Raw genomic sequence first — 134,629 nt, forward strand, 5'->3', positions numbered from 1 at the left:
TATGTTTTTTAATCCAACCACAAAGCAGGAGATAAACAAATGCATAGATTACGTTACACTAGAAAAATGGAAATGCAAACATGCTGTGTTGGAGGAAATTGTTTGTGTGTTCAGTTCTCACCTTTTGGTCCCATTTGTTCTGACATCTACATCCACAACTGAGCAGAATGCTTAAGGTTATCATAAACCTTTCTGCTTCTGAGAAACTTCAACGACCTACAAATGCATACAATGACCTACAGATGTTTAGAGGAAGGCACTGTCTCAAACAGCTAGGTGCTGGAGATGTAATGCTGGAAATGCCTTGTTGAGACACATGACTAGGGCACATGCAGTAATATATTCTTTTTAGTCTCACATTGTTGACACATCAATTTTATACTGGTAAAACGCTTGATATTTGCAGGTGTTCATGTATTTTAAAACTATATTCCAAAGGGGATTAAAGTCTGGACAACAAAAGTGAACTTTGTGAGCTATTATGGTGGCTAAGCGATTTATATATACCGTATTGCTACAAGGAGAAATACCCACTGTCTATTACACAGTGTTCTAATGAACTCACTGCCCTGGCTGCATCCATTCACATATATGTCAATTCTGCGTGGATACCTATTTTGGTATCTGGCAGGCTTATATTAATTTATATGATTCATTTAAGATTCATGAAATTATGGTCCCTGTATCTGCAATGTGAACTGTTCATTGTTTACTGCTATTAGTAGTATTAACTGTAGACTGTCTTTCTTTCTTTCTTTTAATTTCATTTCCCCCTTTCTCTTCTTCTACTTTACTTATTAAATTTACAAATAAGAAATATTTTTTAATAAATCATTCAAATAAGAGGCAGCTTTTGGAGTATTCCAATCACCAGTCTTTCAACAGTATTTATTTTATGTAAGCACTGGTGATTGACCACAGTGGTGCCTTCCAAAACATTTAAGCAAGCCAACCATGTCACAGACAAGAAAACTGTCACACAAGGCAGTGTGTACAAAGGAAAACAATTATTTGCATCAGCCTTCAGCTATTGCAATATATTTCCAGAGTACATCAAACATAAAAATGCAACTGAACACATAAAATTGCCAGATAAAAAATTATACAATTTGAGATTCAGAGATCACCATAGTGGCCTTTAATGCCAGCTGTTAGAAATTTTGCAGTCTATGAATTTCCAAACAGTTTCCAAACTGTGTAGAATAGCTGTTGGGAAAGACTTGGTAAATAACCTTGAGATCTGCCATTCTCACTGAGTCCAGTATCACATCTTGGCCACACCTACTTTGATATACATAACCCATAAAAGAGGATAGGTATAATTCAACACATTCCGTTAGATCAAAAATAACGATGGAAAGAAAGAAGTGTGGGACAGTAGCCAGGATAAAAACATTACTATTTATAAATTACTATTTATATCCATTCAGAGATAATGTGAAAAATTCAATTCACTTTTGTCTTCATATTGGGCAAGACTCCAGCAAATATAGAAAACTGCTTTCTCCCCACCCCCCATTTAGCCCAGCGTTGTCCACTCTGAGTGGCAGAAGTCTTCCATCACATGTTACATGGTCTTTTAAACTCGATGTAGAACCTGGAATCTTCTGCATGCAAAACAGATGTTCTACCTATGGTCCTTCCACCAATATGGAAAGATTAGTGCACATTTTTTGATTTATGAAGTACTGACTTACTCTCCCCTGCAGCCTCTGGCTCAGTGGTGGCGAACCTATGGTATGTGTGCCAGAGAAGGCACTCAGAGCCCTCTCTGTGGGCACGTGTGCCGTCACCCCAGCAGAGCCGTAGCTTCCGTGCTGGGGGTGGAGGAGGAGTGGCGGGCTCGCACGTACTGTCCAAAGCCTGCGGCACCAGGGCTTGGCGAGCATCGAGGGGCTGAGCAGGCATTGACTTTTGATGCACCAGGGCCTCAAGCCAGTCTGATTTTCCTACTCGGGAGAAAGCTGTCTTGAGTTCAGCAGGGCTTAACTCCCAGGTTAGTAAGCATATAAAGAGGGCAACCTAAGAAGGGGCTGCTGGGTTTACATGTTCACTGGGCTTTCCCGCGGAAGCCAACAGAGAAATTCATTCCATGGAGGCTGCGATCAAACAGCAGCCAAAGAAATGGCTAATAATAACAATAATAAATATTATTATTATTATTTATACCCTGCCCATCTTGTTGGGTTTATTTATTTATTTATATTTGTATGTGCACATGCAGACTATCATTATTATCTCATATTAAAAATTGGGAGAGGGTGGCTCTTAGTACAGTCCTCCAGTGTACACTAGTTTCCAGAATTGTGGAACCTCCTGGGGAAAATTTGTTTCAGAGGTTTGATGGCTCATAACACCACTTTGTTTTGGAGTAATACCAGTGCTTTTTTTCTGTGGGGACACAGGGGGACGCATACCCTTAAACATTTTGTGAATTTAACTTGAGAAGAAATTTATTGTATTTATTTTTCCCAATTTGAACTGTATTTATTTTTCCCCGGTGGAGATTTTCTTGAGTCAAAATGAGAGTACCCCTAAACATTTTTTTTAGAAAAAAAAGCACTGAGTTATACCATAAAATTATATATCAATGAAAAGATAATTTAATGAAGGATTATTTATTACAACAGCAGTCATAAAGAAGAAACGTGAAACACAGAGAAAAATGAAGATATACAGGTTAAATTGCCATGTTGGCACTTTGCGATAAATAAGTGGGTTTTGGGTTGCAGTTTGGGCACTCGGTCTCTAAAAGGTTTGTCATCACTGCTGTGGCCCATAGTTTATCAAAGCCCTGGGAATGGATCATGGCCAATCATACTTTTAAGAATATGAATAGAATTTAGGTATTGTTTATAACTATCTTATTTTAAAACGTTGGGACAAAAAAATAGAAAATGCTAGTGCAGTTGTATATGAAAAAGAAACACAGTCGTTATAGCAATCAAGATTCCATATTTGCTGATTAACAGCACATATTTTAAATCTTAAAATTTCAAATCTTGAAATCCAGTCTGAATTATTACTAATGCCATTATAACTGCCATTAATAAAGCAAAATATGCGAGAAAGTTTTCCTATAGACCAGTCATGCATTTATATAATATCATACTCCGAGACTAAAGGGCTTGTCCATCATGCAGCAGAGTTTAGGCATGCTTAAGACCAGTGAAATCAATAGGTTTAAATGACAGAAATTTCACATTGAAGCTACAGTATTTATGGCCCATGGCTGTTTCAGAGTTTTATTGACTATATCAATTAGCATCTTGAATTGTAAGTAAAAATATTAGAACTTGTGAAGTGAGGTGAAGGCAGCAGTCTTAACAGCGCTCCTCTTGCCACTATGGTCCGCTTTCCTGGTTTATATGAGCGTGCAGACCGAATCCCTTTTCCCCTACCCATGTAATTTTCCACCCCTTTTGTTTCTTCATTACACAATAGTCCACCACTGCAAGTATATAAAATACACAATTCCCTCAAGAGACTTTAAAAAGACCACTTTCAGATGGAATATGATAGAGAAGCAGTTTTAATGACACATTCTGAGAGGCAATCCAGTTACCCCAAGTATAATGCTGTATGTGCTGACATCAAGAAAAAGAATCTGGGAAAGAGAGAACATGTGCAATAAGCAAATCAAATCAAATCCATGCTGAAATATTACTGGAATCAACCACCAATTTTTTTTAAAAAAAATCAGATTCTACAAATGTAAATTACATTCTACAAATGTAAATTTCCTCCCCCACCCACTGCAGAAAAGGTTAGAACACAGACATTTCATGGAAGAATGGAAGAATTGCCTTACTAAATAAAACTCAGCAGTGACCAGCCAGTGGCCTCTGGAAGCTCATAAGCATGACAGCAAGGTGGTGGTCATCCCTTCTTGGTTGTCGCCAGCATCTACTACGCTAGGTGCATCTGCCTCTAGATATTACAGAGGTCGCACCTAGCTATCGCATCTCAAATCTATTGACAGATGTTGACATACTTATGCAAAAACTGTCTATAAAGCACAATTACAGTCTCCCATTCACTTCAGGAGCACTTTGTACTTGCCTGTGGCATTTGTTCCAAACATAACATTTGAAAGGATGCCAGTAGGAGTTTCTCCTAGCCGTCCAAAGTACATATTGACAGCAGAACAGTGCTGTTTTCCCAAAGTCCTGTGATTTAATATTACAATTGTCAGTACATTTAGGATTGCAGCTAAGTCCTACAGAACTACACTGGAGCAGCTTCTAAGCAAACATACGTAGGATTGTACTGCCTGCACTGTGAGTTTGCGAGGGCCTGGAACAGAGTGTGCATTCTGAGGGGAGGGTGCTCAAAAGATGTGGCTGGGAGGGAGACAGACTAAGGAGGACTCACAGATAATCAAGCATGCCAGCGGTTTGGGGGGGGGGGGAGAAGAGAAGAGGACATGGCTGGAGGGGGGTGGGTCAGATGGAGACTTATAGATACATGCGTTATGTTGCTTGCACTAACCACTTTCCCACCTGTGGTATCATTGGAAGCTGTGCCCAATGGACTGCTGTTGTTGTTACTGAATGCTAGGCTGGTTCATTATAAGACTGTGCTGATCCATTATCTTATTGTGAATAAACAGGCTGATCTAGTCTGTATAATTGAGATGGGTGGGGGATGTCCCTAACCTGACATGGTTGTGCCCACCTGGGCACTCTGCGCAGCTTCAGTTCTGACCGGAGGGTTGGGGAGTGGGAGACATTTGCCACGGTTCATAGAAGTTAACTGTCATTTGCTAAGAAACCTCTCTGCATGGGAGCTGCACGGCATCTGGTGTGGGGTCATTGTCAAGGCAGGGGTTGGGAGCAGGTTAGCAATAACTCAAAGAGCATCTGTGAAATTAACTGGTGAGCGCAGCAACTGTTCCTAGCAGGTCTTGCCCCAATGAGGCAGGTGCAAGGACAGAAGGTCCCCTCCTTCCCTCTGTTCTCTAAGACTCCTTCGTCTTCAGGTCCTTCCCAAGCAATCTAAGGCTCCTTCGACTTTTCTTTCTTTGTCCAGGGAGGAGGGGAGCTGGTCACAGCAAGAAGGGGGCACTCACTGGCTTCTTCAGCAGCCACCACCAATCTACCTCTTGGCCTCCCTCCTCTTCAGCTTCCACTCTAATTCTGACTCTGCCACAGCCTCTTCCTGCTCACTAAACCCTGTCACCTCTTCAGCTTTCAGCACCTCCTCCTCCTGGTCTGCTCTCCCTTCTCCCTCTGACCACTCATTGTCATCCCATCACCAATTCCTTGGTCTGAGCCTTCTTCCCTTGGGGGTTCCCCAGCTGGTACCTCCCACTACTCGTCTGCATTCCATGTCAGTCATGGAGGCAGGCTGGGAATACTCTTGGTGTACCTTTCAGCTCAACAGCCTCCCTTACTGAGCTGGTCTCCAGACTGCCTCCAGTGTGGTTTTGGAAGAACCACCCAGGTCTCTTGTCCTGGGTGACTTCAGCGTGTGTGCTGCGAATGCCTCGAGGCCAGCCCAAGATTTCATGGCCTCCATGGCAGCCATGGGACTGTTTCATACCATATGGTTATCTGGCCAATGCACAGAGCAGGTGTACCCTTGATCTAGCCCTTGCTCCCAGTAGAGAGAGGGGTGGTCTGGATAGAGTGGAGTGCCTTACCATGTTGTTGTGGTGAGACCACTTCCAGGTGAAGTTTGGACTTTTGGTGGCAGTCTTACCTTGTAGCAGTGGGGCACCAATTCAGATGGTCCACCCCCAGAGACCAGTGGAACCTCGTAGGTTCCTCAGTGTTGAACAGAGATAGTCTGGTCATGGTGAAAACAGCCCAGAGCAGAACTATGCAGCGCTCAACAATACAGAAAAACATACATATATATATTTAGAAAAGTGCAAAAATTTAAAAGTGTCAGGAATAATATTTACAGTTGAAATAGGTGATATATTAAACCCATGGGGATTTTAGCTGCATCTCCTTAGCAAACATGAAACGAACAGGATATATTGTTTTACAATTAATCTCTTGTGTTATTTTTGTCTGGTTAATCCTTATTTGCATTGAGATATATATGGGGATTTTACATAGTTGGGGAAAACCTTTACGCTTTTCAGAGATGTGTTTTAAAAATCTGAAATTGATTTGCCTACCAGTTGTGGCAGTTTAACAGGAAAAACAACAATTTAATTGGGTTTTCAGAGATTTAAATAGTGAAAGGTCATTTTCTCCCTCACAATAAGGACATTTACCTAAAATTTAGGAACTAAAGGAACAAAATACCATGATAAATGAGAAAAGCACCTTTTTATGTTTCCATCATACTGTAATTAACACAGCACAATCTTTCCTTTCTCCTTTCCTACATTTAAATTTACAAGAAGGAAATTATGTAAAAAGATAGAAGGAAGGGGTCTTGGCAATTCTTTTTCTATTTAAAAAAAAAACTTTTTATGGGAAGAGGTTGACCTTTTGGTTAATTTGAGTACCATATCCTGCGAAATGAGGAAGGAAGCTGGATGGTATAAATTAGGAGCCAATCAAGGTGATGGGCATTCAGATCTGGCTTTTTGCCTCTTGCAAATTGAGCTGAACCACAAAGGAAATCTGTGAAGGCATGAACTCTCTCAGAGCCTTTACTCTTCTGTCCCTGGTGCTCAACCTCGAGAATGCACAGGGCCATCTCTCCGAAAGCAGCTGTAAGCGTTTTGCAGACATCCTGCCTCACAAGCTCCGAGAGTTGCGGGTCACGTTTCATGAGATTAGAGATTATTTTGTGAGTATGACGATCCTTTCTTCCTCTAGCAGCTTCTATTGGATCCAGAGTTTAGGAAGAGTGGAGGGAAAAGGCTTTGCTTCTTTTTGTATAGCAATTGAAAACACTTAACATAGCTTACTGTGCTATTTGTTTTTCCATGTTTTGATTTTTTTAAAAAAAATGTTTTCAGTTGACATGTTTTAAGCAGCTTAAAAAAATATTGTTGTATTGTTTTATTATTTTTCTGTTTGCCATCCTGGACACTTTTGGGAAGAAAGGTGAGATAGACATTTAATAAAATAAATACTTGCTGATAAGTACAAGAGATGCATTGCTTGGGACACAAATCACCAAGAAGTTCTCCTGTGCAAGCCCCAACAAAATGAATGGGATTCAGTGAATTTTTTGATGGATTGTGCCTTTCATTTCAAATGCTGTCTAATGAAATTATGTGAACAGTTGTGATTGAAACTGACAAGAAAAACTTTTAAGGTTAACTCATTTTCTGATTTTGGGAAGGGGAGAAAGCTTGTTAGGAACCAAAATGTTTCTGAGGGGATCTGAGTAACATTTATGTTATTCTATGTTACCATGAATGTCCAGATATTTGGAGAAAGTTGCTATGCATGTGTGAAGGACAACAATAGCTGAAACTCTATATCCATTGCCCCATTTTGAATAGCTGAAACTCTATATCCATTGCCCCATTTTTTTAGACATGCATGAGAGAAGGCTGGTGATTACATTTAAGTGTATATTGCTTTTACTGGTGTATTTCTGAGCTTTTAGATAGCCATACATTTGAAATCTGAGTTTAATCATTCACAAAAGTTTAGGCATATACAAAGGTTAGGCATATACTATAATGTATATATATCCTGTGCAATTAAAAGCTTGCTGTAACAATATTTGTCATAGCTATTATCTACGAGTGGATGCAGTAGAGAGGGAAGACCCTCAGATAAGAAGTTGCATCAAATCTGAATGCTCACATGTAAAAGAAACTGGGCGATACTAGATGCTCTAAACTCTTTGCTGATAAGTGGGGTCACACTTATCTGAGTCTTCTTCATTGCATACTCTTACAGCAAGCCAGAGATGATGAGCTAGAGATCATGTTGTTAAAAGAGGATCTACTGGAAGATTTCAAGGTGAGATTTCAATTGTCTTCACGCTATTTGGAAATAAGTTCGTGCTGATCTATGGGGTCATGGAAAGATGTTCCTTGGCAGAAATAAACTATGAGACCAATATTTTAGACATCATGTCAGGCAAGAGGGTCTTTCTTATATCGTAAACCATCCTGTGATCTTCGGATGAAGGGTTGTATAGAAATAACAACAATTCACAATAATGTGAATCTGCCAGTGTATGTGTGTTGAGAGCTAGAAGATGCTGTTTTGAAATGCATGTTATTATATGCATTTGTATTCTAAGTCTGTACTGTTAAAATCCTTGATTGCACCTCATCTCCCTTAACTCCCACTTTACATTTCCACATACAGTACTTACTTGTGAGGAACTTGTAGGGGAAATTGCAACAGTGCCAACCCTATAACAGTCTGCATTACTGTATAATATTTAGGTTGTTAGAAGCCTGACTAAGAAAAGCAGTATTCAGTGTACCTTTGCCTGAAAAAAACAGTTCTGAACAAAATATCCCAAGAAGTCATTCCCTTTCAAAAGTGTTGAGGTTGCATGGGGCTTTGTTCAGTGAATGCATAGTGTGATCTAATGAATAGACAATAGAAGCAAGAAATATCTACTAGGTAGAGTCCAGCATAACTCAGGGGAGTTATTCTCTCACTTATAGCAGCACTTCTTCTTTTGATCTTAAAGAGCAGGGGAGTTCAGGTCTCTTGTCAACTGGGAGTAATCAAGCAATCAGGAGCTAAGTGAGGCTTTCTCTGTGTTGTTTTATTTTTAGGGATAATAGGAATTTTAATGATGTTATAGTTAATTTACATGTATAAAATTTTTTTTATTGCCATGCACTGTGATGGAGCAATGGAAAGACGTTATAGAAAATTTACTGAAATAAATAAGTTGGCAGCCTATGGAGTCACAATTTTTATTTGTATTATTATTTTATTATTTTTTGCATCAGTTTCCAAGTATGTCATGTGCGTGTTTGGGGAGGGTTTATCTTGGCTTATCAAGTAGCACAAGGAAACTCTGAAGTAAGAAAACATTGTTTACAGTGACAGAATTGTCATATGTGTAGATCGTAATCCATGGAACAAAAGTCATAATGAGCCATCTTATTTCTGAAATGCCTTATTCATGTGCTCTTACCATTATTATTGTCTCCTCTTCCTTTAGGGGTACTTGGGCTGTCAGTCAGTGGCAGAAATGATACAGTTTTATCTGGAAGTTGTTTTGCCCAACGTAACCACTGGCAGCGCCATTCAGCGAACTGTAGACTTTCTTGGAGAGAGGCTGCTGGATCTGAGACAGACAATCAAGCGCTGTGTAAGTCGGCCCGTTTCCTTTCCTAGGCCACCTGCCATGCTCCCAATCAAACTGCAGTTTCCTGCCTCTGTGGAACTGTTCAAGAGGAGTGAAATATGGCATCCAATGGTGCTTAGACCCTAGAAACAAACAGCATGTTCATTGTGCAAAATTAGTGCTCTACAAAATGGGACTACATTCTAAAGTGCAATATATTATTTTGAAAGATAAGAGAATTGTTTCCACTTCTATTTGTAAAAAGTGTTGTGGGGACAGAAAATATAAGCCAGAACATGGGTATCCAGTTGTTTTTTGGATTACAGTTCCCATAATCCCTGAGCACTGGTCCTGCTAGCTAGGGAAGGCGGGAGACTCAAGTTTGGGAACCCCTGTATTAGAGATTTCAAAAATGTAGGCATTGCCAAGGTGCCTTCACCATTTCTTCAGGTGTCAGAGTCAGTGTTATGTATATTCTGGGCTACAAAAAAGATAAAAATGTCTCCTCCCAGGTAATCACAATTTTGTCCCAAGAAAAGCATAATCCATAATATGTATAAATTATGCATCGTAAGCATACAATGTGCATAACTTTGCTTATTTTGCCAAATTAATTTTGTTACTGCTATTTAAGCAAATGCAAAAAGTCATTCACGGCACAGCAGATACTAGAAATCCAGCACAGCCTGTCCTCTAGATTTAAAGTTTCACTATGCATGACTTACATCATTTCAAACAGATCTTCACAACCTTCGGGTCTAGAAGCTAAATTAAATTCAAGATTCTTTCTGTACTCAATTCTGCACCCAGTAACAATTTCTGCACACAACTGTAGGATGCACGTGGTCTTTGACATAGCTGTATTCATTAAGCACAGTGTTGTAGTTTCTTCAGGAATGAGGTTACCTTCTCTATAATGGTGACCTCATAAACAGATTAATAAAGCACAGAGAGAGAGGATTATTATTTATGGGACTGCACAAACTGACCATTTTATCATACAGCCTATGGATAAATATATAAGTTAAGTGCTGATGTCTTCTTTCATAAACCTTACGTAAAATTCTTACCTAATAGCTGCTGCTTCTACAAAGGCACAACTACAGATGACAGAGCTATTCAGTGCCACATCCTAACATTACTTTGCTGTGGTGTCCTCACTGTGTCATCTGGTCACAGTATGACTCAGAAAACAAGCACACAAGGCCACAAGGAAACCCTCTGTGCTTAGCAGAGTTGCAAGAGGAAACTCTCCTCTCAAAGCTCTTTTCTAGGACTAAGGGGTATTCATGAACTTACTCATCAGAGTTGGGCTGGACCTTTGCCAAGTATAGAGCTGTAGGGAAAGGCATTTGCACGGAAACAAAGCAGAAGTTACCCTCTTCCGTCTCTGATTTTGCGTTCCGTGGTGCTTGGCTTTGGATTGTGGTGCACATCCCCACCAGGCCAAAGATGTATCTAGCTTGTTCCGTGTTGCCTGGATGAGCATCACCAGTGGAACACATCTGTATCCCTTGCATAGACAGCAGCTGATTGCATGGGTGGCTCTTCTTTGCACTAATGGCTCTTCCTTGCTGAATCAGGCCAATGCGCAGTAGAGCTCTTAGGATTTTCAAGGATAACCAGAAGAAAGCCACTGAATTCACCATTCTTCTGCTTCCTCTTTTCAGCATAGGTTCTTCATCTGTGAAAAGGAGAGTAAAACAATAAGAAACATCAAAGAAACCTATGAAAAGGTAGGTTCCTATATCACATGGCTAAACACCCTTGTTTAGAGGCTTTGCACAGTACATCAAAGAGCCAAAACAATTAGTGTGTGAGAGTCATGCATCCTCTTGCTACTCTTCTGGATTAATACATACACTGTAGATTGGATCCTTCCAAATAAGAGTTGTTTTTTTTTGGATTTGATATCCCGCCTTTCACTCCCCTTCAGGAGTCTCAAAGCGGCTAACATTCTCCTTTCCCTTCCTCCCCCACAACAAACACTCTGTGAGGTGAGTGGGGCTGAGAGACTTCAAAGAAGTGTGACTAGCCCAAGGTCACCCAGCAGCTGCATGTGTAGGAGCGGAGACGCGAACCCGGTTCCCCAGATTACGAGACTACCGCTCTTAACCACTACACCACACTGGCCCTCATAAACCTTTAAATAACTCTGTGGCTTGCCAGTTTAAAAACATTTAAAACCTGAGAAGACTAGCACTGTCAAGTGGAAGTTAAGGAGAGGGAGCAAGCTGACTTCATGGTGCAGGGAATGCAACTTTGTATTTGCACCCGGGCTTTTAGGTGTTCTTCCGGGCATGCAATGTACACCCTTGGGCAGGTTGCCACTGGCTACAATAAACACACACATAAACCAGTTGTAGGTGGTACTTAATGTTTTATTTTCCAACTCAATCAGCGAAGCTGAAAATGCTATATTCTACTGTCTGGAGTGAGCATTCAGTTTCAAACAACTTTCTTTCATTTTCTGTATCATCCAAGTAATGTCCAAGTGATGCCTATGCTGTGTACTGTTACAAATGAGGACTTGCTTCCTATTACGTTAAGAATGCTGTTAAAAAGTGTCCTGAAGTCCAAGTTGTAGTTTCAAAGCAGCTTCCTTCTGTGACCTACCGGTATATCCTGCACTGATCCAGTAATGTCTGTAAAGAGGAATTGTGTAGGTTGCTTGATTGAGATAGATTCTTCTTACACTAGCAATTTGTGTTCATTGTCCCAAATGATGCACTCAGAAACCTTTAAATAACAGTGATTTTTCATCTATTAATCCATTTGTCCAAGTGGCATGTTTACTTAGCCTTTTGTTTCACTGGAGACCCTCTTTTAAAAATGATTATTCTCCTTTGTTCCCTTCTTCAAGCCAGAATGGAATAAAGACAGGGAAATGAAGGCTAGGCTTCACACAGTGGTGCGGAGCTGTGTTGTCGCAGGGAGGGGCTGCCAGTCTCGCTCTGTCAGCCCATCGCCTTCCCAGTCCTGTTCCCCATGCTTGCCTCTCCTTCTTGGAAAGTATCACTTCAATCCTGGTCAACAGCGTTCAAAATTCTGTCACATGCCAAATCTCCAGAGTAGAATAAAGATGATGGAAAAATGCATGCATCTTTATCTTGCAATAACTATTATTCCTTCAGTTTGTAATTAATAATCCCTCCACTTCCTTTCCAGCTGCAAGGCAAAGGCATTTATAAAGCAATGGGAGAGTTTGACATTTTCATTAACTACATTGAAGAATACCTGGCAATGAAGATGAAAAAATGAAACAGTTTTTTCCACTCAGGACAACTAACTTCTGTAACTGGAATATATTTTGCAAAGGTGTTACAAGAAATCAGTATTACACAATACTATATATTTTTAACTTAAACTTATTTATTAACACAGATACCTCAGCTTTTGTCAGTGTTATACATTTTTATAAAGGAAAAGCTATAACGTAATTTATTGACCTGTTTTTGCTTCTCCTTCTCCTTTTCACATAGCGTGTTTTTGTCCTTTTAGTTTTCTCTTAGCTTAGGAATGCTCCAAATTGTAGCATTCAAGGAAATGCTTTTTAGGAAGTGAGAAATTGTGAGAAGTAGATTCTAAATCTTTATTATGTTTGAGTCAGCATTTTGGATTTAAATGTGAGCACCATGATCCAAAGACTTCAAACAGGTTGTTAATTTCAGCAAGGGGACTGTCTGCTGCACAATATTAAGTACATCTGAGCATGTCAGTTTCCATTTCAGGTCAGATGTTAACAACTGATAGTTTGAAAGTACAGCCACCAGGCTGCTAGCTGAAACCCGTCATTGGGAACACAACCCACCAGGGCTTAAAGACCCTCACCAGCTCTTGGTCCACATCCAAGCACAATTCAAAGTGTTGGTGCTTACATTTAAAGCAAGGGTAGCTAACCTGTAGCTTTCCAGATGTTTTAGACTACAACTCCTACAGCATGCACAGCAGTCAGAGACAATGGGATTGGGAAGCATTTGGAAGGGTACAGGTTGGTTTTTTCATCACTGATATATTTTTATTTCAGCTGAATTGCTTTTAATGCTGCCTTTGTTTTGTTTTTAATAATTCATTGTTTTTATTGTACTTTTCACAGTATTTTGATGGCAATGCCCTTCTGAATGTGATTTTTTAAAAAAAAAAATGAAGGATAGGGTGGGGAAGTTTGTAAATAAATAAATAGGTCAAACAAGGACAATCATGCACTGAAATATTTTAAAATTTTATATCATTGTTGTTTGCTCGTGCAAAAATAATACCTGTCTCTGCGAGCACTAGTACATGACTTCTGGTACATTTTATTGCCTGTGCTAGCAATGCATCAAATCACAATATGCTCGTGCACTTCTGTGGATCTGGTTACAGTTGCCTTGACAAATGTGAGACTGTTACTGCCATTGATTTTGCATTTGTTTTTTTTAAACAGGAACTGAATGTTTTTCTTCTGCATCAGAATGATTTTTAACCTCAAAGCAGATGATTAAGCATGTTTGCTTTTTGTTATGTAAGCTTATAAGGAAATGTGAAAGCTCTTGTTTACGTCCAACACACTCTGATTTCATTAGGCACCCCATGATGAACAATAAAAATAAAGTAAAACAAAAAACAAAAAATCTCAGCTCCTGACACTTATTCATTCTTAACTTGCTGTTATATGGAAAGGTTAGGAAGAATGAAACGGGGAATAAGAATATGAAAAGGTTGATTTTCCAATCTCATCTTCTGAGTCATTGTTCCTTCTGCTGGGGTTTGCTGGGATGTGATTCACTCAACTGGGGTCTCTGGCTTCTTCCCCTTCTTTTTGCATTGCTTTGTTAGCTAAGCTGTATCCTCCTTGCTGGCTACTCCATCCCACTCAGCACCTTGAGGGTCCTCGGGTTTTTCCAGCTGTAATGTTGCTAACATCACCATGGCTTCCTGCAGTGTTGCAACTGCCACTTATGCGAGAGTTCGGTTCTGGTGGTCCACAGAGAAAGGTGGTGCTGACCTTTAAAGCCCTAAACGGCTTCAGCCCTGTATATCTGAAGGAGCGCCTCCACCCCTATCATTAAGCCCGGACACTGAGGTCCAACGCCCAGGGCCTTCTGGCGGTTCCCTCACTGCGAGAGGTGAGGTTACAGGGAACCAGGCAGAGGGCCTTTTCAGTAGTCATGCCCACCCTGCTGCACACCTTCCCAGCAGGTGTCAAACAGCTAAACAGCTATGTACTGGTAATTTCTAAAAGACATCTGAAGGCAGCCCTGTTCAGAGATTTTAGTGTTTGCTGTTGTGTTGTATTTTTACTATTTTTTTATTGGGAGCCACCCAGAGTGGCTGTGGCAACCCAGTCAGATGTGGTTTTTTCCACAAAATTGGTGGCAGTGGAAGAATAAAATAGTGGTGTACAGGTCAATAGTCTGTGAAACGACCGGGGGCTCTGTACAAATGCCACAATGGGGTTTTCAGGAAACAGGTAACCAGGAAAGCTGTGCAATGCAGACAACTGAAGAGATGGTTTGCAGAATGAAAAGACACACATTAATAACCCTCGGCAACCCTTGGGAAGCACCAAAAACACAGGCAACATATGCAAACAGTATTAGCAAGAAGAGAAGTCTGAATCACAAGGGAATCTCCATGTAAATAGTGGTGGGTTTATCTTTAAAATTAAGCTCTCCACCCAAACTTCCCCAAGTTTGAAAATAAACTACAATGCAGTGAAAGTCATATTCTGTTCTTATGCATGAGGAACAACAGCATCAAAAATAACCCAGAAGAAAGGAAGTATAAAGGTGAGGTATAGGTAACTTATATTATTACTGATAGCGCCTGTTGTGTGTCTGTTTTGGTTATTATTCTGAACCAAGTTTAAAAAACAATATTTCTGACACCTCTTTATCAGCATACAGAAATAATGCACAAAGGAAACATTTTAAAATGCATTGCTAACAGTTATACATGTGACTCACAGCACCTACATCAAACTAGAAACAGAGTACTAAGTTTTAACTTCCTTGCCTTGCCTTATCATTTGCTTAAATCTGAAACTTGCTCACATAAGGTTTTCTGTTGCATGTTGTTTTTTATCATCACATTTTCACATAATTTAAATTTAGTTACAGTGGTACCTCGGGTTACATACACTTCAGGTTACATACGCTTCAGGTTACACACTCCGCTAACCCAGAAATAGTACCTCGGGTTAAGAACTTTGCTTCAGGATGAGAACAGAAATTGCGTGGTGGTGGCACGGCAGCAGTGGGAGGCCCCATTAGCTAAAGTGGTGCTTCAGGTTAAGAACAGTTTCAGGTTAAGAACGGACCTCTGGAATGGAGAGGTATACCACTGTATTTGGTTTCTCTGCTGCCTAAACTGTCCTTCAGATTTAGTTATAACACTGACAGCATGAGCATATTTTCATTATCAGTACTCTAATCAGCCTTTCAGTTTGTGTTAAGGTGAGTGGAATTTCCTGATTTTTAAAAATGCATTAGCAGCGTCCAGGGGGAATTGGCAAAATGACAACTTTTTGTGTCTGGATTTTTACTTCTTGGAATATGGCAACCCTACATTACTATGTATGAAATGGGGAATGAAATTCTACTTTGTTTGTAATGATCTGTCTGCAAAATGAGTCCTGCTTTTACAGGACAAAATGTATCCATTGTTCCTGCACTTTATGGAGGAGTTCACGTCTGGCTTATGGAAAGGGATTGTCTATGGGATTATGGCCCACCAATCCTGGCTGCAGTTTCCTTTTGCTAGGGAAATTGCTGGCTAATTACTCAGAATGGGCAGTCTCCAGTGATCTCTCCTCCAAAAAGGAACTCAAATTTGAGTAATGCTGACCCTGGAGCTCCTCACTAGTTGGGAAGATGAAAGGGAGCATAACAAGAACATTGCATTTATTTTCCAGAGATGATTATGTGATCAAAAACTGGAAATAGGTTCAGAAAATATCCCATAGACACACACATTTGGAAAAACCACAACAACAGGATGAGGAGAAGAATAAAAACCCTACAGATAATCTCCAAGTCCTTGAGACAGATAGCATAGCTGATGGTAATGTGATATACTTCCTGTGCCTTTAATACAGAAAAGAGTCACAGGCAGAGACCGCAATATGGGGCCCAGAAGAGGGGATCTATCTATGACAAAAAGTACACATAGACAAAATCCAAACTTGCATAATTCTGGAGGCTGTACTTTTCGTGAATAACCCGTGAGCTAGTGTGATATCCAATGTGAATCACTATTATTTTGTCAGAGTTTAGGTTAGCTCTTTCTGGAAGGGCATCCTGGTGAGAAGGATAAAAGTATAGTAGTGTCAGTATTACTCTAAATAGAAAAAACATTAATAGATAACACAAACTGTGAATAAAGACAACTGGTGACTAACAGGCATCATGTGGGTGAGTGACCAGCACAAGAACCAGTGGGTTGTTGATGACAAAAGTTCTTGATGACCCATCGAAGAGGAATCTTGGGCCTGGGCAGACAGAGGTGCTATGCTGATGGTATATATGCTTGAGGTGAGAGGGAAAGAGTGTATTTCGCAAGTTGTACTTGGAAGAAGAAGGGAGAACAAAGATGGAGATCCATCTTGGGCAGGTTGGCTGAAGGCTGGCTGGGAGAGATGCCTTGCACGTCTGGGGGGACAAGCCCTTCTTGAGATGACAATGCTGTAAGATCTCTACTCCCTCCATGCAGACTGAAGGGGTAAATCTGTCTCTGCTACATCTTCAATTCTCCAAAGGAGTGCAGACCCTGGATGAGTTCCTGGAACCTCCTGGGAATTTTTCACCGCTCGGCAAAGAGTGATGGTGGAGCCCAACTTTTGTAATAGTATTTTGTTGGGGGTTGCTGGTGTTCAAGAGCATACTAGAAATTTAGGTTTGTTCAATTAAAATGCTCTGTTACAACAAACCCATTCTTTAAAACAACTTTTTATGGTTGGGAAAGAGGTGAGGAAATGCACCGAAAAGTCTATGGTTATTAATAAGAAGACTTTATTATCATTATTATCAGCCTTTGCACAGCAAGGCAATTTACAAACATAATAAAAACAATTAAAATGTTTTTAAAAACAGTACAAAACAACAACGGAAAACAGGCTTTAAAGCAATGCAAAATGAATTCCCAAAGCAGAGACCTTTTCATCCAGCTGGAAATGCTTATTGAAATTGAAATATTTCTAGTTGTTTCCAGAAAGGGCAGATAGTGTGCATTGTGAACAGGAATGGTGTTCCGAGGAACAGGGAAATCCATACTGAAAAGCCCTGCTCCACGTAGAGCTTCTGATATAACCACCACACACGCAAATCAAAATGAATTCAGGATGAAAGTTCATTGTGGTATAACCACCCCTCAGACAAACCAGAATGAATGCTCCTTAAATACCAGACATATTCTAATCTCTGTGCAAGCAGGATAAATGCTCAAAAAACAGTTCATCTGGAGGTGCCCTTTGTTCACTTAACCACAGAAATGCAATTAGGGACAGTATCATCCCCTGTACTGGATATTTTCTTCCTGCTACATCAAGGAACACACGTGTTAATCATCTCTTTGTCACATCCTTGTTGACAAATCCTGGAAATATCTGGGGACCAAAAGATGGAGCATAAGAATGCTGTTGGGTAGCTGGCAACTTCTTCAAAGTAATATGAAAGATTAAAGGAAAGTCACGTTCACTTGTTTGGGGAGAAAAGGGGGAAGGTGCTGTCCTGATTTCAGTAGCTCTTCCATTTGTGCAATGTTCTAAAAAGAGGAAAGATGGTCCTGTCCTGCCCCACTCTACTTTCAGGCCAAAAGAGCAAAGAATGGGGGAAGTTGGAGAACTGCCACTAACACAACACCATGGAAAAACATTGCAAGGTAGGTTGCTCTCAGACCTTCTCCTCAGCCTTCTAATCAATCTACGAGTCATGAATGGGAGCTAGGATTAGTTGGCCTACTCCTCCTCTGGGTGATCATGCTCCATCTCTGAAACCACAGCAGCAGAAGACATAATGTGCTCTTGTGGGCACATTTTCCCTAGTGTGAATGGTGCTTCCTATCCCTCTACAGCAGACATGATTAACCTGTGGCCCTCTAGATATTTTTGGATTCTAACACCCAAGAGCTCTAGCCAGCATGGCCATTAATCAGAGTTGATGGGACTTGTAGTCTGGCAACATCTGGAGGTCAAAGATTAGCCACCTCCACCATCCAGGAGAGGGCACCTCCAGACATTCTTTTTTGTGTGTGCATTCATGATTATATGTGTTCTTGTTGCTATCGGGACAGCCATACACAATCACATTTTCAATATTTTTAAAATGCCGTAGACTCTTCTTCATTGGAGGTTTTCAAACAGAAGCTGGATGGTCAACTGTCATGGGTGCTTTAGTTGTGATTCCTTCATTGAAAGAGGTTGGACTAGATTGCCATTGTGGTCCCTTCCAACTCTACAATTCTATTACAGTGGTACCTCAGGTTAAGAACTTAATTTGTTCTGGAGGTCCGTTCTTAACCTGAAACTGTTCTTAACCTGAAGCACCACTTTAGCTAATGGGGCCTCCCATTGCCGCTGCACCGCTGGAGCATGATTTCTGTTCTCATCCTGAAGCAAAGTTCTTAACCCGAGGTACTATTTCTGGGTTAGCAGAGTCTGTAACCTGAAGCGTATGTAACCTGAAGCGTATGTAACCCGAGGTACCACTGTATTCTATTATTCTATGCTGCTTCATTTCCAATCAGTGCATATCCAGTAAGTAACTTCTGAAATCCTGTGACCTTTTCTACCACAAATGTTCTGACTTTGGTTTGGCTTTTGTTGCACGATAGCCCCTCTCAGCAGTGATAGTGTGGTAACGAGGGGAAAGCACTGCAGAATAATCTGAAGAAGAATAAGTCTACCTCTAACGCACTGTTGTGTCAAGCAGATGATGCAGAATACACATGTGATAAAACACAAGCCTGGAAGCGTCCAAGGAGATGCCTGTGCATGCTTCTCTCTGTGTTTCTTGCTCTCTCTCTCTCTCTCTTTTGCATACACAAACACACACTCACAAAGCAATGAGGCCATAGCTGTGTGCCTGTACGCAATAAATTGAGACACCTGATTTATACAGGTGGCGACATTTTGCTTTCCATAGCAAATAAACTGTGCAGAATGTGAAGGGAGTGGATTAATGTAGCAACCAGACAGTCTTGAATTTAATTATTGTAATTTGTTATGTCTTTTTATGATGTTCAAAAGAATCTGTGCAAGCAGGTGACCACAGATTATCTTTGATCTGTGTTCTAGACATCACAGACCTTTGCAGAAAGTCTGAGGTTTGCATAAAATAGGTCAAATTATGCCATTGTCTTTCATATGGGCTTGACACATGTACTGTTGTAACAAAGATTGATAGAGAAAGAGGCCTCAGTCCATGACTTCCCTCTGCACATTAATACACTCTTTCTTACCCCTGCCCAGCCTCCAAGTCACCCAGCTAAAATCAATTGCTTATTAAAGTTAAAATTACTCAGGTTACAAACTTTAAATTCTCGGAATGATTGAAGAATCCAGTAACAGTAATACTATCCAAAGAATGAAACAGATGTTGAAATTCACCACCTTTGCACACTTTATTAGTGGGGTGACAGAATGAAAGTCTGCAGGTGCAGCTTCTCAAAACATGAAATCGCAGTGAAAGCAGGAAAAGCAATAATTGCTCATTTCCTGCAGAAAGCCTCTCTTAGGAAAAAGAAGATTGCATTGCTATCAGTGGATGACATGCTACAATTCTTTTTGTTTCATGAAGAGGAGCAGCACAGGCTCGGGCCATTTTCACACTATCCCACTTGTAGCACAATAATATAGTTTTTCTCAATTTGGAATTGTTCTCATCCTCAACAGCCTCCATCTAGATTGATTCTAGCTCTTGCCATATATAAGGGTGGGTATGGTTCTGAAATACACATTTCTATGACATGGTCAACTATCATGAACATATTTTTTTGTCATCATAGCTACAGAATGACAGTTAATATATTCTGGGCAGAGTAAAAGAAGAGTAAAGCCAACGGAGAGTTGCTTGGCCCAAACTGGGCAGTTGTCTTTGGTGCACTTTCTCAGTTTTGTAATGATAAAGAAAACCACACCTCTGGACCTTTGATACAGAAGCTTTTTCTCTCCATGAAATATTGCAGCTCTATCCTTAATGCTCAGGAGTATATTACTGTCCTTAGGCATCTTTGTGCACAGTGTCTGCTGGTTGTATGGTTGGGATATGGGCAGTCTTGGGGGCAAGAGGCTTTGCATTAATGCAGACACAACAGCAGCAAGTTGGTCACCAGCAGGCTCCAGAGCTCTTGATTTGTATCATTCAGTTCTGCTGTCCCCATTTCTTAGGGTCAGCCGTTATTACCCGACAGCCATCCTTACTGTCTGTAGCCATTACTGTCCATATTTCACCTGCAAGAATACTGCTTTTACTGCACATTTCATCATACATGTCATGCTCCTCTCAGTGTGAAAAGCATTCTGCATTTGTCACCAGAGAGGTTGGTGAAAAGGCAGAGGTACAAGCAGATGGGAATTCACACACCTTTGAAAAATGCCTCTCTTAATGAACGACTATTGTGATGTTGTATCAGAGTGAAGTAGGAATATGCATGGCTGGGTGGTGTACTCAGGGGAAATCCTGGAGAGAAATTTCCTAAGTTTCCCTTAAGGTGAGGAGTGAGTTCTTTCTCATCTACCTGTGAGGGTCTGGTTAGGGATTAATGTAGCCTGTAGCTATCAGGCTACAAATGAGGGGGGGGGGTGTTGTGTTGTGATCCCAGCTGCATAAGGCTCTCACTTCAGGAAGGAAGGCCAGTAGGAAGAAGTCATGGTTGCTGGTATGCATCTACTCTTTCTCTAAAATTATTGGAGGCACAGCAGGTAAGGGAAGGCCGCTGACATTTTGCTAGCAGTTTTCCTGTTGCCTTTATCAGCCACTATGCCTTTTTTTCTTTATTGTATACAGGCCACTGGGGGCCCAGAAGTAGAGGGGTGGTTGTTTCATTCTGCTTGTGGGAAGACAGTATGTCTTATATAAGGGAAGTGGTTGTATGGGGGAAATCTGTTCTGGGTGACAACTGCAGGGAAGGAAGCTAAGCTTGGTAGCAGCACACCACTAAGTAAAGTTTGTTCCATCTAATGCAGTCCCCATGCATGATTTGTAATCTTGCAAATTCTATAGGTAGAATGTGCTGTTTTCACTCTTAAACCAACCAAAGCAAATTAAAGCACCATTTTTTCAGCGAGAAGCTTCTCTGCTCTGCCTTCATCTTTGGGCAGGGAACACGTTGTTGCATCATTAGATAGGGTGAAGGAGCATGACAAAAGTCAATGAGGGAATCTGTCCAGACTAGTATGACCAGCATGTAATTATCCTGATAGTGAGATGCAATGTTCAGAAAAGTATTTTTGGTTTCTGCACAAATTAGGTTGTGGTGTCCCCCTCATGCCTTAATAGTCATTTTCTCATAACCAGGATCATCCCCCCCTAACCCTTGCTCTCATATAAGTCCTCGACCGTTATCTCCTTATTAGTTATTTAGTGAACTAAAGAAGTAGTTGTTGAGTTGTCAGTATTGTAAAGTAGGGTAGTGGAGCATTTTGAGGGCTTTCGTTTGGTTCCATGAGTCAGATAAATTGTGCTGGCTACTGTGTGGTACATGAGGTCAGGGCTACACACATATATAGGCAGCTTCTCAGAAACAAAGTTGGCTTCAGTTAAATAATTTGAAAAGAAATTTCTCGACACAAATTGGTTTACCAAAGGGTCATGTGAGTTACTCAGCTATTCACGTGTGAATTAAAGTTAGAACACAGTTTGGGTGAGTGTCCCCCGACCAAAAGAAGTCTGAAGTGGGAATGCCAGCAATATAGTAACCAGTGGGGGATCTCTGAGGTTTTTTGTTAACAGATATAGTAACTTTTTCAGTCAGCTTTTTCATTTACTGATAGGTATCGGCTTTCTCACAATTGAGAAATTGTCTCTAAGCCTTGGTTAACAAAAGGATGCAGTGGGCCTCCCACAGTTACCTCTTCCACTTAGCTGATAAGCACTTTCCCATGTTACCAGTGTACAGTAAGTAGGAAGCCAATGGCTGAGAAACCATTTTACGGCAGCAACTCTCAAACAGGGTACACATCTGCACATGTAAAACACTATGATACAATTTTAACAGGCATGGATCCCTTCCCCAGATCCTGGGGACTGTAGTTTGTTAAGAGAGTTGTCAGGAGACCTCTGCTTCCCTCACTGGAGAGCCAGTGTGGTGTAGTGGTTAAGAGTGGTAGACTCGTAATCTGGGGAACCGGGTTCGCGTCTCCGCTCCTCCACATGCAGCAGCTGGGTGACCTTGGGCTAGTCACACTTCTTTGAAGTCTCTCAGTCCCACTCACCTCACAGAGTGTTTCTTGTGGGGGAGGAAGGGAAAGGAGAATGTTAGCGGCTTTGAGACTCCTTTGGGAAGTGATAAAGTCAAATATCAAATCCAAACTCTTCTTCTTCTTCACAGAGCTGCAATTCCCAGAGCTCTGCAGGAAGATGAAGATATGGTTAAACCACTCTGGTATTTGTAGCACCGTGACAGGAATAAGAGTCCCGTAACAACTCTCAGCACCCTTACCAAACTACAGTTGTCAGGATTCTTTGGGGAAAGCCATGACTATTAAAGTGGTAGAGTGAAGCTTTAAATGCTAAATGGTGTGGATGTGGCCAAAAATAGTGTCAATGTCATATGGCATGAGGGTCAGCAGAGGCTGTGGTGTCTTTAGGATATATAGCTTTATTTACACATATATACAACCCAAGCATAATATGGAGGGGCTCACAGAATTAACACCCCAACAGATCTTACTTCTCCCTTGGTCACAGGGTTGGTCCACACTTCCTTTTGTGCCATGCTTTGAGGCACAGGTCCATGTTTCCCCCAGGAAAACCTGCCTTTCACCACTGAATCGGAACAAACGGCAATTGGGCTTTCAGTGGATTGTTATTTGCTCTGAATCAGTGATAAAACATGGGTTTTCCAATTATTCTCCACAGTGTCTTCAACTGCTCAGAGGTTTGCTAGATATTCACCAAACATTTGCTTTTGGTATCCTTAACTTGCATATTCATATCCGATCGATATTTCCTTTCAACATTTGATATTTGACAGTGTTTCATACTTGTACAAGCTGACATGGGCAGCTAACATGGACAAGTAGCATACAATGTTTGTTGACTTTAAATTATATTTAGCAGCTGGCCACACTTGTATGTTTTAAATATGTATCAGACATCAAATATGTAATATTCAAAACTATCAGCAGTTTCCAGTAAAGTTACATTGACTCCGTTTTGGGACGGATGGGGTGGAATTCACAATTTAAAAAAAATGTATCTTGAATCTGAAATATCCCATCCAAACTTTTAGTGGCAAAACTGGAAGATTTATCAGATTTTTGAATTTGTTAAAATATTGTGTTGACAGTTTCCTCTGTATTTTATTACTTTATAATATTATGAAGTTTTAATGATGTCATTGTACCTCATCATTATACTTTTCTATGAGTTGGAAGCTTGTAAATAATCAAATAAATAAATAAATAAATAAATAAATAAATAAAGCTCTACAATTCACTTGCCCACCTGACTATTTCACCCCACACCTATATTCCTGGGGTAGAATTAAGTGTCACTAAAATACAATTTTCCATCTGTGGCCATTTCTGTTTACCTGGTAGAACAATCACCCCTCTCCTATCCTGCATTTTCCCAACCATCCAGAGTGAATTGGTGGGGAGTGGGGAAGCAGCAGGGAGAGAACATTGTGCTACTGGGTGATCCTGCATTGGCTTCTGCTAGTGCACCAGATTACAGCAGTTTAATCTGGGCCCTGGGGACTTTTCCCCATATAATTCATCATGTGCTAGATGGAAATCAGAGCACAGGGTGAAGCTGTTACAACAATCATTTTGCCATGCATACAGAATTTAGAGCAGGCCAAGGAACATGAGCTAAGGCGCAGTATTGTAACGTATGCAAGCTTTTAGTCGCATATCTTTTAACTGTCTCTTTCTGCCAACTTCCGATTAGTAACTCATTATTTGTCTTGGCGTATTGGTGCTGGTGAATGTTCCTGGAACAGTGTTGTACTGATGTTGTTAGATAAAGCAGTAAGTGAGTGCCATCGTGTTCACACTGGCTAGCAGAGCAATTTTTAGGCTAGGCCCATTGTGTTTAAATGGCATATTTCATACACAGGTGGTGACCATTTCATGTAGGGGTTCCGTTCCTGGCCCCCGCGGACATTAGCAGAACATGCATAAGCATGTCCCACCCCCTTATGCCCCTCCCCCTTATGCCCGTGTTACACCCTCTTCTGGGTCCAAAACGACCTGCGCATTGGCGATCACATGTCAGCTGGTCACTCCTAAAATGTTCACCACCCATAACTAATCTAGATTAACATCCAAATAGCTTTGGCAAACATTTCAAGATTAGAAAATCTGTAGTAATTAGTGAGCCCCATTGGCATTATATAAGAGAACAAGGGAGGTGTTCATGATGAGTTCTGGCACCTCTTTTTCTGGAAAAATAGCACTGGTGCTATGTATTAAATCACTAAGTCATCTTTCTCAAAAACTATGCAACGTGATTTACATTAGATAGCATCAGACAAAATTTGACAACCATCTGCCATCACAGCAACAAGCAAAGGTACTGCTTATGGTCAAAATGTGTTTGCAACAATTTTACCTGGAATTGCATCAGCCATATGCAAACAAGAAACTGGTGCAAGTACTGAGAATTTAGAGGATTCTGTTGAAAACTCAAGTTGTTAATCTAATAAACATTTATTGATGTACCGTATTTTTCCATGTATAAGACTAGGTTTTTTTAAAGCAAAAAATTAGGTTTAAAATTGGGGTTTGTCTTATACATGGGTAGTGCTGAGGGGTGTTTTCTTAATTTGGAGTCCCCCAAAATAGGGGGCGTCTTATACAGGGGGCATCTTATACATGGAAAAATACAGTAAATTCTTCCATAAGCCCTCTGGTTAGTTTAGGGTGGGGAAAACTGCCACCACTATACATGTATGATGGGGAAGCATTTGATTTTACTTCCCAATATCACATGCTATTGTGGTTTGGAATTTAAAATATGAGTTGGCCTGGGTGAGTCTATATGACGGTGTTAGTTATATACCACCATAAACAAACAGCATCAGAGAAGACCACAGACTTGTCTCATCAAACAAGCTGGCTACCACTTCTGCCTTTCATGGGGAATATTTTTAACTGGGAGAGAATTTAGGCCAAATAAAAATATGCTGATTATGGATGACAACTTTTTTCACATCCTTTTGATTGTAAGCCTGAGGGCAATGGCCATCTTACTAGTGTGTTTTTTTTTTTTTTTGTTTTTCTACACCACTTTGAGGTCTTTTTGGCTAAAAAGCAGGTTATGAGTCTATGGCCATACTACCCTGAACCCGCCTGATCTCGTCTGATCTCGGAAGCTAAGCAGGATCAGGCCTAGTTAGTACTTGGGTGGGGAAAAGCAGGTTATGGATAGGAAGCATAGGAACAAAGGAAGCTACATTATTCTGAGCCCAGCCATTGGTCCATCTAGCTCAGCAATGTCGGAACTGACTGGCAATAGTTCTCTGGGGTTTCAGGCAGGGGTCTCTGGGCCTTACCTGAAGATGCCAGGAATTGACCTTCAGGATGCAAAGCAGATGTGGTGCCACTGAGCTATGGCTTTCCCCCATGGTTTCAATCAATTATTCTAAAGTGGCATCAGTGAGAATTTTTTCCTGCTCAGTGCGAAGCAGTGGTCTCTGTATGCTACCTTGAGCGCTGGAAAGCCAGCTTATAATTTTTAAAACAATAGTTATGGTGCAAATGAAGAACTCATTGCGCATTATCAAATAAGTAGGTTTGTTAAGAACTGGAAATCCAGTGATGGAATTATTTATTAAATTTGTATGCCGCCCTTCATCTGAAGATCACAGGGGCAGTTTACAACATAAAAATACAAAATGAAAATACAAAATACTTGATAAAACAAAAGCCAAGCAAACCAATAACCTCCCCTCCCACAGACACATTTTAAAGTCCATAGAATGTTAATCAGCCCAATGCCTGGTTGAAGAGTTTTCGCCTGTCACCTAAAGATGTGTAATGAAGGCGCCAGGAATGTAGGAAGGAAGGCGAAAGGGTAGAGAAAAGAGGTGTTGGGTTGCACTAATACTCTAGTAGAGGAGTAGCCTCGATTTACTTTATTTTGGGATACATTTGTATGTAGCCAAATGGCGTTGCTGAAAAACCAGAAGTGTTGATGTCTGCTAAACATGTGCTTGCTGGTTTGGATATATTTTCATTACTAAATAGAACACAGGGAATGGGAGTAAACCTGGCACCCGCTCTCTCCTCCCCACTTTGAGGACTTTATTCCCAGTAGACTCACTTTTGCCACTGGAAATAACTGGGAGTGGGGAATTAAAGTGTGCAGTGCAGCGAAGCAAGCAGTAGAGGGGGAGTATTTTACTCCTGTCTCCCATCCATTTAGACCATGATCCTAACCCCCACTTACACAAGAGTAAGGTCCATTGAATTAATGTCTGCTTCTGAGTATGCATGGTTAGGATTAAAGGTAAAGGTAAAGGGATCCCTGACCATTAGGTCCAGTCGTGACCGACTCTGGGGTTGCAGTGCTCATCTCGCTTTATTGGCCAAGGGAGCCGGCGTACAGCTTCCAGGTCATGTGGCCAGCAGGACTAAGCCGCTTCTGGCGAACCAGAGCAGCACACGGAAACGCCGTTTACCTTCCCACCGGAGCGGTACCTATTTATCTACTTGCACTTTGACGTGCTTTCAAAGTGCTAGGTTGGCAGGAGCAGGGACTGAGCAACGGGAGCTCACCCCGTCGCGGGGATTTGAACCGCCGACCTTCTGATCGGCAAGTCCTAGGCTCTGTGGTTTAACCCACAGCGCCACCCACGTCCCATGATTAGGATTACGTTGTGATTAAAAAATATATATAGACCCACAGTCTATTTTTATATATATTTTTTTTTTTATAATATTTTTTATTGCTTATTTTCCAGAGTCAAAATCCATCATCAATTTACACAGCAAAAGCAGTTTTACATAGAAAAGAAAAAATTAGAAAAAAGAAAATTCACTTTTCCACATCTTTTTTCATATTCAACTGGACTTCCCCAAATCTTCCATCCCTGCATTCTTTACAATAAAAGAATATTATACAGCAAATTAATACCTTGTCTCGTATGTTTTTGTACTTTCATCTGTTTATATATTCTAAATTAAAACTTTTCACCGTTATAACTTAGTTTCAATCATTTTCAATTCTCAATACTGAAGCATGTTTTCCTCAAAACTTAGCAAATTCTCAACTTTCATATAGCTTATAATGTTTTTGTAGATAGTCCTTAAATTTTTTCCAGTCTTCTTCCACTGCCTCTTCTCCCAGGTCTCGAATTCTGCCCGTCATTTCGGCTAATTCCATGTAGTCCATCAGTTGCGTGTGCCACTCTTCCAGTGTGGGTAGCTCCTGTGCCTTCCAATATTTAGCTATAAGAATTCTTGCTGCTGTAGTTGCACAGTCTATTTTTATAGCCAAACAGTGAGTGTGTCTTTAGCAAACATACTTATGTGTCATTTGGTCCTATGCGTTTTAGTTCCAGAGTGATTTAATATTTGTTGTGCTGTACTATCTAAACTTTGCTGTACTGTCTGAACTTTACTTATTATCACTTTGTTTAAAATTGTATAAACTACCCACCAATCCAAGTACAGTGGTACCTCAGGTTAAGAACTTAATTCGTTCTGGAGGTCTGTTCTTAACCTGAAACTGTTCTTAACCTGAGGTACCACTTTAGCTAATGGGGCCTCCCACTGCCGCCGCGCGATTTCTGTTCTCATCCTGAAGCAAAGTTCTTAACCCGAGGTACTATTTCTGGGTTAGCGGAGTCTGTAACCTGAAGCGTCTGTAACCTGAAGCATCTGTAACCCTGTAATCTGTAAGATTACCACTGTAATCTGATAATACAATAAACCATAAGACATCATAAAATAGTGAAGACTAAAAGGCAGCAGCTAAAAACCCTTTAAAATGGCTGGGGAAACATGTCTTAAACTGGCACTGAAAACATTGGAATGCTAATTAATCTCCTCTAGGGTGGGAATTTCAAAACCAGGGTGCTACCACAGAAAAGGCACCTTTCTGCAAGTATAACTCACTTCAGCAAGTGGCGGCATTCAGAAAAAGACCTCAGTCGGCAATCCTAATAATCATAACACTAGGTTAAGTTGTCTCTAAAGTATCTGTCTTTCTAGGGAGGAAAATGGTGATGATGTAAAACAAATAAGCCCTGAACATAGTTATTTATAGACATATGTACCATCTGATAAAACTCATTATCAGTGTTCTAATAAATATTCCTTCCTCCCCACCTACAGAAGGTGGTTGTGTCCGTAACCGTTGTCATTAGGTGAAAATAAAGCATCATCTTTGCTCAACTTGTTCCAAACACAGTCATAAAATGTTATATTTATCGCACAGCTAGCCGTGACTTCCAGTTATACTTATGATGCAGCAAAATGGCATCACACCTTCATTTTATCTTGGAACATGTTGTTTTGAAATTACCTCCGGTTTTCAGTAGAAATTCTAAACCAGCACTTTCTTATAAAGTGAATTAAAGGTCAACATGAACCCAATAACTTAACAAAGGTAATTAACACACTGTAACATCTATCAAGCATTTGTAAACACTGTTTATAAACACAGTTTTATACCGTTTTCTGTTCTGAGGTCAGTTCTGTGCAAATTGCATGCAGACAGGGGCTTGGATGCAAAAAGCCCCACGTGCCAGCGGACTGCAAATCCATCCAGTGAGGTTGCTTATTTTCCATCCCAGCCTGCATACACTTTTGCAGCTCCCGCCCTTTTCGTACTGAGGCAGTGTTAAAGCTGGTGTCGATGTTTTGCCATACTTTAATAAGACGCCTACTTGCAATTCAAAATTCTTAATTCTGACAAGCAACCAATTAGATAGCTTACCTTAAACCTGGGGTGCAGAACCTTTTTGGCCGGGTGGGCTAACTCTTTACCTACCCCCTCCAGACAGGCAGAGTTTGACAGGTGGCTAGGGCCACCCACCTCTCCCTCATCTGATGTCATGATGATATTAGGTGATTGATAGGCGGGTGGTTTCAACCGCTTGCCAAAGATGGCCTGTGATTTGGGGGGAAGGGTCTGCTTCATCTGCACATTCCCCACAGAATGCACTGGCAAAGCAGGATGGCTAGGAACATTTGCTTGAGAACTTTGACTCTCATTCAGCTGGACTCTGAACCTCCTGAACAAGTTCACTTCTACATTCAAATTCTCACCACCTCCCACTCATTGACAACAGTTCCTTTGAACAGTGATGCCTTCACAGAAATGAGTGCCATTTCATATTTGTTTTACTCTCAGCTAGGAGCAAAGTGTGAGAAAAAGGGTGTGTTGCTACTTCCATCAACAGAGTTGCAACCCTAAGGATGCCACCATTCTAACTCATGAGACCAAATTCAACTAGATAGTTGCACTAGTGGAATCTAGCACCATGACTTCCAGTAACACAATGGGGTTTCGTCCTCTCCTCCCCCTGGGACCCTTGCTATGGGCAATAATGTGCCCATAGAAACATTTGACTATTTTCTGATATGGTACCTGTTTTCTTACAAGCCGCTTTCAACATGAAAACTATTATGTGGGGAGCAGGTACAGCCACTGACTGAAACTTAGTCAAGGAGGCCAAGAAACACGACTCTTTTTATGCCAACTTGGCACTCTTCAATAGAATTCACTTAGAAACAGATTTCTACAAAACTACCCACAATTCATGCGTGGTATATCTAGCAAAATAAATGACTGCAACTCGAATTCTTGGATGAACTCATGCAGCCATCTTTGCATGAGTTGAAATGCAGTAAGGCCATAACAGTTGTGGCTACTCTGGTGGAAATGAGCAAAAGTGTGAATTTTTGTTTTGTTTACTTCATTCTTATGCTCTTGTTATAATCTGTTGTGTTGATAAAATACCTCTGTAATAATATATATACTGAGAAAAGGCAATGAAAGTGTTGAAAAAAATAAGTGGACTTTACCAGCTCAAAAAGAATGTATAAACTGGCCTCTAAGGGAATAAAGGTCCAATCAACAATAAATAAGCTGATATATGGTGCATCAAGTGCCATTAAATAAATTTATATTGATGCAATCTCCAAATTGATGCAATCTCCAAATATTGATGCAATCTCCAAAAAATGCAGCATCTCCAAAATAATAATAATATATTTTTTTAAAACAAAGCAACAGAGCTGCTGGAAGGTACAAATCTGCCTAAACAATTACTGTCTGTGGCCACAGCATGAACCACAAAAATCATACATCCACTGTTTCGTATAGAATATTTTTTTCTTGTTTTCCTCCTCTAAAAACTATGTGCGTGTTATGGTCAGGTGCGTGTTATAGAGCGAAAAATACGGTAACTATAATGCTGAGTTTTCAACAGCAAGAAAGAAGTTTCTCTGGTTTCCTTCTGTGTCACATTGAGGTAGTTGAGCTGTTTCATTCCTCTGCTCAACTCATGGCTTCCAACTCTACAATTCGCCCTCAATGACAAATGCTGATTTCAGTGCTGTTTGCTCAGAAAGATACTGGCAAGCCACAGTCTTTTCCAATGGCAGCCATACACGAGCTTTCACAACATTTTGTATGTATACCGATAAGTGTTGCAAAGGCCAAATTACAATGCGTGCGCTGGAGAAAGCCTAAATTTGTCTGGTACCTTTGCCCTTCTATTTGTGTGCTCACATGTTAAAATCTCTTGGCCAGATTTTAAAAGCTGCATGTGACATCGGCATTACTGAAGCAGTGTCACAAAATTCAGGAAGCACTCTCTTCGAAACCCAGAATGCTAACTTAAAGCCACTTTAAGGGCAATGGATGCACCAGAGCTAGACAACTGGCTCTGTCTAGTAGAGGCTTCCTGTCAATACAGAGCAGATCCAAACCATACATTTAAAATACAGAACTTCCCCCAAAGAATCCTGGGAACTGCAGTTCCCCCTCACAAAGCTATAAATCCCAGCACCTTTAACAAAATAGTTTCTATAAAAAAAAATTTTGGGGGGTGGGAGTGTCCCACTTCTGACACCAGTGTAACACACCACTCCAATCTCTAGTGTGAGATTCCAGGTGCTTACACTGGGGTATGTATTTCCTTTTGGAAATGAGGCACAGCAGAGACTCTACAATACAGTTTAGGTAAAGGTAAAGGGACCCCTTGACCATTAGGTCCAGTTGTAACCGACTCTGGGGCTGCGGGCGCTCATCTCGCTTTATTGGCTGAGGGAGCCGGCGTACAGCTTCCGGGTCATGTGGCCAGCATGACTAAGCCACTTCTGGCGAACCAGAGCAGCACACGGAAACGCCGTTTACCTTCCCACCGGAGCGGTACCTATTTATCTACTTGCACTTTGAAGTGCTTTTGAACTGCTAGGTTGGCAGAAGCTGGGACCGAGCAACAGGAGCTCACCCCATCGCAGGGATTCAAACCACCGACCTTCTGATCGGCAAGTCCTAGGCTCTGTGATTTAACCCACAGCGCCCCCCACGTCCCAATATACAGTTTATTTACACATATATACAGCCTGAGCCTACAATGGAGGGGCAGACTGAAGTTAGTGGCACATTGTTCCACCACTAGGTCTGCCTGGGAATTAAGATCAATGTCAGAGGCCTTGCTCTCTCAATGCCATCTCAGGAGATTCTCACTGGCAGCATCGTATACTCTCCCCAACTGAATATTGCAGTAGATATCTGAAATAGATATTATTGAAGTGTCATATATACGATGCCCGATTCTTTTCATGTGGCTCTTCCATGCCAATATTCTCCAAGTAGCCACTGCTGGTATATGTCTGAAACTCCCTGCTTGCAAGCCGTCTTTAGCACAATCCACAACTCATTGTATGTGAAAAGCTGATCTGTATTAAAATCATAACTGCTAGAAAACTCTTTGATCACACTTCTGTGCTACAGATATAGCCAGCCCTTTCTGAGCCAAAGCCTGCTCTGGCTTCCCCCACCATGGATCACACAAACACAAACTCTGATGTATTGGGCGTCTTTAATCCAAAATGGGAAAAAAGCAGAGCAAATAATTTTTTTTTCCAGCAATGAGACACCACCAACAACAAAAATTAAAACATATTTTTTTTACAAATTAAAATTTCATACAGTGTCTAAAATGCCACCTAAAAGCTAAACCTTTCTTTAAAAAAAGGGGGGGGGAAGTGTGTGTTTTTAAAACACTAGTATGCCAGTGAAACAAACGTGGCAAAAGATATTCATTCATGGACTAAAGATATACAGAAAGAGGCAGAAAAAGGGATTGACCATCAGCATAATGAGGCAAAAGTTTATGTGAAGGAATACTTTCCTGCTTTTCTTCCCTAACGTACAGGTAGAGTAAGACTCAAGAGAGCTTGACTTTAGACAAATGTGCCCAAGTCTGCAGCACATGTCAATTCCCTCCTTCAAACTTGAGCTGAGACTTTTTGGTTTTCTAGGCAGAATTCCCATCATCATATTCCCATATTAACATTTGTGCCATCTGGCTATTCAACACCCAAAGATGCTAAGGAATCCATCTAAAAAAGACTCATTTTTATGGTACTGTTTCTGTTTTTTCTTCACATATCAGAGTGTGCATGTGGCAGGTCCTGTGCCACATGAACTCCAAGTTATATTCCAATGAGATGCAAATCCCAGATTTGAGCCTTTTGCTATGTGCTCCAAATAGTTGCAGTTTCCTGGTAAAGTAAAAGATCAGGATGGTTGTGAACAGCAACACAGAACGATGCAAGAGCCACAACAAAACAGCTGGGGTGGAGGATATGAGCCTGCAACCTTGCAGCATGAGATCTTTAGAACTGCATCAAGGTCTTAAGTTTTAACACTGCCCAAGATGGTGGTGGAAACTGGGCAACAGGACATATTCTGATGTAGTGCTCCAGGAAGGCTGCATCAGTTATTGAAACAGATCAATCATGAACGTCTCCACTCAACAAACATTTACTTTCCATCCCTCCCACCCACCCAAATAACCCTGAGATCATAACTGAATTCTGGGTGCTTCATAGACCCTCCCCACACACTACCCCTCAAAAATTCAAGGTAGAATACAGAAGGGGATGGCCTTCCTGCCTATACTTACAATATCCATCCTATCACATTATTACATACAATCCACAAACGCACAAGTGAGAGGAAGTCAATCCTGTGATTGCACAGTTAGAGGCAGAAGGCTTTCAGTTTAAGGAGCCCTATTGTACTTGGGACAATAACTTCCCAAACTGAATTTAAGGTCCATCAGCCAAGGAACAGTTCTTGATGTTAAATGAAGACCACAGTATCGTCAGTGCCTTTGTTTTCTGGTGGAATTCTTCAACGGCCCTGGCCTTTTGTTGTTGTTGTCGACACAAACTGAAAGCCTTTAACGCTAAAACAACAACCGCTGTAATCAGCACAGGACTCCTATCTTGATTTCAGCTCTACAGTAGTTTTAAAAATATAGATTATATATATTTTATTTATATTATTAACCTTTAAATGGTGATCACAGGAATTTCAGTGTCTCTGAAGGAGAAAAAAACCAAGGGGGGATGTTACTAAACAAACAAACAAAATCTGATTACCAGAAATATTTCCCTACAGGACCAGGGGCTGGGGAAAAACATAAAAGTATGTTTTGTACATAGAGCAGCTGTCTCCTGCTGGACCTCAGAAAGGTCAGAACCATGAGAGGCAGCTAAAAAAAAAAATAACTAGTCTGGTATAAAGATCTGAATTCCATGTGTTTGATATGACAGTCTTTATCTCCAATTTGTTTTTAAAAATATATAGATATAGTTATTGCTTTCACAACCACCAGGTTTGGCTCTACTAAATTCTCAGTGGGGGAGTGCTGTAGGTTCAGCGGGGTTTGCTTTCTTCCGCCTCTTCATAAGCAACGGGTTGGATGAATCTTCAATTTTCTTAATCTTGATTTGTTCATAATCCACTCTCATGGTGGCCAAGGCACTTGTCATCTCCTCCTACAAATGTGAGGTAGAGGAAACAAATTAACATCTGGCTAGCCAAATTATTCTAGCTTCAGGCATTACTGTCATCCAGAGGAAAGATCCTATTTGTAACTTAACAGTGGGCACAAAAGACTACTTCCAAGTTCAGACTGTGGTAGAGTGAGGAGGGCCTTTAAGTCTGCATATCTGGCATTACCTACTACAGTGGAACTTCGGTTTTCAAATGTAATCCATTGTGGAAGACCATTCAACTTCCGAAATGTTTGAAAACCAAAGGAACAATGGGCGGTTGGCAAAATCCATTGGAAAAAAAGGAAAAACACGCAGAGGAAGCTTCCGGGGTTTTGGCATTCGGGTTCTGAATCGTTCGGCTTCCGAGATGCTCGAAAACCGAGGTTCCACTGTACAGGCTAGGAGTGGCTTGCAGCACTGATGGACAGGCTCACAATCACTTACACCTGGAGTTGCGTAACCTTCATCCATGCTGCTTAGCAGCGTGTGAGATGAAACTTGCAGACAACTTACCTTAACGTCCTCCCAAAGATCTTTCTCTTCTTTCAAAACTCTGCTAGTGTGCAGCGGGGTTTGTGGCACTTGCATTGATTGCTGCAGAGGGAAGACAAATGGAGCTTTAGTCTAGGGGTTGGGGAGCCTCTGGCCTGGGAAACTCTCTTTCCAGTCCTTGGGACTTGCCAAGACTTCTTCTGTCCTTCTTTGACTGGCTGGGTGGTGATCATGCCCCTTGCCTGATCGGATGTAGCGGTGTGTGTACTGTAGAAGCCTCTGAGTTCTGCATGGCTGGAATACAGCCTCCACCCAGTGCTCTGCCCACCTTCCCCTCTGGCCCCATCCACTTTTGCCTCTCTTCTCTCTCCCCTGCCCCCTTACTGGCATGCAGCTGCAGGAGTTTTCTCACAATGGAACTGGCGACTGAGCTGAAAAATGTTTCCCCTCTATCTATAAAGCTACCCCAGACTCCCTGCACTCATGTTTCTCAGCCTAGGCTTCTGCGCCAGTTTTTCTTCCTGAGAAATGACAGGTGGATTCTTACCATGATCCAAGGGTGATTCATGAACTCCATTATAGTCATTCGCTGGGTTGGATCCGTCTTCAGCAAATTCCGGATCAGCTGCTTAACTGAAGGTGGAGGAAAGGCAACAGCATTAACAACAACACACACTGTGTCTCGCCACCTCATTCCAAAGCTCTCTTCAGATGTTGCAGAAATCCTGAAGCTTGCACGGCAAAAGGAGAGACAATGTACACAAAGGGATGGGTCTATTTTAAGGAGAACATGCTTTGACTCATATAAAAACCTGAAGGGACTTCTCCTGAGCAAATATGTTGCTTGTGGAGATAACACATGAAAAGTACTCTGAGGACTCTTAATACTAATTAATTTTAGTACATATGATGAGTAATGTACTTGAAAGAATTGTCATTTGTGACATTGTGGGGCCTGGCCTTTTTTGGGGGGTGCAGTGTTTATTTTTATTCATTTTCCCACTCTCCATGTTGCAACCTTTTTATATCATGCATGCACAAGATAACAAAGGCAGTGGGGAGAGTAAATCTGGCCATGGGCTGTTAGGGTGTGGAGGTCCAGGGGGAACCCTCACCTTGCCAAAGCCTCCAAACACAGGAGCAGAATCCCATAGGGGAAGGAAGGAAAAGGAAGAAGAGAAAGGCAGGGCAAAGGAAAAGCAGAAGCTGTTATGTACTGAAGTTCTCACCCTGGGCCAGCAGGGGGATACTGTAGATAGTTATGCAAATAAGGGATCGAAAGTGACGTTCAGTGATTGGATAGCTTTAGAAAATTGTTACAGTTACGTTGTACTGGAGCTCTATATAAGCAGGCTGACTGAACCCTTCAGTTCAGTTCTGTTCTGGCCTTTGAATAAACAAGAGCTGTTTACCCACAACTTAACAGAAGCCATACTATGGGGGCAGCAGGCACTTTTTCTTCCCTGGCAGCAAAACACTCCAGCTATGGTGGCCCAGAACAATTTCTCTGAACCAGAGCAAGACCTCCTCTTGAGCCATAGCTTAGTCATGAGTAAAAAGGCCACTCATGAAAGGCAAGAGAGCCAAGGAATGAATGAGGTTAGTGCAGGGGTGGGTAATGTTGGGGGTTGTATTCCAACAACATCTGGAAGGCCACAGCTTAGCCAACCCTAGACCAGAGAATCACATTTTTCCAGGTTTTGAAATCCCATTTTCCCTTTCAGAGGAGAATAGCAGCTTCTGTTCACAAACATTTACCTTCCTCAGATACTTCTGACCACTCTGGGTTGGGAAATTCGTACTGACCCATCCGGATCCGTTTCTTCATGCCCGGAGAAATGGCCAGACCATGGTTGGAATAGAAAGGGGGGTACCCACACAACCTGGGCAAAAGAGAAAAATAGAGAAATGACATGTAGAAGAGAAGTCCATTTTGAACGCCAAACTGATCTAATGTGCTTCCCCCCAAAAAGGTATCATTTTTATTGTTTGTACTATAAAAGGCTGTCAGGTAAGAGAGTCCACTACAGCAGTGGGGAACCTCTAGCCTAAGGCTCTAAGCTAGGTTTGCTAGGCCTCTCTCTGCCTTAGGCCTGTGAGGCCATTTTTGGCAAACCACGCCTATCTGTTAGTCACTTGGCATCTGTTATCTCCAATCTAAACAATACAGTGCTAAGATGAGAGATAACTCTGTGCTCACTCTCTGAGCAGGAAGTTGTCAAAGGGCTGGCAGCATTTTCCTGATCTTCCACCTTAGCGCTGTGAGACCACAGTCCTAACGTCAGAGAGAACACCCTGCTCCTGCTGTTTACTAACTAAGAGCAAACAGAGACTTATCTCTGATCTTTATGCTTATTGGACCTGGGGAATCATCTCTGTAGTTCCACTGTACTTCCAGGCACAGTGCAACACTGGGAAACTAGCCCTGACCCACAGCTCATATTGGAGAGAAAGGCTGAGGTCCCTTTTGTTACATTTGTTGACAGAAAGCAATGGAGCACCCCCCATGGCAAACATGGAAAGCTGAATTGTGAACTTTTGTGAACCTGGGTGATGAAGGGCCCTGGGGAGACAGGTTAAGGGCACAGCTGTGCTATACAGGGAGCAGCAAGAAAGCATCAGCATCAGTGGGATAAGGAAACATGTTGTCTTGTACACGTTTGTTTAGCATGTTTCCTGCCCTTCTCTTCAGCACAAATGCACTCCAAGCAGCAATCTAACTAAAAGGACATTAGGAAAAACAGGTTCCAAGGTACTTTAAATGTTAAAACCACTTTGAGGTGTGGCATGCTGCAAACCACCTGCCTAAATCAGGGGTGCCCAAACTTTTTTCAAAGAGGGCCAGATTTGATGAAGTGAACATTGAAATTGCTGAGCTTTATTAGGATTTTTACTCCAGGACATATGCTGCCACGGGGGCCAGATTAAATCGACCAACAGACCAGATTAGGCCACCGAAACGGACTCTGGATATGCCTGGCCTAAATCCTATGAGCCATTGTCTCAGTGCATTAGTAGCTCATCAACTGGGACAAACATTTTAGCAATGACTCAGCATATAAAACAAGCAGCGCTCCAAATACAGCATAATCATATCACATGTGCATGTTTCTTGCACGAATTCAGTTGCAAAAGCTTGGATCCAGCAGCAACAGCCTTCCTAGCACAGTTGTAGGAAAGACTAAGGCAGAAGGGAGGAGAGAGGCAGACAGAGAGAGATGCAGACAGAAGAAAATGGGTGGAATGGAACTGCAGCTTCTGCCTGCCGCTCTCCTCCTTTCTGCAGGCATGAGAACTGGATTTCTTCTTCCTCTGCCTCCACCGCTTTGCCGCTCACCTTGCAGTCAAGGGAGGCAGGGTATCTTTTTCCTCTGGAAGCGGCCTTGGAAAACATTCCCAATTTCATCTTCCCCACAATCAATGCACCCAACTTTATTTCTACCGCCCAGGGCTTGTTCCTAAAGTGTGTTGAATCAGCCAGCATAATCTGTGCTTTTTTCCTCAATATCGACAAAGGATCTTCCTCAATGACTCAATAAACAGAACATGCCGGAAGCACAGCCCTTCCCACTTAACTGGCTCAAGAATATCCCTAACTTTGGAACTTTATGGAATCCTGCCAGGAGCAAGAACACACAGAGGAGAATATACAAAGCAACTAACTGTGCCGTGCAGTACAGTGCAGAAGAATAGACTTACAAAATATACATGATGACACCAAGGGACCACATATCGCAGGACTTATCATATTTCTCTGGGCCTAGTACTTCTGGAGCTAAAGGAGATGAAAACAAAATGCAAAGTCAACTTTGTCACACATGCTATCAGTACAATTTTCAGACATTTACACTTCAAGAGGACAGGCTGTCCCCCTCTCTGTGGAGCTTATTACCCTTGGAACTGTGCCTGGAGTACACTTGCAAAATAATATGCTGTTTGGATACAGTTTACCTGGCACTTGATATTAGTTCTCAGTTCATGGGAAAACCTCTGACACCAAGGCTGTTTGCCATAGAACATTTATAAAACTGCCAGCGAAGGACATTAAAGGGTCCCAGAAAAGTACCGTATTGGCCCAAATATAAGCTGCACATTTAAAATTGGAGGGAGGAGGGAAAAAGAAAAAATACCCGAATATAAGTAGCTCCCTTCCTCGTTGCTTCTGGCTGCGTACTGGGGGGGGGGGGGTAAGCCACGCTGCATGGCTGGCAGTCTTTCCCCTTCCTCGCTCTCTCCCTTCCTGGCCTTGGGGGGACTACATGCGGGGCGGGCACCACTTTACCACGCTCCTGCTGCTGTTTGCCTCACACTCCTGGCTGCATACTGTAAGGTCGCGAATATAAGCCGCACTTTAACTTTTCAAGGTCGGAATTTGGGGGGAAAGTGAGACTTATATTCAGGCCAATACGGTGTTTAAAAGTGACCAGAGGTCTTAGCCTTTGAAACTGAATGATGCATTGCTTTTCTCTCTTCCATTTAAAAATGGACCAGAACTAAATCCCCAAACTAATAATAATAATAATAATTTCCCAACTTTTTCCCAGGCCAGAAACTGTTATAGAATGAGGGGATCACCTGCACAACCTCAATCTGGTCGCCACCTGATAGTGACACCTGTGTTGGCTGCTTTTGTTAAAGGTTTCACCCTGTGCCAATCCCTTTTCTTTCCAGAATCCTAAGTAGGCAGCACAAGCAATCTATTGGAAGCACATAGAGACCAGCTTTTGAAGCATGCTCACCTGTTTGCCCAATCAGCTGCAGCCCAGTGCTGAGGTTTTAAACTTGAGAGAGATGCCATTTAGTTTAAATGATGTAGCAAATGAAATAAAATGATCAGGCTGCTTGCTTGAAAATCTTGAAAACCCACCCCTACTCTTATTACAAAACGCAACAGCAGTGTACATGTGCCCTGAAGCTCACCATCACTATTTCTATGAGAAAGAGAGGTGCTGGAGGTTGCAATTCTTATGTCTCAGAAGCGGGTGATGCTCTCCAATGGTTTACTTACCCACATAGTATGGTGTGTAGCATGGTGTAGCTAGAGAGTTATGTGTGGTGGTTTCTTTAGCAAATCCAAAGTCGGTGAGTTTTAATACAGCGTTGGGCCTTTTTGAGGTGTATAGGAGGTTTTCTGGCTGCAAGACATAATAGGCAAAACCAGCTTAAGAGAAAACTATATTTTGCACCACCTTACAGACCCTAGGCTGGGCACATGGTAAAAACTAATGATCAGGTGTCCATTAACCTTTGCTTATTGATTTATACCATTTCCTCATGCATCTGCAGTAAAAATTACTCCCAACGAAGCCTGACAGTCATTTCAAAGACATTTAAAAACAGTAGAAAAGTGAAGCACAGCTATGAATAAAAAACAGGAACAGACTAAGAAACAACAGCATTAACAGGGGCAAGTGAAAACAATCCAAATGAAATTTTTAAAAGACCTGGGGGAATGAAAACAGTCTTTTCCTGGTGCTAGAAAGGCATGATAGTGACAGGTAAGCATCCCCAACTGAAAAGGCCCTCTCAATAGCTGCAATTATGCAGATGCCATTACACATCTGTGTACATTAGGCATATGATCCAGATTATATTGACAATTCCCTATAATGCTTATGCTACTGAGTTTATTTGCAGTCCTCAAGACATGATGCGTTTCATATTTGCAAGGTCAAAGCTTCAGAGAGTCTTTTACAGCAGAGACTAGGACATTAGAGGAATTTATAGAGGAACAGAGGAATTAAACACATATTTACAGGGGAAATGGTGGTATTGCCAATTTACCCTCCCAAATTAAATAAATACCTGAAGTAAACATAGTCTCTGAACTCTTTATAAGTGTTGGCCTCAAGGCTCTTGACCAGTTTATTGAAATGCAACGTTCCCTAGCCCATTTGTTCAGCGAATGAAATGTTATGTAATGTTTATTAGCACAAAGCTTAAGCTTGTGAACTTTTGGTGGGCAGGAGTTCAGCCACGAAGGGAGTAGGCAGCATTACAGAGAGTTTTCGATTTTGACATCTAACCATGTTTTAGTGTTAAATGGATGAGACTCATTGAAAAACCGCTACACATACCTGTTGAAGTCCTCCAGCTGCTTCCCTGTGGCTCATTCAGGCTCAGCCACAGACTGCTAAACTATGCTTTTGCCTTAGGTGGGAACATGGTCGGTATGTAAAAATCTTTGGTCTATGCAAGTGGCATGTTAATGGAGTGTGTGTGTGTATTTGAATTTGAATTTGAGTATTGCAAATCTCTCTCTCTCTCTCTCTCTGTGTGTGTGTGTGTGTAGTAGTAGTAGTAGTAGTAGTAGTAGTAGCAGAAGCAGCAGCAGCAGCAGCAAGAGTAAACCAGAATGTGAACGGCTTAAGATATATGGGGGAGGGAACCTAAAACTACCCTTCACACTTGAGAGTGTATACCCGCCCACATCTCAACTTCTATCAGTGTATGCAAGTATATATTTTGTTTCAGAAAGCATAAAATGATCAACATATACTTTGCACCTTGAATATTAATAATATAGATCAAGATCCACAGCAGGCATGTGTGTGCAGTGGAGAGAGCCAATATGTATCTAGAGCTCTGTTTTCACTATTCACAGCTGCAGATTATGACCCAAACAACCAGATCCCCGTTCAGCGGGGTGTGGGTGTGGGTGTTAGTTTTTAGATGTTTCAGCAGTGGTGCAGTGAAACCAAGGCTCGAGTTGTCCACATGAATACCCCCTTCTTGATATTCTTTATCTAAATAACATGCACCTGTTCCTGCATCTCCATAAAAGAGAAGAGCCAAAAAGAACAAGACTAAAAATATGGTTCCATAGCCTTTGAGGACTTTAAATTTCGTCACTTAGGAGAGAAATAATGTGCTGGCAGGTGATGTAGAATTATGTAACAGGCAGGGAAAGGGAAACATTTTCAAGCCCATCCTATTGCCTCAGGGGCAGTGGATTATAATTACAGCAATTGGATTTTTCCAGCCTTGTCCTAAATCTAACAAAGAATCTACCTTTTATTTAAAAAAACATGCTTGGGAGCCCTTTCTGTTAACAAGGAATCTTAGTCCAAATATCCTGGGGGGTAGGTTCTAGACAAAAGGAACCACCTAACCAAATTAGCATTCTTCCAGGAATTCATTAGCTTTTCCTTACCATGCTGAGCTGCACAATTGCTATTCCTCAGTGTGGTTGCATTCTAGACTTTGTTCACATGTCCCTGATTAGCTGAAAACCACATCCAGAGAAGGTTCTTCCAGAGCACCTGCCTACATGAACCTAGTGCAATAACGCTGGAGGTATTAATTTTACCCACAGTCTCTTCAGGAATTAAACTGGGGTTGCTCTGACTTAAATATGCTACCCTTGCTTTGCCCTCTCTGTTAACATGACAAGCGAGCAAGGGCTGCCTATTTAAACTAGCACAGACAAACATGTGCCCTCACCATCCACTCATAAAGCATGGGTGGTGCTGCGGTCTAAACCACTGAGCCTCTTGGGCTTGCCGATCAGAAGGTCGGCAGTTCAAATCCCCATGACAGGGTGAGCTCCCATTGCTCTGTCCCAGCTCCTGCCAACCTAGCAGTTCGAAAGCACACCAGTGCAAGTAGATAAATAGGTACCACTGCGGTGGAAAGGTAAACAGTGTTTCTGTGCGCTCTGGTTCTGCCACAGTGTCCCGTTGCACCAGAAGCGGTTTAGTCATGCTGGCCACATGACCCGGAATGCTGTCTGCACACAAACGCCAGCTCCCTCGGCCTGAAAGCAAGATTAGCGCCGCAACCCCATAGTCGCCTTTGACTGGACTTAACCGTCCAGGGGTCCTTTGCCTTAAGCATTAATTTCTGTATATGTGAACAACTGCTTGTGAATAGTCACAAGGAGTCCCTTTTGATAGAGCATCTAGGTGCAGCTTATAATGCACAGGGCACCTGTTCACAGATGCCCACACTCAACGTACAGACACTGGAGACGGGGCCAGAAGGCATCCCATTCTGCCCTCCATGAGTTAGCATGAAAGGGGATTATGTAGGCATTCAAATAAGTTCCATTAACTTTCACAGTTCATGAAGGGTTGAGATGCAGTGGGGCAGGTCTCTCTTGACCAGAACAGTTGAGTAGGGCAAGGGGATAAGAGAGTTCTACAGCACTCTCTACCAATGGCTGCCAGTACTGGTCAGTGAGAGGGTGAAGGGGTTCCTCTTTCAGAGACCAACTCAGGTGGAAGGGTGGGGTGGGTTTGAATCTACATCTTCTCAGGATGCTTTCAAATCATAAAAATAAAGGAATATTTCCTCCTTTGCTGGCAGACACTGCTGATATCAGAGGTAGGTAGTATTTGTTTTGTGCCACTGTTCGGTTCAATTAAGTTTTAGACCTCCTAAATCAAATTTAGTACTATTCCAGAAGCCATCTGCTGCTGGCATTTTACTGCTGGTACCACATGAATTACACTCATCACATGAAGTGTAAGGATTGGCTGCAATGAAATAATTCTTACTCCCACTACACATGCATGACCCCAGATTTTTAGGGTCAAACTGGACATGAAATTATTTGACATAACAAATTAGACATTTGGCTTTCCAGAGTTTCCCCCTAATAAATAGCCATTGTATTGGGGGGAGCCAGACTGTGCTCAAGGCATGTGAGGAAAGGGGAAATCAACTCTTTGCTCCTGCCATGGCGTTAGTCCCAATCTCCCAGTGCCTTCTATTTGCAACCAGAAGAAAGCTCACATTGGCATAAAAATGAATTTCAGGAGCTGGGAGGCTAGAGCAATTTGAATAAGAACCATGGCTGGGGCACATAGTTAAATCCTCCTCCTTACCATGGTCCTAATCAGGACGCCTTTTGCCATGTTGGTTATGCACTGAAAACCACCACCACACAAGGTCAAGTGATATGAACAGCATTTTGTCTGGACCTTAGAGACACCTTCATTTGGTCAGAGTCGTTGGAAATAGTTAATAGTCTTGTGTGGACCACATCCAGGAAGTCAGAAAACCATCAGTCGAGGTTGATGGAAGTCCTAGGCTGTGATAGCCAAAGATCTGTTATGTTGTTTAAAATGGGATGTTATGTTTGGGAAACATGTGTAAAAACCAATAAAAAGTATATTAAAAAGAAGTACCTTAACATCCCGGTGTGCAATGTTGATTGAGTGTAAATACTGAATGGCTTCTCCGATGCTCTTCATTATTTCAGAAGCCTCTGGGGAAGATAAGAAAACAAAGCGGGTCATTTTACTCTGCAGCCAAAGAGGCAACCGCCACCTAATACCCAGATTATAAGGAGTTAGAGGGAACAAAGAACATTACTGGTCAGGTTTCAGAGCAGAAACAAATGTGATGAAGAACATGAAGCTGATGCTGCCCCATGGTGTGGTCCTCCTCTTCTCCACCATAACATCTACATGGCTTACCCCCACCCACCCGCCTTGATGTTTCCTCACCTTTCCTCCACATCATTGGGTGCTGTTGGCAAGAGAACGTGGCGCCACGTTCCTGACCACAGACTTAATTCAGGTGATCAGAAACAAAAGTATGAGCTCATGGTTTCCTTTCCATGTCATTTCTAGTCATACTTTGTCATGACATCCAAACTGGCAAACTGAACGCTAGTCCAGAATCGGAAATCCACCTCAGTCCTTTACTCGCAGGCTCCAGTTTGTTTGTCCTTTGACATACAGAGGGCCAGTGGTCCCCATTCTCTGCCTTAAAAAGTAAACAGTTGTGCCTGAAGACTTAAACTGTCGATGTTTGTTAAGCTTTAAGAAATCTATTGTATCCCTTCATACCTCTTTCTGTGAACGCCTGGTCTCCTCTGTCTTGAATTCGACTGAAGAGTTCCCCACCATCCAAGCTGAAAGTCATAAACAAGTGCCGTTACAAAAATGGAAGCAACAAGAATTACTGCCTAAGCAAAACCACCACCAGGCTCTGAGTACATGTCCATGCACATACACACCACTTTCCCAAGGCCTCTGGGTGAAACTCGGATCCATCTGGAATTAATCTGAGCCTTGAAAAGCACATATAGGGTTGAAAAAGAGAGTAGGAAAGAGTGTCACTCTTCCTCTTTCAGCTCTATGTAGTTTTCCACGGAGAAAAAGGTAACTACCATCACACCACAATCATGACCAAGGAACCTGGGGCTCAGAGGGTTTGTGGGCACCAGGGAAAGACATCAATAAAGTTATTTAGGGCATAGATTGTTTCAACAGAAATGTGGCAGTGAACCCATGTAGTCAGCACCCATCCCAAGAAGCTTGCAACGGCCACAGTGCAGTTAATAAGCATAGAGTGATATATCTGCTCAAATGTCTCTGAATGAAAAGAAGAACAAGGCAAGCTCTAAAAGACTGAAGCTCCTTTAAAGATGTAAGGCGTGGAGATTAAAAGAAAGAAACATATTAAACTGGCTTACAATTTGACTTTAACTATCTTGATGAGAATCGCTTTGGAACAAATCTATCTATCTATCTATTGGAAGAAAAAGGTGTGGGGGCAGAATGGGCTGCACAAAAGAGCAAAATCCTAATAAAGTAATAGGTCTATTAGCATCTAATGTAGCTTCAAACTTTGCTTAGAAGTTTTCCACTGTTCAAGATGTTTTGTGACATAAAACACTGAAGAGCTTTCTTCTGTCTGTCTGCTTCTGATGCTACCTAGGACTTTGACTTGCCCTGTACAATTGCCTATCGCAGCCAATGGTTACAGAAGCACCAAGCAGTTCACACAACCTGTATCACCCCATCCTGCAGCCCCTCGTAACTCAATAATCTTCTCCAAACAATCAGTAGGGCTTTGTCACACAGTGTAAGGTGGGAGTCAGTGTAGGGGGATGGCCATCAGGTGGAGCACTTTTCTGCTAGCAGAGCTCCCCCTGGTGGAGGCTCCCTCAGCTCACATTCAGGCACTTCCCCCGTCCCTGCTTTTAAAAGTTCAGCAGCAGGACAGGATTCCTAGTGTTCAGTCTCTTCCCTTCTTGGATAGGAATGACCTTGCCATGATCTAAGCATGTCAGGATTGGATTACTGCAGTGCATTGCACACTGCAATTCCTTTGAAGACCACTCAGAACATTCAAGTTGGTTCAGAATGCAGCGGCAAGTCTGCTAATGTCAACAGCCAGAAATCAATACATTGCATTCATCTTTCAATATATTTATTGGCTCCTGTTGTGTTTCCAAATTAAAATGCTCGTTTTGATTTATAAAGTCTTAAATGGCCTAGGTCCAAGGAATCTGGAAAAACTGCTTCCTTCCATAGAAGCCTGCCTGCTTACTTAAATCTGCATTAGATTAGGTGTTTGTATCTTTTCCACCGTGCCACCATATCCTATCCTATAAAGCTGTATCCCACAAAACATCCAGGGATGTTCTTCTGTGTTACCATACATCTAAAAGTGTTTCACGAAAGAAATCCACAGCTAGTATTTAGACACTCAGTAAAGACCTGATGATTTGCCCTAGTTTCTATCTCGCTATTTCTTTGTTACTGCGTTGCACTTCCTTACTATGGTTTTTCTTGTTTTGAATGTGGTCCCCCCCCCCCAAAAAAAAAATTTAAGCCACTCTGGGCATTTCTCTCCAAAAAGCATGGTGTACAGATGTTAAGCAAATAAATAAAATAAAAGCACCCACCCCACCCCCGGATTTAAGCAAGGGTAGCAATCGTGAATTTCTTTTTTAAAAGTAAATTACAGCAACAACCCAAAAAAAGTCATCTGAAGCACTTTACCCAAGAGAAAAGTTTAGAAAGCAGGAAATGAGTTAAAAACAAAACAAAACACCCCACAACTTCTATAATCTCTCCCTGATTCACACCCTGCCCACCCACCCACAACTCTGCCAGTTTCAGTACCAATTTACCCAAGTAGAAACACTTAAAATCTGTATCAGCTAACTCTTTGCAAGGAAGATGCCCTATCTTTAGCAAACTTATGGTTGGGAATAAATTATCTCGGCACTGTAATAGTTGCATATGTTAATGAGTTCAAATGCAGATGTAAATGCCATTTCCAGTGAAAATGAATGATATATATGGGTTGTGGGACTACCCATAAAGGTGGGTCATATCCACATTTAGGGAATGTAGTGATAAAACAGCACTTCTGACTACAAAGCTGTGTGTGGTGCTCTCTAGCTGTGAGCAGTGGTTAAGCATGGCCAACTGCACAACTCGCTTTGTCCCATCAAACCACAACACTCACCATTCCATGACTATCAGGAGACATTTTCGACCCTGGTAAAGATTTTCATAGACGTCTATAATCTTCACGATATGAGAACACTGAGATGCCCTCCAGTGCAGCTCCACCTCCCTGCGAGCTTTCGGACAGTCTTGCAGCATCTGGAAAGGGAAAGAGAAAAAGGAAGTGTGAGCTTAGCATGCTTGTCCATACCATCTTTGCCTAACAATTAACATCTTGCCAGCAATCATTTCCCCAGTGTACAGTAGGATAAAGTTTGCGTCATGAATAAGACGTGGATGAATAAGATTTCACACAATCCCCCAAAAGAACACAATCTCTCTCTCTCTCTCTCTCTCTCTCTCTCTCTCTCTCCTTTTTTCAAGTAGTTTGCTTAACAAATCTTTGCATCTGTCATGTTCACAACAGCTAGGCAGATCCTAAGTCCCATTTTAGAGATTGGGAACTAAGTGACCTCCCATAGTCAAGTCGGGAGTGGCTGAGGCGGTAAGTGCAAGATGGGAACTGCACCTTGGGGTTTTCTTGGTGCGCCCACAAAGTCCTGACTGCACCGTTACCTTGTCCCTATACCATCCTGGTAAGTGGCAGAGACACTGTTTTCTGTAGAACGGCATAGCACCATTCCACCATGTCAGCCACTCCTAGCTTAAGTGACAAATATGAAGTGCATTAAAAGGACCCAATCCAATAATTCACTGGACATTTTATCACATTAAGATTCCCCACCCCCCAATTTCTTCCAAGAACTTTAGGATGCTACTGTATACTTTCTTATTTTTGCCCAAAAAACCCACCACAAAATGGGATGAAAGATGGACACGGCCACCTTGAGAACTTCACAAGCAGGGGCTTGAACCAGACAAAAAACCATTAAGTCTGATGTAATGTTCAGAAGAAGTTGCATTTGAATCCCTTACAAATCTTCTGAACCAGCAAAACAAATAAAATATCAAGGTATGCACTGCCATCTTGTGGTGAATACTGTAACTGCAACTCACACCACTTGGCTGGAGCAACCAATTGTGGATGTATCCCAAAATGGTTTTTGACCTTCTAAGGGGAAAGTGGATGTGATTTTCACTGTGCGACAGCATCAAGAAAAATGCAGGGAGCAAAACCAACCCCTATATATGGTTGTTTATTGACCTAAGACCTTCAACACTGTAAATCGTACTGCCCTGTGGACTGTCCTTCCGAAAATTGGCTGCCCAAATAAATTTGTGAACATCCTTTGGCTCCTCCACAATAATATGATGGCAACAATCGCGGATAACCATTCACAGTGGGTTCATGCATTAAACAGGGATATATTATCACCCCAAGTCGATTACAGTGGTACCTTGGTACTCAAATGGCCGGCTCCCGAACAAATTGGCTCCTGAATGCCGCAAACCCAGAAATAAATGTTCCGGTTTGTGAACGTTTTTCGGAAGCCAAACATCCGACACTGCTTCTGCTTGAGTGCAAGAAGCTCCTGCAGCCAAATGGAAGCCGCGCCTTGATTTTCAAACAGTTTTGGGAGTCATACTCACTCCTGGAACAGATTAAGTTCGAGAACCAAGGTAAAGGTAAAGGTACCCCTGCATGTACGGGCCAGTCGTGACCGACTCTGGGGTTGCGTGCTCATCTCGCTTAAGAGGCCGGGAGCCGGCGCCGTCCGAAGACACTTCTGGGTCACGTGGCCAGCATGACGAAGCTGCTCTCGCGAGCCAGCACCAGCGCAGCACACGGAAACGCCGTTTACCTTCCCGCTATAAAGCAGTACCTATTTATCTACTTGCACTTAGGAGTGCTTTCGAACTGCTAGGTGGGCAGGAGCTGGGACAGAACGACGGGAGCTCACCCCGCCGCGGGGATTCGAACTGCCGACCATACGATCGGCAAGTCCTAGGCACTGAGGTTTTACCCACAGCGCCACCCGCGTCCCCCAGAGAACCAAGGTACCACTGTATTTTTATCACCATGGTCCTACACATTGTTGAAGGGAAACTTCCCATTGGGGTAGATATCATATATCGAGCAGATGGAAAGCTCTTTAACCTGAGTAGCCTGAAAGCAAAGAGTAAGGTTACCGTAACTTCCGTCATAGAGCTTCAATATGCTGATGACAACGTACTGTGTGAACACTCAGAGGATGACCTCCAAACCATCCTAAATATCTTTGCAGAAGCTTACGGAAAGCTTGGCCTATCAATCAATATCCAAAAAACCAAGTGCTGCACCAACAAGCACAAAACAACCCCTCTGCGCCAAATTCAACTTAATGGTGTAACGCTGGGAAGTGTCAATCACTTCTCCTAGCTGGGCAGTTATCTTTCCACAGGGCCAACATTGATACCAAAATTGAGCACTGCCTGAGCTCTGCGAGTGCAGCTTTCTCCCAAGTGAAGCACAGGGTGTTTAAGGACTGGGACATTCACAGGGAAACCAAAATGCTTGTTTACAAAGCTATTGTACTACCAACCTTATTGCATGCTTGTGAAACATGGACCACTTATGAATGCCATCTCAAACTCCTCGAAACATTCCACCAACAATGTCTCTCAAAAATTTTACACATCACTTGGGAAGACAGGCGAACTAATGCCAGTGTACTGGAAGAAGCAAAGATCACCAGTATCAAATCAATGATTCTTAATCATAAACTTTGTTGGACTGTTCATGTTGTTTGGATGCCTGATTATCATCTTCCAAAGCAACTACTCTAGTCAGAACTTAAAAATAGAAAGCGTAATGCTGGTAGACAAAAATAGGTTTAAAGATGCTCTCAAGGCAAATCTTTAAAAATGCAGTATAAGCACAGAAAACTGGGAAACACTGGCCTACGAGTGCACCAATTGGAGAAGAGCCTTTACCAAAGGTGTCATGGGTTTTGAAGAAGCACAAATTCAGGGCGGAAAGGAGAAACGAGCTACAAGGAAGGCACATTTGGCAAACCCTCACCATTATCAACTCCCCCCCGGAAACCTATGTCCCCACTGTGGAAAGACATGTGGATCCAGAATTAGCTTTCACAGTCACTTGCAGACTCACTGTTAAGACCCTGTTCATGGAAGACATGATCATGGAAGTGATCGCCAAAGAAGCAGCAGCAGATGGGTCAGATATGCAAATTCCAGCTTGGATACAATACTAGAAATTAATATGCTTAACTTAGTCCAGCAAATAGCAATTATATATGCATTTAGAGAAACATTTAGCAATCAGAAACTCTTTTAAGTAATTAAAATAATTAATCGGTCCTGTGGAGATCCCTCCATGGGCCATTTTTGGTGTCTGTGCCTGCACAGATGCGTTTTTTGGCGTCTGTGCATGTGCAAACGCAATTTCCAGTGCCGCAGAAGTGAGTCCCCACTCCACGTTGCACCAGTTTAGCGCCGTGCGCAAAAGGCAGCTCAGCTGTGGCTTGTGGGCTGGTCAAACGACCTCCGCTGGCTGCTTCCGGCCCATGGGCCTCAGGTTGCTGCCCCCTGATCTATATCTATGAACAGCAGCAACGACAGAGCAATGCATTGAAAACTACCTCTTTTGAAAAACATGATTATGTGACCTATGGTGCCACCTAGTGGCTGAGATTATTCAAAGAGTTTCACTCCTAGAATTGCAACGTAAGCCAGACCTCCCCTCAGCCCAGTAAGTCCAGGGAGGACCAGTTGAATCCACCACATGGCCAGGAGGTTACAGTGACCTTGGACCAGTCACTCTCTCTCAAGCCAACAGTTTGGTGCTGTGCTGCTGCCTTCCTAACAGTCATTGTTGCTGCCTCTTACTGTGAGGAAGCAGGATAGGGCAGCAGCAGAGACGGAGGTTATACACTGGCAGAGCCAATCCAGCGCTCTGACACATCCCTGACTGCACCACTGCCCGGCCCTAGTAAGTGGAAGCAGCATCACTATTGAAAGGGTAGCACCACCTCCTTTCTTGGTCAGCCCCTGCCATCTCAGACGATATTAGTGATGATGATGATGATGATGATTCAGGGTGGATAAAAATCAATGGATTTTTTTTTTAAAAAAAACAAATCGGATTTTTTAAATTTGAATTGGATTTTTTAAAATTTAAATCGGATTTTTAAAATAAAATGCTTTTGGAGGAAAAATCTTTTTAAATATAGTTTTCTATTTAAGTTACATTATAAAGGGTAAAGGTAAAGAGACCCCTGACCATTAGGTCCGGTCATGGCCGACTGTGGGGTTGTGTGCTCATCTCAGTTTATTGGCCGAGGGACCTGGCGTACAGTTTCCGGGTCGTGTGACTAAGCCGCTTTAAGCATTCAAGGCTTTCCTCCAAAGTATCCTGTAGTTACAAACTGTAGTTTGTAAAGGGTATTGAGAGTTGTTCGGTGATCCCTCTGATGCTTCTTTAAATGTATAATTCAGATGGGACCTTAATAATTAAATTTGTAAATTCACCTGAAGAACACACAGCAGTACAGGTTACATATGCTTCAGGTTACATACGCTTCAGGTTACAGACTCCACTAACCCAGAAATAGTACCTCAGGTTAAGAACTTTGCTTCAGGATGAGAACAGAAATTGTGCTCTGGCAGCGCAGCAGCAGCAGGAGGCCCCATTAGCTAAAGTGGTGCTTCAGGTTAAGAACAGTTTCAGGTTAAGTGCGGACCTCCAGAATGAATTAAGTACTTAACCCGAGGTACCACTGTACACAACATAAAAATGCATAACAAAAAGAGGAGTAAAAACAAAAACTAACCAATAACCCCATTCCTACAAACACATTTAAAGGGACATAAAATGTTTAATTAGCCCAACACCTCGTTAAATAATGATAATAATAATAATTTATTATTTATACCCCGCCCATCTGGCTGAGTTTCCCCAGCCACTCTGGGCGGCTCCCAATCAAGTGTTAAAAACAGTACAGCGTTACATATTAAAAACTTCCCTGAACAGGGCTGCCTTAAGATGTCTTCTGAATGTCAGGTAGTTGTTTATCTCTTTGACATCTGATGGGAGGGCGTTCCACAGGGCGGGCGCCACTACCGAGAAGGCCCTCTGTCTGGTTCCCTGTAGCCTCACTTCTCGCAATGAGGGAACCGCCAGAAGGCCCTCGGCGCTGGAGCTCAGTGTCCAGGCTGAACGATGGGGGTGGAGACGCTCCTTCAGGTTTACAGGACCGAGGCCGTTTAAAGTCAGCACCAACACTTTGAATTGTGCTTGGAAACGTATTGGGAGCCAATGTAGGTCTTTCAAGACCGGTGTTATATGGTCTCGGCGGCCGCTCCCAGTCACCAGTCTAGCTGCCGCATTCTGGATTAGTTGTAGTTTCTGGGTCACCTTCAAAGGTAGCCCCACGTAGAGCGCATTGCAGTAGTCCAAGCGGGAGATAACCAGAGCATGCACCACTCTGGCGAGACAGTCTGCAGGCAGATAGGGTCTCAGCCTACGTACCAGATGGAGCTGGTAAACAGCTGCCCTGGACACAGATTTGACCTGTGCCTCCATGGACAGCTGTGAGTCCAAAATGACTCCCAGGCTGCGCACCTGGTCCTTCAGGGGCACAGTTACCCCATTCAGGACCAGGGAATCCTCCACACCTGCCCGCCTCCTGTCCCCCAAAAACAGTATTTCTGTCTTGTCAGGATTCAACCTCAATCTGTTAGCCGCCATCCATCCTCCAACCGCCTCCAGACACTCACACAGGACCGTCACCGCCTTCACTGGTTCTGATTTGAAAGAGAGGTAGAGCTGGGTATAATCCGCATACTGATGAACACCCAGCCCAAACCTCCTGATGATCTCTCCCAGCGACTTCATATAGATGTTAAAAAGCATGGGGGAGAGGACAGAACCCTGAGGCACCCCACAAGTGAGAACCCAGGGGTCTGAACACTCATCCCCCACCACCACTTTCTGAACACGGCCCAGGAGGAAGGAGCGGAACCACCGTATAACAGTGCCCCCAGTTAAAGAGAAACATTTTCGCCTGGCACCTAAATATATGTAATGAAGGTGCCAAGTGAGTCTTTCTGGGGAGTTCATTCCACAAGTGGGGAGCCACTGCAGAAAAGGCCCATTCTTGTGTTGTCACCTTCTGGACCTCTTGTGGAGGAGGCAGATGAAGAAGGGGCTCTGAGGATGATTGCAGGGTCTGAGTTGTTCCATATGGGGAGGCAGTCCTTGAAGCAAGACAGTCCTGAGCCATTTTACACTGAACTGAAACTGCCATTATGTATTCACCCAGTCTATTTTATAAATTCATTTTATAATCTATTCATCATCTAATCTATTTTATTTGAAAAGACCATTTTGGAGCTCCTTTTTTTCACCACTTGAAGCAATCTGGTGTTGACAGAAAACTTGGCCACCTCATTGCTCACCCCAACCCTAGAACCATTTCATATTCTGCCATAGAATACTTATTTGTCGGTTTATTAGGCTGCAGCAGAATACATTTCCCAACTTCTCCAGCAGGAGGAGCCCATTGCTTTAAACAACACCACTTTCTTTCTTTTTCAAAGGAATTGTTTCTCAGCCCAGCAACCCCTCCTCCTTACATCATTTGTGTGTAGCTAACAGTTTATTACCCTTGGGGAGCATAAACAAGGCAGTGTTAATTATACCCTGCATGTTTGCAAATACAGAGCATCAAGGTGTCTACATCTGAGGCTGTTGACGTTTGTCCAACGGAGCCCAGACTAGATGTCAAATGCTTTGCAATTTGCACCCAGACTCTCAAGTGTATTTTGCCTTTTAGTTTTCTTAATCAAACACTTCAGAGGGACAGTTTTACACAGCCTGTCATAAGACAGGAAACCCCTCCCCGCTTAAAGAGGAAAGGTCCCTTTCATACATACGTTTTTAATTAAAATGCTTGACCTAATATCAACATTTCACATGTGATATTGTCAAAAATTACCAGCTAGCAACCAGAGTTTTCACTTCTGCATGGAATACAGTGTTAAAATGGAGAGAGCTACAGTAATAGAACAGGGATATACCACACACTTTTAATACATAAATGTCTCAGGTTAAATCGGAAAGACTGTGAAAAGTTGTTGCCAGTTGGAAGACGCTAAACAAGACTAGATGAACAAGTGGCTATATACGAGATTTCATATGTAAATTATCCAGTATTCTCAGATTGTAGGGTTTGTTTGTTTGTTTGTTTGAAATACTGATGCATAATGAATTCCCCTACTGTTACTTTGTGAGCCCAAAACAGGAGTGCTACCAGCCAGCATCTCTACAAATCTGTAAAAGGTGGATTTAATTAAATTCCAGGATTTCATTAAGCATGTATTTTGATACCCTAGCCAGAATTGCAGTGGGGTAATGCTTGTCTTAGATTCTCAAATTGCAAAATAATAAAGCCTGTACTTCAAAAGCAAAAACAGCCAGAATATTAGCTAAAATATTAGATATGTCAGCACAGTGCTATAGCAGCATGGAGCAGAAACCCATGCAGATGAAAGGGTAAATTTTTAAAAAAAATGCTTGTTGCATGTCATCTCTGCTCTCTGGTTTATGTTATTAGATGCAATGAAAATATTGCTACCCCAACCCAATTCCACAAACACATGTGGACAATTTTTATTTCATTTATCAAGAATTACATGCCACATAATTTTAAGAAATCTCTGAGAGTGTGATATAAAATAGTATAAAATATTTGCTTATTTCCCTTGGTGTGAGCCATTCTTAAGGAACTGCATCATCTCTGAGACTAGGACTTGCATACTGTCGAAAGAGATTTTCTGTTCATGCCTTGGTTTTAGCCAGAAAGGGATGTTGTTCACCTGGCAACAAATGCCGACTTATCACTGAGGTAGCAAACCTGTTGCTGGGCTGTACCACTTCAGACTGTATGGGGGGGGGGGCTCACGGGGCTGGATGCTTTGTCATACCCCTCCATACAGAAAACTAACATGTCAAGGAAGAAGAGTTGTGGCTTAAGCTAGTTTTCAATAGGGATCTCTGACTCTCTTTGGGGGGAAGAGTATGGAGAAGCAATAGATTATGTGATTTTTTTCAACTAAAGTCTGAAGTGGTAGAGTCCAGACACAGGTTTACTACCTGGATGAGAATTAGGCCAAAGTTGCAGCAACAGAAATAGAAGATTACTCACTCTACATTGTTTATGGAGCACTTGAAAGAGACAGAGAGGGATGCACATATAAGGAAATGTTGCCCTATCTTCAGATCTCTAAGCATTTGTTTATGGCTTTGAAGGGGGAAATTCACCATGCTCTACTGCACATACAAACATGCATAAGGTAGCAGTATGTAAATAGCACATAAATCACATCTGTCAATCATGGCAACCAAGTTGCTCACATCTTATAGGAATCAGTTCATAACAGCAGTCATAGTTTATGACACAAGTAGTGTCATGGTCCAATATGCCTGCCAATAGCATCATTTCATGTGTGACAGCTGACAAAGCCAAGGTAACTTTGAAATGTTCCTCTGTTACCGCATGGTAAGCTGTTCCAACTATATAGAAGGTTGCCAGATGATGCTCAAAATAGTCCACGCCAACATAAAAAGCAACTCATCACATGGCAATAGCCACCACACAATTAAATGTAAAGACTTTACACTGGTTTTACTCAAGGGCTATTTTGACAAGAATAAGCCAGGTCTTCACTCCCATTCCCCAGACAGGCCACTATATGGATCATTCCCTCCATATAGTCCTCTTATCCTTTAGGACAGCTGGGTTCCAGACAGAGGCGGATTTTGGGGAGCGCGACTGGTGTGCTGAGCCGAGAGAGCGCTGCAGGGAGCGCTGCAACAATGATGGACAATGGAATGCGAGAGGCAGGGGGCAAGCTGAATTTTGGCGTTGCACAGGGCACTACTGAAATATTAAAGCCCAAAGTCTGCCACTGGAGTTCCCGATGAGACTATGCTCTTGAGGGGGAAGTGGATTTAGCCAAGGGACCACCAGGAGAAAGGGAATGGATATGAAAAAAGTTCGCTGCCCAACAGACAGCAAGCAACGCTTATAGTAAGCTTTTCCTTGGCTTAGGGAGATTTGGGCCTAGTTTAGATGTCACTTCCAAGCCTGCAACTGTGCCATGGATTGCTCCATTTCACACTTTTCGTTATTTATGCATAATTTCCCGCAAACCATCTCAAAGCAATTTCACAATAAAATCATCAATAAAAACAACTACAGAATTCCTTATTTCAAACAATTATAACTATGTTCTTTTAAAATGGAAAAGAAATCAAATTAAAAACAATTTCAAATCCAATACAGATATATATACTGGGATAGCCACTCCTCCATTTCTGGATTTCCTCTAACCACAATTTTTGACAGATTTTGTGAGTTGTTGTTCTGTGCTCATTAGTTCCTATGAGATTTCTTTGGGGTCATGCATGCTGGTGCCTTGAGAAGTCCCACAAAGTCACTACTACCACACTTTCCATACCATTATTTCCCATCAAAGACTCCCGAATAATACCCCCCTCAAAAATGCAGGTTCCCCAACATTGCCCATAGCATATGCCTACCTGCCCAAAGAACGACCAGAAGCAAACCCTAAAAACCATTTTAATTCTTCAGCCAGCATTTTCCCAAAAAGAAAAGAAAAAAAGCTGCTGCTTCTTTTTTAAAAAAATGTGCACATTAAAATAGATTTTTCATCCCCCTCCTCAGTCCTGGCACATGAGGCTTGTACAAGTTACTGTATAAACATTCACAATGTTCATAAAGGAAGATGGCTGAGGGGGCAGGGAGAATGAAAACAGGGCAACTGCATTCTCTTGTTGACCAAAGGACACTGCCGCTTTTTTTGGTGCTACTGTTAAAACCCCAAAGGTTTTGTTTAAAATCCCTGCCTGAAGGCAGATAAAGAGGCTTCCCTGGAATCCAAACTGCAACCAGCAATGCCAGACCAACAAGTCTATGACAGCTTGTGGAAAGAATGCAGCACATGGCCAGCCGAGTATGCATGAGATAGAGCCAGCCACCAGGCGTACAATCTGCAGAGGGTCAAGAGAGGAAGAAAGGAGAGTGTCGGTTGAGGCAAAGCATTGGTACCACACACCGGGGCTGGAGATGCACACTGACAGACACTGAGACTTCAGGATGCTTCATGGGCAAGCAAGGCAGAGAGGTCTCTGCTACAAATTCAAAAGGGAGAATGAAAGAAAGAGTTCCTCTGGATCAAAAGGTTATCAAGACAATCAGTGAATGCATGCTCAAATAGCCTTTAATAATCCTCCATTCAGATACAGTAGTGTGATGCTCCATTCCAGAGCCAGGTCCTCCGCTGACCTGGTCCACATGCAACACTAAGCCAAGCAATGGCTTACTTTGAATGTGCAGGCTCCTGGAAAGAAGATAGCAGCAGCTCTGGTTCTCCTCCTTTCCTGCTGCTGTGAGCTAAAGCCAGTATTGTTTGCGTGGCAAGTCCCCTCCCCCATGTGAAATGAAGACACTGGACACGTTATTTAAGGTTAATGGGCATAAAAAGGCCACAACTTTATTGATTACAGAATTGAAAGGTATTGGCCTTAGGCATTGGCTCCTATCGACTACCCGGCATGGAGACCGGGAAGGGTTATCCACAAGCCGTGGGAGTCCTGTTGAAGTACGCCAACTAGGATCCCACGGGTGTCGCCGCTCGGGGGCGTGCCGGAGGCCCTTACCTCCCTAGGTTTCGGACAAGGCAACGCTCAGGGGTCAGCAAACTTTTTCAGCAGGGGGCCAGTCCACTGTCCCTCAGACCTTGTGGGGGGCAGGACCATATTTCGAAGAGGAAAAAATGAATGAATTCCTATGCCCCACAAATAACCCAGAGATGCATTTTAAATAAAAGGACACATTCTACTCATGTAAAAACACGCTGATTCCCGGACCGTGTGCAGGACGGATTTAGAAGGCGACTGAGCCAGATCCAGCCCCCGGGCCTTAGTTTGCCTACGTATGCTGTAGCTTATTGCTTGTGGTTTGTCTGAGGGAGACGAACTGCACACCTGAGTGCAGATGTCACACTAAGTAAAATCTCACAGGAGGAGGAGCAAGCCCACCAAGATCTTCTCTCTGGGAGCCTCATTTATGCTAAACCATGGTTTAGTATTATGTGTGAATTGGGCCATTGTTTGAGATATGGGAACATGCATATAGGACTGATGGTTAATCTTTATAAACCTGACATTATATTTGTTTTCCCATCAGTGGTGACAACAACTGTCCGGCATGAAAGCAACAGAGAAGCAGATTGTAGCTTCTCAGTGCTACCATGGACTTAATTTCTTAAGACAGAAAATCACAGGAAAGCACTATGACAGCTGCACCAAAGACTCTTGTTCAAACCTTCTGGTCTCCTCAGCAACACTGACTTCACTCACTGGGAAAAAACAGCAGCACTACAGTAAGTAACTACCTGTTTCATTGGGAGTCAAAGGCTTTTATAATGCTGTCATTGCACAGCATCTGTGGAGTGGGAACCTGGATGAGCAGAACCGAAAATGATTTTGTTCAAGGAAATACATCTACAGTGGTACCTTGGGTTACAGACGCTTCAGGTTACAGACACTTCAGGTTACAGACTCCGCTAACCCAGAAATAGTACCTCGGATTAAGAACATTGCTTCAGGATGAGAACAGAAATCGTACAGCGGCTGCACAGAGGCAGCAGGAGGCCCTATTAGCTAAAGTGGTGCTTCAGGTTAAGAACAGTTTCAGGTTAAGAATGGACCTCCAGAACGAATTAAGTTCTTAACCCGAGGTACCACTGTATGGGGAAGGGGGTTAACATGGGGGGGGGTATGGGTGGTCCCATTTTATCTAACTCTGCAATTCTAGGACCTTTGCATCATATGTTATATTAAAGAACCTTAATGAAGCACATTTGCCCTCATGCAGCCCCTGTAAATAAGATAAACATGGTGTTCCCTCAAAGTACTTCTAAACATTAACACTATAAACAGAAAAGGAAACAATAATGTCCTAAGAGGCTGGAGGAAGTCATTTCATAGTCCTGTAACAGCCTGCGAAACATGGAGATCCCCACCTGAAAAGTATGACCTTTGAAGTGGAAGCCCACGGTGTCAGAATAGTTCCCTGGATATTAATAGTGTACAAACCAAAGTCATAACAGTCATTTGAGGGGGTAAAGAGGGAGTGGAAACCCCAGCCCTTATTATAAAGGACAAAGTTTACTCAAAGGGGAAGTTTTTCAACCATATTCATAGCATTTTCCCCAAACCAATACAGTGGTACCTCGAGTTACAAACGCTTCAGGTTACAGACTCCGCTAACTCAGAAATAGTACCTTGAGTTAAGAACTTTGCTTCAGGATGAGAACAGAAATCGCGCAGTGGTGGCACGAGACCCCATTAGCTAAAGTGGTACCGCAAGTTAAGAACAGTTTCAGGTTAAGAACAGACCTCCAGAACGAATTAAGTTCTTAACCCAAGGTACCACTGTAGTAGAGCAGCCAAACACTCCAGTCTCCCAAATCTGGTGAAGTTCTTTTCAGCTTTCACTGGATAACTCTATTAAGCCTAGGTTCCTTGTACTGCTAATACATGAGGAGAATACTTTATATTGTCAGGGGCTGAACAGAATAATCAGCCAGCAGCACTGCTATACAGTGACTTGGGTTGGAGGCAATTAACACTTAAACAGTATAACACTTGAACCAACTGGCTGCAACCAAACAGGATTGCCAGCTCTTCACTGTTTTCTGAAGCTTTGTCATGCTTAAATTCTAAAATGGAACAAGATGGAAACTGAACAAGTTCTCCCCAAGTGTCCCTTTCAGAAAGGGAACTTGCTAGATGTCTTTTATTCAAACGCTCGCGCATCTTTTTCGTTGTTTTATTTCAAGGGTAAGACAGTTCCATTAAAAAAAAAATGTTGCTTCTTAAGAACAAAAAAGCTCTGTGACATTTTCTACCAGGGTCTATTCCAGACCTAGATCAAGGAGGGTGAGAGGGAGTACATGCCCCCGGTGGCAGGTAGGGGGATGGCAAAACAGCAACCTCCATGAGAGAGAGGGGAGAGATGTGCTGGGGCCACAGCACACATTTGGGTAGAATCTACACACATATAAAAAACGCTTTGAAAATGCTTTTTTATATATTAAAAAAAAAAGTTTTGGAAAGAACATAGAATTTTGCATAGCTCACTTTCGCCATCTAGTGTCACATTTGTAGATTGCACTTTACAACACATTTAAAACGTGCTTGGTTTTTTTCGCAGCTGTGTAGCTGAGTCCTTGGTGCCTCCTTACATTCTAGATACCAGGAATGTAAGGAGTCACCAAGTGTGTGCTTGGAGGCCTGCAGTGCATCTTTCTTCTCTTTCTCCCACACTGCGCCATTGTCAGGGGGTGGGGTGCTGACTCCTCCTTTATGTTCAGACTGAACCTTTGTTTACCCCCTGCTGCCATGACTCTCAGCAGCAGCAGCAGCAGCAGCAGCAGCAGCGGGGTGTAGTGGGGGAGGCAATGCAGACCTAAGGGTAGAATTTATAGATTGGTCACGGGTCTATTTTTCTCCATTAAAAATATGCAAAGCACGGCAGCAGTGAGCAGGGCAGCCCAAATTTTGGTCCTTAACTCTCAGGTGAGTGGTATGGCATGTTTCATACTTCTCTTCTGAAGGGAAAGACAGAAAACAGGCATTTGCCCAATTAAATCCAGAAAAAACAGATAGCTCACTTGTTGGGGGAGAAGAGATGCTGGCTTGTCTTAAAGTCTGCAGAGAAAATACCGTTAAGGAAACACAGTGGACTTACACTGCAAACAGTTCTACTACAGTCAGATTCAGCAGAGAGATGGTTTTGACAATGCTGTCATAGGCAATTAATAAGCAGTTAGGCTCACAGAAAAAGACTTCAGGGAACCTATTTTCAAAACGCTGCATCAGGTAGACTAACCACTGCTAATCTCTCCCTCGGGAGCTGCCAGCATTAGGGCCTTTAATTCAGTATTGCAGGCCATTAATTAAATATGCTACAGGTCACTATGTATAAAAGCCACTCTATGAAATCACTTAAGAGCTTAAACTACAGGACAAAATGTAGTTCGGTGGTCACAAAAGAATATGAAAGTCTGAAGAAATCATTCCTGCCCTCCTTTTTATTTAGATTTCTTTCCCATCTGAACTAAAGGGTTCAAGGCCCCCAACTTAATACTCTTTCTCAGACTATGCCAGCTTGATGCCTGGCAGACGTTTTGGCCAAAATTCCCATCAACCCCAGCCAACAGTTGGGCAACCTTACACAAGTCACCCAAGGGCCAGTTTCTTTTCACAGGTTTTGTCCTCTCTCCCAATCTTTCTGGCTGCAAGTCATGTAGACAAGTGGACTGGGTGGTCGAGGATATGGCCAACAGCCATTCACGTTGTCACAGTGGCATGCCTGACAGCCACAGATCAAATATAGTGCTGTCAGGCAGGTGTGCAACAATCTGGCTTAAATATTATTGCCTCATGAAGTTCAGGTGCCACCTCTCAAATCATCTTTTGCCAGCTACTCTAGTAAAGCCTTTATGTATTCTGGGAAGCTTTTCCCTGCTGGGCACATGATCATTTTATCTAAAGCTTGTGCTTATCCATTGTATGTTATATTATGACATTGTGGTTTTAATTGCTTTAAGCCTCCCTGAATGTTACATTTGCAGGTTAGAAAACACCATATGAGTAAGAGCTGAGGAACCTTTATCAACTCAAGGGTCACATTCTCTCCTGGCAAACTTTCCAGGGGCCACATAGCAATGGTTGACAGGGCCAGAGGTAACAATTGGGAACAGCAACATCCATGGTTCTTAACCGTTGTTCAGTAGACTATTTTCCAGCAACACAATTTTAGAGGTTTCTTTCTGAACATACGTGCCCCACACAACCCTCCCTTCTTCCAAGTAAGAGTCATTGTCAGTACCTTCATACATCTGTTGTTGTTGTTGTTGTTGTTGTTTAGTCGTGTCCGACTCTTCATGACCCCATGGACCAGAGGAAGCCAGGCACTCCTGCCTTCCACTGCCTCCCGCAGTTTGGTCAAACTCATGTTGGTAGCTTCGAGAACACTGTCCAACCATCTCATCCACTGTCGTCCCCTTCTCCTTGTGCCCTCAATCGTTCCCAACATTAGTGTCTTTCACAGGGAGTCTTCTCTTCTCATGAGGTGGCCAAAGTATTGGAGTCTCAGCTTCACAATCTGTCCTTCCAGTGAGCACTCAGGGCTGATTTCCTTAAGAATGGATAGGTATGATCCTCTTGCAGTCCATGGGACTCTCAAGAGTCTCCTCCAGCACCATAATTCAAAAGCATCAATTCTTTGGTGATCAACCTTCTTTATGGTCCAGCTCTCACCATCATACATACATCTACTTATGTACAATAAATATATGTAGTGTGAAATGTCTCTTCATAGCCATATTTATTTTCCCTGGTGATTTAAAGCACTGCATTTCCTTTCATCAGTACGGCATTTGTGTGGGCCTACATGTCAAGAGCTTAATTAATACCACTAGTTATTTTCAAAAGGGGGTGGAGAGAGAACAAAGGAACTACCCAGGGCAGGCAAACAAATCAACATTTCCCAGCTAGAAAAATCAAAAGGCAGGAAATAATCTAATTACCTTCCTCCATAAAGAGGATAAAATAAGAACATACTTCTGCTTTCAAGAGGTTTCTCAGAATTAGCACAGAGGTTCTTTTGAATTAGCACAGTGAGTTACTAATGACACTGAAAGACATAGGCCACCATTACCTCCACAGGTGGAGCAAGACGTCTTTATGGAAGGATGCTCAAACATCAACACCTCCTCCAAACATGTCCGGAGAGCATGTTTAGAGCATGTACATGCAGCAGGGCTTCAGCCTCAGCCCCTCCCTTTGCAGAAAACAACAAGTTCCCACAACTAGTTCTTAAAAGTCTGCAATTGAGATAAAACAAATACTTATACCTCTCCTCCGATTTCCTGCCTCGCCAGGGGAATGAGGACCAATCCAACCCAAAAAGGAGGGGACCAGATATAAATCATCAATAGTAACCTTGTGACAATGTTTGCTGTTCTTGAGGAGAATGTCCTCGGCCCATAACTCAAACTGAGTAATAACATCAGGATCTGGGAAACTGTAATGTGTATTTAAAACAAACAAACAAACAAACAAACAAACAAACAAACAAGTTTTGATTGTAGACCTGTGTGTGTGTGTTGCTTATATTGAAACTCAATAATAATTATATACTAAACAATAAAAACAGCGGGATCTTAAATTCTGAAACACATTAATGCCATTATCTTTCAGTCAAGGTTTTTATTGTGGTAGTGGATGGTAGCCCAGCTGGAAGTGGAAGTGAAAGAAACAGCTCCCATTTTGAGACTAATTGGCTTTGAAGCACAGAAAATTAGCTTTCTCCCTAATGACAAACACAAGAGCAATTTGTAAAAAAAAGTAAAAGGTGAACTGTTACGAACAAGCCAGAACCAGAAGAGAGTGTGGTCTAATTATAAGGCCATTTTGTAACCACAAAGTGGCCAAGACTTGCTAGATGGACATTTGGAGAGTCACTTTGGCTATAACTACACTATAAATGTATATTGGTTTTATTATGAGTTAACTGCTATGGTTTCCCTAAAAAAAATTCCTGGAAATAGTAGTTTGTGAAAGTGCTGATAGAGCCAAACTAACAGAGCTACAGAGTTCCTTGAGGAGAAGAAATAACTATTAAACTAGCTTAAATCTACACCAGACTTATGTCCCTTTCTCCTCCCTCTCATGTTTCAGTTGCCTATTTGTAAAAGTGTTGCATTACCTAAGGTAATGGCATGCAGAACTGGCTCTTCATTCCTTAGGTATTACAGAAACTGAGGCATCTTGTGTCCAGTCTCTCTGTCACACAATCTGTTTTCATCAACACTTCTGGATTCTATCACAGCACTAGCACACTCATTATCTCAAAGGCCTCCGGATGTAACTGAACTCCAAAAGGGATAGCAATCTTGCTAGCAAGTTTCCTGCCATTCTTGTTCCTATTCTTAGATGCTCTCCTAATGCCTCTGCCACAGGTCAGCCATGCTCTGCTACTCCTATCCTCAACCTCAGTGCACTTTGAACACATCAAGTCACAAATCAGCAAAAGTCAAACAGGGATTTTTCAGGAGGCTTCCTACAGAAAAACCTCAGACCACATCCTTGACAACAAATGCGCAGAGGCAGGCAGCCTTCAACTGATTCACCATGTTTCCTGCTCCAAACCACTCCTTCCTGAGCCTTCACAAAACTTCCCACTCTACCGGAGGTCAGGGGTGGAGAGCAGAGGGGCCACTGTGTGCTGGGGTCATGCACAGTGTATGTGGCCCTTTTGCCCAATTTATGCCTACAGTCCCTGTTTGGGCAGCACACCTGAACAGGGCTAGTCACTGCTAATTCCTCTTAAGTTTCATGAGAGACATAAAAGATAAGAACATTTCTGCCTATGCCAAAAGCTATGAGGCTTACTGGCTTCACAGGCCCTTTCTGAAGTACAGTGGTACCTCGGGTTACAAACTTAATTTGTTCCGGAGGTCCGTTCTTAACCCCAAACCCTTCTCAACTTGAGGCGTGCTTTCGCTAATGGGGCCTCCCGCTGCCGCCGTGCCGCCAATGCATGATTTCTGTTTTCATCCTGAGGCAAAGTTCTCAACCTGAGGTACTACTTCCGGGTTAGCAGAGTTTGTAACCCGAAGTGTTTGTAACCTGAGGTACCGCTGTACAGAAAAGTATAGGAAAGTGACAGTTACTCTTTGTCACTTTGGACAAATCTTTTCTTACCCTCAATCTTGTGTCTCTAAAGCATGAGCACCCTTCTTGCTTTGGATGCTAACAGAATAAGCTCCAATAGCAATAAATGAAGCTGAAAATAAGATGCTGAACAAATAAAGTGTCTGGGCCATGCAACGTGGTGGTATTACTTCTGGTTCCTTCTGAGCTCTCAAGGCTCATGGCATCTTTCTATGTATACTATGGAGATTCGTATAGTTTCATACATGATCTAATAACATAAGAATGTTGGTTTGCCTGCTTGAGGTTTATAGGCCATCTTTAAGAGTGAACTCTCCCAAGGCAGTTTACATCATCAAATATCAAAACACAGCATAATACTTAATATGCTGGACTACATAACCTCAATACACAACTTCACATCTTCACCTCCTTCACCCCCCACTTTTAAAGACTGCACAACATACTTTTTCTCACTAGATGATGGTAAAATGCTAACAGCCTAGCCCACTAATGATCAACATGTTCCATAAGAGATGTATCTTATACATGCAGGTCCTTCTCTATCAACATTCACTAAATTCATTAATCCAAATGTGAGGAATTAGTATGCAAACCATGCTATACACACAGCAGATTCAGATATCTATACAAAGAGCATTTTTTTACTTCCATGTTTGCCTTTTGCTGGTTGGTTGAAGAGTGGGGGGAAGGGGACAATTGGGACAAATCAGAAAGCAGTTTTCCTGGGTTTCCCAAAGGGTTTTTTGTTTCGTTTGTGGTGTGTGTGTATCAAAATTTCATGCTCAGGAATGCATTAGAAAATTTCCCATAGAATTCACTGGAAATCGTGGACTCGTTATCTGAACACTCTCCTAACCAACAATTTCCAGGGAATGCTTTGTGTTTGGTGAGTGAGATCTATGTATATATGTTTGGAATTTTCAGAGAGCCTCACACACATTCTTTCAGCAAAACCATACAACAAACCAGGCGTGTCAGTCAGCATTTCAATCCCTATGTTGTAGATTGGGAGGAGGGGTCCAGTAATTTATTTTAAACTACAGTTTACTGTGATGTGGAAACTGGGCCAGTCTTTCTTGCTACACTATCTCAGCTCTCATAACATCTCACATTTGGCTAGAAATGAGGCACTCTAGGTGTGTACATACACAAATGACCCAGCATCAGAGTGGAATGCAAAGAAAAGCACTGAGTGTCATAAATAACCTCCCAAGCTAAGGGTAGAGAGACAGGACAGGGAAGAAAAATGACAAATATGGAGATAGATGGTTTGCACTAAAATACAAGGAAGCAGCTGTTCAAGGTTCAGCATTTTCCATTTGGGGAAGGGTCATAGCAACTGCTTTGCATGCAGAAGGTCACAGGTTCAGTTCCTGGTATCTCCAAGAACAGTTGGGAAAGACCCCTGCCTGAAACCTTGGAGAACAGCTGCCGGTCAGTGTAGACAATACTGAGCAAGCTGGAGCAGCAGGTAGTCTTCCTCTCTTCCGACATGTGATGGCCAAGGCCACCACTTTGCCCTTGTCCAAGTGGAACATCTGCACGGGCAGCTTGAGCACATTCTGGCTTCCTGTTTTCTGGTTGCTGTGACTTCATCAGGTGCCGTATGTTGGTGCAACAGCTGTTTACAGGGCTTTGTGCTATTGTTTGCTTTTCTCCCATTAAAAAAAGGTTATGATTCAACCGTTGCTGATGGAAAGAACACCTCACATCTCAGGAAGAAGAACTTAGCACTCAGACCATTTCTCATTCAAAATGTGCTCCTAGGCAGAAATAGGTATTTGTGGGGGGATCATGTACACTGTTCACTTCTGAAGGATGGTGCATGTTTTTATTTGCTCATATTATAGAATCAGGGAATCACTATGTACAATTTGACTTTCATGTGGTAAGTGGCCCTCAGATTACTGGAAACGCTGTCATAGTCTGAGAGTATGCATCTTGAAAGCAGCTTCCCTTTGATGCTGGAAATGGCTGAGAATACTTGAATGCCCTGTTTAAGTGCTAGGTATTTTTATTAGTAAATGCAATATACACTCTTAAGGTAGCATGTAGACTAGCTGTATGGGAGGCTGCTTAAGTATGGTGCCTTGATATATCCCCATCTGTAATGTCATATCATCACCTAGAAAGCTCCATGTCAGTAGTGGATGGCTCCAGGGACATATATGATGCTAGCCTCTGGAAGAGCACCCAAAGGAACCTCTCCAAGAAATTAGAAGAATCCAACCTGCACCAGATTTTCCTCATGTGTTCACCGATGTTTGGGTGTTCACTACAGCAAACCTCTGACTGGAAGATGCAGGTTTTGTAAACATGCAGTGGACAGAAATGCAACAAGGAGCTGCAGCCCATTGTGACTACCTAGAAAAGAGAGGGGGGGTACCGGTAGGTGTGTCCACCATGGACACTACAATGGTCACCATCATAAAGACTGAGCTTCATTCAGTAAAAACAATTGCTGGGTAAGTGTGAACCAGCTTGCAAAAGTCTGCAGTTAAAGGATTCTCCAGAATCTCTGTGTAAGATTGGATTGGGAGGAAGCAAGGGGGGGGGGGATTTGATTAAAAACCTATGCAGCCACAGTTGCTGACCTAACCTTGGTCTCACCACAACCAAACTGTGAGTTTGCAACACTTCACCAAGTTTAATCCCACCCTCTACTAACATGTTACCATAAATGGTGGTGACATTTCACAAAGAGGTGAAGGGTAGCTGAGACACTGAGGTTGCCTGGAAGTATAGGGCTTTAAGAGGAAGCAGCCTCATAGGGCAACACTTGGGCAACAGTTTGATAATGTTAAGACTGGACTTCTTGGTGCATCCAATAACAGGCAGATAAAGGGCTTTCACATCTGCAAGATAGATAAGATATCATATTGAGCGACACAAACAAAAATAGACTTCAACATCTTTTTCAACACCACAAAACAACTTCAACACAAGTATATGATAAATTAAGCTGATGTCACCATCAGGCTTGATAAGATCGGGGGGGAGAGAAGGGGGGGAAGTCTATCAGGAAGGGCTTAGCAGCATAAAAAGCATCCATGGGAATTTCCTTTTAAAAGATTATATGTTCAGAAGGTGACAGGCTGATGTGGGCATAGGTAAAAAGCAGCAGAAATATTCAGCAGCACAGATGGGCAGGCAGTAAGTACAGTGGTACCTCAGGTTACAAACACTTCAGGTTACAGACTCCACTAACCCGGAAGTAGTACCTCAGGTTATGAACTTTACCTCAGGATGAGAACAGAAATGGCACGCCGGTGGTGTGGTGGCAGTGGGAGGCCCCATTTGCTAATGCGGTACCTCAGGTTAAGAAGAGACCTCCGGAACGAATTAAGTTCGTAACCAGAGGTACCACTGTACTGCAAAAGTAGCTTTGCCAACACCCAACTAATATTTTCAGAGCTCACAGCAGAGTCTCTACAAACTCGATCCTACCATGTATCAACTCACAGCATCCCCCATCTCTCTCTCTCACACACAGCTCTTTGGTAAAGGCAAGTGGGTTCTATCACACGTAAATGTTTTCACCTGCTCCAGCTAATCCTCCTGTTTATGTCACACAAGAGAGAGATTTTAAATCATTGGCCCATAAACCAGTAGCTTGCAGATCACGTTCAGGGAAAGAGACCTAATGTTTGACTACAAGACTATCAGTTGGAAGCAGAACTCAGCCTTCCAACTTGGGTCAAAGAAGGATTGATGGAGCTGAACACCTCTCCCATAATGCTCAAAAAAGTGAAGTCTGACTCTTGTTGCTTTTTGGTTGAATTTTAAGTGGGACCCCTCTCCCACATATGCTATCTGCTGAACTGATATAGTACTGGACAGCGGGAAAGTGTGTATCATAGTGATTTGGGGCTGTAGGCTCTCTGGTTGAAACCTTATCTCAACCACAAACAACCCACGGTGTGCCAGGTTCAGTAGCACCATTGTGTGTTATGTGGGATTCCACTACTTTCGGATATCTGTGGAGCTTTTAGGAGAAGCTTAATTTTTTATATAGTATTATTATTAGCAGCAAGATGCTGATTGCCAGACCAGTGTGGCTATTGTGGTGAATATTGTCAAATGCATACATAGCAAGATTTCAGCACAGCCCCCCACTCACCGGCCAACGTTTACTGAAAGTAAATGCTGTTGAGAAATTTCTAGGCTGATAGATTCATAGTCAGGGAATAATGGTTCCATTATCAGCTCTGCTGCTTATCTGTCTTGTATAAGTCATTTCTCATTTATCTTTCTTCCATAGCTTTGGGTTTCTTGTCTATTTTGTGCAGAGCATAGAAGCACTTACACCCACCGCAGCCGCAGTTTTCTTTCAAGGTCAGCTAACAATGTCAAGGAGTGCAACCTAGATATTCATACCCATGTCTTGGAACATACTATTCACTGGTTATTTGAGGGGCACAATAACAGTTCCATGGGTGTGTTGTTGTTTTTACTTTAGGTATCTGTGATTACATAATTGCCAACAAAATACATTTTAGCTACAGTTTTTCCTTAAAATATGTCTGTCTCATCAGTGATAATTTCTAATTTCCTATTTCCTTTCCTTATAAAGGCCTCCAAAGGTCTATTTAAGTTTTACATTTGTTTTGCACCTTTCCTTCAGTGTGTTCAGGGTAGTTTCGTAAGGGTTTCTTTCTAATATTTGCAACCATCTGCAACTCTGTGTCCAGGTTAGGTAGAGAGATGCATTTACCAGGACCACCTAGCAAGCTAGAATGCTAGGATAAGAACCAAGGTCCAACACTGCATCCTAGGTCAGTTCTGCCTTTTTCAATAGGTCAATTTGCCTGCAAACTCCCCAAAATTATTTGAAGTTACATGAACAAGCAGAGGGCAATGAACATGCTAATTCCCCCTCCCTCCAAACAGTTCATTTTTGGCTTGCAGCAATGAATAATTTGCAGTTACATTGAAATCTGCATTATATGGTTTTACACTTGCTCTTCAAATCAGGATTGCAAACCAGCTTTAAAACATCGCTTGAGATCTGGGTTTGGAGGGCCATTGCCAGTTTGTATGGAATGGCAACCTATGTTTCCCTTAGAATTAAGAAGCACAGTACCTAATTAATCTCAGTTTGGGAAGAAGCCTTAACCATGCACATCTGAACTGTGTAGAGCTGGGTGGCCAATGTATTGCCCTCCAGATGTTGTTGGACTCCAAATCCAATCATCCCCAGTCAGCATGTCCAATGCTCAGGGGGGATGGGAATTGTAATCTGGCAACATCTGGAGGGCATCATGTTGGCTACCCTTGGTTTAGGACCACAACAATATCCATGGTGTAGCATATGGTAAGTCAGCCTAATAGAAATTCTTTAATGTGCACCTGTTTTCAACTTCATGTTGATGTGCCCAGAATCAGCACACTCTGTGAGAGGTACACGGTAGCTGAAGTATATTATAGGCTTCGTAAAGGGGCAGAGATGCATACACAGTATCGATACGGGCACAATATTAAGCTCTGGCACTCCTGCATCCACACAGTGAAGCATACACTCCCTAAGGTGCACATGGAACGTAGGGAATTTGGAGGCCCTCAGCCAAGTAGGGCATCTGCTGTGTATTTATTCAAACAAGTGCAAATGATCACTCTTCCAGAATGACAGCTGTGGCAGCTATTCAGGCTTTTCAGCTGGGAACAAAAGCCCCCTCCAGCAGCACAAAGGCAGAAAGTGAGTTGTGCTTAAATAGGAGCCACCTGCCAGGGGCCCCTTGCTTGCCCCCCCTTCATTTGGGTGGGTGCGTGGGTGGGGAAACCCAGCATCCCTGCATTGAAAACAGCTTGTGTAAACAAGGCGCTGCTTCCATCCAAGCTGTGCTTCAGTACAAAACTCATTAGTCATATTTTTAAAACATACAAAGATCATCCTGTATTGGTTTCTCCCCCCTCCAACCAAAATCTTAAAAGTTAAAGCAAACAAACTACACGTCATAATTCCAAAAAGGTTAGCAAGAACATTTTGTGGGAGGCGAGAAAAGAGGACACAATCATTGAAGGAAGATTATGACATCTACTTTCACCCGAAGGAAAAGGAATTAGGTGGGTAGGGCTGAAAACTGTGGTGTTAAAATGACAAGGTCAAAATGTTTGACTCAAAAGGGTGGCAAAAACAGAGCTCCAAAACTATCTCTCTGAACTGGATGAAGGGGTATTAAGAATGTTATTCAGTGTCGGTAAGTGTAAAGCAATATAGGCTAAGGGCAAAAATAAAATAAAATCCTAACATCACCTATACAGAGATGGGGCTCTAAGCTGGCAGTGACTGACCAGGAATGAGATCTTGGGGTCATAGTGGATAGCTCAGTGAAAACACTGCAGCTGTGAAAAGGCAAATTCTGTGTTGGAGATTGGAAGCAAAACTGCCCCCATCATGATGCCACTAGACAAATCCGTAGTAAGACCACACCTGAAATTCGGTGGAGAAAGTTTTGCTCCTTCTCTTGTACTACCACAACTCAGGGTAGTCCAGTGGAGCTGAATGGTGAGAGATTCAAGGCAAATAAAAGAAAGCATTTGTTCACCCAGTGCATAGTTAGACTATGGAATATGCTTCCACAATATGTTGCAATGGCCTCCAACATAGACAGACCTAAAAGGGGATTGTATTAATTTACAGAGGATAAAGCTGTCACTGGCTGCTAATTGTGATGGCTCTGTACTGTTTCCATGATCCATGGCTCTGTACTATTTCCTTGCCTCTGAATACAAGTTACTGGGGAACTACAGCAGGAGAGGGCTATAGCACACATGTCCTGGCTGTGGACTTCCCAGAGGCATCTGGTTGGCCACTGTGGAGAACAAGATACAGGACTAGCCAGGCCTTTGATCTGAGCCAGAAGAACTCCTCCTATCTTCGTAACATGGAAGTGCTACTGGCAACCTCCATTTATGTAGTATTGTATTTCTCTGTGAATTAGTGCAAACAAGCAGGGGACAACAAAAGAAAATGCATGTACACAGCTCCATCAGTGCAGGGAAGGGAACTCTCCAAAACAGACAATTCTCACCACCCTTAAGCACTTCCTACTAAGAACTCCTAAGTATCAAAAGCCTATTCTGAATTGAGCCAAAGCAAGTTCAGCCATCACTCCCTATTACATTTTCATGTCTGAGACTTCAAACAGGATTGCCTAAAATGTTTTCAAGTTGTTTGGGCACAATTATTGTTGTTCTTATTTATTAAATGTCTACACTGCCCTTCATCTGAAGATCACAGGGTGACTTGCAATATAAAAACACAAAAATACATACCATAATAACAAACCAAAACAATAATCCCCCCCCCCCCCGTTTAAAAGGCCATGGATTGTTTAATTAGCCAAAGTCCTGAGAGAAGAGGAATGTTTATGCCCGGCACCAAAAGATTTACAGTGGTGCCTCGCAAGACGAAGAAATTAATCCGTTCAGCGAGTGTCTTCGTCTAGCGGTTTTTTCGTCTTGCGAAGCAACCCTATTAGCGGCTTAGCGGATTAGCGCTATTAGCGGTTTAGCGGCTATTAAAAGCTTATCGGCTTAGCGGATTAGCTGCTAAAAGGCTATTAGCGGCTTAGCGGCTTAGCGGCTTAGAAAGGGGGGGGGGAGCGAAAAAAAATCTCAAGACTTGCAAGACATTTTCGTCTTGCGAAGCAAGCCCATAGGGAAATTCGTCCTGCGAAGCAACTCAAAAACGGAAAACCCTTTCGTCTAGCGGGCTTTCCGTCTTGCGAGGCATTCTTCTTGCGGGGCACCACTGTATAAAGAAGGTACCAGGCAAGCCTTCCTGGGGAGAGCACTGCACATGTAGGGAGCCACTGAAGAAAAGGCTCACTCTCATATTGCTGTTTAAGGCTTTATGGGTCAAAACCAGCACTTTGAACTGGGCCCAGAAACTAATTGGCAGCCAGTGTAATTGGGCCAGAATTGGTGTTATATGCTCAAACTGTCTTGCCCTGGTGAGCAACCTGGCTGCCAAATTCTGCACCTGAAGTTTCCAAACCATCTTCAGAGGCGGCCCCATATATAATGCATTGCAGTAATCTAATCTAGAGGTTACCAGAGTATAGATGACAAAAGTTAGACTATCCTTATCCAGCTGATAGAAGGGACAATAATCAAGAACTTGCACTTTTGAAAGCAAAGTTAAAGAGAGATTCTCAAGTTTCTGACAAGGGCTCTACCAGATTACATGATGTTTTTATAGACAGGTTTATATTTATAGACATAGGTTTATTTATATAGATATTTATAGGTTTATTTATAGATTTCCCAGCACCACAACACACACAAAAGTAACATATTATAATGCATAAAATTTCCACTTGTTGCCATTTCACATTAGGTAGGGTAGAAGGAGAGGATTAGTTTTCATTTGTTCATTCAGAAATGGATTTGTTGGGAATCATTCCAGTTTAGAGAATCCTCCTAGTTACATCTCCTCAAAAGGCTAAACAAAGCCTAGTTCAATGCAGCAGATTAAACCCCATGTGCCTCTTTACTCATTCTGGGCTAGGGGAAGGGTTACTTCTATAAGTCAGGCGATATGAAACCAGGTTATAGTCCGAACTGACTAGTTTTTGCCTAAATTCAAGTAAGGAGGAAAAGCTTCCTGTTTAGTATCTCTCTGACGTCCAGTACCGTGGAGCATTAGAACTGCTGCATGCTTATTTGCACATGTGACTGTGAGAGAAAGAAGAATGTAGGTGTTTCTATGGCAGTAATGCTGCAGCCATTTGCCCCTGATAAACTCTCACTTCCACCACCTCCACTTAGCAAAAAAACGTACATAGGGATGGACAAATCAGTCTCTTTTCATTCTGTGTCCATTTTGTTCTGTCCCCTTGCAAAAATCTGATTTAAAAATAAATAAATCCTTATGAACATTCTTTTTAAAAAAATGTGTTTAAATAGTATTTAAATATGTATTTCATCAAATGTATCCCTTTAAAAACATTTATAAATGCAATTTATCCATTATCCTATTTGTCATGCATTTAGGTAATTTTTTTGATCTTAAAAAAAGTGCAACAATCTGAAGGATAACTATATTCCTATCCATGTATCAGTCAGTGGACATGGTCTATTCAGTGAAAAATGAAGACCAAATGTAATTCTCCTCCATCCCTAACTAAAGATGACATCAGTCATGCAATTAGCAGCTGCACGAATGGTTCTTTAATAAGTTCAACTATCAGCTATGGGAAGGATGATCTGAATTAGGGCCCCTGGTGGTTAGGGAAGGGGGCTTTAACCTTTCCACCTATAGTCCTAATTCAGATTGGTGTCCCTGATTTTTGCATTGGAAGGAAAGCTTTTGCTGCCATGATTCTTTGGCTTAAAGAGACAACTTGCACTCAAGACTCCATTCAGTAACCTTCCTCCAGCTCAGCTCCTGCCCCTCCCCAGTCACGTGAATGCAACAGAGATACACCCTGCCTTCTTGGGCAAGTTACTTAAGCAGGTAGTGCTTGCACAATTCCAGCTGCTCTTGGATGAAATGGACAATATCCAGATCTATTTCCATGCAGTTTAAGGCCTGGGTTTGGTACAGAGACTGCCTTGGCTGCCCTATAGGATAGAGAATGAGTCTTTCTAGATTCCCTGGGACCTCTCAGTGGCTTTCAATACCCTTGTCTATTACTCCTTTCTGGATAGCTTCTTTGGATTGGAAGGTGGAGGCACAGCGAGGGCTAATTCCAGAAGGTGGGGCTGGAGGACTACTGCTTTTTAACATTTATGTGAGGTCACTTAGGGATTTGGAAGGAGGTGCCACTTAGGTGCTGATAGCATTTCTGTTCCTCATTTTCACTGTATTCAGGTGAGGCAGTGGAAATGCTGAACCAGTATCTGAAATCAGCAAGTGGATGTTTGATGAACTATGAAACCATCCTAGTTTTTGGACTTTCGGGCATCTCTTGAAGAACTTTGTCTGCTGACAAACCTTTGGAGTTGCTTAATTTTTACTTTTGTTGGCCCGTCACCTTAGTGATTATCTATCTTTTTATTTTTATTTTAAATGGTATTTTGTGTTTTCACATTGTAAACTGCCCCAGTATTTTAGGATATGGTGGTATAGAAAAACTTTCACAAACAAACAAACTGGAACTCAGTCCTGGAAAGACTGAGGTTCTATGAGTAAGTGATTTGCCTAGTGGGAGGGATGGTTCTAAACCTGTTTTGGACAAAAGGGTCAAATTCATAATCTGGGATAAACCCTCTATCCAGTTTTTCACTGGAAGCTTAGTTAGCTTGTATAGCAAGGAGTACCTTTCATCAACTTTGGCTGGTGCAACAGCTGTGCTCTTTCATGGACAGATATTATTTGCCCACAGCCATCCATGCTCACACCTACGACTGGCTACTGTAATGTGTTTTACATGGGGCTTCCTTTGAAAACTGTTTATGCATTTCCATTCCTTCAAAATACAGCTGCCAGAAAGTTGACTGGGACCAGTCAGAGGGAACATATATTGCTGGTAATGGAAGATATTCACTGTAGGCAACAGTATAATATTGCTTTGCGAAGCAGTGGTGGGGCAGTTTGAAGGATCTTTGAGATGTACACACGGATAAACTCAAAGTATTGTAAGTTGTAACTAAGCCACAGATTAGTTATATATAACTATAAAAAGGTAAAATGTGGAAGAGGACAAAGGGTTCATCACTCTTCCCTGGAAGAAGCAGGCAGCCACAATATAAGTGGATTTTACGTGGGAAGGCTTTGAGCACACACACAAAAAGGTGGCTATGAGTCAACAAAATTTCAGAGAAATAGTACAGGACGCAGTAGGCAGGGGAAACAAATAGATCAGAGCAAATTGGGGCCATCAAAGGAAAGGAAGAGGAACTGTCTCAATCAAAGGCAGAATAATTGAATTGCTGTTGTGTCAGCTGGTAACTTAGTGAGTGGCAATCAAAAATGGAGAGGAGCAAGAGCATATATTTTAGAAAGGCATATTCACCTGAAAAATGGAACACTTGTACCAACACACACTGAAGAAGCAATGTCAGGGCCAAATGTGAACAATGGGGAAGGCATCTGAGCCTCCTTTGCCAGTTTACTCCTTCATAAAGTGCTCTTTTCTTTTAAAATCAAGTTTTATTGAGAATTTTCAACATAAAATAAAAGCCAAACTAATCTAAAGAAGATAAATAGGTAAGAAGCAAGAATAGGAAAAAGGAGAAAAGAAAGAAAAATAGAAGAAAAGAAGGGAGAGAGAATAAACACCAGGCCCTCTATCACAATTTTATCTTAATCTTTATGCCATGCAGAGAAAAGTGACCTGCGGGGGAGCTTCTCTCTCTTCCCTCAGCCTCCCACCCTGGAAGACCCTCTCTACCCTGCCTCTCACTCAGGACCCTTCACCTTCCATCCATCACCCTCCTGCATGTATCTTCATTAATAGGAAACTTCAAAAAGCAAAGCATAAATATAGATAAAATTAATAGAGAGAAAACAAAGATTACATATAATAGAAAAGGAAGATAAGAAGAAAAAGAAGATTTTCCAATTCTCCATCTGCCAATTATGTACATGACAATCATTCAAAGTATTAAAGGTATGCACTCCAGACAACCTCTAGCTGTGCTAGTGTGCATTATCAGACAGATAAAATATCCTGACTATAAACAAAAGCCCAGCTATATCAAACCAAAGGCCCAGTAATTTCAGCACTGTTTCCAGCAGTTGTAAACCAGTCACAAACAGCCATCTCTTGTCATTTGCCCCCAAGCATATGGTATTCAGAAGCATGTGCCCTTGAAAGATGAGAAGCTCAATTTAGCTACCATGGCTAACAGCAGGGGGGCCAGCCTGTGGTCCTTTAGGTGTTGTCACTGATCATTGGCTATGAGAGCTGTGGCTGGTGGAAGCAGGAGTCCAATAACACCTGGAGGGGCCTCAGTTCGTCATTCCTGGCTGACAGCTTTGGGCACCGTTGCTCCCCACTGGTTTTTAAATCCAGATCTTCTAGGGACTCAAGGAAAGCAAGAAGCATCAGCTAACTTCAAATTACAGCCCACCCAACTCCTCTCTTCTATCTGTGGAAAAGAAGTGCAGCAGCCTAGCTTACAGGATCTGTTTGCCAGTCTGTTTTTGGAGGACGAAATGAGGAAATAATAAACCCAAGTTACTAAGGTGATATGATAAGAGCACACACAGCTGCAGGCACAGCAGTGAGGTGTTCCTTCCAATCCCAATACCACAATTCTTTGGGAACCCAATGACTTCCTCAGCTATCATAATAGCTTCAAGAAGCAGACAAGGACACTACAATGGCACTGCAAAGCAGATCTTGTGAATTGTGTGGCAATTATGACATTCCAAGCACTACATGTTGTCCCTAGGAATAAAGGGTTTGGGAGAATAAATCTGAACAAAGGATCAAATGTGGCAGCTTTTAAACAGGTCAGGATAACCAAGGAACCTGGTGCTACTTTGGCACAGAATTTTTTTTGGGGGGGGGAGGAGGAGGAGGAAGAAGCCACTTAACTTTGTAGAAGTGGACACAGCTGACCATCCAGTGCATGTCAGGATCTGACAGTTAAAGGAAAGTTTGTCAGCAAAGGAAGAGCACAGGGATATAGAAGTCAGACGAAGCACAAAGACATGGGAGACCATAAAGAAGTGTAAAATCAGAACAAAAGAAGAGCTCTGCTGGGCCAGGCCAAAGACAGCATCCTGTTCTCACAGTGGCCAACCAGATGCTTATGAGGATTCCACTAGCAGGACCCAAGTGGAACAGCACCCCTCCCACATTGTGTGATTCCAGACAGCTGGTATTCAGCTGCTGTCACTGGAGGCAGCACATAGTCATCATAGCCTGCAGCCATTGATAGTCTTATGCTCCATGAATTTGTCTAATCCTCCTTTAATGCCATCCAAGTTGGTGGCCCTCCTCACTTCATCTCCTGGGAGCAAATTCCATACTTTAAGTATGCACTGTGTGAAGAAGCACTTCCTGAAACTTCCAGCATTCTGCTTCATTGGATTCTAGTATTATGAAAGAGAAAAACTTTCTCCATACTACACATAATATTATAAAGCTCTGTGATGTTTCTCCTTGGTCACGTTTTTCCCTAAAAAGCCCCAAACGTTGTAACCTTTCCATATACAGTGGTACCTCGGGTTAAGTACTTAATTCGTTCCGGAGGTCCATTCTTAACCTGAAACTGTTCTTAACCTGAAGCACCACTTTAGCTAACAGGGCCTCCCGTTGCCGCCGTGCTCCCGGAGCACAATTTCTGTTCTCATCCTGAAGCAAAGTTCTTAACCCGAGGTACTATTTCTGGGTTAGCGGAGTCTGTAACCTGTAACCTGAAGCGTATGTAACCTGAAGCATATGTAACCCGAGGTACCACTGTACAGCTGTTGCTCCAGCACCTTGATAATTTTGGTTGCCCTTCTCCTAGGTTCTACAACATCTTTTTTTGAGGCAAGGCAACCAGAGGAACTGTCAGAAGACCATTCTTCCTAGTTATACAGAGCTAGGGAAAGTGAGCTGAAAAGCAAAGAGAAAGTCGCAACACGTAGAGTCAAAGTGGTCTGTGCTGCACCCAAATAAAAGATTTTTCACATTACAGAAATAACGTACAGTCTAGTCTAGATTCTGATGCTAGAACTTTGTTGAATTTTACAACAGAATTATACAATAGGATTAAGAATGAGAGTCTTTTATTTCCAATTTAGGTGCTAGTCCCCTTTTAATCTGCACAACTATCAAAAGGCTCCTTAAACTGTCAGAGGGAGGGGGGGAAATCAGTAGAAACTATGGGTTTCCCCTATAGTAGGAACTTGTCTCAAGCAAAATTTCCTCTACTTTATCCCATGCCAAGTCTACAATCCTTTGAGGCTCATCTCTGTTTATTCTTCTCCTTATTTGCCTGAAGCAGACCAACTAATTGAAAATGTTCGTGTCTGAGAGCTGCATGTGCTTTGTTTGGAGGATATGGATTTACATGTCACTGACTAGCCTAAATTTAAGTAAGGAGCACAATAAGCATCACTTTGCAGGGGTCTAAAACACTTGTTGTTACATTGGCACAGTCTCTAACTCCAACCCCCCCCCCCAGCAACCTCTGATGCCATGGATGTACAAAGATCCCTCTCTTACTCCCACTTTCCCACACAGGATAGAGAGCATAAACAGGATCTTTGCACTGGACACAAGAACAAGCACAACATCATAACAGAGCCCTGGGGAAGGCACCCTGGTGGATCCCTCATCACAAGACAAGAGAGAACAAGCAGTGGCAAACAGCACAGCTCTAGTTGCCCTGATACTCCCTCTGCCTAGTGCTGTAAATTGAGGAGTGGGAAACCTCTGGCCTTCCAGATGTTGATGGACTATAACTCCCACAATCCCTGACCATTGGGGAGATGGAGTCCAACAACATCTAGAAGGCCGCAAGTTCCCCAACACTTGCTCTAAAGTTAACCGCTGTAAGAGACCAGCTCCATTGCTCTCACAGTCATCTGGTTTGTGCACAGGACTGGGGTCTTCTCACTGTCTTCGTACCGGTCCTTGGAAACAAGAAGCAGCACAAGTTCCCTCTTACAGTTTCTCATTCTTCCTAGTGCCTGGTGCAAATGGAGAGACCAATTTCACCATATGCCGGAGTGGAGAAGGGAAGAATAAAAAAATAGTGGTTATTAAACCAAGCCAAAATGAATCCAGGCATATGGCTACTACATATGCACTTTTAAATAATTTGTAAACATTAAGTAACTCCACAGACTGGATTAAAAGTAGCCCTCCCCATGCGTCTACAAGTAGGCGTTGCTTCCTGCTGTTCTTGGAATTATCCTGTTGCAATTTCCCTTGTCTCTTCAGATAATGTGCGAAACCAGTTTTTAGCCTGGCACAATAAAGAATTGTACGAGATCGTCTGCCTTGTCACAATAGCCTTAAGCTGCTTAAAAAGAAGTCACTTTGGTACCTGCACAAGTCAGTAATACACAGCATGTCTGGAGAGTGCAAAATGAGACGCAAAAGCATAAACATTTCTTGTCTTTAAATATATATAGCATATGGGTTCTTATTTCTTACAGCCTAGACCAAGGCCTGTACAGTACTCTTATGCTTTGGTAGCAGGTGCTGTGTTTGCCCAGCTCCATCCCGAATCAGTCTTGGTTAATGTCATAATATAGAAACAATATGGAAATGGCATGATTTGGAAATAACACTGCCACCAGTATCACCAACACCACCTCCACCTTCTCACAAGTACAAGTGGTTCCTTCATTATCTGGAATGGTGTGGGATGGTGCTAAGGAGAAGTGGAAAATGGAGCACTGGCTTGGCAAAATAATTTAGTCTTCAATGGAAGCAATGGCAGTGATGGTGAGGAGGAAGGTAGTTGTGTGCTGAGGTCCCCCAAAACACCCCATCCCAATAACTCACACATCACTCATAAATTTTTGTTTAAGGTTTTTGGCATAATTTTGGCCACAACTTTATTAAACATACAAATTGTGAGTGGTTGCTTAGGCATTGGTTATGACTATCTGTCGTCCCCCCCCCCCCCCCGCCTTGGGGGACAGCACTGACTCCCGGATTCCAGCGAGAGCCAGTGTGGAGGAACAAGATCAGGGATAACTGAAGCTGCGGCACAGACCCTCAGCTTCTCCCCGCATGCTCCCAGGGGCTTACACGGCCCAAACCCGATTCCAGGGGTTTGGACGAAAGGATGGTAAGCCCCTGAATTCCTTTAACGGAATTCCCGTGCAGCAGCAGCATTGGAAGGGCAGGCACAGCCAATCCATACTCCTCCACCAACCAATTTAAACCAATGCCTAACCGCCAACCTTACAAGTTGTGACGATTTGCTACGCAGTAGGCAAAAACCAAATGGCACACACTAATCAGCCAAATGGAAAAATTCCTACCAGGCCCCCGCACCAAGGCGGACGTCCCCATGACAGGCATAGCAAGGTCAAAGCACAAGCCCAAACAAGGGAGGGCGGGCGGGTGATCCGTTGCCCACAGCGAAAGAGAAAGCAGCTTGCTGTGAACCTTGTTTAAATAACCTCTGTTCCCACCCCCAAATTGGCAACATCAAATTTACCCCAGCAACACCAACCACCAATCCAAGCCAGGCCCCTTCAATCTATCCTGCCTGGCAACTACGGGGTGCTTTGCCTGGCTCCATCCGCAACACGTGCTCTCCTTTAGTGAGAACACGCCTAACAATAATAGCAAACACTACAGGTTTACTTTCTTCCATTAAGGAAATAGGTTCAAAACATGCACAACAGCTCACACATTACTCATGCGAAAGGGCGATGCAGAGAAAAAGGGACTGCGGGACCATGCCTCTGCTCCCCCCCCCCCAGCCACATGCGCATAAGCACAGATGTAATGCACAGCTCCCCATAGATTTGGAATGGATGACTGAGACAGGGGACCCTATACATATGCATCTCTATGTTAGAAGGCTTTCCTGGGTCCTGGAACCTTGCACAATTGGGGTTCTCGGATCCAAGGAAGTCTGCACAAGTAAGCTTGCCACACTAATGCATGGAGATCAGTAATGGGGTCGGGGGGATGACGACACAGAAGGTATGGCCGGGGGCAAGGGCAGAGATACGGCCCTGCAGCTCCTTTCTACTCACATTAGCTCTTCACACAAGGAATGCCTGACAGAGGTATTGAAACATAGTGAGGTGGGCTCCTAAGAGGCAGCACAACTCCTATTCTTACAGTGAGACAGCTTATGTAAAGGTAAAGATCTCTCTCTCACACACACACACGTGGGATATTCTTCAGAGACACAGAATGATGCAGATTCACAGAGCAAGGCCATACCTAACTGGGGCACATTCTCTTTCACTGTAATGATACTTCAAGTTATAAAAATCAGTCTTCTCAGCAGGAATGTAATACAATATTATAACAGGCTAGGCATGCGAACAGGTAGGCAAATGGTTTATGTACTGAGCATGTATTGTATTTTAATACGCTGAACACTTTAATAATGTATACATGAAATGATAGCTTTGTATGGATAATTCATGAGTATATACTGCAACTTCACCTGTGAGATAAAAGGTACTTGGTGTTACAAGATTATATTATTGTTAATGCTCTAAAGTGCTTTACTTGAGATTTTTTTTTATCCCTTTAGCATTAACAAGAAGTCTGTGCAAAGCTATCAGGTAACAGCCATTACTAGCTGCAGCAAACCTCAGCAACATGATGTCCAAACCTGTTAATTACTGGAAATTCCAGCCATGTTATTAGTAACCCCCAGGCTGCTAGGGAGATAGAGGTGTTTGGGGATTCTTCCTCACATACTGCTTTGAAGAAAATTTGTCTGCCGTTTTACACTAAGACCCTCACCTGCAACTAGTATTTCACTGACATGCCTTAACAGCTGTATTAGGCAGAGGAAGAAGACCTTATTTAGTTAAAACAGCAAAACTGGGGAATACATTCAAAAACACCAACTGTCAAGCATTTGTATACTTATTTCAGGGTTGAATTCGCTGTGGGGCTGAAGGGGTGTTTTTGGATTTTATGTGACAAGGCATGAGAATGACTGGATGATACCCAAATTGCAGAGTGTCTCATCCCACAATTTATAAGCATCATCTATCATGCATTTAAAGTCAAAGACTTCTGCATGTTAATCTGAAAGGTCCCGTTTGAATACCAAGCCAAATTAAGTCAATCATTCCATGCTGTGACCCTATGCATCCTTGGGCAGAAGTTCTGTTCCTATAAATCACACTTGCTTTCAAGTAAATTTCTGATAAACTTCCAGTTTCAAGTCAGTTTAGTACATAAGGTTTGCTACATCACTGGTCTTAAGAGTTCAATGCTTTTTAGGCTTGGAGATACCTGCCCATATGCAAGTGGGCCTAAACCCAGACCTGCAATGCAAATTTCTTTCCCAAAATGGCAAGGCATTCAGTGCCAAAGAACCTGACTTTAATGTTCAAGCAAAATGGACAACTGAGCAAAGGAGTATTTCAAGATGACTTAACACAATTGCCCAACTTCAATTCATGCAGACTGCAAACTAACTGGAGCAAAGGCTACATCTTTCCTCAAGCCACCATGCCACACTTGTTGCTCCCATGGCAACCTTCTCAACTGAACAATCTCTTTTACGTACATTACAGCAAGGCACTGTGTTTTTCTTCTGCCCACCCCCCACCCCACCTGCTACTTTTACAGCTGGGGACAGAGAAGCACAGAGAAGTGGGAATCACTCACCCATGGCCACTGCTGACTGGAGCAGCTGACGCAACTCAGATCTCATGATTTTGTACATGTTTTATGAATCACAGACTAGTTCCTTCCAAATAGCACAAAAAGGACAGCAGACTCCTGGTGATTTGTAACTATGTTGGACAATTTATGCTCCACCCCCTGCACCCAACACATAGTGAACACCTAAGAATCCAAGAAAGAATGTTCTCAAAACCAGAGACTTCTATAGCATTTTAAACTACCTAAACTTTGTGATAGTGAATGCCAATCCTCTCCATGTGGCCTCAGCCAAGCTGAGTACAGCCTAATTTAAATGAGCCATATGGTACAACTGACAGCTGATCTCTCCAACACCTGTTTGGTTCAACCACCAGCATGTGGGCTGTGTGGACAACACATTTGCAACCCATGTTTTTGCTGGATAGATATAGATTCACACAACCTATGCCTGGCCATGTGCATCTCTATTCACTCTCTCTTTAACCTATACACAAGCTCAAGTGTAATCCAACTACATAAGCAGTCACTTTGCCATTTTATTTGTGGGAGAATACCACAATGGAACGGCGTGCTTGGACTGCATGGGGATTAGTGAAAATACAGAATAAAAACAGTCCCAGAGCGTAAAACCTGCTTAAAGCAAAGACAAAAAATTTAATGCTTGGGGAAATAAAAGGGTAGTTTACCTGGAACCAAAATAATACCAAATCAACCAGCCCAGTTAACAGTCTCACAGCAATATTCTGGACTATTTTTCGGACTATTTTCAAAGGCAGCCTCATGTAAAACACAGCAGTGGGAGGTTACCAGGGAATGGACAAATAAAGCAAGGCTATATATCTGTCCAGATTGGGTCTGAGCTAGCTTATCAGTCTAAGCTGGTAAAAAGGAAATAGAGGCTATTTGTATCTCCAGTGACAAAGATGGTTCAGTGAGCACTCCCAGACTATAAACCTGATCCTTTAGAAGGGCAGTCCCTTCTGCAAGAGGTTGAAAATCACTTACCCAAACAGACAAACTACCCACTTATCTTGTCTGAACTGAACTTCAGTTTATTGGCCCTCATCCAGTCCACTGCTGGCTCACTGACTGAGTTCTCCTGCTACCTCATCTACATTAGATATAAAGAAGAATCAGAATGGGATGTCATCCTCAAATTGACGACATCTCACTCAAAATCCTCAGGTGACCTCATTCAGTGGTTTCATGTAAAAATTAAAGGCCACGGGGAGTAAAATAAAACCCTGTGAGACCCAAGAGCATTAATGCCAAGGAGCCAAGCCAAGACTCAAAGTACCACCTTCGGGAAATGGCATCCAGGTCTGAGCCACTGGAGAGTAGCCCCCTGCCCCCGTCAGTTTGGATGGTCTCTCCAGAAAATAACCATGGCTAATTGTATCAAAAGTCACTGTCACTCTTTCTTGGTAGAGGTCCTCCCACAGAGCAACTCTTAAGGCAGTTTCTATGCCAAAACAAGTCCTGAAACCCAACTGAAATGGGTGAGGGGAAACAGTTTAATCTAAGAGAACTTTCAGTTGGTCATCAACCACACAGCCAAGCACTTTGCTCTGGAAGGGAATGTTAGACACTGGCTGACACTTGTTCTCATCTTATTCTAGCCTCACAGGGCATGATCAGCACTGTGGCAGTGCTACCATAATGGGGATAGGAGAGGAAGACCAGCACCTAGACTAAGAAGAAGGATCAACATCTCTGTGAACAGAATTCAGCCTTATAAGAAACTATTTTAAAGTGACAAGCGCAGGCATCACGGGTTTCATAGTGAAACACAGATATGGCTTCTTTCCCCCTCTTTCTGCATAAAGGGGATGAAAGTCATTTAAAGATTCCAATGCAGCCTTTAGTCACCATTGCCTTTCAGACAAACTAAGCCAAAAATGTACACATGAAAAGTCATGTACACAAAAGATGTTCAAAGCAGGGGCAATCCATGTCTCTTCACTAAAAAGTAGAAGAAAGCACCCAAGCCTATATCACTCTTCTTATAAGAACATTTTGCTCTGATGCAAACTTTCCCTGCCTCAGGGCCTGCTTTTGAAAGGTAACTTCTCAATAGGAAAGCAAGAAAAGCAAAAGAATCTAACTGGGTGCTTTGCAATAATTCCCCTGGCTCCGATCCAAATATTATAGAGAGATTATTTGTAACCCAGTCCTTCCCCAAAGAAGGACAGGCTCAACATTACAAGCAATACTTGCATGACTAATGAGATGCTCATCATCACCACACCTTCCCCTCAGTGCTGCTATGTTAGTCATATCTGCAACCAGTCAGGTATACAGCGAAAGGATACATGAGTCAGGAAGTTAGCTGTATCAGTTTTCCCTCTCTAAACTGAATAACAAAGCTATACATCTACAACACTTTGGGAGATAGAGGTAGCTGTCACTTATCCCACAAATGTATAATGTGTGAGTATACCTTGGAGCAAATCATATTAATAATTCCAGCTAGTGTGGCTGAAGATTTAACACAACCATTTTTTAAGCACATTGAGCTTTTCTTCTAAAATTGTAAATGCCGAACCACAGGTCTGCAGCAAATGAATCCCCTTTCATTTGTACTTCTGTTGAAGATTTCTTGTTTGAAGAGTGGCAGCTCTGATATGAATGCAAGGTCTCACCTTGGTCTCACGTATCGGAGATATAAATGTCCAAACACCTCTGATAAGGGAGTCATATTTTTGTTCACAGCATGCATAAAAAGTTGGAGGATATAAATCCGGAAGTTCTAACTCTATATTATACAGCGTAATAAGATTACCACCAGTGATATATCAGTGGAGATAGGCACTGGTTGTAAACACTAGGGGTGCGTACCAGCCACAGGATTCAATTTGTTTCTGTAGCTTTGGAAAGCAGCCTCATCTGTTTCAGAGTCACTGCATGACTTTCCAGTTTGACTCAGTATTTTGGGACTGAATTAGATTTTTTTTAAAATGAAGTTTTATGATGGGGAATCCAAAATCAGCTAAGGCACCTCTCCCATTGTTTTTCTTCACAGAAGCAGATAAAATTTGCAGGCATAACAGCCCCCTCCTTCCCAAACAGATTAAGCCTACCAAATTATAGACTGATAAATTCAGTGGGCGACATCCTGTTGCACTAATGGGACTTGGTGCACTTACTTCTGCTAGTTGAATCCGGCCCACAGCTTTTAATCTCTCTCCCAAATCACTGTGCTTGGGAGAATAATTGTGATCTGAGAGAATAATTCCCTGTTTAAAAACCTAGATTAAAAGCCTAGACCTGCCTGTCAAAATAAAAGATTTACCCACGCTTCCATTGCCTCCCCGCTCAAACTTAGCAGTTCTCTAGTTAGCTTGGTTTTAAAGTGATCACTTGTAAAATGCAAAAACTCAGAACTTTGATCCAACTTGAGAAGCCTTGTTAGCTGTGCAATCTGACTCAAGAAAGCCTCATCTGAATCAACACAAGCTGCTTTGTAACTCTGGTAGTACACAAAGTTGATGCCAAGCCCTAGTAAACACCATTCTCCCATTCAAAAATTAGCACAAGTTGTGTTGTACTCTTCATCCATTTGGGACTAGCCCCATAAAAATTGTGTACTGCAGTGCTTTATATATATATATATATATGTGTGTGTGTGTGTGTGTGTGTGTGTGTGTGTGTGTGTATATATATATTCTTGTTCATGTTGTAAGTGAAGGGTGGATCACTGTAAAGTACGGTAAAAAACATTAACTGGGGAATACCGGTAAGAAAGCTATTAATTTCTCATGGTCAGATTTCCTAAATTTGAAGAAAGTTTCTGGTTCACTCCTATCTCCTATGGAAATGAAGCCTTACAGCTAGGACACCTTCCAGTGCCTATTGCTATTGCAAAGCCGTGATGAGCTCCGCAAGATTTGACCCAGTCAACTTTTGGGTTCTATGGATTACACAAACTACTTTTGTTTCTGCTGTGTTTTCCGTATTGTTCTTAAGACAGATTTTTATACTCTGTGAATTTGATCTGAAGTAAGCTGGTTGAACTTAATTTCATGTATTTCAGTGGGACCTAACTTTAACTAATGGATCCAGGTCTGAGTTTTTATATTTCTTAGCTGCTTTGAGCGTTTATGCTTGGCTAGTCTAGAGGGATATAAATTTTAAAAGTAAAAATAGAAACAACTGGCAGGGCTAAAATGAGGACAGTTTTGTTTTGTTCTCAGGCAGCCATAAGGCTCTGTAACTCAGCTGCATAATATTTATACAGTAATCACTTGTAATAAGCTGTTCCCTCCGTTCCCATGGTGATATTTTCCAGTGGTTGGCTTTACATTTTGTGTACTGATCTAACAAAGCATAATATAAATATAATAAATCTTCAGCAGCGTCACAGGAAATGTCCTCCGCACATGCAAGATGTGCGTGTGCAAGGAACACACACAAATTCACTAAAGAACATGTGCCATACTTTTGGCAGGGGAGAAACTGCCCAATACCTCCACCATGTGATGATCCCTGGGAGATCCTGGCTGCAGGTCAACTACTTATAGCATGGACTGCCGCCATCATGCTGAAAGGGAAAGTTGGCCTTACTATGAAGTGTCCTTCTGGTCAGCAGAGAATGGAGCATGCAGCCCTGCCCTGTCCCTGAAGCTGAACCTAAATGGAGGAGGTGAGGTATTCTTCTGCAAGCTCTCCCAGCATTTGGGGTTTGTGTAGTAACCAGGTCAGGGTGGAGAGGGCACTTATGTCATCTTTACCCTTCCACTGGGCTGGAAAGTGCAGTACAGTGCTATGATGGCTGCACGCACCTCTCCTCCCAACCTTCCAGCACCACCAGGAGTAAATAATAATAATAAATCACTCCACTTTCACTACTGTCTCTCTCTATCAGGGGAAGCAGCTCAGATAGTCACCATTATGCTTTTTCCAAACTCAGTAGGAAGTTTCAGGAACTTGGAATGGAAGTGACAAAAGGCAGGGAAGCAGGGAGAGGATCCAAAGGAGGTGAAGAGAAGCAAAGGTAGTGGACTTTGAAACTAGTGTTGCCCTTGGACACTGGCCAACAAGTTCCTTTTAAATTTTGAGTCAATACAGTATTTATCCCCCTGTGAACCCAACCAAAAGAAACATAAAGGACTTTAAGAAATCACCAGATCATCCAAGGTGTGTGGCAGGCTGACATTTGTAATTCTTAAACTTTGAATATTCTTTAAATCGAAAGGCATTACAGTAGTACCTCGGGATATGAATTTAATTTGTTCCGGGGGTCCGTTCATACTCCGAAACATTCGCATCCAGGCAGAAACCTTTCCGTTACTTCCAGGTTTGCTGCGTGCATAGCCTGAAGCATTCGTATCCAGAGGTGTTCGTAACTAGAGGTACCACTGTATCAGCATGACTCCAAACATTCCACTCAAACAGCTAAGATCATATGGGGACCATTTTTATAGCAGTTCTTACTGATGGCACACCATGCGGCTGTACTACATGGACAAGTTTATGTGACCCAGCCTTGGAGTGTTATTAGCTATACAAGCTATGATACATTTCCCTGACCCTGATAGCTTGTACAGTGGTACCTTGGGTTACATACGCTTCAGGTTACAGACTCCGCTAACCCAGAAATATTACCTCAGGTTAAGAACTTTGCTTCAGGATGAGAACAGAAATCGTGCTCTGGCGGAGAGGCGACAACGGAAGGCCCCATTAGCTAAAGTGGTGCTTCAGGTTAAGAACGGACCTCCAGAATGAATTAAGTACTTAACCCGAGGTACCACTGTATTCAATAGCAGTGTTTAATTTTATGCAACCCACAGGACTTCATTATCATCAGTTATATAAAATCTCTTGAGATTCCACATGAATATTCTGGGTTTAAAAACCCCCAGAGCACCTTGAATTGTGTGTGGAAGTCTGCAGGAATCTAAACACAATGTGTTTTTAATACATTGCCAAATATTCCTGGAATATTATTTTCCCCTCCCGATTGTAACGTCTATTCCTGAATAGTTTGTTTTATGCTTCTGAGACCAAAAATAATATGCTGCCTTCCAAATACAAGTTCAGGTGCAGATTTTAATGGGCAGGTTTCTGAACAAAAGATGGTTTCTCAGCTGAAATCAGTGTGTGTGTTTTACTTTATATGAGAGAAGCAGTCCACAGTGAGAGTAAGTGGAGGGAGAAGAATAAGGGAAAATGAGTTCAGTTAGTATAGTCTTCCTCAACCTCGGCCCTCCAGATGTTTTTGGCCTACAACTCCCATGATCCCTAGCTAGAAGGACCAGTGGTCAGGGATGATGGGAATTGTAGTCTCAAAACATCTGGAGGGCCAAGGTTGAGGAAGCCTGAGTTAGTACCACGAGTACCACCTGGGGGGTCTATGGTCCTCCAGGTGTTGGACTTCACCTGCTCTCAGTCCCCAGTCAGCATGGCCAACGATCAGAGTTGTGATCCAGCAACATCCAGCGGGCAACAGGTTCCGCTTCCCTGGCACAAGAAGTTACAGATGGGCATTTCCTGAGAGGTACACCCAATGAAAAGATTTGGTAGAATATGGAGGCCAATTGTAAAGATGGCAGTGCCAAAGCAGCAACTCCTTCAGAGATGCAGTGGGCAGCCTTATCCTAAGTGTGACCAGGTGCTCTGGGCTCACGGCAGCCTTACATTATATTATTTAATTCATTCTTTGTAGAAACACTAGAAACCAGGAAGCAATGTTATATCAGTTGAGGCTATTTGTCCATTCAGCTGATTCTTCTCTACTCTGACTGGTCTTGGCTCTTCAGGGTCTTGGGCAAAGGTGTTTCTCATTAGCTGTTGCCTGGTGTGTGTGTGTGTGTGTGTGTTTAATTTGACAGGCCAGGGATTGAACCTGGGGCCCTAATGCATGATCTACTACTGAGCAGTGTTCTCTTCCCAAACCTTTCCAGCTGCACTCTAATGTGTTCCTGCACCTGGTCAGTGAGCTACTATGACAGGTATGTAGTCAACTGAACTTCTTAAGGAAGTACTTTATGTGTCATTTCTTTAAAAGGAATGTGTTCAAATGCATGTGACTAATTGGTTCGTGCCAGCATAAGCCTATTTTCTTTGCTGCTGGCAAAGGTTAACTGCATGTCTTTGTGGGTACACATGAAATCTTTTAGTTTTAATGATATGCCCCAAAACTCCATGTCAGCCCCTGCCACCCAGCAGACCAGATTGCTAACAACAACATCTAACCACTAGAGACCAAGTCTCAGAAATACCAATAAGTAACCTTTAAAAATATTTTTTTTAAAAACTGACAGATGGCCTTATGACACCCAATTAATTATTTGCATTTGCACTAGCATTTAACTAGACAGAGTTGTCCCAGGAGGTTACAAACAGCAACATAGATTCTCACAGCCTGAGGGCACAACCTAAATGCCTCCCCAGCTGACAGAGAGAAATCCCAGGTCTTGCACTGTAAGAATTTAAGCTTCTCCAATCCCAGTTATACAAGAAGTATTATGAAAAGAGCTTAGGGCCTGAGGAATGTTGGACCCAGCCAACTTTCAAACAATCCATCTTCTATGAGCTTCTGGGCTTAGTCTACCCTTTTCAGGAGGCTAGGTAACATTTATCACAGTACGCACAAGGCCAGTGTGACTAGTAGGGGCTAGTCCCCCCTAGAGACTAGCTAACCCTCAGTACATAATGGGCGAAGGAAGCCCACACAACATGGCATCTAGAAAGGGTATATCAGGATCCCCTGAGATATCACAGACAATACCATGGAAAAACAAAACCTGACACTGCTTCACTAATGTTTGCTGTGTGTAAGCCAGGAATTGTGGCCTAGTATCTTATACCACCCAGCAAGAGTCCCTAGGATACACCTCTCTGGCAATGCACTGTAGATCTAGGAAAACAACATGTCTTGGGTAGATGCTGGGAGCATAAACCACTCCTGCAAATGTCACATTCTAAGTGCAGTGCATTGCTCTTATTCTGCTCATGCTGGATTCCAATTTATGTGCTCTAGCTTAATTCAATTGCCACTGTAGTGAGAGGAATGCATTTGTCACATGCTGCCTCCTTATTAGCCCTGGTTTCTAAAGTCTGGCCAGCATCCATTTTTATTACAGCTCAAATTCCAATCTAAAGTTTGCAAAGCAGTGTGTGTGTGTGTGTGTGCGCGCGCGCGCTGCACTTCCTTCATGTGCTGCTCACTGCCAAAAACCATCCAGGGCTGTTGCATTTCTTTCCTTGACCAGACCTTTCCAGGAAGATGTTTGTGTATGTGCATCCCCTAGGAGACTAGAAACCTGTTCTCCTGGAATTCCCTCATACAAATGCCAATCAACCTTGTTGCTATGGGAGTTTGAGGCCACGCTGACCTGGAAGTGATAATTCATTTTCCTCCTGCTGAGAAATCCTATTTGCAGAAAGCTCCCTAATTGGCTTCTTTCACCATAATTGGCCAAAGGACCTGGGGAGGGGTCTGATCATGCGGAACTCTGGGCCTGGATTTCTTATCTTCCTCCCTCATTGTTACTCATGGAAGAACACTGATTACCACTTATTGGGTATGAATTCCATTGGCATGCTGAAGATACTTAAGAACATTAAGGGTAAAGGGACCCCTGACCATTAGGTCTGGTCGTGACTGACTCTGGAGTTGCGGCGTTCATCTCGCTTTATTGGCCAAGGGAGCCGGCGTACAGCTTCCGGGTCATGCGCCCAGCATGACTAAGCCGCTTCTGGCGAACCAGAGCAGCACACGGAAACGCCGTTTACCTTCCCACCAGAGTGGTACCTATTTATCTACTTGCACTTTCACATGCTTTCGAACTGCTAGGTTGGCAGGAGCAGGGATCGAGCAACGGGAGCTCGCCCCATCGCGGGGATTCGAACCGCCGACCTTCTGATCGGCAATTCCTAGGCTCTGTGGTTTAACCCACAGCGCCACCCGTGTCCCTTTAAGAACATTATCACTGCACAAAAAAGTCTTGATTGTTATGATTTAATTGGCTTCCCACCACCACCAATAAGAGCAGCATGTGGGCATCACTGTCAGCACTTGTCCCTGACTGTTGAGGTTTCCAGGGTGTCAATGGATATGCCAGCCATTTTTCCAGAGTTTCTGAATCCCCTTGCCTCCCTGGTTGAGCATGTATAGGTCACTCAGTGGTATTTCTTCTCCCACCCTAGTGTACCTGAGGCATAGCACTGCTCTGCCCAAGGACTTTTCTACAATCAAAGAGCCAAATATGGCAGCTGGAACAGCTGTGAGGACTAACCCTCACCTAACAGATTGTAGTGGAATGTCACCTGGGCTTGCCAAAGTTTGTCTGCATGCTGGCAACGTGCTAAGCAGAGATTTCAAAAGGGCCTTCTCACCCTCCTTGCTTCAGCTCTTGTGTGTTTTGATGCAAAGCTTTATTCCCAGTCAAACACTTCAGGGATTTAGAAGAAGCAAAGACCTTTTCAAAAGGGTATGCAAACCTTAAAAGCATTACTCAGCGCTGACTTAGATCTGCAACAAGTGACTTCAAAGCCTAGCACTTTCTGCACAGCATTTGAAGTACTAGATCTGGCACTGTGGGCGAGGAAGCAAGATACAAATTACCTTTTTAAAGCTCACCCCAGAGTGGTGGTGGTAATCTGCTGTGCAGGTACTGCAACTTAGCTTCATAAGGCCTTCACATAACCAGCAGGTGTGTGAAAAACCAGATATGAATGCATTCTTACTCCAGCTGCACAACTGTTGCCACTTACAAGCTCGATAATGTGTTTCTTTCCCCCCTTACTGGTAGGGAGCCAAGCTACCCAGGAGGAGTCCCCTGCTGAGCGCCTGAGGGCCCCAGTCCTGTCACTCACCACATGGCCTAGGGCGGGGCCTGACGGGCTCCATAAAGGACTGCTGCCGCTGCTGCTGAGTAGAGAGGGCTCTGTGTTTTTATTTATTTATTTAAATTGCTGTTATTTTTTTTACCTATGCCGTTTTAAACTGCAATATTAATGCTGTATTCTTAGTTTTAGATTTTGATTTATGTGGAAATTGTTTTCCATTTGGTTGTGTATTTTTTTGATGTGGTTTATTTATTGTTTATGACTTTTGTAATTATGTAAATCTTGTCATGTTGTAAGCCGCCTTGAGCATTGTTTTTAACTGTGGAAAGGCGGCATACAAATAAAATGATGGTGATGATGATGATCTAGCAAGCTGTATGAAAAGAGCCATGAAGATTAATATATTGGAGACTATAAGACACCTGTACTTCTGTATATGGAGAGGGCAGCCAGAAAATTGTGACTCCTGAATCCTGGACAGTAGTCGCATGAAGCTAAGTACAGCCTTACAATTTATGGGAATATCTAATATATTTGAGCTACGTATGCATCAGAAATAACTACAGTCAATCTCCCAAAATAAGACAGTCAAGTGATCGCCAGCTCCAACTCCTGATTCCTTATTTCCGTTTGTAGGATTTGTTAAGTTTACACCAAAACAAGTGGTGGACTCTAAGCAGCATTAGGATTACTGAAACAAATATACTTTGCTACGGGTAATTCCGATAATGAATGGATTAAGAGAGTTGCAAAATCTGTATACTTGGTACATACTGTGTCATAATGCTCCTCTGTTCGTATTGACTCACTTCAATATGTTTCATAGGAAGACATTCATAAATAAACATAAGGTAATATTAGGGGGGCTATGCATTTTTAATTAGTTGGGTATGTGGGTCTCTATCGTTTGTGCTGTGCTTGCAAAAGCATACAAATTTAAAGGCTAGTTATGTTTCAGTTCTAATACTGTATGAACCACCAATTCAATCCACATTTGATTTATTAAGAGATATTAGCTGGTAACATTCTGTAACACCAAAAATCTAAAATTTACTGCAGCTTTATCTGGGTCTTTGTCTCCTTCCTTGCAAATCCAGGTAATAGTAGATGGTATTTTTTAAGAGCAAGCTACAGGTGTTCAGCTTGCTGATTGAAATGAGATCCTAATATGACCTGACAGACTTGCAACCTGTTGTCATCTGACAGACTCTCTCAAGGGCATCCTTTGTCAAGCATGGGATACAGCAGGATTTCACAGCTGTGTGACACAAAATAGAAACAGAACACATGCCTTCCTCCTGCCAGATAATACTAGGAGGGCTCTCTCAAGATAAAAGCACATAGAACCGATAAGTGTGCATGAAAATCTACCACCTCTCACAGAAAGCACTCCGAGACCAGAACTACCATTTCATTTCGCCACCTTTGTTAATGATAAAACTAATGACTTATGTTCACATTATATGAGGGTTTGGACATCTTGCTCTTTTGGAAGATTTAATAGATTTTGGTATGCGTTACGATTTACATGTAAATTGTTTGTTTGTTTTCTGTTTGTTTTCACTACACTTACCTGCTGAGGAGTAAGGGAAGTAGAACAAACAACACAAACCAACACCAGGCAACAGTAGCCTAGAACTGATACAACAAGCAAGGGCTTTTATGGGATAGATTTGTCTGAATAGTCCGATGAAACAAAAAAATAAAATAAAAAGGAAAGAAATGAAAGAGAAAGTTTCTGCATTCATTCCACTAATGCCACCAAGAATCATCTGATCTGTATGGAACGTCAATAGTGGACACTCTGCTCATATTCAGAGGCTGGTCACCTATTTCAGTGCTGAAATCGGGAAGAGAAGCAGCGAAACTTTCTGATTGCTAGAGTGGAAGAACTTTGCTGAATGTACAAGCAGCAAGTAGCATGTACTATTCTGCTCAGTTCTGCCTAAGAAAGCCACAACGAATACAACCCAGTGTCCTGTATAGCAACACCCTGACCTTCAAAATGAACCCTTACTAAACCAATTAGCACTAAGACAGCCGGCTCAGATCATCCAGCAGTCACTCTCATTTTACTCACTTCATGTGAGGGGGGGGGGGGCATATAGGTCAGCTGATAGTATATTGGCCGACCCAAGAATAGAATCTAGGCTGTCCCAGTCTCAGATTCCATGGCTCTGGAAGATCAAAGTACTGCTGTCAGTAATGGAAATGCCACTCTCAACCACAAAGCAAGCCCTTCTGAAGGAAATCCAACTGTGTGCTACTGCTGCTGCAACATAGGCACTGTGTATAGGCTACTCCCTAATGGCTCTCATCCACAATGCAGAGCCAGTCCAATATTCTGGATTCCTTGAGCACGATGAAGGCAGGCAAGCCCATCAGCTAAAAGCTGCTGAGTCACAATTTCACTATGATGATGATGTCATTTGGATAATTACACAGCTGCTGATGCTGGCAAGCTTTGCTGGCTCACGCAGACAGACAGACTTTGGCATTTGCCTTACTCATCCGAAAAAAGAAAGCTGGCTGCATTGTTCCGAGGATTTAAAAGAGGCATCCCAATCTGATTATTTCCGGCAAATCTTCTTTCCAAGGAAAATGAAAATCTGATGGATGACAGCAACTGCGGAAAAGACCAAGTACGTGAAGCAAAATCTGAAGGAGGAAATGCAGTGGAGGAGGAACAAAGGATAAGGACAAGTTCAGCTCATTGTTTGAACAAGCAGGATCCTGCCACTGATTGTTGTAAGGCAAGCAACTAAAACATAAACCGGTGTTAAGTGAAGAACAGGTCTTCTCTCCAGCTATTTGAATGTATCTCTTTTGGCAAGCCATAATGAAATGTGTCTCCTATCATATCCTAAACTGTTTTAAACACTGTATTTTAAGGTCCCTGGGAGCTTAGGGTGAAGGGCAGAAAGAACAACAACCAGGATTATATATCTATCTAGCACCAAAAAGTAGACATGGGTGAAACTTGCTGGAGCAATTCCACAGATATGACATTACCATTCAGTTACTGGTCCCATTCAGCTACTGATTCTGCCCCCAAATCAGTGGAGGAAATCATGCTTGGCCCAGGCAGATTGCCTTTAAGTATCAGCCACCTACTAACATCACTGGCATGCACAAGCACCAATGAAAACCTCTAACAGATAAGGCAATACAGAAGAGACACTGAGAACCGGAACGTCTGTGCTGGCGAATGCCTCTGCAGCTCACTTTAAGTCCATCCCAATAACGAAAATCTTAATTTTCAGTGTTGCTCCAAAGTCTTTCATTTTGTTAAGATTAACAGGACTGCTGAACTACTTGTTTAATGACCAACGTTTTAAAGAGAAAAAAAGAAAACTTAACAGAAAGAAAGAGAGATTGATTTTGCTAGACTATGCAAAGGCTACTTGCTGGGTTTCTAAAGCAATATCGCTGTAACCCAGTTTGAGATGAGGGCTCTGTCAGAATCTTGAATCCAGGCAGTCAATCTATTGATAGACCCTATTTTTAAAATGGAGCTGAATAGATATATACTGTTAGACTTCCATAGCGGAGTTTTATCACTGCATTTCCCTGAAATCACATTTAGAAGTAATTCTATGAATATTGTGGATGATTCTGAATTCACAGAAGGATCTTTTTAAATGTCCCTATTGTTATTAAACTCATTTCAACTGTAGCCTGCTTAAAGAAATTGTCACTCTGTGAACAGGCACAGTCTGTTGAGAATTTAGGCATGGGTTGGCAGCCTTTTCAGGCTCATGAGCACATTTGCAAACAGGAGAACAAATGTAAGCACCCCACACAACAGCTTCGTAAAGCAAAATTGCAGCAGCAGGAGGGGACCCTTTGGGTGCCAGGAAAGACTCCCATGGGTACATGGGAGGTGACAGATGCATAGCTTTGAGGTTCTCCAAGTCTTAGGACAAAACTCTTTTAGAAAGTAGCTGGAAAGAGACTCACAGCCTGAGCATGCTTTTAGTCTTCAGAGTCATAAACATAGAAGAGGAAATAATTGTTTAACGAAGCACCCAGCTTGGTCCATTCTATTTACAGATCAGCCATACACGGTGCAACTGCCATCAACTCATTCATGTCTATTTGTGCGTACAGAAAACATATAAAGTGGCGCTCCACCGCTTCCTTCAGTTCTTTCTATTTTCTATGCCTGATAGTCATTATCAACATTGTTATGTTTTGTGCATTCTTAGCAAAACTCAATTACAGCGGCTCTCGGGCATTCAGTTTCACATATTTTGGTGGTCCTAATGGTGGGGTCTCTGAGAGGTGCAGTGATAAGTGTAGTTATATTAGGGCTTTCCAAACACCCACCTTTTACCATGACATCATGACTTTGCCCAAATCCATCCAGGAAGTTTTGCTGTTGTCTGTGAACAGTGGTTTCTCAGCAATCAGATCAGCAAGTGTTGATGCAATAATTCCATTTTCCCAGCAAGTATGACTGTTTCACATGATTTATTGCTAGAGAACTAGATGCAATATTATCACAGGACACATTCTTAAACCATGGCAACACTAATGGCTTCCCCTAAAGAATCCAGGGAATTGTAGATCGTTAAGGGTGCTGGGAATTGTTAGGAAACACTGCAAAAAGATACAACTGCCAGCAACCTTAACAACTACCGGTCCCCAGGATGCTTCGTGGGAAGCCATGACAATTGAAGCAGTGTAAGAATGCTTTAAATATATGGTGTGTGTAAACATGGTTTAATGGGAGCAAAGGACAACACTACAAGGCATGTTAAGAGTCCCTGCCCCCTGCCTGCTGATGTCTTTCTGGAACATGGTCTAAGTTGAGGGCATGTGGGGTGCCATAGCAACTGTGCCGCGATGGGCAATTATGGCCCCATCTGCATTATAGGCTGCTATTCCCCTCACATGGCTGCAATCTCTAGAGTTCCTTGGGAAGAGAAAGTGATTGTGAAACCATCTGGGATTGTAGTTCTGAGGGGGAATAGGGATTTTCTAACAACTCTCAGCACCCTTTACAAACCACAGTTCCCAGGATTCTTTTTTTTGGGGGGGGGGGGATCATCACTGTTTAAAGTGGTTTAATAACTGCTTTAATTGTATAGTGCAGATGGGGCCTAAAACACAGGCCTCAGGGTTACTACGATGTGTGAATACTATGTAAGGCACTGTTCACGCTTCATTCTACCATAAACGAATTACAAATTAGGAACAGCATCTGCCTGTTGCGCCTTCCATATTTTAAAGCTATTTGCCTGTAAGGTAATTGTTTCAAATCTCTGGCATATGAAAGAAAATGAATTACGTTACATAACACACCTAGCTGTTAAGTCAGGAGAGTCGACATCAGAACATTGAGTTCAACTGCTCTAGGGCATTAGTGGGCATGTCTATGCATTTGTTTACAAGGAAATAAGTATACTGAAATGCGTAACCAAATTCTGATACAGTTAAGTAACTACATACCTTGGAAAATCAAGATCTCCAGGTGGAATCTCAATGGAGACAAAGGGCTACCTAGTGCAACAGTCACATTCCAACTCATATAAGACGACAACAAAAAAGACATGAGGCGGAGGAAGAGCTAGAATGAGGGTCCCCATTGCCTCACCCTTCCATGATGGCTTACACATTTTGACAATGTCCAAATAGGTCTTACGAAAAACTCCTATCTAAGATTATTGCTTGGTTGTTGTTGCTTTAAAAAAAAAAAATCAAAGCCGTTTACGAAAGATAAAACAGTAAAATCAAGAAAAATTCACAATCCTACTTTAAAACATACAACAGTTAAACTAAAACAGATTCAAATTACAGTACCTTGTTGATATTACCCTTTCAGACTGTCCTTCACTAGAAAAAGATACACGTCAGGCAGGACAGTTATTCTTGGAAGTCTGAAGGTGACCTCATGCAACAGGACTTCCCACCTTTCTTCCTCCTGCACTTTCTCTGAAAGGTTTGGGGAAAACCCAGGAAAGATTTAATGGACTCATTGGGGGGGGATGGGGGCAGTAAGCCCTATTGCACAAGTGGAAATCCTTGCGCTAACAGGATGGTTAACTTCCACTACTTAGGATACAAACCCCAGTCTCTTCTTTGATACACTAGTCCAAAGTAGCCATTTTACGCATGGCAAATAAAATGAATGAAATCCAAAATCCTGGTCAACCTTATACATTGCTCTAAAACAGGTTCACAGCTGCTTGCCAGCAATCTCAAACCACAATGTGACATTTCTGTTTGTATGTTAATGCTTCTCTAGGGTAATCTCCTACTCACAGATTTACCACATTCTTAAAGGCGGTGTTTATTAAGGCTTTCCAAACAGAACATTTTTTTTTTTAAAGAAAAAAGTAGACACAAATTCCAAGATTCTCTGGCTAGAATACTAAGTGGCTGGAATCATAGCAAGTCGTCACTGCAGCCTGTAAACAAAGAGATAAATAAAGAGGGTCTCTGTGATGCCAAGGAAAGTAGACCTTGCTCTGGGCTATTTTTGGAACCACAGCTGAAGACATTTAGCAGGAAATACTGCTGGAGTCCAAACTGTCAAATATAGAAGTAAAAAGTCAACCAACTCTACAGCTCTCTTTCCCTCTTCCGTATTGGCTGTTTTTCCACTAGAGCTATAATCAGTGTCTAATTCAAACAACAGACTGATTATCTACTAGCAGCAGCAGCAGCAGCAGCAGCAAAAATGCGCCCCTCCAAAAAAAATACAGAAGCTCAATTGGCCTAAAGCAGAAGCCAGGCATTTAGTGTTGCTGGTCCCATCCTGTGAAACACTCTTCCAGCCGAGGATCAGAAGGCATACTCACTTTTGACTTTCACGTGCCTCTTTAATCCTTTTTTTTATGCCAACAGGCCTAGGCAGCTGTTTGAAGCTTTTTTTTTTTCTTTTTTTTTTGACAGGTCAGTCATTTCATGATGGTTTTGTACTGTTTTATGTTACATTTCATTGTTGTACAACGCTCTGGGACTGCAGTATATAAATGGCAGTAAATAAATAATTTTTATAAATGAATAAACCTGTTCCTCTCTCTGCCTTCGAAGTCTCCCCTCAATATCGACTTCTTTCACAAAGTCTTTCCTGGCCCCCTACAATTCACCTGTGCTGCAGCCTTTGCTAAACCCTTCCCTACCTGAATCCACTGTATCACTGTCTCAGACTCCCTGCACTGTTACCTTGTGTCACTAGGACCACAGTCAACTTGATCTCCCTGGCAAATACACACACACAAACATTATCATTCTGATGCATTTCCCACACCATTCTTGAATGATTATAGCAGGCTTCCTCAACCTCGGCCCTCCAGATGTTTTGAGACTACAATTCCCATCATCCCTGACCACTGGTCCTGCTAGCTAGGGATCATGGGAGTTGTAGGCCAAAAACATCTGGAGGGCCGAGGTTGAGGAAGCCTGGATTACAGCCTATGCACCATATCTTTGTCCTCAGCTACAGTGCTTACTTCCCCATATTTATTTGCCTACTTAATTTATATAGCTGCGCCATATATAAATTCAACTCTAGAAAGCCACTGCGTTATGAAGGGCTGAGCGTGTAGCTAAGAATTCTATGTGCATTTTGTTGTTGTTTAGTCGTTTAGTCGTGTCCGACTCTTCGTGACCCCATGGACCAGAGCACGCCAGGCACTCCTGTCTTCCACTGCCTCCGGCAGTTTGGTCAGACTCATGTTTGTAGCTTCGAGAACACTGTCCAATCATCTCGTTCTCTGTCGTCCCCTATGTGCATTTACCAGGGAGTAATTCCATTGAATCGATGGGACTTGGTTCTAACTAAAGATGCATAGGGTGGCAAGGCCTCACTATGCACTTGAGTGAAGAAGGCTCATTACATGAAGCAAAGTGCTATAAGAATGAATGTCAACAGCACATGTTCTAGAAAGCTTGCTGCTCTCTGTGAAGCACTTTGAGGTCCACGGGTGGAAAACACTACACAGAAGCCCTGTATTAATACACAATAAATAGGGAAATTATGCATGAACACAGACGAAACAACAGGAACACTCTGTCTAGGACTTGACTCAGCCTAGAAGCCTCTTTTAGAACTCATAGGATCTGCATCTATATCATTTTTTCCAATAATGAAGACCTTAGATCAGGCACCCCCAAACTCAGCCCTCCAGATGTTTGGGGACTACAGTTCCCATCATCCCTGACCACTGGTCCTGTTAGCTGAGGATGATGGGAGTTGTAGTCCCCAAACATCTGGAGGGCCGAGTTTGGGGGTGCCTACCTTGGATGCTTAAAATGCAGGGAATTTTTATTCCAAACCAGTACAGACAGAAACAAACACTGTGCCAATTAAAAAATGTGTCCTTTGGAGGGGGTGGGGGAAAATTAAGTCAGCAAAAAAAGTTTCCTTGGTAAGATTTTGCTTCAATGTTTTAACTGCTGCATAAGGACCCACTTCAGACTTCTCAGGAAAAATTGTGACTGAAGATAACATGAAGAGTCCATGTAGCCACAGAAAGACAAAGGCTGTATACATAACCAACAGGCAACAGAAAGAGTTATCTGAAGAACTGACAGTGTCACTATAGTGAAATATGCATAAATCCAGGTGAACACTTAGGTGGGTAGAGTTTAACACTTCAGTTGGAGTTACTGCAAGAGAGAGAATAAGACACTTATTTTTCCTGACAGTAGTTTGAACATAGGTGTACACCCCAAGGTCTACATTAAGTTTTTAGCTAAAGCCATAGGAAGTTGCCTTATACAGAGTCAGACCATTTGTCCAGGTGTCAAGCACAACAGCTAGCATTTGAGGGAAAAGAAAGTAGAGAAAAGAAAGTAGCAGCAACAGAGAGAAAAGAAAGTAGCAGCAACATTTCCTGCGCCGACCAAGACTGCTTTTGACCCAAATCATTCTGACTGAAGATCAAAACAACACAAGTCAAAGCCCATAGCCTGTCCCATTTGCAATCTCTGAACCCTGCCAAGAGCAGAAGCTTCAATATATTAGGAAGAAGTCTTCATGGGATCTAATCACACGCCCTAATTAATGATTAACTTGAGCCCTAAATCTGGTGGTTCTCCCTGCCTGAAAGTACTAACACTAGAAAGCTCATGCTTGGATATTCTTCCCAGAGAAGATATAAACAACAACCAGAGGTGGCCCCTTCATGTTAGCATTCCACATATAACAGCTAAAAAAAGGACCCAAGTCCTGAAAACTAATTGTGGTTACAAGGGAACGACAAGATCATATTTCACAATGCTTCTTTTATCCAAGCACATGACTGTGAGGGGGGCATACAGAGAATAAATATGGATGATGAAGGGATGAGAAGTTGAACCTATTCCATGTTCTCAAGCTGGATACGAAGCAGACATCCAGATAATTTCCTAAATAAATGACCAAACAGGCTCCAAAGTAGTAACTCAGGAATATCGGGCAGGGGGGCGGGGAGGGAAATCTGAATAATGAACTCTAGTTCTTTTTACTTAAGGAGAAGACAGGAGCAGCCCATCCCATTACACTGCCTAAACTGAGTTCATATGTGAAGTTCCAGATCTCTGAACACTAAAACATGGTTACAGCAAAATGTGGAAAGAGGGGTATTTGCATGAGTGAGGAGAGGTGGGAGTATGTAAGCCTTAAATAAATTTGTGATATTTAAACAATACTTTAAACTTTGGTCCAGTTCAAATGTAAACTTCCCAATAAAATAAATCAGAAGCAGTTCAATGCAAATCCCAGCATAGCCAAAACAGTGACATCATTTTTGCAGATGACATCTAAAGCACAGATTTTTGCATTTCCCCCATGACAAAATCAAATAAGAAACCTGCACTGATTGTTATGTCCATTTGATTCAAAATGGCTTGCCTCACATTAGACAACATTTGTGACCTATTCCAGACCAAAAACACAGTCCTTGCTTCTTTTGTGAAGATGCCCTCAGATTTAAATGGATTGAATCCCCTTTGAAGCAAACCAGCATAAATCAGAGTACCTTAGCTTTGAAATAGATTGGGCTGGCTGCCATTATGATGTGCATTAAATAGGCTGATCAATAGCAACTGCGTTAACCACACCAGTGAAAAATCTTTTCAGCTGGACTAAATGAGATTCTCTTAAGTTAAGGAGTAATAAACACGCATACGCCCATCACTGTGAACAATGCAATTATTCTCAGGCTGTCAAAATGGGGGTGGAGGGTAAAAATCTGCACACTTCTAATGGCCAGGTTTTGTTTTTCCATATTCAAAGGAACACAAATGATGCCTGTTCTGTATAGGACTGCACTCCCTCTGAAAAAGCAGGTACATAGCTTTGGGGTACGAATGGATATACATTGTCATTAGAGACCCAAGTTTAGCTGAGATTCCTACAATGCGGGGGATTGGACTAGATGACCCTTGAGTTCCCTTTCAACCCTACGATTCTATGATTCTAAGTGACTCCTATGACTATGAGTGCTTTTTACAAGCCGTATCTGAATGACAACTGCGGTCCATGCATTTAGTAACCTCATGATTGGATTGCTGCATATGCTCTAGGTGGGGTGGCCCTTGGCTAGTACACTCCAGCTAGTACAGAATGGAGCAGGTAGATTGCTGATCAAGAGAGATGGCTGACAGCATGAAAAACCTCTGCTAAAACATCTGCAATGGCTGCCCCTATGCCACCAGGTTGTGTTAAGAATCAAGGCCCTGAACTTGGCTACAGGATGCCTTAAGGACCCTCTGAGCCTTATATTCCAACTCAGTTACTGAGAACATCCAGAACATCCAGTTAGTGTTCCTCATGTTTCAGAAACTTGACTGGCTTCAAGAAGAAGTCAGACATTTAGTGTCCCTGGTCCCATTCTGCCGAGTATTTTGCCAGCAGAGATTCGGCAGGCATCTTCACTGCCAACTTTCAGACATCTCTTGAAGGCTTTTTGATGACAACAGATCATCAGTTGTTTCAAAAAAAAATTTAAAAGGATATTTATTTTTTTAATAATATGTATACGCTGCTCAATTGTAAAAAAACAACAACCAACAACCGAAAACCTCAAAGCGGTTTACAAAAAGATAGAACAAGAAAAAATTACAACCACATTTCAGAACATACAAAAGTTAAAATAGAGTACTAAACAGATTAAAAGTACCTCATTTTCTAAGCATCTGGGTATACTTGTCTAGACTAGAATGTTCCTAAGCAGGTGCTGAAAAGAGTACAGTGAGAGCACCTGCTTGATGTCAATAGGCAGGGAGTTCCAAAGTGTAGGTGCTGCCACAAATAAAGTCAAACCTTTGGAGAGTTACAGAGCATGCTGTGGCTGTAGAAGCCAATATGGGAGAGACATGTTTTGTTGCAGCTGAGGCAGATAAAGGGTCAGAACATTGCCCAAACTCAACACATCAATACTGGTGACCACACACTTGAGGTCGTAGACGATTCTGTCTACCTGGGCTCCATCAGAACTAGCAACCTCTCCATCCACACTGAGCTGGACAAGCGTACTGGCAGCTACAGCAATGGCTCGCCTCTCCAAAAGGGTATGGGAGAATGTGATGCTAACAACCAATACCAAGATGAAGGCCACCTGGTATTTTTTGTAATAAAAAGTTGAATTAAGGAAGCCAGTCACATCATGTCCCTGGATCTCATATAAAGCTGTAAACACCATCAGGTTTGAATTTTCAGTCTGAGGTGTTGTTTTCCCAGTTCTGCAATCTGTGTCACATAATGCCTGGACCTCATTAACAATAAACAGATCCAGGTAAAGTCAGGAGTGATTTACATACTCCAGATTTCCCATCGTTTGTACACTTTATTCCTGCCTGTCAAGATGTTTCAGCAGCTTGAGGGGGAAGCAATCATTTCTGCAAATAACTGGCCACAAACATTGACCTTCAAGCTGCCATTTGACGAGGACAGTATAGTACAAATCTTGCCAAAGTGCTTCTCCTGAGCTACTTGCCACTGTCAATGGAAAGTTTCCTTCCACTTTACAGAATTGCTTTCTAGAGGAAAAGGTGTCCAGGTCTGAATGGATACAGAGATAACTTGCTGTTTTCAACCTGCCAGGGTTTAATTACTACTGAGTGCTTTTCCAATTTCATTTTGTATAGCAGAAATCAGTGACCAGGCAACATCTTTTAAAGGAAGTCACCTGCAAGATTTTATCATACTGCTGAGTTTTAGTTCTTTAATGAATGGCTGCTGAAAACCTCTTCACACTTACTTGGGAGTAAGCCCAACTTAATTCCTTAGACCTTACTTCTAAGTAGACCTGCACTGTTTTGTGCTCTAAATATATTTCATAGACAAGATTGTCCTATATACCATGCCTACTTGAAAGACTTTGCTGGGAAACTTAGATTTATTCAGCTTAAACATACATGGACTTAATACAATTTCCAAAACACAGAGTTCCCAGAGGAGGTGGCATGTCAAACAGCCTCATTATGTAGTTTCTATCATGTGCCAAAGATGCACCTCTCACCTTTGACAGTTAAGATTTGTGTGGTTTTTGTGAAACGACCTCTATTGTTTGATGTACACCCTTCAATTTGCTTTGAATTGCTTGATTGGGTTTTAATGTTATATGATGATATGTCTGTAGTAACCCATGTTCTTAAATAAATGAAACCATTTCCCCCTGTTCATTTCATGGAGATAAGTAATCATCAAATCATAATGTGAGAGCGCCTAAAATGAGGGCAGATTTAGCAACAGGCCCTTTCAAGGGAATTCCCAACAGGACCAAACATAACTAGAAGCAGTACTCTAATATTTATGAGGTTTACAATTGTCTTCCCCTTTGAGCCAAGTTTGCATTAATGCCCCATGACCTCTGGAAACAAGAAACACCAATGGGAAGAGTCAAATGGGCAAAATTGCAGGGAAAGTTTCAGCTTTAGCTCCTGGCAACAACTCAGTCCAATCCTTTGTAACCTTACCGGAAGCAAGACAAGCTGTGTTGCAATTCTTTCCAGATATCTGGTTTGTTCAGTTATTGTTTTTTTGTGTTGACGTTGCTAAATAGTTGCCTTTAGTTTATATACAGATATGGATATCAACCAAACAAAAGCAATATATTTCTAATGTACTGTATATATGCCCCACTTCAGCCCCTGTTTGGCAAATGATGAGTTTGGAAGAAAACTCCAGGCATCAGTAAACAACCAGGTAGCTCTACCTGCTCAAACTCTCAAACAATTAATTCAACAGTTTAAATGAAACTGGAAAGGGTCACAGACCTGTACTTTGCACTGAAATTGACGCATTTGATAAATGGTTTAAGCTCATTCACAAGGAGAGGGAGGGGAGAGTAAGAGTTCCCCCCTAGAGAGAAGTGCAAACAGAATGTCATGTCTACAAACATTGAAAGCCAGGATTTTACAAAACATTTGCCCCAGCTTAGATCAGGGCTTCATTGTGCTAGGTACAAGTGTGTTTGTTTTAACTCTAATCAGTCCTAGCAAAAGTAGATCACTCTGGCTAGTATGAGTGACATGTGTCTACCCAAGCCCCCCAATATAATCTCATCCCTGCCATGACCTCACCAGTTAGGAAAAGACCATCTAACTCACTGGCACAACATATGCCTGAATAAGGTCCCAGGTTCAACCTTGGCATCTCCAGGTTGGACTGGGAGAGACCCCTGCCTGAAACCCTGAAAAGTCACTGCTAGTTGATGTAGTCAACATCGATGTACCACTGGTCTGACTTAGTATAAGGCAGCTTCCTATGTAAACTGGATTAACAAAACAACACAAGTAAATCTCTTTGAACCCTCAAAGATAGATGCCATTATTTATTTCTGTCCAATGGAAAGAAAAGAAGGTAACAGACATGAGGTGAACTGATCTGCAGAAGGCCAATACTGGAGATTCACACAGACACACACCCAAGTCTCTGGTCTAGTTCTCTAACCACTGGTCAACACTGGCAATATCACATTTGGCCACATACATTCCATCTGTACATTTATACTGATAAATAACAAAAGACCTAGGTTCTAAGAACAAAGTTTAATATTGTGTGACGTATTATTCACCACTAACGTATTACTCTGCTTTTGAATTATGGTGCTGGAGGAGACTCTTGAGAGTCCCATGGACTGCAAGAAGATCAAACCTCTCCATTCTTAAGGAAATCAGCCCTGAGTGCTCACTGGAAGGACAGATCCTGAAGCTGAGGCTCCAGTACTTTGGCCACCTCATGAGAAGAGAAGACTCCCTGGAAAAGACCCTGATGTTGGGAAAGATAGAGGGCACAAGGAGAAGGGGACGGCAGAGGACGAGATGGTTGGACGGTGTTCTCGAAGCTACAAACATGAGTCTGACCAAAATGCGGGAGGCAGTGGAAGACAGGAGTGCCTGGCGTGCTCTGGTCCATGGGGTCACGAAGAGTCGGACACGACTAAACGACTAAACAAACGTATTACTCCCAGCCTATAAACATCACTTTAATTGGTTCCAGTTTATTAAAAAAGTCAAAGTGAGATACAGCGCATGACTGTGGCATTGTGCTTTGCTGTCGGCAAGATAAATGGCACTTAGAGACCTGCATGCCTTATCTCAACCCATGTTTTCAACGCAGAGTGGTCATGGAGATACTGGAGTGTACGCCTTCTCTTCCGCCCCAACCCTCGCTCCTCCTGCTTCACACAGGGGAGCGTTAGAAACTTACAATTTAGAGTGGTTGTGGCAACTGCTGAATTGATTAAGAGTGTTCTGTCAAAATAGAAGCTGAGCCTATTCATTTACAGCTTAGATGGGGGGATAGAATCAGTGTGTCTCAGACATAATAATAGTGATAAATGTGCATGTTCCCCGGCAAAATGCAGGAATCTGCCATTCAGCTGATTAGGTAAAAGAGCATTTTCCACAGGCTTTTTAAGCTCAGCATTTATGGCTACACAGAGACATTTGCTTTGCATGAGAATTGCCGGGGTTTTTCTTTCCAGTTGCTTGTAAAACGGATGTTTCAAAAAAAGGGGAAATAAGATTTAATTGCAACAGAAGGAGACTTCTTGTTTTTCCATCTTTACAATTAACAAGATAATGTATAGCATTTCTGAACAGCTAATGTGTGGGAGCAAATTTATGTCTAAGACACAGGCTGCTCCAAATTTATGGAATAGGCAGCAAAGATGGATCCATCTCACATAAGAGTTCACCACTTCCAAAGTCATTTAGAAAAGGGTTCATGCTCCAAACACATATGTACCACCTATGTCGCAATGAACAATACACCACAATGTTGTCTAACATAATTATTGAATCAGCCTTATTGAATTAAGCCCAACGGGTCTCTAGAAATGAGAACGGTCAGGGTAATTAGCATTCTACAGGTTAACTTTTAGATAACTATTATTATATGATGAATCACATGAAGGAATATCAATGAAGGTGCCATTTTCTTACTGGCAGAATCTTATGGAATCGCTCACTCCATTCTTTAAACTTTATCTCACAAGGCTGTGGGTTTGAGTCTTGTTAAGCCTTTTGTTCATGGTTGGTTTAGATTAGATTTGTGTTCATCATAAAGGAGATTTATAAAGGCACACCCTGGTTATATGCAACAGCCACACAAGCCAGCCCCTTTCGACAGTAGTGCTGTAATGGCATACTGTCCTCATGCACCCAAATATTTCTGAAGTGAGAAGGCAGTGACAGCTGACGCAGAAATATTACACAAATACTAGTGATGAGAAGGTGCGTTTCGAAACAAAGAATAAAACAAACATTGACTGTATGCAAAGTATTATGAGATCATTCAGACCCATGTGGAGAGTTTTACTTCTAAAAAGTTTCCATTGGAGGAGGTCAGCCAGTCACATAGAATGTAAATTACAGTCATACCTCGGGATAAATACACTTCAGGATAAGTATTTTCGGGTTGCACTCCACAGCGACCCGGAAGTAACGCGGCACGTTACTTCCGGATTTCAAAATGACGTCACACGCATGTGCAGAAGCGGCGAAACATTACCTGCGCACGCGCACATTACGTTCTGTTCAGGATGCGAATGGGGCTCCGGAACGGATCCCGTTCACATCCCGAGGTACCACTGTACAGTGGTACCTCGCAAGACGAAAAACTCGCAGAACGAAAGAGTTTTTCGTTTTTTGAGTTGCTTCGCAAGACGAAAACGTCTTGCAAGTTTGTCTCCTTTTTCTTAAAACCGTTAATACCCAGGGTAACCGTGCTTCGCAAGACGAAAAATTCGCAAGACGAAAAAACTCGCAGAACGAATTAATTTCGTCTTGCGAGGCACCACTGTATTCAAACCAATGTCAGGAGGGAGGTCAAGAAGATGAAGAATACTAGTCACCGCAGTGTTTTACATTCCTTTCTTATGCCCTTACAACACACCTGCAAGGTAGGTTTGCATTATTTCCATTTCATGGATGGAAAAACAGCAGTCTCCCTTGGCATTCCAGTGAGGGCTGATCTTTATATGTAACAGAATGAAGCAGTAGAACCCTGAGGTTGTACGATTTTAAGCGCAGGAAGGTTTTGAGGGATCTACCTGTTGAATCTCATTGCAGGCAAAACACAACCTTTGTAGGTTTCGGGGGGGGGGGGGCTATCAGAGAAACAATATATATTCCAGCTCACTTCCCCGATGTGTTAGCTTTCTGCTGCATCTTTTTTTCACTTAAGATGTTGCTGCCCAAGGTCATTTGACCACTTCAGGGTAGTAGATTCTACCACTTAAGGATTCTATTGCTCATTCTCACCTCATTCTTCCAGGCTTCAGTTCACAAAAACCAGAGACACAATGACCACACACTCGCAATAAATCAGTATTCAGCCACTATCTGAAATTTTTGTCTCTTAGCTCAAGCTGGTAAAAAAACCCCCACTCTCCTGGATAATTGTGGGCTAATAACTTCTGTAGTCTTAGTTGCAAAGCTATTTTGGCTGTTACCATTCAGTATTCTTTATTATTAATTGGTATTAAGGTTAGGCTGAGACAGACAGCCTCAAGGCCAGCCAGTCAACTTCATGGCTGAGCAGGGATTTAAATGTAGGTCTCCCAAGTCCAACACGCTATACCACGTGGACCTCCCAGAACAGCCACTGCCAGCTTGATGTCGTAGATGAATGGGTGGATGTGGAACTGGGAGTCCCAGGTCCAGTATCTAGGTAGTCATGCCTCTCCTATCTAGGTAGACAAGTCGCTCACACACACACAGCCTCAGTTCCCACCTGTAAAATGAACTCACATTTAAACTCAAAATGAGATATTCCCAATAAAAAGTTCGGACATAAACTGTATTAGGAACGCCCACAACCGTAGCACGCTTTCACAAAAGACGCTGCTCTCTGTAACTAATATAATACAAAAGGATTTTTACATATAACACTGTAAATATCTTTTAGCCTCTCACCTGCTATATTTGTGGAAATCTGAATGTTGAGAATGCAGGACAGAAAGAAGGGGGGGTTTCACCCCTTTTTTTCATAGCTGTCAACTATTCTTGCGAAGAATCCTATTCAGAATAAGGGACTTTCCCTTTTAAAAAAGGGAAAAGTTGACAGCTATGCTTTTTTTACACAGGGCGCACATTTTAACAAAGCTAGATTTTTTACATTCACTTTAGAGAAAATACAAAGGGCAGCTCAATTGTAGTGTATATGGTCTCGCACATGTACACTGGGGTTTTTTTAATCTTCTGTGTTTTACCCCTACACAAATTGACATGTCCTTAGAAATAACTCAGGAGAGGCTCAAAGTGGTGTGTGTCTGTTAGGGGGGGCGGTTTACAGCAGAAGCCCAACCACGTTTACTTGGAAGTAAACCCCACTGAACTAAAGTAGGGCTTGCTCCCTGGTGAGTGGGGTTAGGATTGCGGCCTTAGTGCCTGAAAATGACTTCGAGAGCATTTACCAGAAAAGGACCCCCCCACACACACACTCAGGGGGCAGCCAAGGAAGTCCAGCCGCCCTGTGCTCTCTTTCCCTTGTCAAAGCTGAGGAAACACGTGAGCTGTCAACATACATGTTAAGAGGACCACTGGCGAATCTCCATTTTCCTCACCAAGAGGTTCGCTGCTCATGGTGGGCGGCGCGGGTTTTTTTCTTTTTCTTTTTAAAAAGCCTTGTCGTGACTAGACGACCAGCCTGAGGAGAAAACTCCCCACGGAAGCCCCTCCTCCCCGACGCGGTCGCCTTCCTTTCACTGCCGAGCAGAGATCGGCGAAGGGTCCTTTCGCCTCGTCCCTCCTCCTCCTCCTCTTACTCAGACCTGCGGGGAAAGAGGGGGAGGGACCGGCGATGGCGAAACTAACCGTTTCCCTAAAGACCAGGAACTGCCTCCTCCCGAACCACTTTGGGAGGCTTTTACAGAAGCGGGACTTTAAATAAAAGCGGGGGAGGGGGTGGGAGAGAAGGGAACCCCCCCCACGGGACCCAAAATTAATGGCTCGTGAGTGCGGGTGGCGGGTCCACCTCCGCGTCGTTACGGAGCCGTCCCCCCCACCCCACTCGTTTACCACTTCTACACCGGGGGCTGCGGTCTGCGGCGGCCCCACGTGAGATGCAGCAGCTGTCCACGCCTGGCTTTCGATTCTCTTGTTTGTCGCCACCCCCCCCCCCCCGCCCCGGAGACACGAGCTAAGTCCTTCTCCCAGTCCTAGGACCGGTCACAAAACACATTGCAACCCCCTGCAGAGGGTGGGGTGGGGGCAGAGAGAGAGAGAGAAGGGTCAAGTGCCAAGCCTATATTGACAACACTGGGCACAGGGTTGCCAACTTGAATAAAATAACCGGGGTCCCAGGGAAGCCCCGCCCCGAATAATCGATCACATGACAAGGTGCACGCACAGTATTTGAATGGCAATACCCATCAACTTGGGGGGGGGGGGAGCCCCTTCAAATATTTTATTGGGAGGGGCCCAAGACCCCCTCGGACCCTAGGAGTTGGCTCCAAGGCTGGACAGCATAAGCTTTCCCATGCCTACTCAGAAGCAAGCGCCCCCCATGAGTTCAGTGGGGTTTACACCCAGGTAAGTGAGGCTAGGATTACAGCCCCCCCCCCCCGCGCGCGCTCTTGAGCCGCTGGGGATCCCCCACCCCCGGCAACTCCTCGCAGTTCATTCAAACGCGGGATCCGATTGAAAAAGGCGGCATTGGTAAGGAGGAGTAAGAAGTAAGAGTAAACTAAACAAACCCCGCCACGTGATTACATCATCAGCTGCCCCCCCATCCCTTAAAAAAAGGGGTCAGAACTTTCCACTGGTGAGTAAGTGCGGAACTCCTGCCTAGGCCGTAAAGCGCGGCGCCTCCATTGCAACTTCGCCAGCCTGCGGGTTTAAACTAGACACAATACCCGCCACCCCCACCTCCACCCCCGATCAGCCGCCCCCGATACACACGTCACGCATCAAAATGGAGCAAGTTTTATTGTTCTACGCCGCTACGGATTGATCTGCCACAGGCAGGGTCTACAAGAGCCCGATCCTAATCGTGTTTACTCGGAAACAAGTCCACTATTCATTTCGGCGGTTGCTTTCATGGGGAATGACAGCCCCACAGGAATTTAAAACTTCTAGGGCAGGGAAAACTTTCAAATCAAGAAAAGGATCAGAATCGGCCTCCCGGGACCTCGACCCTATTCGCTCCGCTCCCACCGCCGGCAACCCGCCTTACCTTCAGAGCGAATTTGTCTCCAGTTTTCTTGTTGAAGATTTCCAAAACTTTCCCATTAATCCCCAGCCCTAGGACTTGCGTGGTGACCTTGTAATCATCCGTGATGGCGTTTTTCTTGATCGGGAGGACGGACTTGATGTGGAACTGGGGGAATTGTTGTTGCTGGGCCAGTTGCTGCTGCTGCTGTTGCTGTTGGGGCGGCTGGATCGGCGGCGGGGGCGGCGGCGGCGGGTTGGGGAAAAGTATTTGGGGGTTCTGGTTCTGGGTGTTGGACAGCATCGTGCCGTCGGGGGAGCCGAGGCCACCAGCAGCGCTTCCCTCCCGGGCCGCCTCGCCTCGCCCCTCCTTCTCGCCCTCCTCCCTCTCCCCCAACAGTATGAAGTTTTGCGCGCGGCAGCCGGGTCGGAAATTCAGGGGTCTTCCCGATCCTCCTGGGCGCTGGCGAAAGGCGCGATCCCTCCTTTGTTGCGACCCGCGCCCGCCGGAGCTCCCGGCCGGAAGAAGCGGCCGCCCGCCCTTCTCTCGCGGCTCCCCTCCCGCCCCAGCTTGGCCCCAGCGCCCGGCTGCTCGCGGAACGTCTCTCGAGCGCCGAGACAGGAAAAGGAATCGCTACAATGTATCCACCTCGCTCCTTTCCCCGGTCGGCTTCCCTGCGCTGATGTCACAGCCTCGCGTTGACTGGCTGCGCCACGAGGGGTGGGAGGAGCCGGAGGCGGGGCCTGTCCAGGGAGGCGGGGCCTGGAGTTTGTGTGTGAGGTAGTGAAGGAGAGGCGAGGCGCCTGAAGGCTGAGGGAAAGTTGCCACACTTCGGGATGAACTGCTGGAAGGCGACTCCTCTCTCTCTCCCTCCCTCCCTCAGAGTCGTTCCTGGTTTGCAGGCTTTGCTGGGTGGGAAGTGAGCCTGGCAGAGCAGCTGTTCCTTTCCTGTGGACACCAGGCCTGAAGAAGAGCTCTGTGTGGCAGGGAAGTTTGCTTACCAGCGTTTTAAACACTTAACCCCAGTTAAACGAGGGCCTCGCATGGTGACCAAGGTGTCTGGATTCACGCTGGGCAGAAGCAGTCTCCTGTATTGAAGGCACCCAACAGTAAGCAACACCTGGCATTTATATAGTTTCAGTAAATAATTCCTTTATTTTCAGGAAATGTTTCAAGAACTGCTGGTGTCAGTTTCAGTTCAGTTAAAAAAAGCAAAACCCTTACGCACCTCCACTCTACTAAATGCAAAGGCATGAGAAAGTATGCACATTGCCACTTTAAAAGGTACATATCATGCTCTTCAATACAGTGGTACCTCAGGTTACATATGCTTCAGGTTACATACGCTTCAGGTTAAAGACTCCGCTAACCCAGAAATAGTGCTTCAGGTTAAGAACTTTGCTTCAGGATGAGAACAGAAATCGTTCTCTGGCGGTGCGACGGCAGCAGGAGGCCCCATTAGCTAAAGTGGTGCTTCAGGTTAAGAACAGTTTCAGGTTAAGTGCGGACCTCTGGAACGAATTAAGTACTTAACCCGAGGTACCACTCTATATCTGTTCTGTGGCTGCTGAAAGCTCCGTTGAATCTCCACTAACTGAGCCTCGTAGGTATTTGTATAGTACTCCTACATGGTTAAAAAGCTTGGGAGACCCAAGAATTTATGAACAGATTTTTCAGTAGAGTCCCCCAGAAAGAGTACAAATTCAAGTATGTAGTTATTGTAGCTGATCTCTCCCTGGCCATCAAACAACATCAATTCCAAGCAGGTGCTTGATGGCTCAACTCTCTGGTATCATAGCAAAGGCACGGTGAGACTTACCCTTTCTTATTAATGGAAATGAACGTACAGTGTGTGAAGAAGCTGTGACATCTCAGAAGACATAGCTTTGGGCTAAATAAATTTTTTAAAGGTACTTACAGAGACTTTATTTATAATATAATGTATGACTTTCCACAACAGTGTTCTCTGGGTGGCTTACAACAACACATTAAAAATGTAAACCATGGTGACTAAAGGATAAAAAGTCCTGTGTCCTATGATAATTACAATATTACACAGGAAAGGTATTGAAGCTTCAGATACACGTTTACCCCAGTGCAGACAGGAACAGAGGAACTTGAGAAACTGCCTTATACCGAGTCAGAGCATTGATCCATCCATCTCTGACTGGCAGAGGGTCTCAGGCAGGGGTCTCTCCCAGCTGTATGCAGAGATTCCAGGGAATAAACCTGGGAACTCCTGCATGTAATGCTGATCCTCTACCACTGAGCTATGGCCCTTCCCTAACAGATAGGCTACCAGGAGTCACAGATCAGAAAGGAAGTGTGGAAAGTGGTTTTATGACTGAGATCTCCTGGGCCAGAAACAATAGTTGAGAGATGTAGAGATTCTTTAAAGGTTTTTGAAGTAAGGGAAATCATCCTCTTGAGAACTGAAATGAATGTTTGTGGATCTGCATGAGAAAAGTCAGGAAAGAACAAAATATTCAGTATACAGTTGTGTGAAATCCCTGGGTTGAAACGAGCCAATTAGAATATCTTTTCGGTGCCTTTAGCATTTGCTGATAGTTACTGCATCCACTAGCAACATAAATCCTTTTTCTGTAAAACAGTCATGTAATCACCATTGCACAGGATACCAATGCAACTGTGCCATAGCTTGCTACTGTACCATAATATAGTCACACAAACCTATAAGCAGCTGTGGGTTGTGCAATACTTTATAACGTTGGTCTATATGTCAAGGCTTTAAAAAGATCCCTTTGGGATTTGGCTTCTGTTCACCCAGGGTACGTGAATGTGCTCAGTTTGCAAGCATAAAAGAAGCAGAATGGACAGAGACAGCTGAGTCAATACAAATTATGGAAATGTTCCAAACTTGAAGTGCGTTAATTAAGAAAACGCAGATATTTGGTGCAGAAAATGCCAACAATGAGTAGATGCTTCCCTTCTGTTCCCACAAAGCAAACAGAAGGCAAATATTAAAGGCTATGTCAGGCCAGCCTTTGGCATTTCTGAAAGGCCAATTTCGTTTCTGACGTAAGTTAGAATGAAGGGTGAAATAAAACAGCACACATTTCTTGTGTTCTTCATAGGGAGGTTGGGATGACCCTGGCCATCATGAATGATACTTTGCAGCTTACATGGCTGCTGACAGGCATGCAAAAGAGCACACCACCAGGGTGGAAGATGCTCTCTTATTCTGCATGGGGAGCTAGAAGCAGGAAAATTATTATTATTATTATTATTATTATTATTATTATTATAGCACCCTACATCTGCAGGTCTCCAAATGTCCTTTGGAGTATGGCTAGTATGTATATTGAGAGCCGAGTGGGCAAAATGTGACCTCCTAAGCCATATCACGTGGACATCTGGCCTCATCACTATGTAAGAGTCTACATGGTGCCTACAGAAATTTAGTGTTGGTTCCTTCAGGATTCTGTGTCCAAAAAGACCTAAAGTATAAGCACCATAAACATGGACTAAGTCAAACTGGGCTGGCCCTACACTGAGCTGTGTGGCTGCACAAATCAAGTTGATGTGACCAAGTTCAAACTTGAAAGAGTATCTGCTGAAGAGATGGCCTAGTAATATTTTGAAGCTTTTATTTATTTTTTGACAAGCCAATGAGGCCAATAATAATATGATCCTTGGGGTACCTTCCAACTCTATAATCATACGAATCTGTGATACTAAGGGGCATTTCAAAGATTTTGAAGGCAAAATTTCTACATGGAAATCACTGTTGTACAGAATATAGTATGCATCCTACACATCAACAGTGGATCTTTGGCTTTTTGCAATCACTAAAAAGATGGGATTAGACAGATTCATACAGGGTGGCTACTAGTCATAATGGCTACTCTCTCCAGAATCAGAGGCAGCATAGGAAAGCAGGGGAGAACTATCACCCTCCTGTTCTGCTTGTGGGCTTCTCATGGACGTCTGTTTCTGGATGAGATGGACCGAAGGTCAGATCTAGCAAAGCTCATGTTGTTAAGGCTTTTGTTAGTGTGCAGTTGGGCACAAAAAGTGGGGTAGTTGGAAAGCTAATAAGAAGCTGTTGGAAATATTTGGGGGCAGGTATTAGAGATGCTAGTATTTATTAAGCATATTAAGCAGTTAAGTGACAGCATGTACCCGGTCATTTCCCCATACTTAAACTTCCCAAACCATATTCCTCTTTCTCATCAGAGCCTCCTCTTTTTTGCCTTCCTCTTTCAGCAGGTCATTGCATCCTTGTAAACACCCTTAAATAACTCCTGGTTTTGCATGCGTTCGTTACTGAACTAAGGCAGGTTCATACATGGATTCCCACTGTATAGTAGATAAGAATTACTGACTCCTATGGAGAAACACCACCACTGATACAGGGTATAAGCAAGGATCAAATCACACTTTGTGCTCGTTCAGCTTTTATTTATTTTTTTTAATCTGATGGGGAATGTGTGCAGTTGGAAAAATCTGCTTTTAGAACCTGCTGCATTTTACCAAGCTATGAGAATACTTCTGAAACTAAGGAAATTTTCAACACAAGAGGCTGGTTTATCACGTTAGTGTTGCTTTCCAAACCCCATGCTTTTGCTCCAGGCTTCACAGAAGCCTTTCTAGCAGTAATTCCCAAACTGTGATAGGTTAGGAAAGCTTTGAGGGCTTTCCCATATGTCATCATTTTGAAAACAACAACTGTGGAAGCCCGGAAGAATGTAGAGTCCAGGATGTCAGGAATGTGACTGAGGATGGAAGGAGAATTCTAGGGAGGAAGGATTGGCCAGCATAGGAAATTTTTTCCTTCTCCTTCTTACTGGAGGTCAGGCACATAGATCAATAGCAGAGAGGAGCTGTGTGAGTGTGTATTTTGGGATGAGGGACAATGGGATGGAGCAGAAATAAATACAGACTCCACTAACCCAGAAATATTACCTCAGGCTAAGAAATTTGCTTCAGGAGAAGAACAGAAATAGTGCTCTGGCGGCAGCAGGAGGCCCCATTAGCTAAAGTGGTGCTTCAGGTTAAGAACAGTTTCAGGTTAAGAACATACCTCCAGAACGAATTAAGTTCTTAACCTGAGGTACCACTGTACTAGAAATCCTTTTCCTTCCAAGGTTTCTCGCTGCACCCAAAGCCCACCCCCTTTGACCCTAGCTTCCCATTCTCAGGCATGATCAGGTCCATGGCCCATCTAGCTTCCAACCATGGAGGTAGAGCAAAGCCCTCATGGCTAGTAGCCATTGAGAGTCCTCTCATCTATGGACTCTTCATTCCACCACGTGAGGAGGGATATATTTGTATCTGGACCATGCTTTTAGTTTTTAGCAACTTCTTTTTAAAATAAATAACAATTAGGTGCCAAGTTACATATTTTCACACACTATGTTCTATAATATTTTAATTTAAATACACCTCTTTTTTTTTAATGAAGCCATCTTATGTAATGCTGGTTTTTGGCATGCTGTCAAGAAAGACCCCAAAAGGCAGATCGGAAATGTATTTGCACTGTTGAAAACCAGCATGATAATGGTTTCATTCATTTGTCCAACTAATGCAGAGTATGGAGGAGAACATACATTCAATACTGCTATTGGCTAAGAGGCATTGACATTATATAAAGTACAACCTTGAAATGTTTCGCAAACTCTAGTTTCTTCCACCTCTCTTCACATTCCTTTTCCCTTGTGATTAGCACAGAAATCCCATTTCCGATTTTTGCAGAAACAAACTCTCAGCACAGCAGCTCCTGCAAGATATTTTATTTCACTTTCTATGCTGCAAAGATATGACTGGTGAAATCAAGGCTTCAAAATCACATTCAACAGTGGGGGGATTTTTATAATGCAGATCAGCTGTGGAGATGAGTAGTTCTGGTTCCCTTTCTTTGAAGCAACTGTAGGCATAGGGTGGGCCAATGGTGGTGCTTTTCCTCTCATGCCCAGAGACCCAAAAACCTAGCTTAGAATTAGAAAAATCCACAGAGGATAGGCCTATCAAAGGCTGTTCACCATGATAGCTGAATGGAATCTAGGGACCATATACAGTAACTTTGAATACCAGCTCCTGGACATAAATGGACTATCAGCTTCATATAGAACCAGCCCTACTGTTAGACAGAGCCAGGCAGCTGATTGTGGATGTTGTGAACAGGCATCAAACTATTATTTAATTTATTATGACTGCATTATTACTGCCATGGATGGGGGAGAGGTGGAATTATTTGCTTCAGGTGCCAAAATAATTTGACTAGCCTTGAGTATTGCGCACCTTAACTAGAAGTGGGGGGAGTGGCGAGAGTAGCATCTTTTACTGCCTTGCCACAGGCAGAATAATGCTTCATACCCACCTTGCAAGCATCCTAGAGGTTTCTAGCAGACTACAGTGGCAAAAATGCTGCAATAGACAGTCTGATTCAGCAGCATCCTTGTCTTCAACCTGCAGCTATCCCTGAAGCTGAAAGAGATGAGGTTAGGGAGGGGTCTGTATAGGTTTGGGCAGTGTTTTCACCTTCAAATGGGCCTCCTCACTGGATCCACCCAAAGGTCATGAGAACGTGGCTTGACTTTTATTCTCTGAGCACAGATTCAGCCTTTCACTATGTGTACATTTAAATACGTGATCACCTTCATATATATTTAACAATGGAAATATATCATCCGTGAGAGCCACTGATCCAAAGCAAGAGTGTGGTATGGAGGTTTAACCCTTGTTACGTATGCATAGATTATTGGCAATTTAGTTGATAACTTCATATTCTCAACTGGAAATGGAATATAGAGGAACCATTTGGGTTGCTTTGAGAAATGTGATAACATGCACAATTTTTAAAATTAAAATCAATCACACACACACACCAAGTCACACCAGTATCAGGAAAGCCACAACAGGTAAAAATAGCATCTTCCCTTCCAGGTCAAATAGTCACTTCGGGAGGCAATTTTAATTTGCCACCACCCATGCCATGGTCCAAGTCTGCTTCCATTCCAAAACACAGTGGCAGCGATTCTTACTTGTAGGTAGGGAAGAGATATTTATTGCTGGAAGCCTCCCAGAGTGGCCACCCAGTTGGATGGGCCGCATATAAATAATAAATTATTATTATTATTATTCAGGCTAACAGTGGCATAGGCTTTGCTATTGTGCTGTCCAAAACAAAACATACAAGCAAAACCTCTATGCAAAGAAGAAATCTCCTCCCAAGGGTGATTTCATTTAAGAAACCTCACTCCATTTTAGTCACTTTGTATCAGACATCTCTAATTCCACAAATAAAAACATAAGTGAGTTAATAATTACGTTGGCCAAAGCCTCCTCTTTCCTGACGAGTGTTTATCTATAATCAATTCCCATGAAGAGAAGGGACATGAATAACAGAGCAGGGAGGATGAGTGTCAAAGAAAGGCCAAGAGGTGAGAATGAGTTCTGCAAAGAACAAAGCACATCCCAGCAGCGGCAAATTAACTCGCTCTTCCGTGTGCAGCTCTGAATCCAATAAAGAAACCAATGATCCCCAGAACTGGACTTCAAAGATAAGGGACAATCACTCAGAGCCAATTTATCACTCTGAAACCTGGCATCTGTTAGGGCCCGATTCAGATTAGATTCAGATTAGTTCATTCGAACGTTAGTCATCAGGCCTCCACAAAGCATTGGTTAGGCAAAAGGGAACAACAGATCCATAGTCAAGTTAACATAATAATTCAAATAAAACTACATAACCAATTGGAAACCTGTTATTCCAGGCATGGTAGAAGGGGAAGGGTTTTTTGTTTTTGTTTTAAACAATGAATGGGAAAGCTGCTCCCCAGGATTCTTAAGGCGTACGGTATTTGCGCATTCATACAAGGACTAGTTTTAATAATTCTGCACATGTTGTTTGAGGCAGTGGTGAACCTTGGGGCCCCAAATTTCAATGGTGCCTTGTGTGATGCCAAAATCTGGTGCCCTCTACCTTTCACCTTCCATTCTACTATATCATAGTTGTGCCCCCCACCTGAGGCTCCGTGCCCAGTAAGAATGAACCGGTTGTGCTCCCCTAAATCTGCCTCTGAGGATAGCAGGCCCATTCATGTGTTCTACACTGTGTAATACAGCAGGTACCTGCATATATCTGTATATACATATGACTACTCACCTCTCAAAAAAAGGGGGAACTTCGGGGGGGGGGTTGAGAACTCACAGAGTGTCTGCATGGCTTTTCTTCTTCTTCTTCTTCTTCTTCTTCTTCTTCTTCTTCTTCTTCTTCTTCTTCTTCCAGTTTACATACCACCCTTTATCCAAAGATCCCAGGGTGGTGTACAACATTAAGAACATACAGCATAATAATAAAAACATCATACAAAGCATATTAATACACAGCATAATAATAAAATAATCTCATGCTGCCACCGTCTGGACCTCTCGTGGAGAGGGCACATGAAGAAGGGCCTCAGATGGTGACTGCAGGGTCCAAGTCCATTCATACCTCATACCTTGAGGTATTGCAGATGAAACAAGGCCCCTCCCCTCTCCCCTCTCCCCACAAGCTGTTCTGGGAATTCTGGTGACCCCCTCCCCCTTGAGCCAATTTCAGGGACATGGGGGAAAGCCCTGTTGTGCAAGCAGAAGACATTATCACTATAATTTACATATCCTGGTCTTTCTATGCAAGGCAGTTCACAATAGTGGGGGGACGGGACACCCTAGCGGAATCCTATATGCACATACTCAGAAGTAGGGCCCATTAAATTCAATGGGCTGTAGTTCCAGGTTGCAACCAAACAGTGTAATAAACAAAATAAACAGTGTGGAAGATAATTTAAACAGCCAAGTCAGATAAGAATACAAAGACGTTAATTGGGTTTTTTGGTTTATTAGGGGATTTTAGGGCATTCCTGGTGGGCGGTGAATAGTTATATGGTGGCACACTCCCAAAATTAGTGAGGTGTTGTAGTAGCTTTCGGAGAAAACAGGCAGAGGGTGACCTGCTGCCCTTCCCATTTCTATGACCGCCAGAATGCATGTTTTCTTAGCAATGAGATGTTGCATGAACAATAGTAAAATGTGATCAAGCCAAATGATAGTAGAATGCAATGCAAGTACAGTGGATGCTTGGGTTGCGAATGTGATCCATGTGGGATGCATGTTCGCAACCCGCAGCGTCCGCAACCCGCAGTGGCGCATCTGCGCACACGCGGGTTTTGATTTGGCGCTTCTGTGCATTCGCAAAGCGCGATTTAGTGCTTCTGTGCATGCGCAACCGCCGAAACCCGGAAGTAACCCGTTCCGGTACTTCCAGGTTTCGGCAGTCCGTAACCCAAAAAAATGCAGCCTGAAGCATCTGTAACCCGAGGTATGACTGTACTACCTAGATGAAACATATGTGGTTCTCCTGCAGAAAAAGTGTAGAAATTGTGCAACGTTTAGGCAGCATACACAGACTGGTCATTCATTGGATCACTGTAGAATTTCTTGCCTCTGGTTCCTGGCCTTTTAATTCAAGTATCTTTACCTTCCCTCTCAACCTAGGTTTTTCCAATATTAAAATGTTAAGTTTGTTTTATCCAGAACTAGACCAATATACCATCACCACCACTACCATCATTATTCTTTATAAAATATTGTTACACGCTACTGCAGTCTCCAAAAAGTGCAAAATCCCAGGAGTTCAGGTGCTTACCCAGGGTTTGTGTTTCCTTTTGGAAATGAGGCATAGTGGAGATTGTGGTGTCTTTATGATATGTTGGTTTTTTTACACATATATGCAACCTGAGCCTACAATGGAGAGGTTCCCAGCACGGCCTTTAGCTTCTCGCATAGGAGAGCAGCCTTGATCCCAAACAGAAATCAACCATGTTATCTCTCTCCTTTAACAGCCTGTCACAGTTTTGCTAGCATATCACTGCCAACTGCAATCCTAAAAAAACCCCCTAACACTGGCCTTTTGTCTTACCATTTAAAACCAGGGCCCAGGGAGGGGCTTCACCCATTGGACTGGCAGGCACTGAATCTCCTGGTGGCGCTACCTTTTGTTAGGTCAGTGACTCAGCCATTGTCAAGCGATTACCTCATGAGGAAGCTGGCCTGTGTTATTTCCAACCCTTGCTAGATCCAGGAATTTAGGGGGTTTCTTAAATACTAACCCTTTACTGAATCTGGAGATTTAGGGGAGTCTGACCCCCATCACAAACTCATAACAATATTCACCACGCACGGTACAAAAAGATAAAGAGTGGGTCCCTGCCGGCAGTGTTAAAGTCTTAAAAAGCATAAGGAAAGGATAGTTGATGGTAGAGGAGGAAGGAAGCCATCTTGTTCATGCATGGCATTTTTAATAAGGCTGCATTTTGGTGTGTATACTGGCTCATGACTAGCCAATGCAATCACTTACGTGCCTATATGCCATTCACCACCCAGATGTCATGAATGACAGGCTCAGAAGCTATCTCTTGGCGCCATTAGCATCCATCGGATCACAAAGCGTTTAAATCTATCAGTTGCCAGGCAGCATTTCATATAAATTATAAAAATCTTCCCAGGGAATCAATGTCTTCTGCCTGGAAGGCCTTGGAATCTGCAGAACAGCAGGAGCCTATTACCCATTTCCAGCTATGTTAGCTCTTAAGTGTTTGTGTTAATATTTCTCCTACCAAGAAACCTCATTAATTACAAGGTGTGCAGCATCTCAGGAAATCCTTGTTACAAATGAGGTCTTTTTTCTGATCCTTTTGCCCTGATCACCATGGGGTTTGAAACTGTACATGTGTTAAGTCTGTACGTGGTTGCTTTTTAAAAGACCAGCACAAAGCAACGATAAAAGATCAAAGAATCTCTTGGTGGTGCAGTTAGGTAATTTTAGTCTCTGAAATTAATGGTCTTGTTTGCATGCACACAGACACATCCATCTCTTTAGATGGTAATGTCTATTATTCTGCTTGCTTCAATATGTGGTGGGCGAGACTGGCTGTGTTTGGGGTCTTCCTGCCCCCATCCTGCTGAGTGGGGCCCTGAATGTCTGCGCCCAAAGCCTTCCCTGACACTGGTACTGCTGGTAGAATCTTTAATGAAGCTATCCCACTTTATGGAATTGCTTTATGGGATTTTGGAGCAATGATAGCTATGCAGAATATGATTCCTTCTTCCTCCCTTCAAAACATTCAAGCAAAATCAAGCTTTGCAGTGCAGAACAGCAGGCATGGGTAGCAGCATCTGGTTCTCTGCTTATGAAGTCAAAAACTCATTTCTCATTTAGGGTTCCAAAGATCTCATGTTATAGTGTGGGTAGAGAAGGCTCTATGAAGAAGGGTCCCTTTCCATGCAAGGCTGTCCATTCTGGTGCCCTTAATAGCTGCATCACAGAATCTGAGAGGTTATGCAGTTGGACCAGCCTTGCTAGTATGGACTAATTTAGAAAAAACAAGATAACACAAGAATGCCAATTGCAGCAGGAGAACAAGGAGCAGGCAACTCAACATGGATTACTTGTGTGCACATTTGATAAAGTGTGTCTGAGGAGATTCACAATACTATCTGTTGATGGGAATATTTTATTTTTTTAAAAAGAAGATTTGGCTAGGAATCAGGGTTTTGTGATAAGATTTGGGTTTGCACAAAGCTGTGATTATGTGATCCTGTGAGTATATGACCCATGCAATTCTTCCCTTAAACACTAATGGGTAGAGCATTTATTATCTACCTATTTAAAGGGTTTTTTATCCCACTCTTTAGCTGAAAAGGCTCTCAGAGCCTTGCTTAAACAAAACTACAGCCAGGGCAGTCCATATCCTCAGGTTTACTACTCCTGCTGCTGCTACTACTACTAATAATATTTCATGACTTGCCTTGTATATAAATTTAAAGGCAATTTACAATTATACAATAATCAAGAAAAGATTTTTAAAGAATACAAATAAGCTTCCATGGAAACTTTACATTTACCACCACCACCACACTCAACTGGAAAATGAAAGGGGGGGAAAACCCTACAGCACACATGAAAAAAGGATGGTAAGGGACGAGGAAGATAAGCACCAGTTCTTAAAAGTTACAGATCGCTTCCTTAATTAGTTTTTTTTATTACAGATTTTCTTGTGTTACAAGACAAACAAATAAACAGCAAAGTTACAGTTCTTATAGCACTGAGCTGAAATGAAAATCGTTCAGGTAGCTTGACAGAATGGCTGGTGCTCGGTGACAGTTTGGGAGAGCCAAAGGCAGCTGGTCTCTCAGCAAAAAAACGATGGGATAGCCCTGCTTCTCTTATCTCCTTCTACTCTGCAGCAGTGTCTGCTGCTAGGTGATAGCTAGTTTAAGAGTAATCTTATCTGTGGTGTTTAGGGGAGAGGCAGCAGGGTCCCTCCTCTACCAAACATAGCCCTTTGCCACTCCAGGTATCTATGAAGTGCCCCAAAGGGTCTCACAACAACCAAATCTAGTAAAAAAAAACCCCAACCATTTCCCCTCTGGAGCAGAGGTCTCTCAACAACCTAATGCAGAAGACTTTCCCCTCCCCCCCCAAAAAAGGCCAAATATTGGTCTGCTTGAGAGATTTACACATGATCGAAAGGAAGAGAGGGTCCGTGCTGTAAAGGCCAAGGACTGTTGACTCAGGCGATAAGACAGGACAACACTGATGTTCCACAGCTATTAGTGGTGGAAATGACACATTAGATGGCTGCGAGTCCAGCCCACAAGGGCACAATGTGCTCACAAAAACATGACTCTCAAAAATGTTCCATAAAACCAGGTGGAGCCCATAGCTAATGAATCCTGCACAGGACTAACAGAGACCATATACCACTCCCATTTACGCCATATCCCATGTTCTCCCACCACCAGTTTGGGGTATACACATGATGTTAACTACAGTCCTGATCCATCCTGTCATTTCCCCAAACCGGCTTTGAACTGGATTGAGAAACAGAGCATCCTAATTGCATTTTAAGCCAATAATGTGTACACAGCTTGTGTTGGGGGCAGGGAGTTGAAAGAAAGAACATGGAAGAGGGGCAATATATGGTCATCTTGGAGAGATAATCTGGTGGACAACCTCTGAGGGCAGATGCGGGAAGGGGGAAGATGGGATGTGGGAGATCCACAATCTGATTTCTTGTCAGGTTTTCCACTTTGAAGCAGCTGTGTGTCTGTCCAATCTTGCTCAAAGCAGCGCTAATCCTTTCCCCCAATCTAAATTACCTTCCTGAAGCTGTTCTTGGACCCATAGAGAGAAAAGGCAGGCATGACACAAGCACCTGTCTTTTTTCTACTATTGGTTTAATATCAGCTTCAAAAGGAGGGGGTGTTAGATAGGAAAAAGATGAGGGTGGGTGGTGGAAAGGATTAAAAGTCCCCCGCCATCCTCTAGCCCACCTGCTCCAGTCAAAATGGGAACACTTCCCTCCTTGGGCTGCTTTAAAATGGGGGGAGACATTAAGAGATCGGATCACGCAACTCCTGCATTACACCAATTTATGTGTGTGGTTATGATATGTATTCCGAATTAGGCATCTGGTGAACATGGCCAAATCTCATCTGTTTGTTGTGTTTGTTACAGCACCTTGCAATTCACTAGGTGGCGCCAAACAGTAGGAAAAAGTTCCAGCCGGTAATCAAAAACTGAAAAGATTATTAGATCTGGATTTATTTATTTTTTATTTGAAAAACAGAGAATGTTATGAAGAGCCAGGATATCTGTTCTTGAGGGTCACTTCACACACACTCTTTCTCCCCACCCCCACCCTAATGAAATGATAGCACATCCATGCAGAAGGGAGCTGCAGTCCATTCCATTTGTAACATTTGCTGTGGCAAAGTTTGTAAATTGGTGCCACAGGAGACTGATAATAGAAAACAAACTTTTATTTAACTCTGTACAGCTTTAATTGTAACTGATCTACAACTGACTTAGGTTTCCATGTTCTGCTAGGGTTCCCCAGAACTGTTTTCCTTCGTCCAGCACTCCCTAGAGATTTTTAAAAGGAGGCTAAATAAAGACAGTAGGAACCCAAGTGTTCCTATTTAGCCTCCTTTTAAAAATGAAATATTTGTCTCTGTTCCTAATAATAGCTTTTCTTCTTTTGATCCTTGGTGTAGCGCTAGGCCTCTCAGGGCCCAAAAGCTGCTCGGAAGTGAGTCTCACTGTCACCATGACCTGCAGCAGTTCCTTCTGTTCTCTCTTGAGATTAGTCTAGCTTGTTTGTATCTTTTGACAGACATGTCTACATTTTTTCCATTGTTTCAGTCATCACTGGCTCAAGGCTTTGAATGCTCCGCATATCTCTTCTGTTCCTCTTGTAGACAGCCACATTATTCCCTTTGAACTAAATTGTTCTATATGTGCACTATATAGAGCATCAGCACTGAAAACTCTTAGCCTGGCCTTAGGATTAGTGGTGTTAAGACTAGTGGTCATCTTAAGATTCTTGGACAAGTTATGCAAGCATTTTCTGAAAATTTCCTCCAATGATTTCTGTTGTGCTTCTACAGTTATGGGTTTTTTCCACGGATGTATGAGTCAGACCTTATGCATCTCAACATCATCACCCATGTTTCTTTCTCTAGTTAACTGTGTTAATAGATGTCAGCTGTGCAAGATTAGGTGCTACTGTGTTGTTGCTGAAAAGGTCAACTGTTGCCTATGTTTCCGAAGCACTGTCAACAGATCCGTGTTCAAATAGAAAACATCTGCATCGCCTTTTACTAAATTGGCTCTTTCAAATTTAAATCATTTATGGCCACTGTACCTGAGATAGCTTGCACACCAAAATCTGCTACCTAAAATTGCTGCTGAACTGCCTGGTCTTGATATCAGTAAACTGGGATGATTCCAGATTGGTATTTAATTTCCAAACAGGTTGCTGGCAGTAGGTTTCTTCATTTTTTTCCCTTAATGGGTTTTCCATGGATAGGCTAAATCCTGATTGGGGGGGGGGCAGGCAAGGGAATATGGGCTGGCATTTTGATACCAACAATGTTTTATACATATTGCCAAACAAAGTGGGGGGGGGGGATCATGCATGAGAAGCACTGATCCCACAGTAAATACCCATTGGGAAACACCCACAGATAAATGGGAAACACCCATTTATCAGTTACGTGCAGTCTTTCCCTTAGATATGCTACTAATCTGATTTGCAAGAACTAATGAGATTTTTTTAAAAAATGTTATTGCATTAACCAGGCATGCCCCTGTGTACAATTTAAAATAAACCAGTTTGTGATCAATTATGAGAAGATCCACATACAATTTGTCTTCCACAACTGAAGAATTCACTTGACTGATGAAGAAAACATGTGAGTATTCACCTGCTTCTGCCAGTTTATATATTTGTCTTGAGATTTGACCCTCCCTAGCTTTAAACATTATAGTTTTATACATTTTAGCAACATGTGCCATATTTTTCTGCTTTCTTTCCCATGGAGGAAAGTGAGAGATAACTGAAATAAATAAATAAATAAATAAATAAATAAATAAATAAATAAATAAATAAATACTATTTCCCTCCTTTCTCATATTCTGGGCAGGAATTTATGCAGTGGTTTTTGCCGCACCTGCTGTAAGTTTTTGCCACTTCTGCAAGTGACACTTCCTTCTGTTTAGAGCATTTGCCAGTGTTGGGGGGGTTGCTTTTGTCTGAGGCTGCCTGTCTTAAGAGTTCTTTGCATCCAGTTTTGTTTTGTCCCTGCTATTCTAAGCCCTTTCGATTGCTTTGTAGCTACTTCCTGTGCCCTACATATATTCACTGCATGCAGGTTAACCTGGATCTCAGTCTGTCTGACTTTATACCGCCCACACATGCAGTCTTTTAAACAGCTTCAAATCAGCTACAGGTGGGTCAGTGCTCTTCACTCTGGTGAATAATTTATGCCTTTCATACATAAGATTTCTTCTAGGAGCACAATACGTTTCAGATCTATCAATCAAAAGTTGATACCCACATTGTTATCAAAATGAAACGTATTAATCCTCTCCCTGGCTTCAGCTGGACCTAGGTAGACTTGACATCAAACACATAAGCTCATTTAATGTTAAAGAAAAACTTTCAAAATAGAAGCTATGCTATTTTGGACCCCAATCAGGATCAAGACCACAGCACACAAAGTGGTGAACCATTTCCTCCGGTGTCACAATCCCACAGAAAGTGCTTTCCTGCAAGCAGATACTGTATTTAACCTGAAAGGATGAATTCACATCATTTGAGGGGGACAGAAATTTTTGACTGTGACCATCATACGTGTAGAGTAAAACCACTTTCTCCATGTGTCATAGTCTTGATCCCCACACCCTCCAATTATTTTGGAAGGCTTTAAAAAATAAATAAATGTTAAAGTGCATTTTTGCTTTGTTTTCCACCATATAAACCAGGGGTGAGGAACCTCGGTCCATGGGCCTGATGTAAGCCACAGGGCTTCTTCATCTGGCTCACCTTTTCTCCAGGTGTCCCTGCATCTAAGTCTCAGCCCCTCCTGAAGTCCTCCTCCAATGGCCCATGGTCCCCTCTCACTCTGCAGCAGTTAGAACCACAAGCTTTGGTCCTGTTACAAGTTTCCACTTGAGCTGCTTCCTCTCACGGCTCCGCTCACTTCCTCCCCACTTCTGATGGGGTGATCAGAGTGCAGCCTTGCCTCTTCATGGCTCCCCTGCAGCTCAGCACTTTGGACAAATGGGGTCAAAGGAGGAGCTATGAGCAGACAACCCTACTGCGACCCTCAGGCTGGAAATGGTTCCCCATTTCTGACATACAGTTTTGTTCCAAGTCATCGCACCAGCGGAAACTTCTTACCTTCCTTATCTGCTCCACTTGCAGGGCAGCACAACTTACTTCCCCTTTCTTCAGTGCTCAGCAGCAGTTTGTTTGCACACCAACCTTTTTGGAAGTTTTTAACTGTCCCATCTTTACATTCACTTTCATGTTCTCTCCTGACACAGTGTTGTATTAGCTTACTCAAACTTTGTAAAGCAATGCCACAGGCGAACTGAAGCACAGAGCAAATTTTATTTAACGTTGTGCAATTTGTCCCTGACACATGTGCCTACGCGGTGCATATGTGATGGCAAAAGTGCACTGTAATGTGCAAAGTTAGTCCTCCTGACTGAGACGGTGTGGATGTGAATGCAATACACTGACCCAAGCGATTACACCAGAGTCATCTCATCAAAGTCTGTCTCAGTTCAAGGCATCCATGGGGAAAAGCTCAAAACTGGGGAGAAGGGAGGGGAAAATATCAAGCACAATATTTCCACAATGACTTCAGAGTTATACTCAAGCTGCTTAAATTCTCCTTTTGTTGCGCACAGGGGCTTTCCACAGAACTGCCTGCCAGTGAGCATATAGGTCACAGAGAAAATCAAACACTCTGAGAAGCTTTTGTACAAGATGTCATCAGGGAGGAAAAGAGCAGTGGAATAAGGCTCAGTTCAGACATAACAGGAAACCGTGGTTTCTCGTTTTGAGAATTAGGTTCAGAATACTTTGCGCTTGCATATCCCATATTCCTCTGTTCTCCTGTATTGCCCCACTTTTGATATCAAACTAAACAAAGTTTCTCACAGTATCTGAACTCAGGAAACTGTGGTTTGTTTAAACTATGGTTTGGGAATAAGCCAAGAACTACAGTTTGACCTTGGTTTGGTTCTCGAATTGTTAAACAAACCACTGCTCCCCAAATTTTGACATCACAGAGGACAGTGCATGAAAGAAGAGAAGAAGAGAGCGGGAGTGTGAACATGAAGGATTTATATATTTATATTTATTTATTTATAAAACAGAGTGTCTTCATGCAGTCTGTTGCATGAAGTGGGAGGAGGCAGGGCAGGAGAGCTGGTAGAGACCCCATCCTTGCAGAAAATTGGGGGATATTTAACAATTTGCTGGCCTCCACTCCAGGCCACAAAACCAGCTCACATGAGGGGTGGAGATGGCTACTCCCCTCATACTACAGGAAACATCCCTGTCAGCAGCATACACAAGCACTAGCTCTGAGCTCAGAGAGACCAGGGGAATTGGGTTGGTTAATCAAACTAGTCTTCTGCTGGCTTGGCACTATTTAAACTGAGCATTATGATGGTGGTGGTGGTGGATATTTACACCCCACCTTTTTTTCCTCATGGGACTCAGCATCTTCCAGCACTGGCTGGTAAACTGAATAAGCCAGTGATTATGTAGAATAATCACAGAAAAAACAAGACAATAGATTTATTGATCAGCGTAAATAACAGCAAGGTTGCCAGCTCCATTTTCTTCCCCAGTGATTCTCAGGAAGCTGCAATTCAGCCCCTCAACCCCCAGAGAGCAACATTGCTTCACTGCTGATTACCTTTTGGCTAATATGCTACACATAATGGTGATGCTTACACTGTGGCATCGCATCATGAAATCACAATCACAATCACAATATGTGCTGCCACTGGCCTGTAACCATAACCTGACAAAAGAGCCAAAGAGTAGAAAAACCTAGAGAAGTGATAAAGTCAACAAGGGGCTTGAAAGCAGCTATTCCTCTTATGACAGCTTTTTTCCATCTCAGTTGTTGTATTCAGCCCCACCATTCTGTCCGTTCCAATAATCTAGCTGTATATCAGTTTGAGTGCATGAAACCTCACAGGAAAATCTTGTCCATATTAGTTTCCAGCCTATGGCAAGGCAACGACACGTGACATGATGCATCCGCCAGCACTTACAGGTTATTGACATACCACTGACCATGAATGATATTCTTCAGGCTTCCTTGTATGACAAAACCTGAATTGACTGAAGCATGTGAATAGCAGCAGGTGCAACTTCGGTGCAGTCAAAGCAGTTGGGAATCAAAGGGGAAAGGATGTCATAGACATAGACTGAAACAATCAGTACACAGGTCTGATGATGATTGTGTGAATAAGCTCTCAACTCATGCACTTTCAACAGGATCTGGAGTCTAAAAATGAAATTAAAATGTGAAAAATATGAAGAGACCTTTAAAGACTGGGACTGCAGTCCCAAGTGCATTTATTTGAATAAAAGTTCCATGCAATTTATTCCCAAGTACATATTTAGGATAGATCTGTGTTGCTACATACATGGTGGCTTGAATTTTCACAGATAGTATTTTACTGAATCAGATGCTAGCTGTGAATATATAGCTATGGCCATCCATAGTTAAGCAGATTATTGGCTAATGGCCCAGAATGACCAGTGTGTGTTTTCTCAATAGCCAGGGGAAAGCTGGGCAGAACACCAGAAAGCTTCTGGGATGCCCCTCTAGGGAATCTGATGTGTGTAGTGGATTTGCTGCCTTGTAGGAGGAGTGCTGTGCTGATTGCCTTCACCTATGCTCAAACACGTATATTTCTAAATATATGCAAATATTACAGCAGTCACGAAATTAAAAGACGCCTGCTCCTTGGGAGAAAGGCGATGGCAAACCTAGACAGCATCTTAAAAAGCAGAGACATCACCTTGCCAACAAAGATCCGTATAGTTAAAGCCATGGTTTTCCCAGTAGTGATGTATGGAAGTGAGAGCTGGACCATAAAGATCGTGAAGCTGAGGCTCCAATACTTTGGCCACCTCATGAGAAGAGAAGACTCCCTGGAAAAGACCCTGATGTTGGGAAAGATTGAGGGCACAAGGAGAAGGGGACGACAGATGACGAGATGGTTGGACAGTGTTCTCGAAGCTACAAACATGAGTTTGACTAAACTGCAGGAGGCAGTGGAAGACAGGAGTGCCTGGCGTGCTCTGGTCCATGGGGTCACGAAGAGTCGGACACGACTAAACAACAACATTAGCTAAAAATGCCGTAGGCTTCCAGCAGTGTCTCCTACACAGGAAACCAAGCCAGGGTGAGCACAGCCCCTGGAACTTGCAGTCTGGGGAATGCATAACGCTATATTAGTTACCCTCTTTTCTTGCGCCTTTAACACTGCATGGTGAGTGGAAATGGAACTGCAGTGATGAGAAAGGTATCACTCTTCAGTTTCTGCTTGTCAAGCTGCTATTGAACATATAGGTAGTTTATGAGGGTAGCAACCTGTATGGATATCTTTGTCTATGGACACTGATAAGATCTAATGAGCCCGTTTATTGCTGAGAACTAAAGGTAAAATGAATGCAAAAACATACACAAATCTTGATAGATGGGATACACAGTCTAAACAACTTTTCCGACAAGTGGGAGGTGATTTATTTTTTTTAATAGTGAAAGATTTAACAATAATCCTTATATAAACTTTTAACTATCTTTTTTAAAAGTAATGTATCTACCTGAGTTCTGAGACTGTGCAGGAATAATGAAGTGTGATTGAGTCTGTCTAAATGGTCAAGATTGATTCAGGAACTAACTGAATAGGAAGGCTTGCACTTAGCACCCATTATAACCATTTAAGGATGTGGATTGCAAGTCAAGCTATTGTGCCCCACCATCATGTTAAGAAAAGAAAGTGGATGGCCTCCATTTCACATCTACATTCTTGCAGCACAACTTCACCAACCAGCTAAAGCGTTTTTGCTCAGCATGCAATAAATTGCATCATTATTGGCTTCTATAAGTGGTATGAGGCAGGAGGATGGGGAAATTACCTTATAGATTAGGATAAGAACAGATAAGACTGCATGTCTGCAGCTTATTCCTCAAAGTGCCGGTCTTTCATGCTTAAAATTCTACAAAGCATTTAAATAATGCTGCATGCTGCTTGTAGCGTAAGGGTAATTGAGTTGAAAAGATATTGTTAATCCCAATTAGGGCCTATGAATAGCTTGTGAGCGGATTGGAGATCTGCAATAAACACGGGAGCTTCGTGGGGGTTTTTAAAGCCCGCAATTTGTTTCCAATATAGATGAAACAGAAACAACTAAATATCTATGCAAATAAGGGTACACATTCATTTTGTATTAGCACTTGCTGCCTTCTCAACATAATGATAAAGCAAATCCCGAATCAGTTGTTTGCTTCTGCACTACTGCCCATCTTTTTAAACTGGCATGGATTGTCTTGTGGGCTCAGCTGCCTAACAGGCAAAGATTTGGACATTAACTTGTCTAAACAAACCTTTTCTGCTTTGATAGATGCACATTATATAACCATAGGTCAGGCTTCACATGAAGAACAAATTAGCAGATCACCTGCATCTTTTCACAGCATCCTCTGCTTCCTCATTCATTCATTTTATTCTTCACTGTCCACAAGGAGTCTAAAAGTAACTTACCCCCACCTCCCAACTGCCAATACTTAATACATAAAAAACCCAGAACACCACAACTGAAAGTGATTAAGCCACAAAACAAATACCCCTCCCCAACATCAGCATGTTCACAAAATATTTACCTAGGCGAAGAAAGAAATACAGCAAGGGATTAACATTCAAATTCTGGGAGAAAAAGAAACAACTGGGATTGGTGCCAAGAAGATGTCAGTATTGGTACCAGGCAACCTTCTCTGGGAAGAGCATCCCATAAAGTTATGTATGTGTTAACACTGAAAAGGTCTATCCTGTTCTGCCATGCTCCAGACTGTTGTCAGAGGGGGCACACAAAGATGGGCCTAATCCTAACCTCGTCTAAAGACAGAGTTCAAGGGTGGACCCAGGTGTACAGAGCAAAGGGGACAGTGTCACAGCCCCTCTCTCCACCAAGTTCTCAGTTAAGATTTCTAGGCATGCAAAACCAGGCATTTGATCAAAAGCAAGGTGCCAGTTAGCTTTTGTGCCTAATTTAAGGAGCTCATGCTAGTGATTAAAGCCAGGCACGTCCAACAGGTACATCCAAACAGGCACGTCAAAAAAACAGGGCTTTCCTTCCTAAAAAAAAGCTTAACAACTTTGACCTGAACCACAAAAAAGGGGTGACCACTTGACCACTGCCAGTTTTTAACTCTGTGAGTAGATCACTGATGAAAGCTATGAACAACTTAGAACCAAAATATCTGAGGGACTGCCTCCTTCCCTACAGACCACCTCAGGTATTAAGATTAGCGGGGGGAGATCTCTTGTTAGTTCTTCAGCCCTTAGAAGTTTGAGGTGGCAGCAGTGCATCAGAGCACTTTCTCTAGCGGCCCCTAATTTGTGAAATTCTCTTCCCACCAGAGGTATGTCCGGCAGCTTTCTGGGAATGCTGAAGACACACCTCTTTACCCCAGCCTTTCACACCTAAGATGTGTTTTTAGGACATCCCCTCCACAATTCCAGTGACTGTAATTTGTTTTAACTGTTTTTAATACTGAATTTTAAATTGTTGTAAGCTTCACTAGGATCTGCTGGTTAAGAGCAGGTATTTTTTAAAACAAACAATATATTATTAG

The 134,629-nt window shown here is 42.7% G+C and overlaps 2 protein-coding genes and 2 long non-coding RNA genes across 5 annotated transcripts; 2 read left to right on the forward strand and 2 right to left on the reverse strand.

Moving 5' to 3' along the window:
* The first annotated feature begins 5,574 nt into the window (after nucleotides 1-5,574).
* Nucleotides 5,575-13,471, forward strand: IL10 (interleukin 10). The gene is made up of 5 exons (XM_081009117.1): nucleotides 5,575-6,753; nucleotides 7,824-7,886; nucleotides 9,058-9,207; nucleotides 10,854-10,919; nucleotides 12,352-13,471. Exons 1-5 carry the CDS (start codon nucleotides 6,595-6,597, stop codon nucleotides 12,442-12,444), a joined length of 531 nt encoding a protein of 176 aa, XP_080865243.1. The 5' UTR covers nucleotides 5,575-6,594; the 3' UTR covers nucleotides 12,445-13,471.
* Nucleotides 13,472-32,371: 18,900 nt separating this feature from the next.
* MAPKAPK2 (MAPK activated protein kinase 2) lies at nucleotides 32,372-112,983 on the reverse strand. The gene is made up of 10 exons (XM_081009105.1): nucleotides 112,406-112,983; nucleotides 47,063-47,202; nucleotides 44,647-44,711; nucleotides 43,981-44,060; nucleotides 39,858-39,984; nucleotides 38,549-38,624; nucleotides 36,608-36,732; nucleotides 35,397-35,482; nucleotides 34,871-34,951; nucleotides 32,372-34,357 (listed from the first exon to the last, which is right to left on the reverse strand). Exons 1-10 carry the CDS (start codon nucleotides 112,682-112,684, stop codon nucleotides 34,214-34,216), a joined length of 1,203 nt encoding a protein of 400 aa, XP_080865231.1. The 5' UTR covers nucleotides 112,685-112,983; the 3' UTR covers nucleotides 32,372-34,213.
* Nucleotides 40,000-43,985, forward strand: LOC308478946. The gene is made up of 2 exons (XR_013987395.1): nucleotides 40,000-41,019; nucleotides 41,151-43,985. It is a non-coding gene; the product is annotated as an uncharacterized lncRNA (long non-coding RNA).
* Nucleotides 112,984-114,553: 1,570 nt separating the features above from the next.
* On the reverse strand, nucleotides 114,554-120,882 carry LOC308478938. 2 transcript variants are annotated; one of them, XR_013987383.1, is made up of 4 exons: nucleotides 120,510-120,882; nucleotides 118,722-118,828; nucleotides 118,002-118,121; nucleotides 114,554-114,834 (listed from the first exon to the last, which is right to left on the reverse strand). It is a non-coding gene; the product is annotated as an uncharacterized lncRNA (long non-coding RNA). The 2 variants fall into 2 exon arrangements; XR_013987384.1 differs by lacking the exon at nucleotides 114,554-114,834 and having other exon boundaries at nucleotides 117,827-118,121.
* Nucleotides 120,883-134,629: the final 13,747 nt, after the last annotated feature.

The sequence above is a fragment of the Podarcis pityusensis genome, assembly GCF_964106645.2.
Source record: "Podarcis pityusensis genome assembly, chromosome: 6".
Lineage (NCBI taxonomy): Eukaryota > Metazoa > Chordata > Lepidosauria > Squamata > Lacertidae > Podarcis > Podarcis pityusensis.

Excerpts from the sequence above, each read along its gene's own strand:
- IL10 (XM_081009117.1), top strand. The coding sequence starts at position 6,595 with ATGAACTCTCTCAGAGCCTTTACTCTTCTGTCCCTGGTGCTCAACCTC. Across the intron at positions 6,754-7,823 it reads ATGAGATTAGAGATTATTTT|CAAGCCAGAGATGATGAGCT; the intron begins GTGAGTATGACG and ends ATACTCTTACAG. Across the intron at positions 10,920-12,351 it reads TCAAAGAAACCTATGAAAAG|CTGCAAGGCAAAGGCATTTA; the intron begins GTAGGTTCCTAT and ends CTTCCTTTCCAG.
- MAPKAPK2 (XM_081009105.1), bottom strand. The coding sequence starts at position 112,684 with ATGCTGTCCAACACCCAGAACCAGAACCCCCAAATACTTTTCCCCAAC. Across the intron at positions 44,061-44,646 it reads CCAGGCGTTCACAGAAAGAG|AGGCTTCTGAAATAATGAAG; the intron begins GTATGAAGGGAT and ends TATCTTCCCCAG. Across the intron at positions 36,733-38,548 it reads GGTGTCATCATGTATATTTT|GTTGTGTGGGTACCCCCCTT; the intron begins GTAAGTCTATTC and ends TCTTTTGCCCAG.